The 116,295-nt window shown below is 52.6% G+C and overlaps 30 protein-coding genes across 30 annotated transcripts; 16 read left to right on the forward strand and 14 right to left on the reverse strand.

The window, feature by feature from the left end:
- Positions 1-2,972: 2,972 nt before the first annotated feature.
- Positions 2,973-4,999, forward strand: PG998_014228 (zinc protease; the record flags this gene model as incomplete). Its single annotated transcript, XM_066881044.1, has 2 exons — positions 2,973-4,626; positions 4,692-4,999. 2 exons carry the CDS (start codon positions 2,973-2,975, stop codon positions 4,997-4,999), a joined length of 1,962 nt encoding a protein of 653 aa, XP_066723896.1.
- A 414-nt stretch (positions 5,000-5,413) lies between these two features.
- Positions 5,414-6,694, forward strand: PG998_014229 (uncharacterized protein; the record flags this gene model as incomplete). The annotated part of the gene is made up of 3 exons (XM_066881045.1): positions 5,414-5,546; positions 5,602-6,557; positions 6,686-6,694. The coding sequence occupies 3 exons, from the start codon at positions 5,414-5,416 to the stop codon at positions 6,692-6,694; spliced, it is 1,098 nt and encodes a 365-aa protein (XP_066723897.1).
- Positions 6,695-12,032: 5,338 nt separating this feature from the next.
- Positions 12,033-12,551, reverse strand: PG998_014230 (uncharacterized protein; the record flags this gene model as incomplete). Its single annotated transcript, XM_066881046.1, has 1 exon — positions 12,033-12,551. One exon carries the CDS (start codon positions 12,549-12,551, stop codon positions 12,033-12,035), a length of 519 nt encoding a protein of 172 aa, XP_066723898.1.
- An 8,171-nt stretch (positions 12,552-20,722) lies between these two features.
- PG998_014231 (uncharacterized protein) lies at positions 20,723-21,790 on the reverse strand (the record flags this gene model as incomplete). Its single annotated transcript, XM_066881047.1, has 2 exons — positions 20,723-20,728; positions 21,131-21,790. 2 exons carry the CDS (start codon positions 21,788-21,790, stop codon positions 20,723-20,725), a joined length of 666 nt encoding a protein of 221 aa, XP_066723899.1.
- An 894-nt stretch (positions 21,791-22,684) lies between these two features.
- PG998_014232 (uncharacterized protein) lies at positions 22,685-23,047 on the forward strand (the record flags this gene model as incomplete). The annotated part of the gene is made up of 1 exon (XM_066881048.1): positions 22,685-23,047. One exon carries the CDS (start codon positions 22,685-22,687, stop codon positions 23,045-23,047), a length of 363 nt encoding a protein of 120 aa, XP_066723900.1.
- Positions 23,048-23,491: 444 nt separating this feature from the next.
- PG998_014233 (uncharacterized protein) lies at positions 23,492-24,351 on the reverse strand (the record flags this gene model as incomplete). The annotated part of the gene is made up of 3 exons (XM_066881049.1): positions 23,492-23,583; positions 24,038-24,151; positions 24,213-24,351. The coding sequence occupies 3 exons, from the start codon at positions 24,349-24,351 to the stop codon at positions 23,492-23,494; spliced, it is 345 nt and encodes a 114-aa protein (XP_066723901.1).
- A 12,497-nt stretch (positions 24,352-36,848) lies between these two features.
- On the reverse strand, positions 36,849-37,745 carry PG998_014234 (uncharacterized protein; the record flags this gene model as incomplete). Its single annotated transcript, XM_066881050.1, has 2 exons — positions 36,849-37,241; positions 37,635-37,745. 2 exons carry the CDS (start codon positions 37,743-37,745, stop codon positions 36,849-36,851), a joined length of 504 nt encoding a protein of 167 aa, XP_066723902.1.
- Positions 37,746-41,758: 4,013 nt separating this feature from the next.
- PG998_014235 (uncharacterized protein) lies at positions 41,759-42,019 on the forward strand (the record flags this gene model as incomplete). The annotated part of the gene is made up of 1 exon (XM_066881051.1): positions 41,759-42,019. The coding sequence occupies one exon, from the start codon at positions 41,759-41,761 to the stop codon at positions 42,017-42,019; it is 261 nt and encodes an 86-aa protein (XP_066723903.1).
- A 2,759-nt stretch (positions 42,020-44,778) lies between these two features.
- PG998_014236 (uncharacterized protein) lies at positions 44,779-46,221 on the forward strand (the record flags this gene model as incomplete). Its single annotated transcript, XM_066881052.1, has 1 exon — positions 44,779-46,221. One exon carries the CDS (start codon positions 44,779-44,781, stop codon positions 46,219-46,221), a length of 1,443 nt encoding a protein of 480 aa, XP_066723904.1.
- A 4,250-nt stretch (positions 46,222-50,471) lies between these two features.
- On the reverse strand, positions 50,472-51,054 carry PG998_014237 (hpt domain-containing protein; the record flags this gene model as incomplete). The annotated part of the gene is made up of 2 exons (XM_066881053.1): positions 50,472-50,740; positions 50,876-51,054. The coding sequence occupies 2 exons, from the start codon at positions 51,052-51,054 to the stop codon at positions 50,482-50,484; spliced, it is 438 nt and encodes a 145-aa protein (XP_066723905.1). The 3' UTR covers positions 50,472-50,481.
- A 455-nt stretch (positions 51,055-51,509) lies between these two features.
- PG998_014238 (uncharacterized protein) lies at positions 51,510-53,292 on the reverse strand (the record flags this gene model as incomplete). Its single annotated transcript, XM_066881054.1, has 2 exons — positions 51,510-53,193; positions 53,270-53,292. 2 exons carry the CDS (start codon positions 53,290-53,292, stop codon positions 51,510-51,512), a joined length of 1,707 nt encoding a protein of 568 aa, XP_066723906.1.
- Positions 53,293-56,945: 3,653 nt separating this feature from the next.
- On the forward strand, positions 56,946-57,964 carry PG998_014239 (uncharacterized protein; the record flags this gene model as incomplete). The annotated part of the gene is made up of 2 exons (XM_066881055.1): positions 56,946-57,271; positions 57,367-57,964. 2 exons carry the CDS (start codon positions 56,946-56,948, stop codon positions 57,962-57,964), a joined length of 924 nt encoding a protein of 307 aa, XP_066723907.1.
- A 711-nt stretch (positions 57,965-58,675) lies between these two features.
- Positions 58,676-59,597, reverse strand: PG998_014240 (uncharacterized protein; the record flags this gene model as incomplete). The annotated part of the gene is made up of 2 exons (XM_066881056.1): positions 58,676-59,098; positions 59,379-59,597. 2 exons carry the CDS (start codon positions 59,595-59,597, stop codon positions 58,676-58,678), a joined length of 642 nt encoding a protein of 213 aa, XP_066723908.1.
- Positions 59,598-60,364: 767 nt separating this feature from the next.
- On the forward strand, positions 60,365-60,922 carry PG998_014241 (restless-like transposase; the record flags this gene model as incomplete). The annotated part of the gene is made up of 1 exon (XM_066881057.1): positions 60,365-60,922. The coding sequence occupies one exon, from the start codon at positions 60,365-60,367 to the stop codon at positions 60,920-60,922; it is 558 nt and encodes a 185-aa protein (XP_066723909.1).
- A 1,530-nt stretch (positions 60,923-62,452) lies between these two features.
- Positions 62,453-64,110, forward strand: PG998_014242 (uncharacterized protein; the record flags this gene model as incomplete). The annotated part of the gene is made up of 4 exons (XM_066881058.1): positions 62,453-62,563; positions 62,610-63,141; positions 63,420-63,703; positions 63,766-64,110. 4 exons carry the CDS (start codon positions 62,453-62,455, stop codon positions 64,108-64,110), a joined length of 1,272 nt encoding a protein of 423 aa, XP_066723910.1.
- Positions 64,111-65,291: 1,181 nt separating this feature from the next.
- PG998_014243 (FAD-linked oxidoreductase) lies at positions 65,292-66,407 on the forward strand (the record flags this gene model as incomplete). Its single annotated transcript, XM_066881059.1, has 3 exons — positions 65,292-65,344; positions 65,649-66,029; positions 66,083-66,407. 3 exons carry the CDS (start codon positions 65,292-65,294, stop codon positions 66,405-66,407), a joined length of 759 nt encoding a protein of 252 aa, XP_066723911.1.
- Positions 66,408-68,402: 1,995 nt separating this feature from the next.
- On the forward strand, positions 68,403-69,472 carry PG998_014244 (glycosyltransferase family 20; the record flags this gene model as incomplete). The annotated part of the gene is made up of 2 exons (XM_066881060.1): positions 68,403-68,531; positions 68,588-69,472. The coding sequence occupies 2 exons, from the start codon at positions 68,403-68,405 to the stop codon at positions 69,470-69,472; spliced, it is 1,014 nt and encodes a 337-aa protein (XP_066723912.1).
- A 350-nt stretch (positions 69,473-69,822) lies between these two features.
- PG998_014245 (uncharacterized protein) lies at positions 69,823-70,552 on the forward strand (the record flags this gene model as incomplete). The annotated part of the gene is made up of 3 exons (XM_066881061.1): positions 69,823-69,838; positions 69,883-70,070; positions 70,118-70,552. The coding sequence occupies 3 exons, from the start codon at positions 69,823-69,825 to the stop codon at positions 70,550-70,552; spliced, it is 639 nt and encodes a 212-aa protein (XP_066723913.1).
- A 3,341-nt stretch (positions 70,553-73,893) lies between these two features.
- PG998_014246 (uncharacterized protein) lies at positions 73,894-74,615 on the reverse strand (the record flags this gene model as incomplete). The annotated part of the gene is made up of 3 exons (XM_066881062.1): positions 73,894-73,966; positions 74,020-74,410; positions 74,474-74,615. The coding sequence occupies 3 exons, from the start codon at positions 74,613-74,615 to the stop codon at positions 73,894-73,896; spliced, it is 606 nt and encodes a 201-aa protein (XP_066723914.1).
- Positions 74,616-75,111: 496 nt separating this feature from the next.
- PG998_014247 (uncharacterized protein) lies at positions 75,112-75,720 on the forward strand (the record flags this gene model as incomplete). Its single annotated transcript, XM_066881063.1, has 1 exon — positions 75,112-75,720. One exon carries the CDS (start codon positions 75,112-75,114, stop codon positions 75,718-75,720), a length of 609 nt encoding a protein of 202 aa, XP_066723915.1.
- Positions 75,721-77,698: 1,978 nt separating this feature from the next.
- On the forward strand, positions 77,699-78,805 carry PG998_014248 (uncharacterized protein; the record flags this gene model as incomplete). Its single annotated transcript, XM_066881064.1, has 1 exon — positions 77,699-78,805. The coding sequence occupies one exon, from the start codon at positions 77,699-77,701 to the stop codon at positions 78,803-78,805; it is 1,107 nt and encodes a 368-aa protein (XP_066723916.1).
- A 35-nt stretch (positions 78,806-78,840) lies between these two features.
- On the reverse strand, positions 78,841-82,666 carry PG998_014249 (uncharacterized protein; the record flags this gene model as incomplete). The annotated part of the gene is made up of 7 exons (XM_066881065.1): positions 78,841-79,772; positions 79,885-80,491; positions 80,550-80,761; positions 80,834-80,927; positions 80,988-81,921; positions 81,973-82,079; positions 82,286-82,666. 7 exons carry the CDS (start codon positions 82,664-82,666, stop codon positions 78,841-78,843), a joined length of 3,267 nt encoding a protein of 1,088 aa, XP_066723917.1.
- Positions 82,667-91,588: 8,922 nt separating this feature from the next.
- Positions 91,589-91,987, forward strand: PG998_014250 (uncharacterized protein; the record flags this gene model as incomplete). The annotated part of the gene is made up of 1 exon (XM_066881066.1): positions 91,589-91,987. One exon carries the CDS (start codon positions 91,589-91,591, stop codon positions 91,985-91,987), a length of 399 nt encoding a protein of 132 aa, XP_066723918.1.
- Positions 91,988-92,022: 35 nt separating this feature from the next.
- Positions 92,023-92,526, reverse strand: PG998_014251 (uncharacterized protein; the record flags this gene model as incomplete). The annotated part of the gene is made up of 1 exon (XM_066881067.1): positions 92,023-92,526. One exon carries the CDS (start codon positions 92,524-92,526, stop codon positions 92,023-92,025), a length of 504 nt encoding a protein of 167 aa, XP_066723919.1.
- A 3,042-nt stretch (positions 92,527-95,568) lies between these two features.
- On the forward strand, positions 95,569-96,909 carry PG998_014252 (uncharacterized protein; the record flags this gene model as incomplete). Its single annotated transcript, XM_066881068.1, has 2 exons — positions 95,569-95,978; positions 96,036-96,909. The coding sequence occupies 2 exons, from the start codon at positions 95,569-95,571 to the stop codon at positions 96,907-96,909; spliced, it is 1,284 nt and encodes a 427-aa protein (XP_066723920.1).
- Positions 96,910-97,549: 640 nt separating this feature from the next.
- Positions 97,550-98,760, reverse strand: PG998_014253 (C2H2 finger domain-containing protein; the record flags this gene model as incomplete). The annotated part of the gene is made up of 4 exons (XM_066881069.1): positions 97,550-97,606; positions 97,687-98,379; positions 98,437-98,526; positions 98,575-98,760. 4 exons carry the CDS (start codon positions 98,758-98,760, stop codon positions 97,550-97,552), a joined length of 1,026 nt encoding a protein of 341 aa, XP_066723921.1.
- Positions 98,761-99,510: 750 nt separating this feature from the next.
- Positions 99,511-103,392, reverse strand: PG998_014254 (uncharacterized protein; the record flags this gene model as incomplete). The annotated part of the gene is made up of 5 exons (XM_066881070.1): positions 102,675-103,392; positions 102,600-102,624; positions 101,203-102,537; positions 100,756-101,136; positions 99,511-100,688 (listed from the first exon to the last, which is right to left on the reverse strand). Coding segments are annotated over exons 1-5 (3,186 nt in total), but the record flags the coding sequence as incomplete, so codon positions are not given.
- Positions 103,393-111,937: 8,545 nt separating this feature from the next.
- On the forward strand, positions 111,938-113,103 carry PG998_014255 (uncharacterized protein; the record flags this gene model as incomplete). The annotated part of the gene is made up of 3 exons (XM_066881071.1): positions 111,938-112,421; positions 112,757-112,925; positions 112,989-113,103. The coding sequence occupies 3 exons, from the start codon at positions 111,938-111,940 to the stop codon at positions 113,101-113,103; spliced, it is 768 nt and encodes a 255-aa protein (XP_066723923.1).
- Positions 113,104-113,402: 299 nt separating this feature from the next.
- On the reverse strand, positions 113,403-114,017 carry PG998_014256 (uncharacterized protein; the record flags this gene model as incomplete). Its single annotated transcript, XM_066881072.1, has 1 exon — positions 113,403-114,017. One exon carries the CDS (start codon positions 114,015-114,017, stop codon positions 113,403-113,405), a length of 615 nt encoding a protein of 204 aa, XP_066723924.1.
- Positions 114,018-115,153: 1,136 nt separating this feature from the next.
- PG998_014257 (uncharacterized protein) lies at positions 115,154-116,072 on the reverse strand (the record flags this gene model as incomplete). The annotated part of the gene is made up of 3 exons (XM_066881073.1): positions 115,154-115,714; positions 115,769-115,817; positions 115,867-116,072. 3 exons carry the CDS (start codon positions 116,070-116,072, stop codon positions 115,154-115,156), a joined length of 816 nt encoding a protein of 271 aa, XP_066723925.1.
- Between the last annotated feature and the right edge of the window lie 223 nt (positions 116,073-116,295).

A 116,295-nucleotide genomic window follows, 5' to 3' on the forward strand; every position in this document is an offset into this window, starting at 1 on the left:
CATAACCGGAATAGGGGAGCGGAATCCACATAAAAGCGCCTTCCAGACACGCTTCTACACAAGCTTCCCACTAGTACATACCGTACAGAACTATAGTCGCACATCGCAGCTTATCGTCAGGATAGATTATATATCACGAAAGGAAGCATAACTTGGATTGGATTGGATTGGTTGTTGCCACCCTTGACCAGTACCACCACCTTCGCAAATAGCCGTTAACGTTGGCGAGCTTCGCGCCCCCTTCGAACAAAGACGTAATAAAGAACGAAGAAACACAGCTGTATGATGAGTAGAATTGCGAACGCCTCACAGTTCCTCGCAAGGTAATCCTCCCTGCTACCAGCAAGCCAATGCCACCAATCCCAGCAGTACTTTGCCGTGAAGCCGGCCAAAATGGCGATGGAGACGGTATAGATAGCCTCTATAATCAAGCATACAACAGTAATATCGGCAAGAGTTTTGCTATTTCTCTCCGTGTGGAAATAGAGCACGCCGTAGGATGCCAAAACCTGCAAGCCAGAAAGAATTGCGCCCACACAGCAGAGTGCCACCACGAGCCGGGTATGTTCGGCATCAGTGGGCATGTTGTGACTCTCAAAGAAAGACCGAAGGGGTATATTCGTGAACCATGCAAAATACGAATATGTGGCGATGTTGATACCCCCTATGATGAACATCAGGGAAAATGCCGTTGAAATCCGACAGTTAGGTCAGGCGTGTACAATATTGATAGCGGATGCAGGATGCCAGTAATTATACGAGTGATATGATCAAAGGAGGTATGTCATGACGAACACTGCGAGTGGCTGACGACCTTTGAGGCCGAGAGAGTCTCTCCCTTTTTATACACGACGAAGGCTCGCGCAGTACCAGTCTATGGTTTATGCCTTGCTTCGCCCCTTTATACAACTCTAAATTTCAACCCTTCTTGGCCCAGGGGCAATGGTGTCACACTCAAACTCATCCGTAAGGTGGCTGTTTCCTCAGGTCTATTCACCGGTGTAGTAGATTTGTCGCTTCAAGTTCTGGCATTCTGGACTGTGTATAGGGCGCATCCCGACCCAGAAGCCAGGAACTGTCTGCCACTCCTCGGAACACTATCTCTGCACACGAGCAGCTTCTTACCCGCCTTGAAACATGAAGGCTTTACCAACTCAAGCCTAGATGTGCACATAGCGTGCCAAATTTGGCCCGATCATGAGTACTTATTAATGGAGCCGTTCTGTAACGGAATTGGGTTGGTGTCAGAAACGATTCGAGCGCAAGCCGGAACAAGATATGCGCCTTGAATTGTGTTGCGCCAGAAGGATATCAGGGCCTGCTCCCACTACCGCGACGGAACAGTCGTACTGAGCTAGTTCTGGTGTTTTCAATGAGCTGAGCAAGAGCCAGGCCCGATGCATAGACTGTCCATATGCCTATCTACACCATATCAGATATCGTTTTGTTGACGTTACATAGATATCATATCTTATTGCCCACCATGCAGTGCACCATGAATCTCTAGTCCATTGAGCATGGAACACCCAGACTACATAAGCAATAACCAGTAGATATGTATATCTCAGGTATCCCCTCCACATCTATTCTCTGAAATATATACTAAATCACCGTAGCGCACAAGTCCGCATGGATATAACGCAATCCTTTATGGCACGCCGTTCACAGAACACAACAATACCCACGAGGAGACATAGCCCGTTATTCTCCCAAGATACTAGCTCAACTATGTCGGAGACGCAGGAAACCGACCTCCGGCTTCCCGAGGAATGGGAGGCGCAGGAAATCCTGGACGAGAAAGTCATTGGCGAGAAGTCGTACTACTTGATCAGCTGGAAACCCACTCTCGTGCCTGAAACGGAAGTAAGCACAACGCTGCTTCAAAAGTGGCGGGACGAGATGGACAATTTGGTTCTTCCCAACCGTGATTCTGTCTTGGAAAGCCATGTGGTGTTGCAACGGTGTGATCAGTGGCTGGGCACCATCATCGGAGAAGAAGTGGTGGACGGTGCGACTCACTATAGGGTCCAATGGGAGCCGACCTTCGAACCTGATAGCAATCTGGTGGAGATGGCGGAGCTGCTCCAGGAGTGGAGGCTGAAGTTTCGAACGCGGAGTGGACGATTGTACACGGAAAGGAGCAGAGTGGGGACCCGCAGGAAGTCCTGTCGTGGTCGAAGCCCAAAGCGACGGAACGAGAACAGCACCCTGGAGTAGACGTCTTCCGCGACAGAGCGGACTCTGGGGACAGTGATGCTGCGGACTCTATGAAGCAGTCGCTTGACATGTCGTCTTTGCCGTCCGACAGCAGCGTCAAGAGGCTAGCCCAGGCTTTTATGGCTGTGCCGCGTGTCAACACCATTTAATAACTTGCACAAGGATGCTAGACATACCAGCCCAGATCTGAACAACAAAGTACCAAATGCTATTTCCCTGCTCCCACACTAAATAAGCATGGCTCGTTCCAAGCCACAGTCTGCCATAGCCTCGACTAAGCTGGCTTCATAAGGAACCAGTCGAGATCGGCACCAGATTAATGGGTATGGCGGACTCTGAAGTGGCAGTCCTCGGCACAAAGGGCCGTACGAACGTCGAGCCCGCAGTCAGACAAGTAGTTTATCAGGCCGTACGTAGCACATGTTATTGGTGTGATCTGCAAGATTAGCCCAGTCCTTTAAATATCAGCTACATACGTACCAGAAGCTCGTCAGCCATACCCTGGCCCGAATAGCCTGGCATGTTGGCGCCAAAGGCGAGAACTCGAAGCACGTTGTGGGCAGCTATATACGACCGGCGCTGCGACATATCCTGGGCTACCCGAAGCCACTCCCAGACTAGCCAAAGTCGAAATAAAGTCGTCGCTATTCGACGCAGAGTCCCACTCCAGGATACTAAGAACACTTCAGAGACAACACCAACTGAGAAGCACAAGCAGGCTCCCAGGGAAATGCAAGCGAGAGGCAGAGGTGCGAATGGCCGTTGTCCAGGGCTCCATGTCCCTCCTGCGAGGAGAGACTTTTGTTTTCTTCCAATACGTTGCTCTGCTTCGAGAAACACCGCCGCAGGAGTGGATTTTCGAGGAGCAGAAGGGTATGGCCGATGTGGACTTCAAGTTCAAGCAGAAGACACCAGCCAGCCGGTTTACCAGCAAGATCGCTGCCGTTATGCAAAAACCATTGCCGAGAGAGTGGCTACTTAGTGGGCAGAGCCGACTCCGGAAGTTCGATGCGGGCCTCATTGCCAAAGGGCTGGATTGTCTCCGGCCGGATAATTTCAGAATGACTCTGGTCTCCAGAGACTACCCTGGTGACTGGGATCAAAAGGAGAAATGGTATGGGACCGAGTACAAAGCCGAGAAGATCCCAGAAGAGTTTCTCGTGGAGATATCAAAGGCCGCCAGTGCTGATGCCAAAGCGCGTCTGCCTCAATTGCATCTGCCGCACAAGAACCAGTTTATCCCGACTAAGCTGGAAGTCGAGAAGAAGGAAGTCAAGGAGCCGACCTTGATACCGCGCTTGCTACGGAACGACAAAGTGGCCAGGACCTGGTTCAAAAAAGACGACACCTTCTGGGTGCCGAAGGCGAACCTCGTGGTCAGCTTCAAGAACCCTATCATCTTCGCCACTGCAGAGAACTCGGTTAAGGCGAAGCTGTACACAGACCTTGTACGAGATGCTCTAGAGGAGTATTCCTACGACGCAGACCTGGCAGGCTTGCAGTACAACGTCACTTTGGACTCGCGAGGCCTTTTTGTCGAGGTGTCAGGTTACAATGACAAACTCCCAGTCTTGCTAGAGCAAGTTCTGATAACCATGCGCAACCTGGAGATCCGTGATGAACGCTTTGATATTGCCAAAGAACGGCTGTCTCGCGGTTACAAGAACTGGGAGCTTCAGCAACCGTTTACACAAATCGGGGATTATATCTCGTGGCTCACCTCAGAGCATGATTTTGTCGTTGACCAACTCGAGGCGGAGCTCCCTGGCATTACCGTTGAGGCTACCAGAGCCTTTCACAAACAGCTCATCTCTCAGATGCATATCGAAGCCTACGTACACGGCAACCTGTATATGGAGGATTCCCTGAAGCTGACCACGATGATTGAGAACACGCTGAAGCCCCGCGTGCTCCCCAAGGACCAGCTGCCAATTCTGAGGTCTTTGATGTTCCCCGCCGGTGCTAACTATCTCTATAAGAAGACGCTCAAGGATCCTGCAAATGTCAATCACTGCATTGAATACTATCTCCACATCGGTAGTAAGGGTGACCGCATGGTGAGAGCAAAGACACAGCTGCTTGACCAAATCATTCACGAACCTGCCTTTGACCAACTGCGCACCAAGGAGCAGCTTGGCTATGTTGTCTTCAGTGGTCTGCGAGGTTGCTCAACAACCTATGGTTTCCGGTTCATTATTCAGAGTGAGAGAGCTTCTGAATACTTGGAGTCGCGGATCGATTCATTCCTGAGCGCTCAAGCTACTGCGTTGAGCAACATGAGCGATACCGAATTCGAGAGCCACAAGAGGGCCGTGGTGGTCAAGCGCCTGGAAAAAGTGAAGAATCTCGACCAGGAGACTGGAAGACACTGGGCACAAATCGCCAACGAATACTATGATTTTGAAGCAGGTATGGCTCTCATTCCCCGGGCGCCGGAAACATAGATTTGATACTGATATTTTTACTCAACCTAGCGCAAGAAGATGCAACTCATGTAAAGCAGCTTACGAAGCCCGACATGATCGACTTCTACTCGAGCCACATTCTGCCGACCTCGCCCAACAGAGCCAAGTTGGTGGTGTACTTAGAGGCCCAAGGAACAAGCACCAAGACTCAGGAGGCAGCCTCGGCCGAGAAGGAAACAGAAGCTGTACCCAACAATGGAACCGTTCCCTACTTGATTACGGACGTCAGAGAGTACAAGTCTCAACTTGTAGTCAGCTCCGGGGCACGTCCGATACGGGAGCTTGGCTTCTTTGAGGATTTTGACTCCAAACTGTGAGCATTGTGCCAGGAATCAGATAATGCTGCCGTCTATAGCCGCTTGAAATTGGCGATATTGGACGGGATCGATGAGGTATCAACTACTTGTGGAAATGTATTTGTTTTGATTCTATGGGCAATTTTCTCGTATATACACTTTTTCTACAGGCTGTAGAACGCCTGCTACTAGTGCTTTAAGGTTTTTTTCTCATGCTTGAGTATTTCTAGTAAGGAACTATGTGACGTGTACCACTGAAAAGCCAGTGGGTTGGAGCAGATGCCGATACAGGAACCATGGGCTGCCCAGTTGACGTGTGTAATTGTACCTCGTATTTGAGAGCCCTAGATTGGTGGAGACTGCGGGGGTTTGCAGTCGCACGCCTGACTGGAACATGGGACAAATCAACTGTGGTGCTACGATAGATTTCGCTCGATGGATATATACAAAGAGGTCGTGAATCGGGCCACAATCCCAACCGCAGCGGACCCCGAGGCTCTGTTCCAATACCATTCGGAACGGCTCGTCGCGGCTGCCATAACGCAGACGTTCCACTACATGATTGAAGGTGGACTGGTCCGACCCTACGACCCTACTGTACCATCTCGCCGAACCGCGGGCAGAGGTGGTCGCGCACCCGCGTGATGCGCGTTATTGTACGGCGGTCAGCCAGATGCTTGCTTTCAGTCTGCTAGCGCTGGACTACTCCCAAGGTAGACGGTATCATCGCCAGGACGAGCGTGAAGCGGTCATGTCCAGTCTAAAGACCTGGTCAGAAGATGTCGAGACCATACTCAAGTCGATACCAGTCGATCAGCGGAAGGCACCATCAAGCTCGCCCGCCTATGAGCCTGACCCATATAGCGATGTTGACCGATCGCCATGTATGTCGCGGAAGAGGAAACCAAGGAAACCGTCCGGGAATATGACGAGGATTGGTGTGCCAGCGCATTCGCCGGAGTCATCCGACGATGAGAACACGAGGCGAATGCAGGAGACACCCACGCCACTTGAGCCGAGGCGCAGCGGACGGATTCAAGCGGCGCAGCGGGCCTTGCCCAATCACACGCGGAAAGACGGTCACAATGCCTACCGCAGTCGCCAGCAAAACGATGGATACTGTACGGAGGAATGTCTGCGCGGTTTGACGCTACAGACGAAGACGCGGCTTGATGAAAATTGCCCCAATGTTGCTGCTCATCGACACGATGGGGATGGTCTCCACCACCGCATTAGCCATGCCAGATTTGTGACACTGCTCCGCGACCAACTCAAGCGCACTCTTGACGACGGGATCGAGAGCCTCGACAAGGGAGGTGCTCGTGGGGTCCTCTTCAAGGTGACTCTTCTGGCATATGGGTACACCTTTATTGGCAAGGGCACGGTGCCAGCATTTATCGAGGATCTCGAACACGAAGCAAAGGTCTACCAAGCCCTGCAGCCATTGCAGGGTAGAGTCACGCCGATCTTTCTCGGGGCAATCGACCTACGTACAATATCACGCACTTACTACTACGACTTCCGCGTCCGAGTTCAATACATGATGTTTCTGTCTTGGGGTGGTGATAGCTTGGACTCGGTGCGCACTACAGGCGACGATGGCGATCTAAGCCGTCAATTAACCCACGCAATCCATGCCCTGCACACTTGTGGGGTTGCACACAAGGATCTCCGGTCGCCTAATGTGCTGATCAATCAAGAGACTAGACAAATTAGGATATGCGATTTCGGGAGGGCTGTTTTGATGGAGCGTCCTCGGCCCCCTCTTGGGTCGGTGGTGCCAAATAAGAGAAGGCTCCCGACGAGAAACAGCGGGGTTGGAAAGATGGGCCGTGACTTGCCTTATAAACGGTAGATGCGCGAGGATTTGAACGTAGTCAACATGATATGCTTGCGATAGGTATAAGTGCGAAGATATCACAAGCGGCAGCTTTGTCTGGTTGTCTTGCAGCATATTTTCAGGTTCAATTCATTGGCAAACGCTCTAAACGCTAACTGCTACCCCTTCTGCTCCCGTGACTCCCTGGTCCTAGTCTCCACGAGGATTCCGGTGTGAAGAATTAGTGTGCGACGTACAGCCATTTCCTATTCAAACCGAGATGACTTGGAGAACATCGCTAGGATGGATGGTAAGAAATACATTCCCACGGATTCCTCCAGGTAGCTGTCCTCGGTATCTATAGACTCGAAGTTAATTAGTTCGCTTTCTGTACTTCAATACAAGCATAGACAGAGCTGCCGCTAGTGATATCTTCCGTATCAACATGTGCCACGTCTTCACCCAAACGGCATACCGCTGAGACTCGTCCGAAGGTCCTCCAGCATTCCAACCATCTTCTTTGCCAGAGTACTCCGCTGCAACTTGCGCTGGTAGTCCTTGTGGTAGTCTGACATGCGTCTCGTCGTATTTTGCATAGATTCCCCTTGACGGCCCGGGGACGGCTTTGCAGCATTCCCCCCCATTCTGGGAGGGCACTGCCGTGGTTGAGTCGACATGATCGGCGCCAAGGGTCTTCTAGCCGCCACCCGGCTGTCCGAACGCACAGCTCTCTGCAGCAACGCATCCATCGCGCCGTGGTCGGGGTATCTTGTGGGTGCTGGCCAAGCACCTGCATTCGTCGCCGCGGCTGGTGCAGTGTTCGTCGTGGAGCTGGGCTCGGTACGAGCGGGCTGCCGTTCCACTGTCGGTTGGGAACCTGGAGTGCCTGCTGTATGATGAGCGTCAACGGCCAGTCGACTATGTAGTCAATAGACGAGAATCATGTTTACCTTGCGGCTTTCGCGGCAAAGGCAGCTGCCTCGGACCCTTCTGTCTCATCAGACTGTTGGGAATGACAGTCCCGCCATCCTCATCGGGGATGACGTCGTAGACAGACAGAGGCTCCGCCGCGGCAGCGGGAACTGCTGCAATATACTCGGGGTCGGTTTCGTACTCGGCATCCGCGTCGCTGTCTATGCAAGCAACGGCATTCGCGTCGTCGCTAGCGTCCGCCTGGGCCTCGAAACGGATGCCTTCGACTTGGCCGCTCGATCGCGTCGCTCGGCCGTGGCTCGGTCTCGCATGGCACGCGGCTGATCGTCGAAACTGTGGCTGTTAGTAACAGAGCTGGGTACACTCGACGGAACGGTAACTGGTACATAGGGACGGACAATTCTGTTGAGGTCCGGCACGCGCTGCCCGCGTGGGATGTGCATCGCCGTCTCCATCCGCTCGTGCGTCGGATTCCAGTATGCAAGAGCGCTGAAGACATCGCAGTACCGCCCGAGGTCTTTTGTCTTGTTCTGCAGCGACAAGCCGCTCTTGCGGACCTTGTCTTTCTGCGCCTTGGTGTGGGCCATGGCGGAGGCCTAGCTACTAATACGGTTCGAGCAACTTGCTGGACCTTCTTGGGGTATATTCGTGGAGTGTCCATAGAGCTACAATAGCGTCCCGCTGAACGGTAGATATAGCAAGTGCTGGTTTGCGGGTGTGAAATGGGGATGACATAATGAGCTCGAGTTGGGCGAACGTCGCCAGGGGAGTTGCCGATCCGGTTCCGAACCCATGTTGGCGAGAGGACCCCGGGCTAACTTCTCTTCGGCGTGTCTTGAGGAGAAGTTCCTGCGCAGCAGGAAGATTGGGCAGTTGGCCCTGAAGGCGCGGGGTCGCGAAACGGCGCCACGCTAATGATGGTGTGTTCAAGGGACCTGACCCGCTAGTCGCACTAGTGCGCCATTGCTACTTCCGACTCTGCACTCCAATAGTACGCCAACAGTGCAGTCAACGATGGAAGCCAGGACCGGAAACAGCCCAGGAGAGTCTTCGAATCTCGACAGAATGCAGCAGAAAGGAAGCAGCCGCTGGATTATACTGGCTCCAGGTCACCTGCCTCCCTGCGCCGTAACAGTACAAGCGGAGCGGTGGGAACATCAGGCTCTGGTTCCATTTGAAATCGGCGCACTTCGGGAAGGTTCAATAAGCGACTACGGTCCCGCGGACCAGAATGGTAGTTTTGGCCTCCAGTATCCTTTCTGCAACTACTCGGTGGGAATTGGAGGACCCGAGGTGCCTCGTGTGAGCCGGCAAGTGCGCCACGACCAACAACGGGACGCGGCAGTATCCAGCCCGGTTCTGTCCCCATTCGCTCTACCTCTGCTGCAGCGTTGGCTTTGCTCCTTTGGACCGGCGGCACCATCAGCAGCTCTGCATCCTGAGGTCTACATCTGCCCTACCGCAGCTTAGCCAGTATAGGCTGTACATTTGAGATGCCTAGAACCGGCTACGAAGTAGCACTTCCTACTCACGAAATATCCTACTTCGCAAGTTGAGCTGCGTGTACCGTACTGCATAGGTCTCTGATTGACAACTGCGTCTCGAGGTACGAGGCCACCAGGACAGGAAGTCGCTTTAGGTAGATCAGAAACAGATGCAAAGAACTGAGTTATGATACTGGTAGGTACGAACCAGAAGAGCTGCATTGAGGCTTTCGGGTACAGGGAGCGCATGCTACTATTTGAGTATCTGGGACAACAGGATGCGTTTCGGCTGTCTGTCGTGAACGGGACGGAACTAGCCCAAAGAGCCACAGATTGTATGGGCCGTATGGCCCGTATGTGCAGTATGGCGGTAGCTATGGCGTGGCAAGCGGACACCGAGGACATCTCACTTGTCCACAACGTAGATACTGGCTCTCGAGAAGGCCGTAGTATGTAAAGAATTTGACGAGTGTGAACGACTACGCGCAATCATGAAAGCGCACTTCTACCGCCACCAACACTGGAAGCATTCGGTACTCCTGACTACGAACCAGGTCCGTTTCAGACATCCGATGGCAAATAACTTGATAATGGGTGTCGGTCGGCGGTACAAGCGCTGCGAGAGCCGCTTCTTCAGTACATACGGTTATACGGCAGGTTGGATGGTGCGTATGTACCATACCATGACCACGCCGGCGTGGAATTAGACGCAACATGGCTGGACCGACTGCCACGAAGCACTTCCTGTTGGGAGATACCTCTCCTCACTTCTCTGCAAGTCTATCAGATTGCAATGTATCTAGATTCTTCTATGGACACCCTGTCCACTTCTGACTAGGTCTATAAAGATCTAGCCTGCAACCAGGCTTCAGAAGTGGAAGGGCAAGGCATTTATACAATACACTCCTTCACCCCTCCTACACTTCCTATTCGAGGAATCAGTAGCTTCGCAAAATGAGCAAACCCTAAATGGCAGGTTTGGGTACTGTACTGTACTGCGCTGGTCACTTCTGACCTGGCATACCGGAATAGCTTTCGGTAGCATCATCGGGAAACGAGGCAGAACGAGTGTGCATTACCCAGAGATACGAGAAAGTACGAACCAGAACAGCAGCACGGGGGGTTGGGCGTACAGTGACCCCGTGCTACTTCAGGACTACATACGAGTACGGCCAGATGCATTCGGCTGCCATCGAACGCCCGTAGTATGTCGTAAGGACTGAACTAGCCCAAGCAAGAGAAAGGGATCTTTGCCAAATCCATGCGACAGTAAGGGCCAACAGAAACTAGGACTGGAAATAACCCGTGAGCCTCTTCGCGCTGATGCAGCCAAAAAGAGAGTACGCTTTGCCACTGGATAATCCTGATTCCATTGCGAATAGGTCGAAAATCGTATACTTGGAGACTACAGTTACAAGGCCCCTTTTATCATGGCTCTAAATCATCACAACACCTAGTTCTCTCGCAAGTGTCCAGGTGCATCATTGGCAAAATCCGATGTCTATCGGGTGACATGACAATCAAAAGGCGGCCTCGCGCGCTGGCATGACGCCCAAAGCAGCCAAACATATAAAATTGCTTTGTTTGGCGGGCACGGGACGAACACTCACCGATACATACAACGCACCCAGAGGCAGGTCTACCCCCTTGCCCCCAGCATACCGGGCTATGCTAGCAAGGCACACAAGCCTACAGTTTCGGTGCTATCTTAGGCATAAATGCTCAACAAAAGCCTCGCTAGGCAGAATTTGTGCTTCCCGTGCCAGCCGTTTGCTATAAAAGGGCTATAACCGTGCTTTGTCTCCATAATTACCCATCCTTACATCTATTGATTTAATTACTACCCCACGTCATCTATTCCCAATTTCGTACAGCATGGCGTCCTTTTGCCAATACATGCTTCCATGCCTTGCTAGGGAAGTCGACTAGTCGGGTTCAGGTCTCTAATAATCATCCCGACTTCAGTCCCAACCCCGCACAACTCAGGAAACCAGAGGAGCTCAACTTGCAGCCACCAAGCAACAACTTCCAAATCAATCTACCAGACGAGACCAAGCCAGAAGTTTTGTCCAACACCCTCTTGCCACCTTATACGGTTCTTCCACAGCCACCGTCAGCTTATAAGATTGCAGCCTCTATCAGGGCTGGCCTTGATCTGAGAATCGATCACGGCCCCGTTAATGCTTTTAACAGCCTTCGCCAGCGATGTTTTAGAGTGTGGATCGACGATAACCACAGATTGCAACAGGTCACCAAGTCTGGGATCCGTCAGATTATCTTCATTCTCCTTCTCCTTGCACAAACTACGGACTGTGAAATGGAGTTCCTGTTCATGAGCCAGAGCAACACGCAGAGCCAAAACCTCTCGGAAGCCTCCCGTTCCAAGGCCGAGGCTCTGGATGAATTATGGAACACGACAAGCTGGGACGACGCGAAGGCACTCGTGGAGCGTTCCCCGGCCCTGAAGACATTGGGTATCGATCAATGGATCAAGACAAATTCTGCCGTACAAAGGCAGCATCAGGGTAACCATCAGACGAGCAGCACCGGTCCGAATGGCGCACAGATGAGCGACATACGAGAAATCAAAGAGGAAACCAACAACGAGAAGCACGTCAGGCTTCTCTGCCACGTTCGGGATCTCAAGGCACCGGACTGGCAGGGTTATCACCAGCGAGATCTCGATATGAAAAAAATCAGAAATCTGCACATAGCTGCTACAAAACGAGCCAAGCAACAACCCAAATGCCTCAACAACATCGGCTTCACGTATTATAAGGAGATCGGCGAATACAAGCGAAAGATGGACCGAAAGGAGTCAGCAACTCCTACCACGGTGCTCATCTTGACCGCATCTCCCCTCCAAGCCGCCGAGAGTGACGCTATCATGAAGTTCCAGAAGGGCAATGACGTCAGTATGTTCAAGAGCCGCGGCAATGAAACCGTCGAAGGCCAGGGCACCCAATTCTGCATCTCGACCTTGGCCTTTGGGCAGTTCATAGACAAGGCAAATATGAAATACTACGTCAATATCGACGACCACTTTCCCGGCGAAGACGACATCAATGATCTGATTCCGGTCAACGATACAATGCTTGCAAAATTTGGTCTGAGTGCGAAGTCGTGGATGAAATTCCTGAACGCCCACAACCCGACTATCGACAATATGAAGTTCAAGAAAGAGGACGAAAAGTACGGCACGGAACCTTTGGTAACGAATGACCAAGACCCCCTGACGATGCCATCTCTCGTAGATATCAAGCGTGCCTTTGGGCTGGTTGATGAGAGTGAGGAGGAAGCGGACTAGCCGAGAACCCGGCAGCCATGGTCGCAACATTCTAGGTCAGCGGGTGATCTCGGCTTATTAGATGGGCTTGAGATATGAGACTGACAGGAGAGGCGGGCTTGCCATGGAATGCGGTGGCGCGAATGCGAAAGAATACTTGGCATGCCATGTCTTCCTTTTCCTTTTCCTTGGTTTGCCTGTTGTTTGTTTTTCAGATTAGATATACCAGTGGCACATGTGGGACGTAATGTATGACAATCAGCAACTAATTCATCATCAGAGCATCACATCCTCGCTGAATATGATCTTTTTTATCTGTGTTTTAGTCTCGGGATTTCCAAAATCACCTACCAAGGTTGTCACCGATCATCGTCGTGTAAAATACGGTACCAAGTCGACTTCCAAAATACCTAGAGGATGATTGGCAGGAAAGCGCGGCTGTCCGTCATGCCGGCCAGGCCTGGCTGGATTTACCAGAGTCGCCACGGCCGACTGCAGCAAGGCAAATACGATTTCCCACCTATCCATATGCTTCCAAGCACCAGGGCCAATCCATAAAGCATGCGTAAGCCTAACTAGCCGTCAAGATCTTCTTAAGTCTGGTCTAATATAAGTACGGCAGCCCGAAGCTCATCCGTATCTAGGTAAGTGTCCGTCTAGCGCTGTCTTTGTCGGGATGCCTCCTGCCTCAACTCAATCATCACCTTTGCAACAGTAGCCAGCTCCTCATGCACTTCCCCTTCGACAATGTCCCTTCCAAAGTGTTGCATAACCTTATCAGTGTGCCACTTCTTAGTCTCTGCATTGATCAGCATGAACTTCTTCTCAGCCGTATATTCGCTTCTCATCGCTTTCTTAACAAATTCAGAAACGCTGTCTCTATTCACGTCTTGCAACAGGCCGGATTTGACCGGCCAAGGAATATTTATCCCCGTCATTTCCTATAAGTTTTGTTAGAGAGCACGTAAGACGGCGATTGGATAAACGAACCTGGCCTGGATGTATGGATTTGATATCAGCCCAACGCATGCGGTATCTACTCAAGGCTTCTGTCCATTCGGCAGCTGATTTCTGCTCCCTTTCCACTTGGGCGAGACGAAGTCTCTCACGAGCGCTCTCCCGCGCTTTCTGTATTTCCTCCGCCACTTTTCGTCTTTCCTCCTCCGCCGCCCTTCGTTGCTCTTCCTCTTTTTGCACCTTCTCTCGAATATGTTGATTGTCAGGTGTGTAATTTCCTGGACACTTCCGTTCCGCCTTGTCTTCAGGCATCCATTTTCCGTTATTTAGCGTAGAATAACAGCTCCAATATTGTTTGGAGGTTTTATTTGTTTGGCCTTGGGACTGGCCTGCGCCTGTCTCCCCCAAGGCTAACTTCCATCGTCGTACCGTATCATCTATTTGTCCCTGGTGTAGGTGACACAGCGTGTGAATAGCTGCCGACTTTAAGCTGCGCGACGATGCAGCGGCTGCTGGCTTGATGTTGGCGAGGGTGCAGAGGATGTCGAAACCGTGCTTGAAGGACCCCACGGAATTCATGCATCTAGGGTTTCCAGAAGATTTATTATAGCCTGTGCAACTGTGTACACTTTTCTTCGGATGCTTTAACTCCAGTATTGTATCGGGATCCCATATTCTGGATCGAGACTGGGGTCGGGGCTGATGCTGTAGTCGGGACTGATACCTCATAGTGGCGGTGGAAGAAATGAGAAAGCTGGAGAACTAACAGAGAACAGCATGAAAGAGAGTATTTATAGTGCGCTGAGCTTTTTACTAATCTAAGGGACTACATTGCAGCATTTCTCGCTGCCTCGACAGACCCTCTGTCTGTCTACGACGTCATCCCCGACGAGGATGGCAGGACTGTCATTCCCAACAGTCCCATGAGGCAGGTGGGTCCGAGGCAGCTGCCTTCGCCGCCAAATTCGCAAGGTAAGCAAGTTTCTGTCTATTGACTACATAGTCTACTGGCCGTTGACGCTCCTCATACAGCAGACACTCCAGGTTCCCAACCGACAGTGGAACGGCAGCCCGCCTGCACAGAGCCTAGCTTTATGACGAACACCGCGCCGACCGCCGCGACGAATGCAGGAGCCCGGCCAGCACCCACAAGGTACCCCGACCACGGTGTGATGGGTGCGTCATTGCAGAGAGCTGCACGTTGGGACAGCCAGGTGACGGCTAGAAGGCCCTTGGCGCCGATTATGACGGCACAACCACGGCAATGCTCTCCCAGAATGGGGGAAACGGTGCAAAGCTGTCGCAGGCAGGCCGTCCAAGAGGATCTGTGCAGAATGGAGCGAGGCACGCGCCAGACTACTACAAGGACTATAGACGCAAGTTGCAGCGGGAGACCTTGGCAAAGAAGATGGTGGGAATGCTGGAGGACCTTCGGACGAGTCTCAGCGGCATGCAGTTCGGGTGAAGACGTGGCACATGTTAATGCGCCAAATATCACACGGCAACTCTGTGTATGCTTATGTTGAAGCATGTTTTCAGCTCTAGTTCGGTACAGTAACCAACAATCTAACGCTACTGTCGTCCCTTCTGCGCTCCCGTGATCCCTTGGTCCTAGCCTCCACGGTGATCCTGGTGGGAAGAGATTGCACACGACGTACGGCCGGCGCACTTCCCATTCAACTCGGGGGAGTTGGGAACAGTAAGGGCTTGGTTCTGATTCAGCTAATAATTGAATCTAACAATGCAAGCAAAAGTCAGATTGTGGTTTAAATCTTAAACAATCTTAAAGCATTACTAATCTTCCTATCCTATCATTGTTTCTACGTAAAAGGTCGCAGTATCCTCATTTTAGTCAGGGTCCTTCGTATGTGTTGTGCGCTAGTCTAAATAACGGGAGGAAAGTGGGCGGTGTAAGCTTTACCATTCGCCGGTTTACGGTGAAACCATTTTCCAGTCTAGACAAATGGATGTGAACTAATTATCTGCCAATCCCATTTACCCCACCCTACCATCCTCACCATCCTCACCATCCTCACCATCCTCACTATCCTCACCATCCTCACCATCCTCACCATCATGAACTCACCCTGGCTGGAATATAGCCCTTTCGATGCACTCGGTCTTGACCCGGCCAATTACGACCCACCAGCTATTCAAAAAGCGTTCCGAATCGCCGTACTGCATTGCCACCCCGATCGCCGTGGTGAACAAGTACCACACAATAGATGGCCTACCATTGACCATGTACGAGCTTCTAGGGGTTTCCTTCTGTCCACCAGAGGATGCGAAAGCTTTTACCAGGATTAACCAAGATCATTTTTCCCTGCCGATTGCAATGCAGGCGATCCCATAGCCTACAGCATTGTTGACAAGACCGGATTCGTCACATGTCCCTACTGCTACATGGTCACTAAAACCACATCAGAGGCCGATCATCTGAACAATTCGCACCACTTGCGAAATTGCACTCTTTGCGAATCTTATATACCTATTAGTGGTATTGGTGAACATCACCAAGCTGAGCATATCTGCCAAATATGTTGGGGGAGGTTGTGAGTATGGCTGAACATACGATCGATGTGCATACCTGTGGACATTGCAACTCCGTGCTTGATGATCCCCAGAAACACTTACAGATGCAAGCTTGTTTTCTCTGCCAAGCGAAAAAGATTGAGGTTTTGATGCCCGCTTGTTTACTGCAGAATCATCTCACTTCCCATCATGAATTGCAACTATGCCGAAGGTGCAAGCCCGAAAGAGAAGGGTTTGCCAACCATGTTGCCAAGTATCATGAGTGGATCGAGTGCCCAAAATGCGAAACAATCATCGCGAGTGGGTCCCTCTTTTCACACATGAAGCAAAAGGATCGGTGGCAAAGGTGCCCGGATTGCCCCGATCTCGAGTCAGAGTTCGAGAGGAGTCATATCGAACTTTATCACCTAGAGAAGCACTGTGACGAATGCGATCTAACTCTAGCGTCTACGATCTTCGAATACCACCTTACGACGGTTCACTTCTGGGTAAAATGCGATGATTGCGGCAAAGTGCTGAGGCAGGAGGAACTTGATACACATCGCCGGGTGGTACATAACGTCCAAACATGCCCCGTACCAGCCTGTTTCGAGGTCCTTGCCGAAACTCGACTTGCGCAACACATTATTGATTCTCATTCGAAGAAGACCTGTCCATTGTGTCATCACTCTGCGGTGGACCTAGTTCCACACATAACGGATCATTTAGTCGGCGGTTCTTTTGATTTAGTAACGCATCCCATTGTCGAGTCATCATCCATTGCCCAAGAGAAAGAGGAAGAGAAAGTCCGTTGCCGTACTTGCGATTTTCAAGGATCTCGTCCCGAGGTGGGCTCACATACGAAGACCGCTCATGAGTAAGTACTCAGACCATGTGCAAATATGTTAGCTTACAAAGTGTTAGAAAGCGCGAAAAGTCCGATAAGATCCGATGCAAGTATTGTGATAAAGTATGGCCACCAAAAATATACGGCGTCATGAAGGACCATGCAAGAAGCGCAAATTAGGACAGCAGGAGTGAAGTTGTGTGACAAGGGCAGTAAGGGCTTGGGTCTGATTCAGCTAATAATTGACTATGGCACTTCTAGGAGCTCTGGTTTCCTTCTCTCTTTTCGAGAGGGTGATTCGTCGGGTTTATATACACCACATCGAGCATCCTTTGTCCCCTAGCCGCTGTATCCCTCCAGGAACCTAGTTTATCCGGCTGGGCCGTTCTGCATACCTTAGCTGGCATGCGTGTGACAAATGGCTTAATAGTGCCTTCTATCTTCTCACCTCTAGTCACTCCAGCTTCCGCAATCCTGAAGACTCCTCCACCAACGGTACGCTTTTCCTGTGGCTGACGAAAGCAGCCACCCCTTAACCCGCTTCTTCCAACTCCTTCCAACATTCATACTCACAGGCAAGACACCAGTGCAGATTATCATACTAGGAAGACTTGTGGAAGAGGATGAGATGGAAGGGTAATTGAAGCAACTTCATTCATCTCTCCCAAGCCGCACGACCTAACTATGTACCCTAATGGCAGAAGGTATCTACCTCGGTGGGCTCATCCGCCTGGAATTGACTTTCTTCTTATGCCACCTAAAAGGTCAACAATACGCCCAGGGTAACCAGCGCCAGGCCCCCGACCCCAGCTCCGACTCCAATGCCGACCTTAGCTGCTGTGGATATTGCTCCTGTCGTGGCTGTAATACTAGTTTCAGGGATGATATAGGTCGTTGCTGGCGGCACGGCGGTCATGGACGGGGCTACGGTGGGAGTCGGCCCAGTGTCAAGGGCCAAGACACTAGGGATGGGACCTAAGTTGATTCTCACACGTCTTGGTAGAGACATCGACGCGGCCGAGTTACTAGGAATCGGCTTTGAGCTGTGGGAGGATTCGTCCAATACGGGGTGATCAGACTGGACGAACCGCGAAATGGGAGTCAACCATTCGCTGTCCAAATTCATGGTTAGGGGCAGCGAGACCACTGTGGATTTCTGGGACAACAAACGACATCTTATGGGTACTTACGGTGCAGGTATGCTCTAGATGCTTTGTTGAAAAGTTGAAGGACCGTAGATGGAGTATGCTGCACTTCTCGTTGAATAGGGCTGTGCTAGACGTTGGGACCTCCGATCAAGTTATCGAGAATGAACAAGCCGCCAGCTTACTGGGTTCTTCTGGACACAATGCAGCAAATATTGTTTTATGTAGGGGGTGAGACGGAGACCCTAAGTATATGTTGATATAGTTGTGTCCATTATTGGGCGTGGCGCACTTAACCCCGATAGAAGCAGATAGCGGTTGAAACACCAGCAGAAATGGCTACCAACCAAAACCTGCTACAAATAAGACACAGCTGTGTAACTGTGTGATGTGACGCGACCTAATTGCCCTAACCAGCTACGCGGGATACTGGACGTTTCCGTATCCCGCGAAGGGAGGAAGGACATACAGTAGTGACTTCGGATTAGTAACGATTGTTCCTACCAAACGTGGCTCTGATCCAGTACAGAGGACCATCGCAATCTCTGTCAGTGAATCAAGCCCTGAGAGGTCCGGAAGTCGAGCGGCGACTTGGATTCGATGGGCCTCTGACTCTTGAGGGCCGTGTCGGATTTAGGCTCTGTTGACGGTAGTCAGGCGGATGCTACGCTGTGTTTTGTCGGCGTGTTAATGAACAATCGTCCTTTCCCGACTGCTTAGTTACATCGGACAGAGCTTAGCCAAAGCATGTGTCGCAGTTTGGAGCTCTGCCTGCAATTGAACTAGAAGCCCGGCCCCATGTAGCACAGTTACTTTCTCCTGTGGCTGACGTAGGAGCCACCCCCTTAACGCGCTTCCTCCACCGTTCAATATTCATGCTCTTTTGGCACATGAGCCGAACAACAATAGCTTTCATACAATGGTCACAGTCACAACAATCAACCTTCAATACAGGTAGTAGACCTTCATTTCTATATTCTAACAGCTATTTTACCGCCAAGGCCGTAAGGCTTCTTTCCTGTACTCTGTAGGATGTCTCAGTGCCAGCTTGCCGAAATCTCCAATTGCTTTTCTATCTACTGCAGTTTTGCATGCAGTTTTACGACACGGAAGCATTGCCATGCGCACCTCCGCCCCTTGTCATCTCCATAAAAGGCTAGGCCAGCCTCTCGACACTGCTGTCGGGCAGCAAAGATGGCGCGTCAACCGACTGTTTCATAGAGGCCACAGCATTACTATCCACAGAGTTCGCTCTATCGCTGACGATCTCCTCAGGCCATCGTACATTACACTCCAGGCCATCTCCGAAAAGTGCTGAATTCATCGTACGGGGCCATGACGGACAGAAGTCGGATAGGTCGCCCATATTGTACGTATTTGGAAAATCTGCAGACGCAAGTAAAGCAGGATCAATCGATCCCGAACCAGCGAAATGCGGATTAGGGGTCTTGATAATGAGCAGCGTCAGATCGCTGATTTCAGGACCAGAACAGAAGCTGGGCGATAAATTCATCTCACCAACGTGGGTTCTGGACCCGGATCAGCAGCTGCCCCCAAGAGGTTCGCCAAACTCGAGCTCTTCATGCTACATATTGTGACAAGGGCGGTAAGGGCTTGGGTCTGATTCAGCTAATAATTGACTATGGCACTTCTAGGGGCTCTGATCTGATCTGTCTTCTCTCCTTCTAGGAGGGTGATTCGCCTGACTTATATACACCTTGTCTGGTATCCTTTAGGCCCCTGTTTGTTTCTTAGCCGCCGTATCCCTTCAGGAATGTGGTTATCCGTTGGTCCGGCGTGTATGTCTCTGCCTGATATACATATGACACATATCAACATCTCATACTGGAAGCATCAGTCACTTTCCGTTTCTTTCTCTTTTAGTATTCTAGCCGCTTACATCAAATACGTGAAGTGATGATGCGCTCCGGAACTGTAATTCTGCCTCAGACAAGGCGGACCTTAATTTGCTCCTAGGCCAGGACCAGGGGCTTGTCAAATACGAGTGCCTATAAGTCCCCTGTGGCATATTGTAGTTCCGAAAAAGGATCCAATGGTTTAACACTGATCTATGAGTTGTCCGTGCGGAAGAAGGGGGACAGGTATGATTAGGGACTTGTCCATGTTTGCGGTTCGCTTTCTTCATATTCCTGGCTTAATTGGCGGTTGGTCTTTTGTCCTAGTTGGCAATGGGATAACAACAGCGCTACGGTATGTGTTTTCACTCAAGGACAATGGATATCCAGCCTCTTGCGGCGCGACAGATGGGAAGTAGGATGTGTTTGCGGACGGCAACGAAGGCTCAATAACAACATGGGTGCTAATTCCTCGATGGGTGCTGGTCAGTGGCACAGCCACATTTGTCCATGTGGCTAGTATGCTTAGCCACCCCCTTAGACTCGGTGTAAATGCCTGAATGAATTAGCTGCCTGTTCATTCTTCACTCAGAGAATGAATGTTGCTTTTTTCGAGCTTAGGCCTCGGAACACGTTCTGCTTGTGAAGCTTTCTCGGCTTTTACATGATTAACTGCTGTCCAATCTATCAGCTCTAGGTTGCGGACAGTAGGACTGGGTGAGATGTACAGTCAATGAAGGCTTGATGGTTCAGCTAAAGACCCCTCGTTACGATCGACTCAGGAGCTTATGGGTCGCTTTGATTGATCCTGTCGAAGACTTATCCGATCAGTATGGGTTTGGTTACCGATTGCCTTATCCTATTTTATTCCCCAAGCTAATATTTCTGCCTGGTGCAACCCCGAAGTTAGTCCTATCCCACTGATCAGGTTGTATACCGAATCCCTCCTTTCAGCCGTACCACCTAAAAGCGGTGGAAGCTACCAGCCTTGCCGTCCTAGATCTTGACCCCTATGCCCGGATTCTCTAGCATCTCGACGATCTGATCTATTGCGATCTCGAGTGCCTTTCCACTCATGTAGTCAAACCCGCTGAACATTCGTGTGTGCTCGTCCCAAAAGATCTGAACAGGGAATCCCTCTCCGGCTGGTCGCACCGCAAGGGAGAGGCATGGCAGACCAGCCAGTACATAGCACCCAAAGTCCTCTCCATCCCACGAATCACCAGGCGCACCAGTCCATAAAGCCTTGCGGCGACACCACCTGATGCGCTGTTTATCATGCCCGAGATCAAGGACGGCCGAATCGAGGCGCACATATACGCCATGCCAGGAGTTCCTAGTGCGCCAGCGCTTCACGCGTTTCTCATGGATCACATCGTCGGGCTGTCCTGCCTTCCGCTTCTGGCAAAGGGGTAAAGTCACTGACCCAAGCACCGGTGGCAAGGCTTTATCCTCAGTCACTGGCGTGGCAGGGTATGCAGTGGACTCTGCTTGCGATTTGGGTGATGTTGATGCATTCGGTATCGGTGCAGCTCCTCCTGTGTCTGATGTAGAATACGAAGAGTCCGCTATGCTGTTCAATTCGCCAGAAGGTATGGTTGCATGGCCATACCAAAGCTCTTTGTCGAGCAGATCTGGGTTGGTGTCGATGAATGCGATAACCTCATCCAAAAGCGGCATCTCCATGGAACAATATTCAAGAGTCGGTAGCGATGATAGATCGACAGCTGTCGATTTGTCGAGAGGTAACCATGCTCGTTCATTGCCGCCGTAACCTAGACTTGCTACCGATAGCTCCTCAGGCTCGAAAGAATCGAATTCAGGGAACAAGAATGTCTCGAGAAGGCCATGCGGCCAGAAACTGCTTCGTAGGTTCGCGGCCAGTATGGCCTGGTTGGTTGAGAGAGAGTTTATCGCCGCAAGCCAATTTTCGGTGTCATCGAAGCTGACTACGGGATATGTTTCTGTGGACATCGTGTGGACGTTTTTGGGAGGGGACTGGGAAGAAAAGTTGGAAGTTCGAAGACGGAGACTTGGAAATCGCCAGGCATTTATACTCGCTCACCACGGCCTTGTCGTCTCAGACTGCTGTGGCAGTGCATTGCCCAGAAGCCTGACTCTCCCTCTTCTCTGCATTCCTATCTACGACTCTATCAGCTGACAGCTACGTCAGACAGACTCCATTAGGTACCGTATCGTCAGCCTCGGGTCTAAATGGGTACCGCTGCGGGTGACCAGACCAGTGTCGTTTACTCGACTGAGTCCTCGCTAGACGGCCTTGGCTGTGGGTGACTAGGTCAGTGCGATCCGCCTCTTGCGAGGTCGAGACATGAGGTGAGATGAGGTGTGTCTTAGGTCTCTACATGCCAGGTAGGGGGTAGCTCTGGCCTGCCTCTGGCTAGTGAGGGAAGGAAACCGTGAATAAGCATCGGTTCGCTGCGCAACATACGAACTAGCAACCTTTAGTGAACTCGTGACGTCCAAATTGGTGGTGACAGGTCTCCGTGCCTACACGCCTGCTATCAGGGAACGAGGCCCTTTGACTAACAATGCCGTAAAAGGCCTTTAGCGGCTGTGTATAGATGATATCCGCGAATGACGTAACCAGGAGTACGTTTCATAGCCTCCTCGTCAGCCGAATCTTGGGAGGATCATTGCCCTTGGTCAATTGTTCCTACCATAAGACGATTACAAGCGGCGGCCTCCCTTACAGGGGCTCGTCTCTTCGCCCTTTCATATTACCTGGCAACTAAGCCTCGCTGGTATAAATCTCAGCTTTCTGTCTAGTTTTCTCCCTTCCTGGGCCCCCCGTGTCCGTCCATTATAAACAAAGTCTTTACCTGAACTCTATTACCATTCACTCTAGCCATGTCTACAAAAAATCATCCCTTCAACATCTCAGAGCACCCTGAACTTATAAGCCAGGCCACCAAATGCGATAATCTAGCCAACAACTTGGAGGGATGCGTCAAAAAGCTCCAAGAAATACTGAGAAGCCTGCCTAACTGTGACTGCGACTACGACTGCGATTGTAAATACTTGGAGGAGGAATACCTTTACGAAATCCAGGATGTCGGCGAGTTCGCCGGCGAGCTTGAATTCAAAGTCGGCAATAAGGGGCCCACGCTGGTAGAACCCAAGGGGAACGACCCAATGGATTGGCTTCTTTTGGTATTTGCCTTCGGTTTCTTTCTGGGTCTTATAGTGGCATACGCTGGGAACCACCAGTAGCTCAAGCTACATCGAGACGTAAATGGCGCGCTAGCACTGACCTCGGTGGCCCTGGCGAAGTAGCCGACGATGGTGCAGCCAAGGCTGGAATGCCGTGCTGTAGGGTGTTCAAGAGACAGAGTCAAGTAACGCTTGAGTGGATGTCTGTGGCTGGGGTAAAGCGATCCTGTTCTATGGAGGCATCCATGACCGGGCTTTGGCTCTCGTAGTTCAAGGTTTGACGGACATAGCTGTTTACAAATGAGTCTTTGGTGGCAGGGGCACGCATAGCAAAGGGACTCACGCCCAGTCTTCTGTCACTTCACCATCATGTATCAGGTTAGGGAATATGTCTTCCATCCATATCAGTCATCCATCGCCTGGCAGCCGTGCTCTCGATTACTTACAGTGGGTGTGTACCAGGCCAAACTCTGGAGTACAGCCATCGTCTGAAGAGCCGCCTTTTTACAAGCTAAGGATGGGTCCATTTAAGGGCCCTTGTCGATCTATGTCGTTCACATTTGTTGTAAGGTTGTTGAATGCCGTGGAGATGTAAACTAGGAAGCTGGATTTCCCTAAGAAATTTACGTCCGTACTATATGAAACATGCATCGTCCCACCAAACCTCCCATTCCACTCTATTCTTGTTGGGAGATACCTCTCCTCCATTCTCTGCAAGTCTACCAGACTCCTCTCCGGGGTAGCTCCCCCCATTGATAGCATCGATGAAGTGCGTAATGGACGGAAGTGTGAACGGCACCGTTGTGGTCATGTAGGCCTCGGCGGTGGTGGGGTGGGCGTAGGATACGCCTGTGCCGTGAGACGACAACATCATCTCGTCCGGGAGAGGATGAAGGTTAGGGTAGGCCGTACACGGCGGTGTGTGTGATCTCTTAAGATTCTCACGTGAAGGTGGAAACAGCCGCTCATGATCAACATACATAGATGGTATACACTGCGATGCAGGCTGGGATGCCTTGTAAGAGGCTACATTGGAATCTGATTTCATACTCTGTCTCTTGGTCTCCTTTCTGGGCGCCTGTGCCTGATTCTCGGCACCCACAGGGGTGCTATTAGTATCGGATCCCTTCTCAAGGTCTTCTAAGCGTCTCTTGAGCTTCTTTCCTGTAGAAGTTAGTAGGCTCGTCCGATGGGGGCACTCATACACATGGTCGACGCTACGCACTGTAATTGCGCTGAGCAATACGGTTTTGTACCCGTCTGCGCTCGGCAAGGTCTGAAATCTTGGTCCAATCCTCTTCTGGTCTGGCCGAGGGCGAGAAAGTAATCCTGCTGCGTCGAGCTGAATACTGGCTGGGTGCCATGACAGTCCCATATTCTGGGTATTTTGATTGAGATGAGGTCTGAGATGAGGTATGCCGGTTATGATATCAAAAGCAGAGGCGTGTATCAGTGGGGATGCGGTTCGTGGAATGCCTGGCCTGTCTGACACAATGGCCGCTCTGTGCACTTCTGAGAGGAGAGGATGACGACAGCCTACCAGGACGAACGTAGGCGAAGAAGTTTAGGAAAGAAGATGCGAGGAATGGAAGTGAAGTATTTTAGGGTAATATTAGAGACTACAAACGCTCATAGCTTCTATGGTGTGGTGCGTCGCCTGAAGCAACCTAAAGCGGAACGAGTGAATTGCCACGTAAAATTCCGGCGCCTATTCCTTCCAAGTTTGCTGCTGTTCGCTGGATTCATCATCCTGTTGAGCAGCGGCGCCATCAGCACCTCTCTCTATCCTGAGGTCTATATCTGCGCAGCTATGAATTTTACATTCCTCTACGACAGGAAGCGTACATGCAGTACCGGCCCATGGTCCGAATGCAGAGCTGGGAGCAAGATACGTTTGACTGGGCTACGAAGAAGCACTTCCTAACGGGGATGTCCGTTAGCTTCGCAAAAGCTAACTCGTAATTGACAGGCTGCAGTACAGTATCGTGTTATGCTATTTCGTTTCAAAGCACCACTGCGGTGGTTCTAGACCTCGCAGAACGGCTCATGCCGCATGCGGCTCTTACCTCAGGCGATAGCTGCGGCACCAGCTGTATGCAAGTGGCATAATCCACCACCCATCTATGCAATGTATATAATCTCCGTAGTGTGAAGTTCCAAGTAATGGTGCGTGACGGCAATCATGTCTCTCAAGCGCATGCCAGACTTCTGCCGTGACCGCAACCTTGTGACGGTCCGGGCAAGGCCCCCGCTCTATGTCGACCATACAGCGCATACCCACTATCGCCACCTAGGCACCAACGGCAGCGGCTGGCTTGGAATGCACCGGTCGGGTGTCGGGCACGTCGTACAAGTACGGCAGGCCCCCGGTTCACGGTCTCGGAGTTGGGGGTCCTCTCCGAAATCAGCCATCCCAGTATTGCACAACTCCTAGGGATATACTGCAACGGTCGTACCACATCAGTGGTCCATGAACACTTGGACTTGGACCTCTTTGCCATCGCGCCACTGCAATCCGAAATAGAGGTTGCAAGTATCATGATGCAGGTATGTGTTCCGGGGTTGAGCAACATTTCTAGCTACTGACCGGCGGCAACAGATCGTATCCGCCATCATGTATCTTCTGTCCCTGCCCACGGACGCCCGCGTAGCGGATGTACGTGTTGCGTCAAATGGGACGGTGAAACTAAGTAACAGACCAGTATAAACAAATCGATGAGTTGATCTAATGGTGGAACAATAGCCCTCGACCTGAGTGGAAGACTATCGACAGACGTCTGTCACCGACGAGAAATGAATCGGTTTATGGTCTCGTACGTAGAACAGATCATGACGGGTTTAGTTCGCAAGGGGTTTTACTGGTCCTACGACGCTGCGGATTTCCTGGACATACTATACGCAGGACAGTTGCCGCCCATGATTGTAAGAGATCACAGCATGCCATACGAACAAGAACGGCTGACGCTTCACAGCATCCCTTCCTCCACAAGTCGAGGTCTTCTGCTTGCTTGCAGGGTGCTGTTCGTTTGGCTGCGCGCGAAGCACTGGTGAGGTTGGAGTGTATTCGGTACGAAGGAGACAGGCATGGCCTTCGCAGAGGTGTAGCAGTCAAGAGAGGTGCCGGAGGTGGAAGAGAGAATGAACCATCACTGCTAGACTCATTGGACAATGGTGGGACTAAATTTCTGCACGCAAACATCACCAGGCTGCCTGACCTGCGTGGGTAAATGCGGTCCTGGCAGCCATGTATCGCGAGAGCCTGTTTAGCTGCGGAAGGCTATATGGTGATTGCTTACGGCATAATCATAGGTGACGTCGTTGGGCTGGAGTTGAATGCCTAGTGTAGCTCAGATAGGGGTAATTATACACAGTGGCAAGAGAGTAGGCCTCAATGATGAGAGCACTACTGGCTACCGTAAGCTAGACACGAGCTCGGGTATATAAATGACTGGCTTCTCCGCTAGATGCTCCTCCACTCTACCTCGTTTACAATATAAACAAACTCCTAGCACTCCGTACGCTCCCGTCATACATCATCTCTTCAATGACGGTAACTGTGGCAGTTCAGCGTGGTCACGCTGAAAGGCGTCTACCACACCAACCACGTCTATCCCTCGTAGTAATTCTCTCCATTTACTACCCCGTTTTGAAGAGCCTGATGGGTGCGCTCGACACCAAGTCACTCGTTTCTTTATGCCAAACTTGCAGGGGTCTGCGATCCCAAGTGCAATCCTGTGTATGGAACATCAACACTAAACTGATGCCCTTCGTTCACGACCCTCAGGCCTTCCGCAGTATCCTCGGTGCAAGCGAGGCCTTGATCTATGGCGACTTTGCTACCGAGTTCTTCTCTCGGACGACGTCGAAAACATTGGCAATTATGTCAAAGGCTACGAAGGCGGATCCGGTCCAGGCGTACCTTCAAACGCAAGGATACCTACTGGTTGGGGAAGAACGGGTCCGGTTAGGGTCGGTTACACGGTTACGACGTGGCGAGTTGTTCATCATATTGAGGAAAACACGACTCATACCCATCCAAGCTATTCTCAGTCGCACGCCGACCACGCAGGCGATGAACTTCATCGCCTGGAACAAAGCTTACTCGGTGTTCCCCAAGACGACCTTTCTCGACCATGAGGTGCTTCCTTTGAAAGGGGCGGGCAAGGATGTCCGAGCCGAAATCGCAAGGTGTGGTGAATTTGGCTGGTGTTTAGGGGTGAATGCAAGCCCGCACCAGGAACTAAGCCGGAGTCATCGACGAACTGGAGACTCCAGGACCTGGAAAATGGGCCTGGACACACTACGCGTCACCCAGCCAGGAACACCAACTGCGGTTCTGGAATATTCCAGTTTCGGCATCCAACAACCAACGGTTTCGCTCGAGACGACGTGGTACCAGCTGGAAGAGGGTTTGGAGTATTCTATCAGTGTGAAGCCTCTTACCTCACAAGTGCTGAAATACCGCTACACATGCTCGCGACAGGAGCCCCCGAGCGTCTTCGCCAAATACTCAAGCGTCATACGTTAGCTCAAATGCTATACTTGATGCCGAAAACCAAGTTCGAATCAATAACGAGGGGCACTTCCCCCACAGACTTCGATTTGGATGGCGTGGAATTCGACCATCCTCCTGGTTGGAGCTATAAGGATCATATACTGCCAGACTTGTGGTCAAGTTTAGGATTGGACGGCGACAGTAGCCATGGCAGGCTATAAATATCCATTGAATTCTATACGAAGCCGTCGTACCTTGTCTACCCAGGGAACCCAATCGCTCCCATCTGCATTTGCGGTTCCGTAAGATGCTTGGTTGGGGCTGCCCCATTCGGACATACCTTGAACTCCTGCCTTCTTCGACTAAAACACGCGATCAATAGTTTCTGGTGCTGCGTCCTTGCCTTGGTCCGGCCCATCCAACTCACTCCCAACAACTACCGTAGGTGGCGGATACTGCTTTTCCTAGGTTATTTATTTAGTGTGTAGTGGAATTTAACATATTCGGTGGCCACGTGAGTCGCGGAGGGGGGAGGGGGAGGGGTGCTTACAACGTCGCTTAGTGTTAACGGTGACATGCCCCTTTGAGATACGAAGAGATACTGTTTGCGCCTACGGGGCACTTTGATATAGATGTAAACCTCTGCTCCGTATCGACGCTGAAGCCTTCGACTGCTTTTCACCCATGTCTTCCAGTTTTTCGCTATGTTTTCGTTGCTTCTATCCCTTCTTTTACGCGTGGGCAGCACAGGGCCTGGGTTCTTTCTTGAGACGTTTTCCATTCGTTCCTGAGCAATCATTTACCGTTGGTAGGAGCCGTGCCTATGGGGAAGGGAATGCCAAAAACAAAATCATATTGATAGTAAAAATTCGGGTTGATACTAAACTATAAGCCTTTGTTCTCATTTCTTTTATGGATTTGGTGATTGCTGTCCCCGACTCACGGTCAACGAGACGGAACCGAAGTCGGCCACAGCGAAAGCTGTCAAATCATCTTACAAACCATTGGTTCTGGTCTATATGCTGTGACCTAGCGCAATTTTGTGCGCAGAATGGATTTCACGGTAGACGATAGCGGACCGATATTGCCTCGGGCTCTAGCGATGGAACAGCACACGGGAAACAATTGGAGTTTTGTGGGCATTACGCGAGAACCTGAGGGCTGCGTCCCTTCTGAAGCTACAGGCGCATGAGGTGAAGTGAAATAAAAGTCCTTCTCTGTTGGCAGGCAGAAGGGCGCCATCCGTTGATGAGGGCGCCCCTAGTAAAGCCAATGTGAATGTGAGTCAGGGTCTGTATGGAGGCGAAGCGGCTCTGAAGAGCTGTAACGGAACACAGTGCCACTGGTAGTAGCTTTGACCCGAAAACAATGAGGCTTCATCCACCAGCTGTTTTGATCCCGCGTAGTATAGAACCCGAAAGTCCATGGATGGTCCAACTCCATTAGCGTTACTTACTGTACTACTGTAACTACTGCTTTTCCATCTGCACTCTCTTGAGTACCATGTACGGCGTGCCACTGTGAAAGCAGAAATGATGTTGACTGGATGGTACTGAAGGACTGAGCTACTTTCTGCCGGCGCATACACCCTTTTCCTCCATTTGTCCATACAGCTTTCCCGATCTGCATAAGATCTGAAGCTCTTGGGCAGGTGAGGTAACGAAGGTCCAGGAATGGGCGTATATGGAATGGCAGAAACTACCTACCCTTTTGGCCCCGATTGCCGGGAGCAACTTTTGCGTCCTTTGGGGTTAAAAGAGCTAAGACCTGCCAACAACCAGAGTGAGTGTAATATGTGCTCCAAAAAGAGAGTAGTATATGTGTCGAATATATATATATATATATAACTATATATATATATATATATAACTATATATATATATATATCTAGGTTGTTCAACATCCTTCATTTGCCCTTGAGACATTTGAAGGTTATATAAACTGCTACGCAGATGAGCCAATCAACTACACCATGGGAAATCAAACCACTCCAATAGACCTTTCTTACTACCCTTTGACGGTCCAACCCAGCGGAACCAATGATAATATCATATTGGGCTGTTGGTAGGTCTCCTCGTTGGAGTTGCTACCTTAGTTCTGTTAACTGGCGCAATTCTGGCCTCTGTTCTTCTGAAGAAGGCCAAGCGTACAGATGAAACGAATGCATGTGATGGGCAAAATTCCCTTCTTAAAAACAACATTGACGATATGGAGCGTTTAGACGATCCACATCACCCAAGCCCGTCAAATGTAGTTCATTGGCCGCCGCCACCCGGAATGCACCCAGCGCATCAGGATCATAATTCAGCCAATATCCAGGGCGGACCCAGTGGAGTGACTCGGGAAGCACCAGATGCTGTCAGTCGGCCTACGCCACCATCTACAAGGGTAGGGCATTATAGACCGAATAATGGTGATTAAGGGTTGCCGGCTCGTTCGTTATTGGATCAGAATACTATACACCTGCCAATCTAAACCCTTGTAAAGTATCTAGCTGTGACTCCCGGTTTATAGCGCTCAAGGAGGAGGTCATCATCCCTATCGAAAGTGGCTCCATGCATACAAGCATGTCATTGTCGATGCAAAACTAGGTAGGCCACATCGGATTGTACTGATCTCATCAACTGAGCCTCTCTTCACTTTTGATATGTCCATGCTGACTTTCGTGACATGCCTGACTGCCGTCGTTCAGCATCCCAAGTAGCACCTTTATTTCATTGGACTGCCAGCTCAAGAAATAGATTCGAAGGAACCAGCTACCCTCCCCCCATGTCCCTGGAAGTGGCAACTAGGTAAGGCAACGTTATTCGTACGAAGCTAGGCATGGAAGGGTTTGCGTTGTATGCAATAATAATTCACCCATCCATCTAACCCGATCGCTCTTCACCAATGAGCAGGCAGTGCAGAGTAAATTGCCTTTTACCCGCTCGCTCGATGCATGGGGGCAGAGTTAGATAACAGGGTGCTTTTAGCCACGACTTCGACGTCTTCATCAACCCACTAGTAAAAGCATCAAGTTGTAACCGCTGAGGTGTGACAAATGCTATGAGGGAAGTAATGGCAAGCGAGAGGCGAGTCGTACCCTGCATGGAGAGGACAGACAGCAGAGATGCGCATGACCATTGCAGCACTTGAAGATCTCGACAAACTAGCACGGGACGTGCCATGTAGTATGGGAAACCGTACGACCAGCAGTAAAATTGTTGATAGATTATTGAAAATCAAGACTTACTACCTGTACTGAAGGTTGATTATGTTGACCGTGACCCTTGCATGGAAGTTATTGTCGCTCGGCCCACGTGCCAGAAGCGCATGAAGCTTGGAGGGAGGTGGGAGCAGGTTAAGGGGTGGGCCACAGGAAAGCGCGGCTGTGTCATGTGGGGCGGGCTACCAACTCGCGCAGGTATCAGCCCTGAGCTGTCGAGGCCTACCTGACACCTTCCTGCATGGTAAGGGCTTTTTTGGACATGGCAGCTGGTGCTTCTCACCTGCTCGGCCCATGTAGCCTACGGTGGCAAATAATAGGGGCTGGGCGTGTTGGGAAATAAATGTACGCCACTTTCGCTTGGTAGAGACTACCTGGCTTTGCTTTATTCCAATCCTTTTCTGGCTGAACTTTGATTGCTTGTTATCCTTGCGAATTTTGCCTAGGTCAACTTCCAGAAAACCTTTTCCGCAACCTTCACCATTATACTCTGAGTCTGGTTAAGTATTTTTATTTATTCTTTTGATTATCTGTTGCCCACAAAGCTCAGCGAAACAAGTGACCAAGTTAGTGGTAACAGGATGGGAGGAAACAAACCACGACAACGCCCGCAATCTAGTCTAGATGCTCGTGAGACCTGGGGTCTGGAGCCGGGAGCAGAGCTATCGTGTCTGGAAGCAAAGAAGCTGAGCCAGTCTTGCCAGAACAACCACCACCCTGAAATGGCTTCAGGGAACCCATTGACAGACTTGTACAGATCGCACAATGCAAGTCCGCCGGTAACAAAAGCGAAATTGAGCGAGTTGGACATCGACAAGATCCCCAACAATCATAGACTACGCCATGACCTTAATTTCGACCGGGACCTGCAATTCCGACCCAACTGGGATGGCGAGAAGGGCAGGAAGAAGCAGGCCAAGGCGGATGAATTTTGGGCCAATCTTCGTGGCCAATTGCAGGAGTATATTACAGCTCCGGCATCATCCCAGCAATGCCTCGGAATGGACCGTGACTGGTGTCTTCCAGTCTTGTTGAAAGAAGTGAAGGAGATTCTGCACACTCTTGTCTCCTCTCAGGATCAAGTATACCTTGATGAGGGGTTCAACGTGGAGCTGATCATGCAGCAGTTCTACAAAGGGACCACCGACCTGGAGAAATTAGCGTCCTGGCTTTCCAGCATGCTCAAAACCTACTGTGCTCCTGGGAGGGATAAGCTGGTGGACGAAATGTACAACAAGCTGGCAAACGGTAACCGAAGGAACGACATGGGAGATTTGATTCAGGGACTGCGTAGTCTCTTGAACCTACTGGAAGCGATGAAGCTCGACCTTGCAAACCATTTTATTCGCTGTTGGAAACCCACTCTGATCGAGGACACTGTAAATTTCGAAAAGCGCTTCTTCTGTAAGAAGATCCAGAGCGGCAGGCTCGACCCTCATCCAGGAAGCCAATGGTATGTCACAGCCATTAGGGATATTGGCCTCAGTCCCGGATCCGCGTCTGCTTTTGGCGTCATGGCAGTGTTTTTCGAGGCTTTATCCAGGTTGATCCTTCCATCCAGCTCCCAGCAACTCCCAAATACGTTCGCATTTGACGAGAAGCAAATAACAAAGCTGCGTAGCGACGTACTCAATGGCATCCACCTGGAAATATGCATGCGCCTGTTCAGCAAGCTCGAGAGTATGTACCGAGATTCGAGAGCAAGTACCCTCATCCCTACCTCTGTCCCTACCCCAACCTTAATCACATCGAGTCCAGCCACTCCTGGCTCCACCTACGCCAGGAGCCACGGGCAAGATACTGGTTTCGGCTCCATTACGAGTTCATCGGGTTCACTCTCCGTGGCGGCAACCGAGACGATAAGGTCGCCTTGCCGCTCATCAAACGATATGTTACGCCAAGATATCTTAGATGCGCAAGACACGGAAAGGAGCAAATATAACCTCTACATCGCCCTCACGGGCCTCCTGTCGACAGCCCCAGCTAGTACCGGGACTGCTAGCGAAAGGAAGCTGATGAGAGACTCTTTCGCAGTTGAGATCTTCCGCTTCACGAATGCGCCTACAGAGGCGCTTCGTCAAGTCGAGGAAGAGCTTGGCCAACATCTCTACCAGCCCCATTCGCAGCTCTTCCAAGAGGTTGAATCGCACTTCTGGATCCGTCTCATCGCGGAGCTTCAAGAATGTGTCAAGACGCTCAAACCCCTTGGCAGTCTCGGCCTCTTCTCGGCAGCTGTAGGTCGCCGTAACTATGGGCCATGGGGCGGGCCAAGCGCTCATCCTATGTCCAGTAATGCAATAGGTATCTCAACCCAAGAAGCCTGCGCGAAAAGAGGAATAGAAGACATAGCCGCCAGGCTGGCGCATCTTGGCCTTCTTCATTGGAGAGTGTGGTCGCCGCTGATCTATCTTGGCGGTGACAATGGCGGTGACAATGGCATGGAGTTAAGCCACGCGGTGGGTATCTGAGGCGTGCACAGCTTCGTCTACGACGGCATTCGACGATTTAATCAGCCACCGAAGCGAATTCAAAACACCTCGCTAGTGACCTAGCTGAATAGATACCTGTGATTATCCAGAAGTTAGCCGCTTTCTGGCGATTCTCTTCAGACACCGTTCCTGTAACTTTTCCTTTTGTTCTAAGCACAAGATGACTGAGATGCAGTAAGGTGGCCGTAAGATAGGGGAGCTGCCTCCATACGTTGGTGGTACGTAGGCTTTGAGCCGCAAGGCAAAAAAGTCGGAGCATACCTCGCTACAATGCATTAAACTGTGATCACGATTATCAAGATTATTCCTTCAATTCACCGATACGGCAAACGCAGAGTAAGCTAGGGATCGAGCAGCACGTCACCGATCCCAGTTTACAGCTCAGTTCCTCATATTGTTTATATTATACAATTAGTATGAGACTATCACTGCCTCCCAAGCACTGCTTTCCGATTGGTGACTAGGTTTCCATTCACTGGAGACTGGGATGAAGACGTGATTACATTCCGTTTGCCCTCCGTTTCTATGACATCCACCACGAGTTGCTCTATCTCGACCTGCCCGCCCTGATCATGGCCAGACCTGTCCTCTGTCTTCAGTTCGTCCTCTATCTCTGCTTTCCCACACTGCTGTGCCCTGAGCATTCTCCTCTGGAAGAGTATCGAGCAAAGGCCATTATTTCCGGCGAACCTCGCGCCTTTTTCGGAAGGATATGTAATAAAGAGCCAAGAAACACAGCTGTATGATGAGCAGAATTGCGAAAGCCTTGCATGACGACCGATTGCTACCAAGATACAAATTCAAGGCTACTGTCACTTGCGCATAGCAGTCAATTCCCGTTGTTCCCCGGATCAGTCCGCTGATGATGTTAGCGGAGTCGGCCGTGATGGAAAGCCACAAAGAAAGTAATGGCAAGCGGGAGGCGAGCCAAGCCTTGTTGGGAGAGGACAAAAGGCAGAGATGCACATGACATTCTGCAGCACTTGGAGATCTCAACAAGCTAGCAGTGCTAGCCTAGCACGGAGACCTGCCGTAGAATTGTTGGTAGAATATCGAAAATGAAGGTTCACTACCTGTACTGAAGGATTGTTGTGATTACGACCATTGCATGAAACTATTCGGCTCACGTGCCAAAAGAGCATGAATATTGGACGGTGGAAGAAGCGGGTTAAGGGGGTGGCTGGTGGCAGCCACAGGAAAACGCGGCTGTGCTACGTGGGCCAGGCTTCCAGTTCAATTGCAGTAGCTCGAAACAGCAACAAATGCCATAATCGATTTATCCGACATAACAACGTAATTTAGGACGCACGAAAAAGACGATTCTTCTATCGCCCTGGCAGCGCGCCGCATAACGCCGATGACCGATCACAGACGACCGACAACAGGAGTCGAAATCCGACACAGCATGGCGGCGAGCACAACAGGAGCGGGGACAAGCTGGCGACTTGAGCACGGCAGCATGAGGACAATTAAGAGACGATAGCACAGCAACCACGGTTGTTATTCATTGTTTCGAATCATCATCGAACTCTGAAGCACGCCGGCAACTCCTTGAGGCCAACGGGGCTACCTAGTCCTCCAAGACCAGCATGACAGGCATGCCACGACTGACCTACACGCATCATCGCACGATAGACGCATCCTACTCGACGATTGTCCGACCGGCAGCTCAGCAGCGCTGCATGATCCGTGCGAAAAGAGTTGACGAGCTACAAAAGGCCAGCGCATTGGCAGAGGAATAGAGCACCAGCGGTCGACACATACAATGCCAGAAGACAACACGGGTCCGCGCCAAGGGATCATCATGTTTGCGAATGGCCCAATTCGCCCCAACACTCCCTGTCTCAAGGCTTATACCTGATCGAAAAAGGTGTCGCCCAAGGGATCAGCATCGGCCACGGGGACGAAGCGCTCAAACAGGGCTTTCACCTGCGACAACCACCCCGTGACTCTCTGGGTTTGCTGCAGGAACCTGTACTCGATGTCAGTTGACGATCTGCGTCAGACTGAATATACGGCGACTTACAGCTGTTCGACCTTCTGTGTGCTGTTCGGGGTTCGGGCGCCTGTGGTTAGCTGTATACCTCGTTGGGACGGCGGTGGAGACCTACAAAGTCGTGAACCTGGCGAGACGTGGGCGTGCGTGAGTAGGAGAGCTCTACCGTACGAGGGCGGGGATAGACTTACTTTTCGTTGTGGTGGGCCAGCTCGGACCGGACGGCGTTGAACTTGTCCAGCAGCTCATCCACCTTGTCCAGCAGTTCTTGGGTGTCGCCCGACGTTCTTCGTTTTCAGTACAACGCGCGGACTGGATGTGGAGGGACCTACGGTAGCGGCGAGCTGAAGGGGCCCGAGCCGAGCCCTTCCTCGTTGTCGAAGAAGTTGGGAACGTCTGGAAATGACAGTGGTTGTTGGTTCGGAGGCTGGAGCTGCGTGGCAGAAGGAGCGACAGTCTTGGGCGCAGACGCAGGTGCGGGTGCAGATGCGTGCGCGGTGGTGGCGTGGCCTGCTGATGGTCGGGCCTGCCGTGGGTGGCGCGGACGCTGCATACCGTGTCGCTGCGAAGGGAACATACCGGTAGATGGAAGTGACGGTGAATAGAGGAAGCTACAGGGGGAAGGGAGCACGACGGACGAAGGGCAATGGGGTATGGAACCAACTGAGAGAGCCTCGACTACACAACTGATATTTATGTGGCCAAGTGCGGTGCCGTAATGAAGCAGAAACATGGATGCCAGCCCAGCACGATTGGTAGGTTGGGCTGTCGGGCGGAAATGGGCTTGCCAGTTGGGAAGTGCTGATCCATAGCCTGCACTTATGGGCAGAGGCTAAGTTCTGGACGAAGTACGACTTGTGAGGCATAGCCATGCAAGAGCCGATTAGCAGCATCCGACTCGGAGCAGACGTGGCGGAGGGTCGAAGTGAGCCTGCACCGAAAGCGGCCGACAGCATGTGATTTCGGATCTTTGGCCTATTCGTGAGCAAGCAGCTCATCTGCAGCTGCCGTCAGTCCGGACTCTACGTGTGGGATGTACCACCGTGTCCTGGTGTGGATTCTGGCTCAGAGGCATTCTGCGTCCTACGGTCCTCCATTCGAGAGCCAGGTCAGCAGAACGAGGTCGACCGGGGCTAGGATCAAGTTCTGGATTGGCTGCTCCCCACCCCTGAACTGCTCCAGCAGCGCATCCGCCCCGCGCGTGAACGGCCCTTCCGGTGCTGGTTCTGGCTCGCCGATTTAGACGCTGGATGATTTCGGCGCGCCGCTGACTGTCCCGTTCCTAGGCCAGTCTAGATGCCTGCAGGATTGCATGGGCGACATTGTGACCAAGGACCGGAAAGGGCGCGTGAGGATGTCCATACCCTTGGAGAGGCGAAGCAGCAAGGTCTCGCATCGTCGTGACATTGGCATTGGCCTACTATGGCTCAATACGTTGGCAGATGCTAGGCAGCCTGTGGATTTAATTCCAGTTATGGAAAACTACCTACATCGGCGAACCACATCCATACACTAGTACAATTACTAAAGTGGGCACATGAAGAGGATATGTGTTAAAAAGATAAACGATTGTGCAGCTATGTGTTCTTCTCATCATACTCCCCTTTTTGAAGTGCAGAGACACTGACATTAAGCATTGATCCTTTTCTCCCCTTTTTCGTCTGGGATACCGAACGTCAAAACACAGTTATAATGAGTGGAAGCGTATGGCACGCATGGCACGCATGGCGGTACTTGCCACTGGTAGTGAGGGTTGAAGCCAGTCGATCAGTCCCAGCCACTTCTATACCCGCCGTGGTGACGGCAATACCGACCATATCCATCATATCCGCCACCACCATAGTGTTTTTCTTCTCTCTAGTCGTGGCGTCCACCGTCGTGGCGTCCACCGTCGTGGCGTCCACCGTCGTGGCGCCCACCGTCGTGGCGCCCACCGTCGTGGCGCCCACCGTCGTGGCGCCCACCGTCGTGGCGCCCACCGTCGTGGCGCCCACCGTCGTGGCGCCCACCGTCGTGGCGTCCACCGTCGTGGCGCCCACCTCCGCCATCAAATTCCTCTTCTCTCTTAACTAACACATTGTATGTCAATAATAAGTATACAGCTATAAATCATCAACAGGTGGGAAGACGAACTGTTGTATCGGTAGCCATCGTGATCGTACCAACCACTTCAAGTAGGTGCAGCCACAGCGATTAGCTATAGCATGATAGCGGTGTGTATAGCAGTGGATAAGCGGGAATGGGCGTGATGAGGTGGATTTAACTCAAAATTGGCAATGAAACGTACTGGCAATAGCGGTGGCATCTGTGCCAGTCCTTACTGTCAGCATCGTCTTTGTTATCGGTCTTCTCATCAGCCCTCTTGGCAACAAAGCCCAGGGGCTGGTCCTGAGAAGCGCATTTGTCAGTGCTCGAGGCTTGCTTTATTTTACTAGCTCCCCTGGGAAAACACGATGACTTACATCAGGAGCGGCCCGCTTGTCCACGGGCTCAACGTCTTTGCCGGGCATAGGGTTGGCAATGACATTGGCACCCAGGAGGAGGACAGCAGCTAGTATCTGCTTCATGACCATGAAGAAGGAAGTTTTGGAGTGTCTATATTATATTTGATGAAGGATGTGGAGTTTAAAGCTGTATTGCAGAGATTCCGTCTGGTTAAAAGTTTTGTTTTGAACCATGCTATGAGGAGTAAGGAGAGACACCAAAAGACATGCGTTCTTCCCTGTCTTATATATGTGTTGGCTGCAGCCCGAGGGGCCGGATCTGCCATGGCTATTGCCCTTCTTGTCAACGTTTCCCTCTGGTACATGTGTGATATAGTAGTCCTTGTCTCCATCATTTATCCACGTAAGAGGCGATCATATCTGGCCATGTTGAGTGCCATGGTTGACTGGCTGCCGCAACCGTGGCATATCGACGCGCATCCAAAGTATCTAGACCATACAGTATCGTGCGTTTGGGGAAACCAGAGCCGTGGCCGAACAGCATAGCTTCAACCTTCGTGGTAGGCATGGTATTGAACAGGGTCTAGAACCGGGTGGTGGCCATGTGTATTGATCAACCATAGATGGTACTGTCCAGAAAAGAGAAGACAAAGGTCGTAGCAGGCGCAAACTCAACGATTAGAGGCTGTGACTATTCCGCCCTTGCGTAGATTCCGGTCCCCAGAAACCGAGAAACGGCCCCATCGATAGAGTTCGACGGGCGGGGCTGTTGTGGACGACTGCGGGGGCGAATGACGTCGATATGGCCGAGACCCTGGGCCCGGCGACTTATTCGTTACTGCTGGTTGACTTCTGCCAAAACAAGGGTTTTCGCCAAACTTTCGTCTTCGCAGTGTCTGGGACCCCTGGCTCTTGCATTTGGGGTCATTCTGTTGTAAATTACATGGTGGGTTAGGGATTATGACGAAACTTGACCTATCTACTAACAACCCACCACCCCCTGCGATGGTTTCGGCCTAGCCCTCTCCGCCGGCCTTAATTGCACGTAGGGTAAGTGGGGAATGGACCAGAAGTCTAAAGAAAGAGGGTCCTCGATCCGATTAGAGTTACCGAGAACGTTGCAAGGTCGTCCCCCTTTTTCCATGAAAGACCCAGGGATTTGGTTTTGGGTTGCAATGTCCACATCTACTGTGACAAGGGCAGTAAGGGCTTGGTTCTGATTCAACTAATAATTGACTATGGCACTTCTAGGGGCTCTGGTCTTCTGTCCTTCCGCCCCATCTGGGAGGGTGATTCGTCGGGCTTATATACACCTAGTCTTGCGTCCTTTTATCCCATAGCCGCCATATCCTTTAGAAATGTAGTTGCCCGTTGGGCTGATATGCATGCCTTCGTTGGTATGCGTGTGACATCTACTGCGTATCATTCACTAGACAGGGCTGAAAAATCCACAGAAAAGATCTGGCCAGGATCAATGAAACTTACTACGTGTATGCTTTGAAGCTAAGAATCAATTGCGGCTGGCAAGAATGGTATCCAAGCTGTTTTAGATCAAGACGCCTTTTGCAGACATGACGGGATTTCTCAAACTAAATACTCCAATGATATTCCCATTGGTGTGTCCATACCTCCAGGCTCTAACAGACGGTCTCTTACTCACATAGCCCCCTTTGAGGTTGTTTTTGCGTGACCCGGAGCGAAGATATCCTCCCCATTATTTTAACTCGGAATTAGTCTAGGTCTATTAGTATCACCCAGACTGACATGTGAATATCACCTAAGAACTGTCGTAACGAAGTGTCATAGTGTTGTAGAACCGTTTTGATACGGAAACTATAAGGCGATCGAGGCATCAGCCCACCTACAGACTGAACAGTTAGGGCGAGATCCAGGTAAGCCTTGGCCTACCATGCCCGTCCAGGACGAGTAAACTGGCCTCCTTAGGGTCAGTTGGTTGAGTAGAACCGCCCGAGGTCTTTTGACTTGTTCTGTAGCGACAAGCCGCTCTTGCGGACCTTGTCTTTCTGCGCCTTGGTGTGGGCCATGGCGGAGGCCTAGCTACCTACTATGGTTCGGCCACTTGCTGGACCCTCTTGGGGTATATTCCTGGAGCGTCCATTGGGCTACAATAACCTCCCGCGTAACGGTAGATATAGCAAGTGCTGGCCTGCGGATGTCAAATGGGATGGCATAATGAGCTCGAGTTGGGCGAGCGTCGCCAGGGGAGCTGCCGATCCGGTTCCGAACCCATGTTGGCGAGAGGACCCCGGGCCAACTTCTCTTCGGCGTGTCTTGAGAAGTTCTTGCGCAGCAGGAATATTGGGCAGTTGGCCCTGAAGGCGCGGGATCGCGAAACGGCGCCACGCTAACGATGGTGTGTTCAAGGGACCTGACCCGCTAGTCGCACTAGTGCGCCATTGCTACTCTTCCGGCTTTGCACCCAATAACACGCCAACGGGTGCGGGCAACTATGGAAGCCAGGACCGGAAACAGCCCAGGAGAGTATTCGAATCTCGACGGAATGCAGCAGAAAGAAAGCAACCGCTGGATTATACCGGCTCCAAGGTAACCTACCTCCCTGCGCCGGAACAGTACAAGCGGAGCGGTGGGAACATCAGGCTCTGGGTCCATTTAAAATCGGCGCACTTCGGGAAGGTTCAATAAGCGACTACGGTCCCGCGGACCAGAATCGTAGTTTTGGCCTCCAGTATCCTTTCTGCAACTACACGATGGGAATTGGAGGACCCGAGGTGCCTCGTGTGAGCCAGCAAGTGCGACACGGCCAACAATGGAACACAACAATATCGGCGCTGCTGTCCGCTGGGTCTGCTCATTTCGACCGGCGGCGCCATCAGCAGCTCTGCATCCTGAGGTCGACATCTGCCCTACCGCAGCTCAACCAGCCTTTGAGCCGGCTGCGAAAAAGCGCTTCCTAATCGAGAGCCTCTAGCATCGCAAAATGGCAAAGCCACACCGTCGAGTACTGCACCGGTCTCTTTTGGACGAATGTACCTTGGGGTACGAACCCAATTGGACCGGACGTAGCTTCAGGTATCATGGTCAGGAAGTGATGCAAATGACTGAGTTGTCGTCTTATGATACTAGTAGGTACGGACCAGAAGAGCAGTATCGAAGAGTTGGGGTACTGTACAATGAGCACATGCTGTATGAGTACCCGAGAGAACAATTAGATGCGTTTCGGCTGCCTGCCGTGAACGGGACGAACTAGTCCAAAGCAAAGAGCCCTAGAAACGTTTCGGCAGCTACTAGGACGATATACACATTGGGAGCTGGAATGCGTGTCGCCGGCGAAGTCTAGGCATAGAATCAGGACTCGTGCCAGCTAGAACGGACGGCGGAAGAAGACAGCAAGTGTCACCAGTTGTATGGGTCGTATGAGCAGTATGGCAGTAGCTATGGCGTCGCAAGCGGGCAGCGAGAACGTCTCACACGTCCACAATGTACATAACGTACTCTCAAGGAAGCCGTAGTAGGACTCGATCTACTGTAGTCGGAGACCCAGTTCAAGGAAGGATATAGCGTTTCGCTGATCAGATGGTCCTAGTACAGCTCGATACCACAAGACGCCTTACAAATCAAAGACCGTGACCTCCGATCAGACGCCTCCGTGCCTCCCGTCAAAGCAGTCGCGAAACACCGACCTACATGTCGCCTGATACTGGTCTACGGATGTCTGTTGATGCAGTTCAGAATTTTTCGATAAAAGAAATGGTCTTTGGTACTCTGAGTGACACACGCTCAACCACGCCGGGTCAGATGCAATGTGACGAGTGGTATGAGCCAACTGTGGAATCTAGCCGCCAGCAGCATGCTGCTAGTGATGTAGCGACTCGGCGAGACGACAGACCTCAAGTCATCGCCGATGGCGGTGCTACAAGCTGCCGCACCTGGCATGTTGTCGGACAACGTGGAGTAAGCTATGCGCAAGTAAGAGTCCGCCCTCTGAGCAGCTTTTACCACGAGGTTAGCAGCGCCGAGCCGGCTCAGTACCAAAGCGAGCTTGACGATATCAACGACTTGATCGAGATTTTGGGCCGGGATTTCGAAATCGAGGAAAGCGAGCACGGGCTTCAACATAATAGAAGACACCGGCGGTCTGGCGGACATTGCGGGCCAAGCTAATGCAGAAATACGTTGCGCCGCTTCTGCCCGTGTCTGCTCTAGCAAGCTTGAACAGCAAGATCACTGTTGGCGGTGTGCGTCTTAGCGGTGTCTTTGAGAAGCCCAAGGCCAAAACGGAATGGTTGTATGACGACGAGAAGCCGCCACATTCCCACTTGCCGCTGGTGGGCGTCTCTGCTCTTACCCTGGGGCTTTGCATAACTGCTCTCTTCGGTACAAAGCTGTACAAACTGGCTACCATGGGCATGCTAGTCCAGTAATCTAATCTCTTTTTTCCTGTCTTTGACTTGCGAGGCTGAAGAAGTAGCGAGAGCATTCAACCTTGCTTTAGTCAGACTTATGTTTTTCAGTCATTTCCTTTTCGCGTCTCAAGCTCCTAATTTAGAGATAGGAGAAAACCGAAGTCGCGTGTCAATAAAAGCCAGTCCACTGGACCGTCGCCTATTGGAGATACCCCTTCACTCCTGTTCAAGTCTACCAGACTACCCACATGTATCGTAAACATTTCGTCCTCGCTGACTCGGTCTGAAAAAGCTCGTCAATTCCAGGTTCATAATTCCTAGCCTAATATTTCATATTTCAAGTTGCCTCTTACTTATTACCGCGGCCCGGTCAGTAGACTAGTTAGTTGTAGTCAGTCTATTCAGGGGTTCGCTCTTTAGGAATACTCTCATTTCCAATGAGCTTGACGAAGGTGGTGGGCAGCAGATGTCGTAGCAGCAACGTTGAACAGCTGGGCAGTTCTTCGATCGTCGCAGCGTCGGCAGATCCAAAACGCATCACCTATAAAGTTAAGTTTAGCTTACGTATATGTATTACGCAAGTAGCCTTCATACCTTGGCTTTGGTCGGTAAATATCTCGCGAATGAATATCCCTTGTGTTCGGATCCAGCTGCTCCTGCCTCGCGAACCCTTCTTTGTGTTAGATGGAAGATATCGGTACCTTGGAGGCCGATGATCCGACCAGGACCCACTAAGAGAAATATGTACTGGGACAACCGCGCTGTACCACAGACAGAGAGTTCAACGAGACACAACCAATCACGCGTCTGACACTTTGAGATCGCATCATCAAGGGCGAACCGACGGCCTCGCCAGCTGGCCGTCGTTAATCTAGAAGCCTCATCCGAAGTTGAACTGCTTGATTGCACTAACTGTGCGCGAATACTAAGCGGACGAGTGCTCCCAAATATTGTTAAACTCATGGGAAAGAAATCGATTCGAGGGTAATTGATTGAAACTAGAGTTCGTGATTAGCTATTTTTACGTAAGTCTAGTAAGCTAACGAACTGGTGTTGAATGAGATAGGTAAATATGGCTAGTGTAGTGGCTGGTGAGCCATAGCCACACCGTGCATCTGACTGCTTTTGATTGGTTATAATCGTTTTTACTATGGGGTCATGCTTACTAATATATATCTCTCTAGATTTGACCAAATAACTTAACTATACCAAATATTAAGTCCAGCATATTTGCTTGTTTGAACTAGTGAATATAGTATATTTGTTTATTTGTTTGGTCGATTTGTTTGTTTGACTTGATCGAACGGCAGCGCTGCCTCAGACACCAACCAACCCTCAACAAACAGTCCGTCACTCTACTTTTATTAAAAGGAGTCTCTGCTCATCAATGAAGCTCCCCAACCATGATTTTTCAAGCCGTGGACCAGATGGCGAAGGGTATGCAAGCCGTGGCGCATGGAATGACTATCATGCGCAACGAGCTTCATACTCTTAGAGAGGCTAATCTGGCCCTTTCCAAGCGCCGGAGAGCAAAAAGGTCACGAGTACAGCTTGGAGGGGCCCTTACTATTGACGAATCCCAAAGATACAGGACGAGAAGGCAAAGGGTAAGCGTCTAGCGACTGATGAAGGTGAAAATGGAGGTCCGTCGAAACGGAAGGCGGCAGGCGACAGGCGCTGTGGCATTTGTGGTCAGACAGGTCATAATGCGCGGATTTGTGGAATCCGTATAGAATTAGGTAGCGAGTTAGATAGCGACTGATTTAAATTGACTGAAAGTGTTATGGTTGAGATATCTTAGTAGAAACTGTCGGGAAGTGGGAACGGTGTCCGGCCAAGTGATATGTCCGGCTGAGTGGTAAATCACGTTATAGGTAGTTCTCTTTGTAGGGGATGATAAATACATGGCCAACCTAACTTACCTACGAAAGTCGTTCTAAATAATTAGTGGGTGAGGGCGCGCATCACAGGTTTTGGGTGGTGCTCTTTGGTATAGGTTCCCCCTCCATCTTCCAGGTTCTGACCATAGAAGGGAGGATGGCGGGAACTAGTTGGACGTCGTGGAGGTGGGCATGGCTGGGTCTCGTTGATTTAAGTGACAGGGTTTGTGGCCGGAGTCCTTGTGTGGGGGGATGTGATATCGGCATTTCGGTATGTTGCCAAGGCCCGATGCCCAACAGCGTTAATGAAGCGTCCGGCCCCTATACCAGGAATTACAAATCAGTACTCCTCCGAACTTCGAAGCCACAGCGGAAACGCAAGCTCATTCTTCATCATGTAATCGGAGCCTTGCATGGGAATCACCATTTAGTTTTAGAGTTTAATAAGAGGCCAATTTGTGGCCTATCGTGTCCAGAGGACCAAAGACCCAACCCTTGGCTGATGCATTACAGAAGTGTTGCCTGCACAGCTTGTTCCAATCTATGGCCCCAGGAACATGATCGAGGGACAAGGGCTTGGCTTGGCCGTTTGGTTAATCCTGCTACGGAGCGGGCCACCAGTGACAACAAAACCAGAAAATCCTTAATTACTGAGTCCCTGAGTCCACCATGGCTGACTAGAGGGTCTAGAGTTAGGACCTATCCTACTTCCCTTTCCAGGCTATATTAGTTTGGCTCTATCTTCCATAGGAATGCTCTCGACGTTGTTCAATCCACTATCCTTTGGTTTGAACCTCAAAGATACTCATCTGCCCATCACCTGCTCATTATCATCTTCATTGCCATCACGAAATGCCTCACTCTGACCAGTACCGTTCGGCCTAAATCATTAACGTCATGCCTGCAAAGGAGAGATATCGGCACCAGGCCGTCATTGTCGGTGGTGGTCTCACGGGCTTGGCACTGGCACTCATGTTGCAGATGCACAATATCGATTATGTGCTTCTTGAATCCTATGGAACGGTAACGCCAGACGTCGGAGCCAGTATTGGTCTCTTTCCCAATGGCCTGCGAATCTTGGATCAACTGGGGTTGTACGAAGAGCTCCTCCTCCAATCCATGCCAGTCGAAAAAACCGTTATCCGAGATGGCGTTTCCGGACGGCGCATCACCACCCGTCCTCTAAAGGAGGTCTTGGCTCAGCGCCATGGCTATCCAGCCATGTTCACCCAGCGCCACCAGCTACTTTGCCTCTTACACCGGCACGTCCAGGAAAAGGATCGGGTTCACGTCAACAGGAAGGTGACCCGGGTCGACACTCTCGATAACAGCGCCGTCGTCTACTGCCATGACGGCTCCGTCTTCGAGGGTCAGATCGTCATAGGTGCAGATGGTGTACGCAGCACTATTCGGAAGGAGATGTGGAGGAACGCCGATGCGAACAACGACGGCGCTACGATTCCTGCACGCGATAGAGCGCCGGTCCCCTGTGAATTCGCTTGCGTTTTCGGCACTGCCAAGGCTACCCCGGGCCTTGCGCCCGGAGAGACGGTCAATGCGTCCGCTAATGGTGTCATGGCTGGCTTGATGAGCGGGCACGGTGGGGACGTTTTCCTGTTCTCGTTCTGGACGATGCCCGAACCCCAGCGGCGGTACGCGCTCGACAACATCCCACGCTTCGGCGATGAGGACATGAGGCGCGAGCTTGGGCGCAGCTCCGACTTTATTGTCGCGGACAACGGGATGCGCCTTCGTGATGTTATCAAAAGCCTCGACTCCAGTGGCGTGACCGCTCTTCCGCACTATGTTATGCGGAGATGGCACTACGGACGCATCATCATCATTGGCGACTCTGCGCACAAATACAACCCATTCGCCGGCCAGGGAGGTAACAGTTGTTTGGAGTCGTGTGCCGCGCTCGTCAACGCTCTGCAGGACCAAGGTTTTGAAGGTGGAAACCAAGCTTGGGAACTGTCCAAACTGAGCAAAGCCTTTGCTTCAGTAGAGACTGAACGCGTCAACCGTCTCGTCACCATGGTTGAGCAGGCCCAAGATGCCATCCGCATCTCTTCCTGCGGTACTTGGAAGTCACGATTATTTACCAAGTATATTTTGCCTCTTTTGCCGCTATCCATTGCGATGAAAACGACTAGCGAACAGATCTCTGGTGGTGTGTGCTTGAATGCCTTTCCACGTCCGTCCGTCACCCACGATTGGCCTTATGCCGACGACCCGCCCACGCAGCAACAAAGAAAGCCTATGCGAGCCACTATAATGGTCACCACGCTGCCTATCGTAGCTTTTATGGCGTTCTTGTTGTCAAAGACATTCGGCGAGTAGAATACAGCCTCTTCATTTGTCTTACGAACCTTGAGCTGGTACGAGGATATGAAATGAACACAAGGTTCTTCTTAAATATAGAAGAGGGCACTCAGTAATTTTCGTTGCTTTATTTGTTGTCATCGTTCTGAACAGCTAAGTGACACAGTATCATATTGTCTTCTTCAGGTAAGACTGAGAATATGTAAATTGTTTTGCTGGTAGGGTCTATCGTGATGGCCGCCGAGCGTCTTACATGTCATCTCCAGTCGGTTCAGGCCATACTACTTATCGATCATGCTACCATAGAGTCGCATGGTGGGACATTCCACAGGCCGAACTCGAAGAGAACGTCGGTAATAGACCTGGCCTTCTCCATCGGCTTCCGGAGCCTCCATTGGCAGGACTGGTCGTACCTCCCAGGGACAGGATCCGACCACGAGGCCGTCAGCCTCCGAGCGTTCCTCCCAGCATACCAGACAGCAATACCGCTTCCGCCCCAGTTCTGCACCAAAAAGGCCGACTGGGAAAGGTTTCGAAGACAACTCAGGGAGGTTGCTGTCTCTCTCGAGTCCACCATAGATGCTGCAGCCGATCGAGGCGACTTCGAGAGCGTCGCTTTATCGCTTCAACAGGCCATCGAAGAAGCCACAAATGAGTCGACCCCAGTGAAGCGACCATGCGACAGGTCCAAAGCCTGGTGGTGCCCAGACCTGACCGTCCAGCGGATGCGTTATCATCGAGCCTTCCGACGATACAAAAGAACCACAAGCCGGGAGACGGAAAAAGCCTGCAAGGAGGCGAGGAACAGCTACTTCCAGGCCATCGACCGGGCCAAAACAGACCACTGGTTCACGTTCCTAGCGGAGGCCAGTGGCAAGGAGATATTCACTGCGTATGGTTACACCAAACCACGAACAGACCCATTCATACCCGCCCTACGTTACGAGGTGAGCGGGAAAGTAGAGATCGTCAACTCGTTCTCGGGAAAATGCGAGGCCCTAGTCTCTACCCTGTTCAAGGGAATACAGCAGTCGGATCACCCTCCATCGCCACCAATACTACCTCCACTGCCGCATCCATCACCTGCCGGCCCCAGAAGCCGGGCTCGATCTAACAGCAAAGGCGATTGGCAATGGCCTACCCTAGCAGCGATCGAGATCGAAAAGGCTATTCCGCAGAAGGACACAGCCCCAGGGGAGGATCGCATCAACTGGCGGATCATCCGCGAGGCGTACGCGGCCATCCCGCACGTGTTCTATAAAGCCTACAAAGCCTTGTTCCACAGCGGCTACCACCCTGCAGCGTGGAAGACCGCGATCGGGGTCGTCTTGCCGAAGCGTAACAAGCCCGACTATTCCAGAGCAAAGGCCTACCGGCCCATCTCGCTCCTCCCTTGTCTAAGCAAACTCCTCGAAAAGCTTTTTGTCAATCGGCTAGCGTACTTGGCAAACGTCGAGCCGGACCTTCTAGAGAGCTCGCAGATCGGCGGCAGGAAACAACGCTCGGCCATGGACGCTGCCCTACTCTTACAACACTACATCGAGCGGCGCCTCCAGGAAAAGAAGATCACCACCGTGATCTTCCTCGACATACTGGGCGCATTCGACTTGGTCCAACCGGAAAAGCTGGTCCAGGCCCTCCGGAAGCTCCATCTGCCCGACGAGCTGAGCCGCTGGGCCACTCACTTTCTCTGCGGGCGCAAAATCAGACTGCTGTTCAACGGCCAGCTTTCCAAATCCTACGCAGTTTCGGGGCTGCCACAGGGTTCCCCTGTTTCCCCGATCCTCTTCTTGCTGTATGTCCGCTTTGTCAGCGCACAGAATGGCACGCTGCAGCTGTCGTACATGGACGACTTTGCCCTCGCAGCAAGCTCGACGTCGGCAAAGAAGAACTGCCGGATGCTTCATGACGCCCTGAGAGAACTGTTCGACAAGGCCGACAAGGCGGGCGCGACCTTCGAAGTGGAAAAAACAGAGCTGATTCACTTCCACCGTGGCAGAAAACCCCTGCTGGACACCATAACGATCCAGGACGCCGAGGTGATACCCAAGCCCGTGGTTCGCTGGCTCGGCATCTGGTTCGATTCTGGGCTGACGTTTCGGACCCACGTAGAAAAGCGACTGACCCTAGCCAACGGAGCTCTCCAAGGCATCCAGCGCATCGCCCGCCAGCGAAGAGGGCTCGGGCTGAATGCCCTGCGCCAGTTATACGTGGCCTGTGTAAGCTCGGTGGCCGACTATGGATCCCTGCTCTGGTTCGGACGAAGAGGCTGCCAATCCCTGTGGGAACAGTACCAGAAGCTCCAGAACCAAGCACTGGCCACGATCACGGGAGCTTTCCCCAGGTCACCGACCAAGGCACTGGAGGTCAAAGCTGCTCTCCCTCCGCCGGAATGCAGGCACATGAAGCTCGCATACCAATATGCACTTCGCTTCATCAAGCTACCCCACAACCACCCCATCAAGCAAGCCCTTACCAACAGACCACGAAACCAACCCGCTCTGGGGAACAACTGCAACTACGGTCTTTCCCAACCCCCAACGTCCTACCCCACACAACTCCAATCACTCGTTCTCTTACTAAAGAAACTTTCCAAATCACCGAACATAGAAAGGGTAGACCAATCTTGGTTTCCGCCATGGTACAGCCCACCCCTGCGCCCGGTTATTCTCAGCGTAGGGAAAGAGGAGGCAGCGAAGAGACATCGGGAACTACTCCGAACGATCCCGCAGCACGCAGCCATCATCTACACGGATGGCTCTTTCGATACCCGAGGGAATCCAACGAGGTCTGCAGCGGGCCTCTGTTCCTTTGCTCCACACACGAGAGCAGCCAAATGCTACTCTTGGAATCTGGGCCCAGGCCTCCGGATTGCGGACGCAGAGCTCATATGCATACACAAAGCCCTGCGAATTGCCCGATCGCGGAACGCTCCCTGCTACATCTTTACCGACAGCCAGGCCGCGCTCCGCCAAACGCAAGGAACTAGCTATCTGGCCAGGCAAGTGAACAGCATTGCAGAATCTCTCCAACATCCTGTCCAGCTCCATTGGTGTCCGGCGCACTGTGGGATCTGGGGCAACGAGGTAGCCGACAAGCTAGCGAAGAAGGGGCTTCAGAAGCCCCTCCCACGACACGATCGGCAAGACCAGCTCGTATCCCTCAGCTGGCTGAAGAGCCAGATCCACCAAAAGGTGAAAGAAAGATGGAAGCAGCTGTGGGACCTCGAAGAACAGAATGAAGACCACGGCCGACGCGTTCACGGCCTGGGGAAGCAGTACCGATTGTTGACTAGAAAGACGCCAAAGGTTGCAATGAAGCCCTTCGACTACTCTGGATTTCCTCGGAGTGTCACGTCCGCGTATATCCAGCTACGCACAGGCATAGGACACATAGCAACGTACCTACGTCTCATAGGGAAAAGCGACTCAGACGTCTGTAGGTATTGCGGCAGAACGAGGCAGACGACAACGCATCTCCTCCTCTACTGTCGGCACTTCAGCAGGCAGCGACAGCATTTACAGAGGCAGCTCATGGGGCTCCCTCTCACGACTAGCGTTCTTTTCACTACCATGCGTGGAAAGAGGGCTCTGCTCTCGTTTCTACGGGAAACAAAGCTTCCCTTTTGCTAAGTTCATCGAGCAGGCTGTGCATGGACAGCAAGTTGAGCGATGGAATTTCTAGTTTGGACTCTCCTGGCTTGAAAGGAGTAAGCCCTCATCAGGGCTAGGTTTGTCATAATGTCTGTCATAGCTAGATAGCTGCATACGGACAATAAACTTGATTCAAAAAAGGGGGTGTCCAATGCAGAACAGCACAATATGGCGCCCAGGACGCAGAAGTTGAACTTGATGATTTGCCGGCACAAAAAGCACTTCCTGGCCAAAAAAAGCGCTTGCGAATCTTCGAGCTCTGGATACATACTGCAGAAATAGAGTCATGCTGGATGATTCTGGCTCCGTTGCGAATCGGCCCTCTACGTCGAAAATGGTACAAAGGGAGCGGTTGGGGATTTTAGACTCGGCGGACGGATGGGTATCAACTAGCAAGTGGGCGACGACCAACAATGGCGGACATCAGGACCGATGCGCGTATGGTGTCCTATCTGCCCTGAACATACTGCTCGTCGCTGGCTTTGAGACTGTGTTAGCATCATCAGCAGCTCTACATCGTGAGATCCATATCTACCCTACTGTACATCGAAGTAAACTAACTTTGGATGGACCTCGCACAGCGCAGACAACCTCATGCCAGGTCTCAGCTTCGCCTATTTGCCGATTACAGCGCAGGGGTGTTAAAGAACTTCCTGAGTACAGTTTCGGCTTCACTATACTCGGTCTTGAGACTTTTGAGTGCGTCGGTGACGCGCGATAGACAAAGTTCCTCATCCGTTTCTGGAGTACCATCTTCGTTTTCCTGTTTGCCGTACCGCTGGATTTTCTCACAGCCGTCATTAACCTTGGTCAATCCCAAAGTGGCCGATGAACCTTTCAAGAAATGACCAAGTTCGGACAACTCATCCAGATTCTTGGCTTCCCTGTCAAAAAAGCCACCAGCAGTCAGTCACGGCTTGTTCTGATCGAGGGCACTCAAAGATGACGGCTTATGGTGGTGATCGCAAGAACTAGAGCGTCCTTCTCCTTGGCACGCTTTGGGTATGGGCCGAACACACAGGGCCTCATCCATCTTCTCGAACGTTTCCTCGGCCTGCTCAAAGAAGCCGAAAACAATGGACTGGCTAAACTCGCGGTCGTCTTCACTGGCGTCCATCTCCAACATCTGACTGAAAGTCTCACTGTCGATAGAGTCTCCTAAGTCGGTAAGGTTAGCGTCGCCTCCACCATGCTGCATCGGCAAAGCTTGGGTCAGCACCAATGCATCTGTGTGTTATTATTGGTAGGTCTCCTCATCCAGTATTTTCACATACGTGATTGGAAGAAATTTTTGCCTCGTTTGATTATGAGAACGAAATGTGAGTGATTTGCGCAGTCCTTTCTGTCGCGGGCCAGAATCAAGTGGAAATATTGGCGCTTGATAACAAAGACCAAGACCGGCAGAAGTGGTAAGGGGAGCCTAACCCTACAACGGTGAGGAGTTGCTCAGGCAGGGTAGTAGCGAGATGGGCCGGTATTTTACTCGTAATTTGCACATTGGTAAGCGATGTTATAACTCTGCCGGCAGCGATACAACAGTGTCTTGTCTCAGCAAAAGCAAGCTAGTGCAAGCTAAGAAGAGTCGTACCATAGTGCTTAAATAATACTGTGTAGATAAGTCATGAACTTCCTCCCAGATGACAACAATCGTATTCATACAAGATGGATATCTTCGCAGTTGGGGACCGAAGTGGTCGCACTGTTATTACTACTGTGCCAGAAGTCGGCCATGGAGACCAGGGCGGCACGCGGGGTGTAGGCCTGCTGCGACATGCGGGCAAGGGAGCGCATGAAGGCCGGGACTGAGCGGCCGAGCTCTTCGCCGTCGCCCCAGTGCTTGGCGACGCCGAGCAAGATGGAGTACTCGAGCATCTCGGCAATCTCGCGGCTATCCCAGATACCCTCGCGGCGGTTGAGTGACCGCAGCAGCCCCAGCGCACGCTCCCGTTGGCCAGGGTCGTCGCACACACTAATAATAAAGGACAGATCCGAGATGAGATCGCCGTCGAGCGAGAAGGTGGGCTTGTTGCGCGCGAGTAAGGGTGCCGCCAGGCACTCGGCGCGCTGCAGGCATGCCTCGCACGCCTCGGGCGACACGTGTGCCACGCTTCCGCCGTTCTTGAGCAATTCCACCACTATCTCCCAGAAACTTTGCTGCAGCCGGAGCCGGGCTAGCATGCTGCGGTCGCGCTCCGGCAGCTCCTCGGGGCGGGGCAGGCCTCGTGCAGTGAGCTCGAAGCGCCGCTTCCACGCATAGAACCGCTCGTTCCAGTGCTCTTCCCAGAGGGGCCCAAACGTGTTTATTGTGGTGATGGTGTTGTTGGTGACGATCGAAAAGGACACGGCAGACCTCAACGTGCCCCGCGGAAGCCCTTGCGCATACGAATCTGCTCTAGGGATTATGTCCTCCGAGACTGGTGGCAGTGATGTATGTATTAGATGCTGTTGTTCGGTCTCATGGAGCGCTATCAAGTGGCCAATGTCCAAGGTCCGGAGCGCGTACATCGCGTCGTTCAGGTTACGGAAGGGCTGCTGGTCTTCAGAGACCATGGTGGTGGCGGTGTTGTTGGGCAATCCCGGCGTCAGCGGCGCGTCCATAAACCACGAAAACTCAAGCCCGAGCCGGGCAAACATGTCATACACCTGTTGCCAGAGGCCGGCATCGCCGATCTCGCCGGCGGCGTCCAAGGACGCGAGAAGCTGGAAGCCCGACTGGATGTGCTTGATGGCCTCTGCGTACCGCCCCAACAGGCTCTCGAAGGTCACAAACATCAGACAGCAGAGCAGCGCGCCATGAGACGAAGCGACCGAGTTCTGCGACGACATGGCCCTCACTAGGCAGAAGATAGCTCGGTTGTACTGCCGTATCGCGGCGTTCTCCTGCTCGGTATCCCATGTCGTAAGGTCCGATACCGTATAGGATCGTATGATGAAGAACTGATGGGCAGAGCCGACCGCCGCAATCGACTGGCGCAGATAGTCTTCCTGATATGCTATGGGCAGTACATAGGTGTCCCAGAAGTCCACCAGGCCGGCGGAATCGGCAAGCCCGAAACGGGTGCAGACACGGAAGTGGTGGAAGTAGCGTGCCTCGGTGGCGGACTCGAAGACGATGGGATTGATGCTGAAGAGCGGGAGGTGCCGCCGCGACGGGCTGCTCCTACTGTTGCTAGCTGGGCTGCTAGAACCGGTAGATCTTGCCGCCCTCAGCAGCAGCGTCGAATCGCCTTCCTCCTTAGACTTCTGTGGGTTCGACGGATAGCCGTCGCACACCACATTGGCAGCGACGCAGCGACGACATGTGGGCTTTTCTTCATCACATTTCTTGTGGCGGATTCTGCGCCAACGTCGACATTTTTAGCGAAACGACAATGAATGTACATCGAGTGGTGATATGGGAGGAATCTTGTTACCTGCTGTACGGTAAGTACCACATCTTGTCAGCTAAGTCTCCATTCACCACCGCTGCAAAGTGTCACACTCACCAAGTCATGCAGCCTGTGCGGACCCAATGGTTGAAGGCCCGGGTGTACTTCTTCTTCTCGGCCTGCGTAGGCGGAGCCTTGGGATCTCCGGACAAATTGCTGTTTTTACTGACCATGTCGCCCGACTTCTTCACCTCGCAAATAGGCTCTGAAGATAAGGCGGATTAGCAAGCATCGGTATCGGGCAATGAATGTATTGAGCGCGAGATCTGCTTGATTCGTGTGCATGTGCCTTCACGTGACGCATGCACCCAGAAAAAAACACTTGCTCGGGGCCTGAGGACTCTGAGCTCCGAGAAGGCTAGCCAATCGACATCCGCCACGCTTTCCACCACGAAACAGTCCTAGACTAACTAAGAGTTAGATTGGGACTAGAGTCTCACTAAATTGCCATGACGTATGCACCACTTCGGGATCATTTTCCTCCACGCAATCGCGGCGGAAGTCAATCTCCGCCGGCTGTCCCTGCGTTAAAGTGTTACCACACATATCACTCACTATTGACCTTGCATTCGTCCCAAAGAATGCCCACTTTCCCCTCATCTCTCTGTCGATAACCGGATCTTGAATTTCTTTCGCATTAAGTTGACCATGATGACTTCCTCTGGAGGGTATACCGGCCTGTGCCAGTTAGGATAGCAGCGAACGAAGCAGCCAGGACGTCCAGCGGTCTCGCACCTCCTGCGTGATTCCGTGATCCTGTGATAGTAACAGATTAGCTAGCTGCCGCCAATGTGTTGTTTTCATTCTTCCAGCTGCCGCCGAGCGGGCAACTAGGGAACATCTTGCCTTTCCATGCCCGGAACCGGTATCCCAAGACCAGGTTTAAGAACTCCCTCATCCTGCTGTTCTGCACGGTTTTCACAGCTGCGGTCTTATTGCCTTTTGGCGTGGGTCATGACGCGGTCTAGCTACCCACAACGGTTCGGCAATTTTCTGCGCCCTCTTGGATCATCTTTCTGAAATTGTCCATTGAGCTATAATAGCGTCCTGCGTAACGATAGGTATAGCAAGCTGCTGGCCTACTGGTATGAAATGTTGATGACTGATGAGTTCAAGTTAAGCAAACTTCGCCAGGGCAGATGCTGATCTGGTTCCGGGACCCATGTTTGGCGAGAAGGACTTCAGAAAGATTTCAGTCCCAGCTTCTCTTCGGTGACTTGAAGAGAAGTTTTCACGCAGCAGGAAGATTGGGTGATGGTCCTAATTGCGCGCGAACCGGCTCCACGCTAATGATGGTGTGTTCTAGGAGACCTGGCCCGCTAATCGCGCTAGTGCGCCATTGCTACTCTTCCGACTCTGCACTCCAACGGTAGGGCCAACAGGTCTGCGAGCAACTATGGAAGCCAGGACCGGAAACAGCCCATGAGTCTTCGAGCTGATGCAGCAGAAAAACAATGCAGTCCAGTATGCCAGTGGATGGGTTGAGTCCCATTGTAAATGCATCGAAATCGGACCAGAATGGTTGTTTCGACCACCCAGTGTCACTTTTCTGCACACTACTCCATTGGAACTTGAGGAGGCCCGTGTGAGCCAGCAAGTGCGCCATGACCAACAATGGCTGGCTTTCCTCATTTGAACCGGCGGTCCCATCAGCAGTCTACAACCTTAGGTCTACATCTGCCCTACCGCAGCTTAACCAGTTTACTACAAACGTTGCGAGAGCCGTTTCTTCAGTACATACTGTAACTTATGTACGGGATCATAACTACGCCCGGTATGGAACTTGACGCAACATGGTTAGATCGGCTGCCAATAAGCAGTTCCCAATCGAGAATTCGGTAGCAACTCATAGTGGACCGGTTTGGGTACTGTACTGTATTGCGCTTGGTCGCTTCTGGACGGCTGTGCCCCGAGATACAAAGGCTGGGATATTAGAGTAGCTTTCGGTAGCATGGTCAGGAAAGAACCAGAACAGTAGCACGCAAGATTCGGCGTACAGTGACCCCGTGCTACTCCGTGACTACGTACGAGTACGACCAGATGCATTTCGGCTGCCCGTCAAACGCTGGGAGTATGCTGTGAGGACTGGACTAGGCCAAACAGGAAAACTTTGGCTAAACCTATGCGACTGTCGGCTCCCGTGAAGCTTTTCTGGCCGAGTGGATGCGGATCTCAATCCTCGTGCTCTGCGCGACTTGGCCGGGTCGCTTTAGCTGCCACTGACGCTGACAGCCAGCAAACCTTGCTATTCCTGACCCGGCAGGTAGAGATGATATCGCTGCTGAGAGCGTACGAAGTAGTGAGTAGTATAGGCTAGGTACGTTGTAGTAATCTAGAAGCGGCTTGCGTCTTTGCTCGTGGTGCGGCTATGGCTAGGCTGTTCCTGGCTCTACAGTTATGAGTCGAGCACCCGACTGCAGAGATAGCCGTCGTCCCAAATATCTTGTCAAGGTAATCAGGTTCCGCTGGACGGCTCCCACTGAGTTCGAATGTGACGGCCCTCCGCAGGTGGCAGTCAATCCTTGCAACTCCGTGCCATGCTAGGGCACAACAGACAGGAGGGATGTCGACACGCCATCTAGGTGCATCACTGGCAAAATCCATTGTTTACAAGGTTACGCGGCGCCGAGACAATCAAAAGGTGGTCTCGCGCACTGGCCCGAAGCCCAAAACAGCTACGGCCACTTGGAGGGCACAGGCCAAACACTCATTGGCTCATCGAGTGGGGCTGGGGCCAGCCGGATGGACCGCTCGGGCGACTTCGACTCCTAGCGAACCTTCACCATATATTGGGACATGGGCTACGAGGAACTGCAACACCACATTAAAATGCATATGTGCCTGCTGCGTGATCCCCACGTTTATCATGTGGCTGGTTAATTAATTCCCTTAGAGCCCGTCGAACTTTATTGTTTTCAGTGCCTATATGCCTACCGTTCCGTACTCTCGATGGTTTTCGCGATGGTTATTTGGGTCGAAATTTTACTCCCGGCGACCCATGACACTCTCGGAGTGGATTTCGATCCCGCCGTCTTGCTCTCTGTTCTCAGCACCCATAGCCACATAAACAGGCTTTACATTTTTTTCATTTCGTAAGGCCAATCGACCCGACAATCACCGACTCTCGAGCAGTAATGGGAATACATCACCGAGACGAGATGCAGCGGCCTGATCAATCCGCTCCATCCGACGGAGCTGAGGATTGTGACGCGGTTCATTGAGCTGATGGATATATCGAATAGACTTTTTTACCGACAGTTCAGTGTAACGATTGGTGGCCCATGATAGGCTATTTATCACCACTCTTCGAAGCCGGATTTGCACAAGCCTGCGCTTCTGACTCGTAAGAGAAACTCGCGATTCGAGGCGGGAACACTTGGATCACCGAAATTTGTCTCAGTCAGTCGGCCATTGAGCATTTACCGCCCGTTCGTAATTCGTAACGCTTTAACCATCCTGTATTAATTTAGAGTTTCCGCGGTTTCCGCTATAGTGAGCTCATAGCTTTGATTATAAAGCAGGCAGGCTATTTAATAGTATATATATTTTACCATGTCAAGGCATTTTTATGCTTTGCAACTCGACTGAGTCGCGTTATATACCATAATCTTCCTGCCGTTGCCGCCCTCAACCTCCATTCGACTACGCACTTTATCCCGTAATGACTAAAGTAACAGCACTGGCCGGTGCCTCTACGGGTATGGGCGCTGCTATCGTTGATGCATTGGTGGAGAAAGGCGTAACGGACTTCTTCGTCCTGTCGCGGCGCCCATCCGCTGACCCCAACTCCCTTACCGTCAATTACGATAACATAGACCAACTGCAAGATGCTCTGGAGCGACATAATATCCACACCGTCATCTCCACACTGCCCATTTCCGACGACACGTCGGGCCGTGCTCAGATGAACCTGATCCAGGCCGCTGACCGTGCCAGTTTTACCCGACGTTTTATTCCCAGCGAATTCGGCATGCACTACAAAGAAACGTGAGCCTCACGTCGCCGCTTACCTAGTAGAGGGGAGCTATGACTCGAATGCTCTATAAGATGAGCCGACCATATGACTAACAGTCGTTGTATAGGAATATCGGACATCTGCCCCAGTACGCCTGGAAGCTCAAGGCGGCCAAGGCCCTTGAGGCAAGTAGTCTTGAGTACACCCTAGTTTCCATCGGACTTTTTCTGGATTATTGGTCGACCCCGCGTATTCCGACTCGCCTGACGAACGCTCCACCCATGTTTTTGGACTTGGAGAATCGCTTTGCCGCACTGCCAGGAGATGGTACCACGCCGCTGGTCCTAACGCACTCGCGCGACGCGGGACGCTTCACAGCGGCCCTGCTTGATGTCCCGCGTTGGAAAACACGATATGCCATCATTGGAATCCGTACCACCTTGATCGAGGCTGTGCGCGCCATTGAAGCGGTGTTGGGCACCCCTCTGGACGTTCATTATGACTCCCTTTCCGTCCTCCGAGAGGGGAAGGCGACTTTGACTCCAAGACTAGAAGCTATTGTGAAGGGGACTTCGATGGAGCCTTTTATGATGTCACTTGTAGCGCAGACGGGATTACTGGTGAACGCTGGCGAGATGGACCTACAAACCAGGGACAACCTAACGAAGATGTTTCCTGACATTAAGCCTCTCGGAATCCGCGATGTTGCCGAAGCTTGGCGGTAGATTGAGATATACTAAAAATATTATTGTTTACCATTAAGCAATGAGGTAGCTTGATTCTGAAAAGACAGGTAAGGGTATGAGGGGTACTCATAGTGTGAACCCCGCTCCAGAACGGGCCGAAATCAAGAAGCCATCACTTCCACGGTCGGTCGCTATACCGTGGGCCTCTTATCACTATCCAGGCTAACCCCGATCTCGATTCGGAGGAAATGAACAGGGTGAAGATGCTCAATTGACGGATCTTGCAGTGTGGTTCTGCGCAAAAGATTCTCACCTGTGGAAATTTTGCGGTGACTCGCAAGATAAATGACGAGGCTGTGTTTCCCTCGCGGAATCCCTTTGCCAACAAGAACGTTGTCAAAAATACGACAGGAAGCGTGACGGCCATCGCAATGGCCTGCGTAGTTTCTTTTTCGCTGTGCGGACAGTTCATCGGCGTAAGGCCAATCGCGGATGACGGGTGGATGTGGAAAGGATTTCAAGCACACACCACCAGATATATATACGCTAGTCGTTTTGGTCCACATCAATAATGGCAAAAGGGCCATAAGGTACTTGTACATCAACAGAGACTTCCAAGTACCACAGGAAGAGACACAGATAGCGTCTTGAGCCTGATCAACCATATTGACGAGACGGTCGACGCGTTCAGTTTCTACGGAAGCAGAAGCTTTACTCAGCTTAGACAGTTCCCACGCCTGGTTTACCGCTTCATACCCTTGTTCCTGCCTTGCCGTCGCGCAACTGTGTAACGCTACCTGGGACCATATATGGTTTGAAATGGTCAATGCCGCCGAGCTGGTCAAGGATCCGGAGGCCGTGTGCGAATAGTCCGATGCTTGCGCCGACGTTCGGGGTCACGGACCCATATGTTTCGAGCAGCACATAATCAACGTTGAGACCTTCAAACGCAAGGGCAAGCGTAAGACCGGTGATTCCACCGGCAGCAATCATGACTTGATGTTTGACTGTTGACTCAGCCATCGACGAGAAATGTAGGTATTGCGTGGAAAAAGTAAGTGTATCTTGGAAATGCTGAAGAATCTGAGTGGGGCAGTTTGAGATCGCTACCGGCGTGTTTCGGATGTGATCTGTAGGTTTCGTGCTCGACAAGCGTACAGCGTAGTGCATGTACTATTTATAACATGTAGTTCTAGGTTCGAGCACTTAATAGACGGGAAGGCGGCCTCTACATCAGCTCCGATGCGAGCCCCGATACTGAGCACAGAGGAAATTCAAGGAGCTGGTACCAAAAACGGACACTCTCAACGGATTGTGATGTTATGCCAGTAGCTCGGCTGTTCAGATCTCCGTACAAGGATGACAACCTTATTAGGCCCAGATCAGATTCGGGCCTGGGACACCTTATGACACTCTAGTACAGGGGGTTATTTCATAATAAAGTGGGCCATACCACGACATCCAGCACCGAGGTCCCAGTTTTCCTATCAGGCGCATATGAGAACTGCCAGATGGAGCCTTGGCCGTCGGCACGACATAGACCAAGGAGTTCGTCTTTCCCAGGATTGACGATATGATCCGGCGTGCCTCGGAGCTCCGCGATTGTCTGGGTATCCTCGTTATCAAATATAAGGCGTAATCCATAGAGGAGAATATCTTGAAGCGCACCCATCAACTCAGGAAATCGGCTACGCTACCTCGAATCTGCAAGGATGGGAACCTTTTGAGCGGCCAAGTCTGGAAGACGCTCCAGCACGTTCATAGCTTTCTTGGGTTTTACGAGGACGCAGTCAAAGTCCTCGAAGGTGACGGCATCACAAGAAAAAGGAAGCGCGGCTTCAGTAGCTCGTATGGCAACGTATGGGATGTGATCCAGGGATTCGAGTTCTTGTTTTTTTTAATCAAGTTTATTGTCCGTATGCAGCTATCTAGCTATGACAGACATGAAGTCGAACGTAGCCCTGATGAGGGCTTACTCCTCAACACAGAGGAGAGTATAGAAACCTTAGTGTATATGCCACAGCTCCGACGATAATGATCCTAAGTCGTTATCAGGTACATAGATTTTATGAGTACATTTGTAGCCTTAGTACGGCTTAGTCTCTTCGTTATGTGACGACAATCCTCGTCAAGTCGTTGCGTGTTTTGTGGATTTTTATGGCATCCACAGGCCACGTTATGGCTGTTATCGACTGCCATGAGCCGGGTCGGACCGCAGCAGGATTCGAACCTACTTGCATTTGTCGCCCACCAAGCTGTTCGAAAGCCGGTGTTTGACTGATGCACTGCCAGACGCTTGACCACTGCGCCATGCGGGCTCGAGTTCTTGTTGCGCCAAGCTGGAGGATGGGAAAATCGCAGCCGAGAACTTCCCGGGCTCAGAACACTTCCAAGTTTGGCATCAATAACGCGTGGATGAAGCTGGATAGTTATTACAATATGCTGGATCAGACTCCGATATATTACGCGGCGCTAACTCTGCATCCAGCTTTCCGCTGGAGGTGGTTTGAGAAGCAGTGGAAATCCCGGCCCGACTGGGTCAACAACGCCAAAAGGAAGGTCCAAGACGTATGGGATCATGAGTATCGTGACCGTGAAGATGGGTTGACGCGGGTGGTACCGGCTAAGGGTGCTCGCGAAGAGCCACCACGGAAGAGGCAACGGCTTTATCTCAACAGCTTCCAGCAATTCAGTGAGGGTGGTAGGGAGCGACCAACGTCGCAAGACTCTAGTGAGAACGATGATCCGTACGATTCCTTCGATTTTGACGAGGAGTACGACGAGTGGCAACAGACCAAGGACAAAACTGACCGTGTGTGCACCGATCCAATCGCATACTGGCACGAGAAGAGAATCCGATACCCGCGGCTCTCTCGAATGGCATTGGATTTTCTCACGGTACAGTCGATGTCGGCGGAGTGTGAACGCCTCTTTTCTGGGGCAGGACGTATGGTGACGCCCTGCAGAAACAGGTTAGATGCGCGTACGATTCGATGAGCCAAGTGTTGCGAAGTTGGCTGGCGGCAGGGCTGATTGAGGAGCTTGGCCCATTGTTCGTACCGGCAACCGGAAAGATGGAGACTCGCGAGGTCAAGGACAGCTCGGGCGAGGATACTGGTAATGCCAGTGATCAGACCAGCGAGTGGTTGTGATGTCCAGAATATAAATAGTCCTGGGCAACTCCACTCAGCATCACATTCTCGGGATAGCGTTATTATGTCCACGGTGTACAGACACTCCACGTCTTCAAATCCGTGGATCTACACTTCCACTCCATAATCCCCGTTCGTGTAATTGATTGAGTTGATCGGAACCCTGCTTGTCTCCACACCTGTTGTGCTCACTGTCATGCCGTGTCAGATTTCGGTTCATGTTGTCGGCCGTCATGCGGATGCTACGCTTTGTGTTGTCGCCGCTGCCGAGTGCGATGGATGCGTCGCTGCAGAGGACTGTACGTTGGAACAGCCGGGTACCTAGAAGGCCCTTGGCGTCAACTATATCGGCACAGCCATGACAATACCCTCCCAGCTGGCTTGTGTCGCCATGTTGTTGCTTTAGTCGATGAGACTGCGCGATTACTTCACTATTCAAGGCTATTTCATCTGGAAAGATCGTTGGTCTAAGCACAATCGACTAGCTGTAAAGGGCCCTGAGATACGGTCTATATGATACGCACGCGCCTTCGGAAAAGAAGGAAAGGTATGAAGATGGGGCCTGGCAGAACACCAGGCATCGAGCTCGGGGGAGTGAATCTCGGTACCCGTCCCTCCACCAAGACCGCGTACCGACTTGGGGTTACTTATGCACTTTCCGAACTATCAATCGGCCAATAAAGGGTATACTGGGGCATAGAAGAAACCTAATAGGTTGGTATTTTTGCCAGCTTAAGATCACGCCGTGACAGCAGTCGGTGGCTCGGGTTTCTGGCCGGACCCGACATTATTTCCGTTCCTTTGTCTCCGCAGGCAGCCACTTATGAGATGCCCCACTCGAAAAGTCACCCAACCAACGGCCAAGTGAGGGGTGGCTCTAAGCCGGGCTGTAAATATCCGTGGAACTGAGTTCATAAAACGTTGCTATAGCAAAGAAGATCAGCTATTACAAGCACCTCCCCAACAGCAGTATTCTTAACAGCCCGCCAATTAAATTTTATCCGACATGCACGGGTCGTGGCAATATGAACCCTCCTCGATCAACGTTAATTAATAAAATTTTCATAGATTCCTCAAGTCGGTACGACTACATAGTACAGTTAGTGTACTTAACATCATATCTCGTAGATACGAGGATTTACTGTCATGAAAACATGTGGATACATTAATCCGACTGTACTCGGTAACCATGGTTCCGTGAATATTTTATGTCATATACAATGCCCCATCTAGGCAAAGGATAACAAAGTAGTCACTGCACAAATATAAAGAGCGAGGCGCAACCTTGAAAACATATCTGAATTCCACGCTCGACATCATTTTCTCTACCTTTGGATATTTGAAGCACAGCAAACCATCGTTTAGTGGTTTCAAAATGCCAAAAACGTGTCACAAGCTGATTGAAGTGATGAGCACCGTGCTCCGAGGAAGGGACTTCGCTGTGTCCACTCTACAAGCAGTCGGGATAGGCTTGATAGGGGCAAGTGTACCGGCCGTCCAAAGACAGGTTACAGCACTAACTGTTCGCATAGGTTCTCGCCTACAACGCTGTTGTCATTATCTACAGGCTGTACTTCGATCCTCTCTCCAAGTTTCCGGGCCCTAAGCTTTATGCTATCTCAAACCTACCGTATCTTTTCCAAGACAAGATTTTGGGCACCTGGGTGAAGAGCACGACAAAGATCCATGCCAAATATGGGCCCATAGTCAGGATTGCACCAAATCGCTTGGCTATGGATGGATCTATAGGCTGGAAGGAGATTTTTATGCGTCGACCGAATCTACCCGAGTTTGGAAAGTCGACCGAATTCTACGGTGTCGGAAAGCTTGGCATCTTCCCAGCCGACCGAGAGGACCACCGGCGACAGCGCCGCGCGATGTCTCACGCCTTCTCTGCCGCCGCCTTGCAAGATCAAGAAGAGTATGTCAAGGGCTATGTTGATATACTAATGCAGCGCATGCAAAACTACGCTGCTGAAGGCAAGCCTGTTGATGTTACCCGGTGGTATAATTACCTGACTTTCGACATCATCGGCGAGCTGGCTTTCGGCGAGCCATTCGGGTGTTTGAAGGGGAGTGACTACCACCCACTTGTCGCAATGATCTTCGGCGGCATTAGGGCGCAGGCAAGGTACTTGTTCGTCAACAGCTTTGCCGTGTTACGCCCTTTGATCATGTTGATGATCAGCAAGGAAGATATACGGAAGCGGAATGAGACTTTCGCGTTTTCGAGGGAGAAGACGGAAAGACGGCTTGCGCTGGGAACTGATACTCGCAAGGACTTCATAACATATATATTACGGAACGATAAGGGGGAGGGATGACGCATGAAGAGACAATAGTCAATGCGAGGGCTTTCATCGTCGCCGGCAGCGAGACAACCGCCACGGCACTTTCAGGCTTTACCTTCCACATCACGCGCACGCCCGAGGCCTACCAGCGGCTCGTAGCCGAAATACGCTCGTCGTTCGCGTCGGAGGGGGAGATAAACATGAGATCGACAGGGGCGTTACCGTATCTGTATGCTTGCCTCGAGGAAACCTTGCGAATATTCCCACCAGCTTCGGAGACTCCGCCACGGATTTCCCCTGGGTGCGAGATTGCTGGAAAATTCATCCCCCAAGGCGTAAGTCCACAATGAGTCATCCCTGGAGGGTGCAGAAGCTTTACTAACTTGAAAATTCGTAGACATACATTACAGTCTATCAATGGGCCACCTATCATAACCCGACAAACTTTGCGGACCCCGAAACCTTCATTCCGGAACGCTGGCTGCCGGAAACGCACCCGCTCTACGACGCCCGCTTCGAGTCAGACAATAAAGCGGCATTCAAGCCTTTCTCGGCCGGCCCCCGGGACTGTGTCGGAAAGAACCTGGCTTACGCAGAAATGCGCCTTGTAGTGGCGCGACTCCTCTGGAACTTCGACATCTCGGCACTTCCCGGGCAAGATAGTTGGGAGTCCCGGCAGCGCATCTTCACTGTGTCCGACAAAGGTCCTCTCATGATCAAGCTCACGCCGAGCAGTATCTGATAAACGAGGTTGAGAGAAGCTGGCCTTGGAACTATCTTCTTCTTTTGTATGGCCTAGGAGTAGGTGCGAGTAAGTCAAGTTACGATACCTCTAGAGACCAATAACTCCAGGGCCAAAACCGAGAGGGTAGCTGTCATTTGCGTACATGATTCTATTCGAGGATATGTCACCACCTATCGTTGTCTTACTTCATTGCTCATTGTAAGGGTCTAGGCTGTGTGCCACCATTTAACTACTATCTCTACTATTATAAGGGTCTAGACTGAGTGCTAGAGTCTAACGTCTATTATTCCTATGAACAAGAAGATTCCTCTAGGGGAAGATGGATCCTCTTCAACTATCGTGCGAATGGCTACTGATCTGTATACATGCCTTTGCTCTTCTGTATCTTGCTCGTAGTTTCTTGTAGGTTCGATGAGGACCGTGCTGTCCATCAGTGGTTTGGACCCTGAGTCCTATTGACAGGGATTCATTCCATTACAGCTATGAACAAGAAGACTTCTCTGAATGTGAAGGATCTCCCTTAACGAAGCTAATGCACCCTCCAAGGAGGAGAAAACTCACCTACTATAGCTTTTCAATTGAAGTCAATGCATCTAGGTGGGGTGGAGGAGTGTATTGTTAAAATGCCTTGGCCTTCCTCTACCTGATGAGGGCTTACTCCTCCGAAATTGGGAGAGTACAAGTCCGAAATTACAACGCCCAGTCAGTTACCAAAACACTGAAACACAGCTTGTTCAATAGTTAGCAAAAGGGAAGCTTTGTTTCCCGTAGAACGATAACAGTCCTTCCCTTCCACGCCTGGTCGTGAAGAGGATGGCCGTCGTAAGAGGGTCCCCCATGAGTTGCCTCCGTAACTGCTGCCGCCGTCTGCTGAAGCGCCGACAGCAGAGGAGGTGAGTTGCCGTCTGTCGCATCACAGCATAGCAGCAGAAAGGGGTCGTAATGAAGTAGTAATAAAGTGCTACCTTCTAGAAGGGGATTAACAAAGGAAACAACACGTACGTATGTTGTGGCAGCGGCAGCCACCAAGCCGAGGTGGTGGGACGGAATTGGCAGGTTTACAAATTCAGTGTCTGACGGCTACTGTAGAGCGTGTAAAACAATCAGGCGACAGCCAGGCACCACATGACGAGTACGAAAGTTTCCAGGGTTCTATCCTTGGGAGACCGGGCGCCAACATGATGAACTCGAGCAGTCACTTCTCTGTCTACGCTACGGGACGAGATATGGGGTAAGTTATCCCCCCTTCTTACTTTTCTGTGGGGCTCGCTGCCAGCGCCAGCGCCAGCTACGCGTTCGACACGGTCAAAGACACGACCAGCATCCAGGTCAACAAGTGCTTCTCCGTCGACTACACCAACGCGCTTCAGCCCTTGTGCATCTCTTTCCCGAACGAGGCCAGATGTCCATCCTGTGCGGCAACACCGAGACCTTCGTAAGCCCGGCGGGCAAAACCCCAAACACTACTTCGCTAGCGTCGGCGGGGGGCCGGCACGGCAACCGCCCCTGCGGAAACCCGTTTAAGATCGTAGTAGCGTACGCGTTCAAGGTCTACCCGCAGGCGAGGTCTGGGGCGGTAGCTACACCTTCAACGCGACTGAGAAAAACGACAAGAAGCTGATGGCTGCCGTCCGCGACTTCGCCGAGGACTACCCGGATGAGAAGGCGGACACCATCCTGACGGCTGAGATCGCCATCGGGATCCTCGTTGTCTACTACAGCGGGCCCGAGTCCGCCACCGGCATCTTTAGTAACTTTACCGACAGTGTGCCCCTCGTCAAGAATCTGACAAAGCGTAGCTACGCGAAACTCCTTACGGGCAACAACTGGGCCGTGCTGCGCGGCGACTACATCGGCACTGCGACTACACTGCTGCCAAGCAAGAAGCACAGCGTCGAAATAACGGGCTCTGCGGGGTGCTCCATGTGACGGCCTAGCCGACAGCGTGTGGTTCGAGCCCCTGCCCAAGTGTCTCGCGGCCAAGGGCGGCAACATGGTCGACCTGGACGACGCCGTCGACCGCCGTCGACCACATCATCCTCGAGTACGACTACAGCTTCTGGGTCTCCTCGAATTTCGACAAGGTCGACCGCGCCGTGCAGGACACGCATAACGGCCTCGCAGGGCGGTCGCCAACCTCTAGACCGTGGGAAGCGCTGTGCTCGAACGTGTATTTGCACTTCTTCGTGAACGACGGCTACTCCACCAGGGCTACTTCCGCCGCCTCAAGTTCGAGAACACCGCCAGGGCCCGGCACGGGCGCAACAACTCAGATTCCCAGGGCTTGGGGCTAAGCAGGACTGGTGGCTTCGGATGCGAAGAAGGAAGGCATGGAGAAAGTAAGCTCGAGATTGTTTTACCCAGTAGCCAGGCATATCGAAGAAACTAATGAAAGCCCAATCGTAATCACTTTCGGATGTATTGCTTGCATGCATCACATTAGGTCTATCTCTAGCCTACCACATGCGTGTCTCACGGGACAGGACGGCAATCTATCCAATTACCTAACGTCCGTTTTAGTAGTTAGTCCAACCTCCGACATTACAGATGCACGCCTGTATATAAGTCGAATGCTTAGGAGTCCAACAAACGATAACCAGTTATATCCTTTTCGGCAACGAAAAATCATTAAAGGTTATTATAATGACGTTAAGCATCCTTCGCGACGCAGGTTCTCTCTTCACACCAGTCGCGGTGTTCATGAACCTGGTTCTGGACGACACGATGTTACAGATATAACCACTTCAACCTTGAAACTTCCCTCAGGGCAAAAGCAAGATACTTTGGTAGAGAAAAGTACGAAAGAAAGTTCGAACGATAAGCACCAATCGGCAGTACTTCCGGGTGGTGACTGCATGAGTGTCTAGAGCGGCTCTTTATAGCATGACCCGAAAACGACTGCAGTTGGCTCTGCGCAAGCAGAAAAGTCGTATTGACGCACCCCAGAATGGACGCACCCCAGAACTGGTCCAGGGCGATGCGAGACCTTGCTGCTTCGCCTCTCCAAGGGTACGAACACCCTCACGCACTCTTTCCGGTCCTTGGTCACAATGTCGCCCATGCAATTCTGCAGGCATTTAGACTGGCTCAGGAACGGGACAAGCAGTGGCGCGCCGAAACCATCCAGCGTCTAAATCGGCGAGCCAGAAGCAGCACCGAAAGGGTTGTTCACGCGCAGGGGCGGATGCGCTGCTGGAGCAGTTCGGGGTGGGGAGCAACCAATCCGGAACTTGATCCTAGCCTCGGTCGACCTCGTTCTGCCGATCTGCTTCTCGATTGGAGGACCGTAGGATGCAGAATTGCCCTGAGTCAGAATCCACGCCAAAACACGGTGGTACGTCCCACACGTAGAGTCCGGACTGACGGCAGCTGCAGATGAGCCGCTTGCTCACGAATAGGCCAGAGATCCGAAATCATATACTGTTGGCCGATTTCGGTGCAGACTCACTTTGGCCCCCGCCACGTCTGCGCTGAGTCGGATGCTGCCAACTCGACCCTCGTATGGCCATGCTTCATAGGTCGTTCTTCGTCCAGAACTTCGCCTCTGTCCATACGTGTAAGTGATGAATCAGTACTTCCCAACTGGAAATCCCAATTCCGTGCCTGACAGCCCAGCCTTCCAAATCCAGCACCGCACGAATTTGACCACATAAATACCAGTCGATTATCTTTTGTCGCCGAGATAGAGGCTGGTAGAACTCAACTGATCGTGGTTACTTACAGACAGCCAAAGTGTTAACAGTCACTTTCAAATGTTCACTGTGTGCTAAGAGCACCACACAACTGTGCGGTGCGTGGCATGCACATAGGATAGGCTATTTTAGACATAGACCACTGCCTCTCTCTAGTCATTTAAGATACGTTGTTTCTTGTTCTATCTTATTCTAGAAGACGCTGGTCGTTCCTATTAGCGAGGCGGTTCATTGATTGCAGAACTACTAGATTCAGGTTTCTTTCATTTTGTACGATTCAAGAACTAGGTTAGTTAAAGGCATTCGAAGAATCGCCCACCCTAACCACAACTGCATCCTTGCTCAATGGTCTTCCTCGAATGCCGTACATTTGGAATAGTGACAACTTCCTTCCACCTTCGGACACTCAACGCTTGCGAGACGTCAGCCACCTGGTACGGGCAACCAAGTTTCACCATCTATCTCGCGCAACCCTATTACTACTACCAAAAGCTAAACCCAGGTTACCTATCCACCTTCCTGTTTGTGCGTCCTCCTGCTATTACTCGCTCTGGGCATCATTCCAGTCTCGAAGTAACTGAAAGCCGAAGCCAAACTATGGCGGATCAAAGTACCGTACCCACCTCAAACGACAGGTCGCAGGATTCCATTAGGGAAGCAAAGCACCATACCTTCCTCGACCCTCGTGGCTGGATCGATCCGAAACCGGGCTTCCTCCCCACGAGCGTCCGTCCGTTACGAAAGTTCCTGTTACTCCCGGTATCCACCTAACTACCTATCAGCCACCAGATGAAGAGAATGGTAAAAAGGGCAGGCCTACTAAACCGGGGTACTTCACGTCTGATCCGGCCCAGCATGACGGACGGGATAGCCAGACTCTCGGTGGCTCGTCATTAGAATCACCTAGTGAGCTACCCGGTGCAGGGGTCCACTCCTCTCCCACCCAAGCTGCCAGAAGTGTAACGTCGGATCAGGAAGTGCTACAGCGTCTAAGCTTGTCATCCAAGAAACAATGTGAATCTATCAGCCAGATACAAGCTGCAGTGCCAGAACTGGCTCTTACCGGAAACATCATATCGGCCACTTCCACTTTGCCTTATGCGGTCAAATATAACCAGTCTGGGGACTGGAACTTAGGTCTAAGACGAGGCCAATTTACCCTCTTCGACGCATTACCCTATCTTCCTTCTGAAGACTCGCCATGGGAACACACTGTGGTGGGGTGGACGGGCGAGATCGAGACAAGTTACGTTTCCCTTTCGCCTCCCGATGCGCATCCGGGGATCACGGCCAATATGCCTAGCCTTAACCCGCTCTCGGCATCTGTTCCCATCGATAATAACGCGCCGCCCGCACAGTCTCTGCAGGACGGCATATCCATGTCTAGCGACCACCAAGTATCACTTGGGCAGCAGCTTTCTCATGACAAGCGGATGAAGAGCATTCCGATCTGGCTTGCGGGCGAAGAGGGAATAATGGACAATGGCATCGCCCTGAAAGACCAGAGTCGATGGAGACGGTACGCCGAGCACGAGCTCTACGCCCTTTTCCACTACAAGCAGCATGAGCCGACAGATGGAAGACTCGAGCGCATGCAATGGAGCGACTACTACATGATGAATCTCAAGTTTGCTGACAAGATCATGAACGTTTATGCATCCAGATAAGTCCCCAAAGAACGCCTATCGGCTATCTTCAAAGGGCGCTAAATAAATTCAGCAAAAGCAACTCACTGGCTGTGTCTAGTTCGAGCTATTACGCGTCTAGAATGCGCGTATCAATTATGGCTCGGGAGTGAATTGTATGAGCTCGGAAAAGATAATATAGTCGAAACAAGATACTCACACGTGGATCATGGAGGTGCTTTTTGCGAGTTCTAGTAGATTCTCTGTTCAATAACGGCTGTTTCTAAAATGTAGTCTACATCTACTACAGGCCTCCAATCCCTCCGTTCCCAAAATCGCATCCCCTAATGTAAAGCAGTTGATAAAAGTTATGACTCTGAAAATCCCGAGCCATGAGCCATGCGGCTGGTAAAGTTGTCGAAGACAAGCTGTCTTGGTGATGGAGCATTTAGACCTTGCCGTCGCCGTGAGCGGCCTTCCCGCCCTTGCCCTGGGTCCAGCTGCCGTTCTTGTGGACGTGGATCTCGCCCTTGCCGGCGCCGCTGCCGCCGGTGGGGTGGATGGTGAAGTGCTCCTCGGGGTCCTGGCTGCCGTCGTTGTGGAAGCGGTAGGTGACGTCGCCGCCGGTGCAGTCGGCCTGGTACAGGGCCTTCTGGGCCAGGTCCAGACATGTACAATTTCGACGAGACCGGCTTCATGATGGGCATAATCGGGTCAACACTCGTCGTAACACGCGCCGATCGGCGTGGGAAGGCGAAGTCGGACCAGCCTGGCAATCGGGAACGGTCAACGGCAATCGAATGCATCAATTCGCAAGGCTGCTGCATGCCGCCGTTCTTAATTGTTCAGGGCAAATATCACCTCTCGAGCTGGGCGCACGAATGCGACTTACCGCGCGATTGGGTGATCAAACCGACTCCCAACGGCTGGACCGATAATGAGACGGTGTTGGACTGGATCAAGCACTTCGATAAACATACTCAAATGCGTTCGAAGGGTCCATACCGCCTCTTGATTCTCGATGGCCACGAAAGCCATATCTCGGCTGAGTTCGAAGTCTACTGCAAGGACAACAAGATTGTTACCCTCAGTATGCCTCCCCATCCATCTCACCTACTCTAGCCTCTGGACGTAGTACTTTATTCTCCCTTGAAACGTGCCTATTCCAAGGAAATCGAGCTATGTATCAAGGCCTCGATCAGCCACATAACCAAGCTCGAGTTCTTTATAGCGTTCAAGGCCGCGCACTTGACTGTGCTCAGTCATATGGGGCGGAATGAGGTCCCCAGCCGGGCCAGGTCGTACTCTCGACTGACGATGGACGTAGCAGAACAAGAGCATGACGCTGGGTGGGGATCTTCTGATTCTGCTGTGAATCAGAGCCTCTACGCCGAAATGGCAAATAAAGCAGTGGAGGATCTCAGGCTCTTCGGCAGGCGGCGTTGGCTGCACCTCATGTCAGATTCGTGGGTAGTAGGAGCATTCGCCACCGCTCCCGGGTACCGATATTATCGCGTCCCATTGTTGGTCGTGGCGCACCTGCTGGCTCACGAGGCACTTTCAGGCCCCTCCAATTCCTACGGAGTAGTGTGCAAAAAAGTAACACTGGAAGGCCGAAACAACCATTCTGTAAAACGCTTGGAGGCGCTGGGTTGAAACGGGCAGCGGACTTGAAGACGACACAGGTTACACACGACCAAGCCGGCGACAGCAAAGCTGTTTGCTTGGCTGCGGACATGAAATGCTGATGACATGATGAGATCGAGTTGGGTGAACCTTGTCAGGGCAGCTGCTGATCCGGTTCCAGAACCCATGTTGGGCAAGATGGATTTCGATCCAGCTTCTCTTTGGCGTGTCTTGAAGAGAAGTTCTTGCGAAGCAGGAAGATTGGCGATTGGCCCTAATGGCGCGGGGTCGCGGACTAGCCCCATTAATAACGGTACGTTCTAGACCTGACCGCTAGTCCCGCTAGTGCGCCATTACTGCTCTTCCGACTCAGCGTCCCTACCGTAGGGAACAACAGAAGTCAGGACCGGAAACAGCCCGGGAGAGTCTTCGAGCTGATACAGCGGAAAGACAGTACATACTGTAAAATTCAGGTTCAGCGTCTGCATTCCAATCTAGGATGCTTGTCAAAAAGGCAGTGTGCGGTATCTGTACGGCGGACAAAGACCAAATTCTGCCCCAACACTGGCTGTACTCCAAAAACACTCGTTACGCGATGTGCAAAATACCCCACACTACCTCGTTGCCAAATAATCTCAGATTGAAATACGGACGCAGAACCTGGTTTTCACAGTACAGTATGTTACTAGATAATTCTGGTTCCATTTTGATCGTGGATAGTCGAAAATGGCATAATTGGAGACTACAGCCGGGCGGATCAGAATGGTTGTTCCGGCTCCCAGTGTCGCTTTCCTGCACACTACTTGGTGGGAATTGGAGGGACCCGAAAGTGCCTCCGGGGGAGCCGGCAAGAGCGCCTCGACCAACAATGGGCTTTCATCATTTGGAGCGGCGGCGCCATCAGCAGTTACATCATGAGGTCTACATCTGCCCTACCACAGCCTCATTCATCCTACAGTCCTATGGACAGTACAGTGCAATATTCCAGACACAGAACTTGAGCAAGATGCTTTGAACCAGATACGAAGAGTGCGCATGACCCTGCAGCACTTGGAGATCTCAACACGCTAGCACAGACGTTGTACATAGTATGGGAAGAAACCGTATGATCTGCCGTAGAATTGCCGTATAACGAAACGAAGGATTACGACCTACATTGGCGGCTGACTATTGTGACTGTGACCACTGCATGAAGCTATTGTCCAACTCATGTGCCAAAAGCGAGTGGGAGGGTAAAAGAAGCGGGTTAAGGGGGTGGCTGCTTTCGTCAGCCACAGAGCAAAGCGGCTGTGCCATGTGAGGGGTTCCCGTTCCATTGCAGGCCGAGCGCAAAGCGGCAACAGCTCTGGCGAACTTCTACCGGAGCAGCTAGGAAAGGGACGATTTTTCGTAAACGCGCCGATAACTCGCAGTATAGCGTACGCCGACGACCGACAACATAACCCCAAGTCCGAGATGGCATGGCAGCGAGCACAACAGTGCGGGGACAAGCTCCCAACTTGGTCACGGCAGCATGAAGACCAATTGCTACCAACACTACAAGGCGACCGCGCTTCCGCATAGCAAGAGAGACGACAGCATAGCGACCACGATTGCTATTTGGACGTTGCGAATGACCAGCGAACACGAAGCACGCCGGCACGCAGGGGCTCCTTATGGCCAACGAGGCTATCCAGCCCTCACGAGACCAGCGTGATAGACATTGCCACGGCCGACCTGCACGCGTCATCGCACGATAGATGCACCCCCACCGATGGTTCTCCACCCGACAGCCGAGCACCACTGCGTGATCCATAGCGTAAAGAATCGACGAGGCTACAAAAGGCCGGCGAATTGGCAGAGGCAGAGAAATGGAGCACCGACGGTCGGCATGTACGGGGCCGGTGAGGCAACACGGTTCCGCGCCAAGGGTCGTGATGTCTGCGAATGCCCCTATTCACTCCGACACTCCATTCTCAAGTTTTATACCTGATCGAAAAAGGTGTCGCCCAAGGGATCGGCGTCGGCCATGGGGACGAATCGCTCAAACAGGGCTTTCACCAGCGATAACCAGCCCATGAGCCTTTACGTTTGCGGCAGGAACCTGTACTCGATGTCAGTTACTATCTGCGCCAGAGTGAACACACGGTGACTTACAGCTGTTCGACTTTCTGTGTGCTGTTCAGTCCTGTGGTTAGACATGCACATCGTTGCGATGGCCCGGAAGGCCTACAAAGTCGTGAAACTGGTGGTATGTGGGTGTATGTAAGTCGGAGTCCTCTGCCGGTAGTAGGGCGGTGGTATACTTACTTTTCGTTGTGGCGGGCCAGCTCGGACTGGACAGACTCGAACTTGCCCAGCAACTCATTCACCTTGTCCAGCAGTTCTTGGGTGTCGCCCGAGGTTCTTCGTTCTCAGTACAACGCGCGGACTGGATGTGGAGAGACCTACGGTAACGGGGAGCTGAAAGGGCCTGGGTCGAGGTCTTGTTGGTCATCGAAGAAGTTGGGGACGTCTGGAAAGGACAGTGGTTGTTGGTTCGGAGGCTGGAGCTGCGTTGCGGAAGGAGCGACGGTCTTGGGCGCAGGCGCGGGCGCGGGGACTGGTTTCTGGTCCCGTCCGGCAGTTGCCCGGCTCCAGGATCTATTCCTGCATCTATGTCTCTTTCGCGCCTCTTTCTCTCCCTCTCTCACCCCCTTCACCTCACTTTATTCCTTGCTCCCCTCTCGTTCACTCCGTCGTTCCCTCTCTCGTTCCCTCTCTCGTTCCCTCTCTCGTTCCCTCTCTCGTTCCCTCCCTTTGTTCTTACCCTCCCTCTCCTAGCCTTCTTAGCGCGACCTCGTCTAGCCAAGTGAATTTCACGGCCACCCTTCGCAGCCCAGTACTCGTCCAAAAGCTTCGGGCAAATCTTCTTCAGCTTGGTTTCGGGCTCTATCGACGTGTTCCCTGGTGTGGCAGGGTAGCCCACCCATTGCATCTGAAACTTGAAGACCGTCTTCTTCTTTTCATGGTTCAGGATCTTGAAAACGTGGTAAATTTCGATGGGCGGATTCTTTCCCCCGTAACACAACACTTCTGTCCGGCCGCCTTGCGACTTCCAGTAATCGTAGAGGGTCTCCGCCGCGTCTCGTTGGATCTCCTCCTCGGGCTCGTACGTGGCATCCTCCTCGGGCTCGTCTACCCATTTGACCAGAATTTCGACGCTGCCATCGGCGAGGCGGCGATGCTTCAGCAGCTTATCAATCTCGGTCTCGCCTTCCCCCGCAGTGTTATCGAACTCTCGCTTCTCGAGCACATTCTGGGCCATATGGTCGGCATCGTTGTCGACGGGCATTTCTGATGCAGCGGGCGCAACGCCGTTGTTTTGTAGGAGCTCTGCGTATCACATTGTGCGTTAGTATGCGACGAGAAGAATTCGGGATACGGAATGCGACAAACTTTCACCGCCCATATCGGCGACGGGCACCTTGGACGCCTTTGCTTTATCCCCGTTGGCGTGGGGTTGCGCCGGGTTAGCTGATTTGCTTGCCAAAGCTTTGGTCGGACTAGAGTCAAGTTCTACTCCAGCTGGCTTGCCCATCGATCGACTGCGACGCTCTAGATGACAGAGAAAAGAACAAGAGTCAAGTTCATGCCAGCAGCCGGGATTGTCAGGGGCTGGGTAGTAACTTACTAATCTTACCAACCGACTGACGCGCTTTAGAGCTGGACGAAGCGGGCGCATCGGTGGAAACCTGTGATCGAACGCGTTGGACCGTGGAGGACGAAGGCTGCAGTGCTTCATCTGTTCGAGTCCCGTTGGTTAGTGGTGGGTTGTTGCGTTGATGGTTGCGCGACAGAAGTCAGCCAGCCGCATTTGGGACCAGCAAGCCTAAGGCGACTTTGCAGTGCAGAGAGTGTTAAAGACCAACCTTCCTCGTTAGCCACGACGTCATAGGGATCTGCCTCTCGTTTTTGTCCGCGACTCATCTTGTCTTCGTTGTTTACGTGGTTATTGCCGCTGGCCGATGAAAAATTGGATGGCGAGATAAAGCCTTTCAGATTGCTAAGGATTGTGGACATCATCGATATCTAGAATGGTACTGGAATCTCGTCTACGACCAGTATCACTTTGCTCTTCCACCGTAGCTTCTCCTCTTCCGAGATTCTCCGTGGCCTCTCGCTGCTTCCCTCGAAGCCGATGTTCGCCGCCGAGTGTAGGGTCACGCCCCCGATCAGCGCCGCCGCGTTGCCGCTGGCGCCCGTCAGGAGCAGCGTCTGTTGCGCGTCCTTCAGCCGGAAAACATGTCCTTGATCGCATGGATGACGCGCGACTTGCCGGTGCCCCCTTCGCCGCCCACGTACTGGAAGTGCTGCGCGCCCTCTTCCTCCTGGAGACGCGCCCCGCGCTCGTCCAGGAACGCCGCAGGCAGCAGCAGCGCAAGCGTCTGCTGCTTGTTCAGCGTCCACGATTTCGCCAGGGCCAAGGCCACGTCCATATACGACGTGTAAGGGCCCACCACCAAGCGGATCTGGGCACCTGCGGCCCCTATCGTATCCGCCGGCCGCTGCCCGACCGCGCTGACGTGGCCCAGATCCGCCCTTGGCGATGCATCCCCTCTGCCTGCACCCTGGATGCCGGCGGTAATGTTTGCGTCCTCATTCTTCTGCGCCTTCGTGATGCCCACAACCTCTTCCCGCCCTAGCAGGCCGACTCCCCGGAGCGGCGCGTCCTGTATGTCTTGTAGCTCGGTGTAGAAGCGCCCGCCTCGGGACTTCTCTGTTACCATACCGTCCTCGCCGGTTCCTGCGCCCGACTGTTCTACAGCCTCGGCGTCTTCGCTTAGCGACCGCAACGCCGAGCTGATGGACATATCTTTAATGCTACTTCTCCTGGCAGCGCCCGACAAGACGTCGAGGAAGGCGTTCCAGTACCTGTGCCGCTCTCTGCTTTCGTCCTCCATAGTCGTACCGTCTTCCTCGGGGCCCGCCCCTCCAAGGGCCTGCGGATCCACGATCTCCTCAAAGTCCTGGTCGAAACCCCGGTGTTTCCGGTCGGCGGCGGCATCGTCTGCTGAAGCTCTCAACAAGGCGATGTTGTGTACGTGGAACCGCAGCCGGTCGCTGAGGCCTTCCTCGAATAACCGCCAGAGTACCGGTATATCGTCCACGGTCTCGGATACGAACTTCTCCCAGGGGACGAATAGGGCAAGGTGTAACACTGCATTCCTATATAGATATTAATGCCAATTCCCGCCTTTCCCCTTATTACCATTAGCAAATCTTGTAAGATACGTACCACTTGACTACCTTGTCGTCGGCCTCGTCGAATCGATCCGTAAGCCGCCCGTCGAGCAAGGGGCACGCCGCCTTCCCCGGGGCCCGGAGGTACTGCACCCAGCCAGCGCATGTCGTCGCCGTCGACGGGAAAGGGATCGCTCCAGTACGTCTCCGGCCTGTCCCTTCCTTCTTCAGAATCACAAAGGACAGGTATTCGTAAAGGCAGAGCCCCTCCAGGACCGGTCCGCGGTGCTTATATGCCTGTAGATACGGTAGTCTGATACCGTTTTGAAAGAAGTAAAGATTCTCTGCGTACGTTTCGCCGCCGAGGGCCGATACCGCTTCCCTTAAGCCAGCCCACTCCCGCGCGCAGGCCCAGTAGAGCGTGTTCAGGTGCAGCCATGTCCAATTCCGTACCTTACTAAAGTCCGTCCCGAATCCGAGCAGGTACGTGAGGACCTCGGGCTGCGAAAGCTCCCGGCTCGTAAAGATCCGGTTAGAGACCCGGAGGAGGAACGACCACGTCTCCTCCTCGACGGTACGCAGTCCTTCAGCTTCCCCGTCCGGTCGCCCTTGCTGTTTCCGGACCAGTTCAAGGAGTTCCGACGCCAGCGCGAGCCGCTTCCACATAGGCGCGTTAAGCTTCGTCGCGTAGTTGCAGATGTACCACACCAGCGCCATCCCCATCGTACGGGTAAGGATCATCGTAATGTCATGGTTGTGTCGGAGCCCGACCGCCATGCTCTGGTTGTACCGGTTCACCATCGGGTGGTTCCTCTCTACCTCGAGCAGGCCGTCCTCGGTGAAGCCCATCGTCGGCACCAACTTCCACGGCGCCCCAAACCGGCAGAGCGGCCGCCCGCGCTTTGCTCCGTCCTCCTTCAGGGCGTCCTTGAAAGAATACTTGACGCAAGTAGCGCTGTGGTGGTGCACCTGGCAGCGCGACGCTACGAAATGGGACTCCTCCTTGAACGTCGTCGAGAGCCGCGCGGCGCTCTGCGTCGCCTCGGGTGATACCACGGTCGTCTTGCTCCCTCGGTCAGCCGCCGCATTCGCAAGCCCCTCATCCAACGTCTCGGTGAAGACATCGTCAACAAAACACCGTACCTTTGCACGGTACTCCGCCTCCTGGGGATCTGCCATGTCGCGGATCAGGCCTGGCAGCGCCATGTTGGCATCGAACCATAGGAGCCCGTGCAAGTGAAGGGCGCCGCGGTCTACAGATTCCACGGCAGCTCGACCTATTTCCCCTACTACCAGCGCGCCTGGACCTACCAAGAGCGGCTGCTCTCGCCGCACAAGGTCTACTTCCACGAAACGGAGCTGCACTGGGAGTGCTCCTGCCATATCCTGCACGAGGAGCAGGTCCAGCCCGCCGAGGTCGAGAAGTACATGTACCCGAACATGTCCGCCGTGCTGGCTGGGTTCCCCGATCTCGGAGCCCTGGACGCCGTCATCGAGCGCTATAACGAGCGGGTCCTCCGGTACGACGAAGACGCTCTGCCCGCCATCTCGGGGCTGCTGACGGTGCTGAGCCGCGCGTTCCCCGGCGGGTTTCTTTACGGTATACCCGAAATGCTCTTCGAACGGGGCCTGGGATGGAAACAAGCGCTGTCGCTTACAGAACTCCGGCGGCGTTGCCCTTCGAGTCGACCAGACGGAGAAGGCCAGTCAGCATCATCGTCAACGTCTGGCCTCCCTTCATGGTTATGGATCGGTTGGCAGGGCCGAACGACCATGGGCCGCGGCGGCGAAGCGGCGCGGATCAACCACCGAAGTCACGAGATCGAGGAAACGGTGCCCGTCGCCACGTGGTATACCGGCCGCTCACCCGACAGCGACCCGTCGGAGAGGAGGGAGATCAAGTCGACGTGGTATGCGGATCGGGAGAAGCATAAAGACATCAGCCGTCCGCTTCCCCCCGGCTGGACACGCCACGAGGCCCCCAAGACCGACCACTTCGGCCAGCCGCGCCTCTATCCGGACGGGTGCGGCGAATACGTCTTCCGACACGAGGCCATGCCCGAGCCGGATCCCGAGGTCGCTTCTAGTGACAGCTGGTATTACCCGTTCCCCGTGCCCGAGGTGGACGCGCCGGGGATCATGCCGGAACAAACGCCGTATCTCTTCTGCGAGACGGTGCGGGCGTGGCTGTGGGGCCGCCAACCGGGCAATGGAAACCAAGTAAAGCTCTACGGCGGCTCGGGGGACGAGGTGGGCGAGCTTTACCTGCCCAACCGCTCGTATCTCGGCGCTTTCCCGAGGAGCTGTGGTGATGGCGAGAAGGGGTTAAAGGTGGAGCTCGTAGCGATATGTAGATCCCGAGTACACGAGTTTTCTGTAGACAAGGAGACGCGGGTCATTGGTCCCCCGGTCAGGAGGTCGGAGCGGTATACTGTTCTGTGGGTAGAGTGGGAGGGAGGGGTCGCGTACCGCCTGGCGAGCGGGTGCATGCAGGCGGAGGCCTGGGACAAGTTGGAAACTGAACAGGTGTCTCTAGTTCTCAATTAAGCTATCTGACAGGCGATGATGGATGGACCAAGCTACTACAAAACCCGATCCCCATCCCACTGCACGCCGCGGAAGAGGCCCTTAAGCGAATCGACGTCGAGGCCCCTCGCCGAGGCCGAGCTCGTCTGCTCCGCGTGCGTGAAGTCGATCAGGAAGACCTTGCCGTCCGCGGCCCGAACCAAGGCGTTGCCCTCGATGTGTAGATCCTTGTGGACCCAGCCGAGCGCGTGCATCCTCCGCAGCGCCGCCATGGCGCCTCGCGCGTCCTCCCGGCTGCCCGGGTCCAAGTCGCGCGTCGCAACGGACTCGAGGATCAGCCCGACCCGTCTCAGAGACTCCGGGTCCACCGCCGAGGCCCCGAACCGCGGCGCGATGTCGTGCCCCTCGAACGCCGCGTAGACCTCGTACTCGACGTCGCAGTCGTTGATGTTGTGGTAGCCCGTCTTGATGACCCAGGCGCCGCACTTCCATGCGGCGAGGCCGTAGGCCTTTTCGGGTTCGTCGCTGAACTCGACCTCGTAGACGGTGCCGTCGAAACCGCCGCCGACGCGCTTGCCGACGGTGAATTTCTGCAGCTCGGGCTCGTCGGTCAGGTACAGCTCCGATTCGAGGCCGGGCCCGTCGCCATCGTAGTCGCGCTTGGCGAAGGGCGAAGTGCCGTTGCGAAACAGGTCGTTGCCTTCGACGGCCATCCAGTCACGCCGTTGGACGGGGGCCGGGCCGTTCGCGGGCCCGTTGGTGCCGGGCGCGTAGGGCTGGGTATAGTCGTACGCGGGCTTCTTGCCGTTGCGCGCGTACCAGGGGTCGGACCGCAAGAGGGCGAAGCCGGGGTCATTGGGCGTGATCTCCTTGGGCAAGCACGGGTTGTCCCACAGGCCGTCGTCCTTCTTCGCCTTGTGCTCCCAGGACGAGATGGTGAACTGGGGAATGTGGGCCACGGTCACTCCGACGGTGTACTCCGTCTTGGCTATTTGCGGCGAAACATGATCAGTCAAGTCAAAATGCTGTCTCTCCTCTGGCTAATGGATGACACTTGAGGTTGGGGGGAGGTGGGTTAGGCTGGATTTGGGAGTACTTACTGGGGGCTCTGACCTTGGTCTTCGCGCCAAAGTTCTTATTCTTAGCAGCCTCATACATATCGGCATCGCTCATCGCGCCAAGAGGCGTGTCGAAGCAAATATTGCTCCACATGTGCGCCGCCCCCCCCGGTTCTGCTCCCTGGGCAGCCAGCGGACCAGCTGGTTGGGGCCTACACCGCACTGCTTCGAGTCGGTCTGACCGACCCCGCTCAGCAAGTACGTCGGCGGGTACTCGGCCCGGTCGCACAAGTTCTCCGCCCGGTACCCTGCGCTCTGCCACCCAGCGCCGACGTGCTGCCGGGCCCACGCGTCGGTGGCGACCGCCTTGAGGTCTGGCTGCGTCGCTGTCGCCATCCTCGGCCCGCACGACAGCGTCTTCCACTCCGGGTGCACCGAGATGGCAGAGCTGTAGTGCTGGCAGGCCTGGCTCCACTTGTCCGAGCAGGTGGCGGCGACGACGGTCGGCTTCGCGGTCGCGGCGTAGGAGAGGGACGTGATGGTGTAGGCGTGCGTCGTCGTCGTTCCCTTGGTGCATTCCCGGCTCGTCACGACGCCGCTTCCCTGGCGGCTGACGTTGGCGGGCGTCAACTTGCAAGCCGCCGTCTCGCTGGGGCGCTTCGAGGTCGTCGGCTTCGATTTGCTGGCGCCGGGGTTGCTTTCGTCACCCTTTTGCCGCTGCCCTTGCCGATCTTGGAGGGGACCTTGAATCCGGTGACCGAGTCCGCCACCATGTTCGGCGTGTCGAAGACGTTCTTGATATCGTCGGGGACGAGGTCCGTGTTCCCACAGGCGTTCAACCAGTTTCCGAACGCCTCGTCAGGCACTTGCGAAGCGTCGTAGACATAGTTGGCGAGCTTGGCGGCATCAACCAACATCGCTGAAACGAGATTTGTCCGATTAGTTTGGATTTTCCTATGTCAAGAAATTTGGGGATCAAGGGGGAGCGTACCCATCGGCGCGGTCACAGATTTGCTTTCTGGAATGGCATCCATTGCTATGTCGAGAACCAGTTTCAATGATGATATGATGAGGAAGCATCCAACCTGAGGGAATTGTTTATTAGTATCGCATTTGCATCTTCCAAATTTCTTCTGGAGACGTACTTCTGCAATCACGGGCAATGCCTCGATGAATGTGTCTCCGATCAGATTCAGAGCCGAATTGTCACATGTGCAATGACCCGCGGCCACCCAATAGGCTCCAGGTCCTGACTGCTTCCATGGAATAGGGTCCTTGCCCGGCCAGTATCCAACGCATGCAGAGGACGTGGTTCGATGTTCTTCCTTGGCCTTTTCGATGTCGTCCTTGCATTCTCTCGAGCAGTCCTCTGTTTTATCCGGATAGTCTTTGTAAATCAAACATAGCTTGTTATGCGTATTCAACCACTTCACGGTTCTCCCATCCGTTTCCTCTGGAGGTGGCATCCCAGCAGTCGTAGTTGGAGCCTGCGTAGGAGGAAGTGTGGTGGGTGGGGCTTCCGGGCCCGGGTCAGGCTCGTCCACCTCTCTGGGCCATGGCGTGCAGGTCGCGCCGAGGTCACCCACCTCGACCCCGACGACGTGGTAGTTCCGGACATGGATGCCGCGCGGGCACGACTTGGCCACACACATGCCGCCGGATGCGTAGGCCACGCGCTGGCCAGCGGGGTCCAGAATCTCCAGGTACTGCGCGCCTCGGTTGAGCGCCTCGGCGCTGCCGTAGTTGAGGCCGGCTTTGAGCCTGTAGACGGCGGGCGTCTCCGTGTTCCCACTCCATACCTTGAGGGTGTGGCCTGGTGCCAGGCCTTGCTTCATGACCACTGCGAAGTACACGCCCTCGACGCCCGCATCATAGTTAATTGGCTTCTCCGAGTACATGCCGTCGGGACCGATGCATTCGGTGTCCCGCGGGAAGCTCTGGTACCAGATGGCCCCCTCGGCGATCTTTCCGTCCGCGGTATTCATAGAAGCGGCTGTGGAGCCCTCTTTCCGGAAGGCATTGTTGAAAGATCGGACCAGGGGTTGCCAGCCACTACGCAGGTCTGAAGTTAGAACAACTCTACAGTTCTGGGTACCAGGTTGTAGGGGGGACGAAATGGAAAGGATCTACCTGTGATCGTAACGGTCGGGGTTCATGTACTTCCATGGCTGGTAGTCGTGGTTCTGCTCCGGCCAGATATCATCGATGTAGTGACTTTCCGGGCCATCGTTCCAGGTCTGAAATTGTACATAGTTTGAGCACACCGGTTGCTAATTGTGGCATGAGTCCCACTGAGCTAGTAAAAGGGGCCGTTCAAGCTTTTGCTCTTCCCACCCCAGCTTTCGACACATAATACGGGCACTATCACTTTTTAGAGTCTTGGCATACTCCACGGCCTCGGCAACTGGCCGAGTAGCCTCATGGCTTGGTCGACGCACCGGACGCGCCTCTTCCAATCGGCACCCATCTTGAGAAGAAGCCGAATGGTCTCAGGTGAGATGGTCAACGAGACTATGCCGCGAACCAAAGGAGTATGGCACTGGCTGCCGCCGTCGATATGCATGCCGTTTTTTGCGAGCCACTTAATGACCTCAGTTCTGTTGAATTCTGTGGCGAGATGCAGCGCATTATACACTGAGTCTGGAGTAATAGGCTGTGCGCCATTTGCTAATAGCTGCAGCGCTGTCTCCTGGTGCCCGAGTGTAATCGAAGTAAGCAAAAGTGACCAGCTTTTCCCAGTGCCGGCGTGTACATCCCCAAAGAATTTGTCTCGTTGGTTCTCAAGGATGGAAGATAACACTTTGTCTCGAGGGCTAGAGTACATAGCTGCGAAATCGATAGTGGTAAAAGGAAACTGCCGGACTTCCTTGTAGGTCTGGCCATTATATAGGGAGTTTTGAATATGGCATATCTCAATTCTGAAATTCTGAGTATTGTGGTAACAGGGTAGAGAATCCCAGAATAAACTCTGAGCTTTCTTTGACACGCAGCAAAGGCTTACGATGCTCGGGTGGGGTAAATAATTTGCGATTGCCAAAGCAAGCTCAAGAGGGAGCTTTTCCATATTGCCAAAGAAAGAGAGAGGGTCGGGTAGAATAGAAAAGAAAAAGGGCGGGGGGGGGGACTGAGAAAAAAAAACAAAGACAAGCGTAGAAAAAGAGCGCAGGGGAGACAATATATACATACATACAATTTATTAACGCCCGGGCGGCGAAGCCGAAAGGGCAACTATCGCTAATCTATAGTACATTCTTAAGTTGTTTCCTTGTCACCCAAAGCCCCTACACACTCCATTTTCGGCTCATGTCACTCCTTTTCCGTCAGTACTTTCCTAGATGATCCCGTGTGTTAGTAGCGTTCCCTAGCAAGCCAGCTTGAAGGCCCTTCTTCAAGTGTTCAGCATCCTATCCTCGGCAGCTGAAGCGGCGCCTGCTGTGTGAGGCGCGGGGTGGTTAGTATTATTTTAGTATTATTTTAGTGAGAAGACTGGTATGTGTCCAGTCGGCCTGTCGCTATGGCAAATCGTATAGTTGCTCGAACGGCCTCCATGTCGGGAGACCAAAACCTGTCGTCCGATGGTGATTTGCCGCCTAAGTAGAAGGATGAATTACTTCTGTGCGTATCTGTGCACTGGAGCATCTCTGTCCGGTATGCTGTCCATCTGCTGCATCGGAAGAGGAAGTGTTCTACTGTCTCTCTTGCTTGTCCGCAGTCGCACTGGTCTGTCGATGCCGCCTCGATTCGATAGAGATATGCGTTCAGTCGAGCCATCCCTGTCCGGAGCTGGGCCAGGACGCTGGCTTCTTTCCACGAGAGACGATCGTATAACTGTCGTGTGTGTTTTCCTGGTAGAGCTGTGTCGATCTTTTTTGGAGTATCTCCCGACGTGTTCCGGCAGGCTTGCATTCGCTTCCCGCTTAGTCCGCGCCACGTTCAGTATCGTCGACTTGGCTCCGGGGGTCTCTACCCCTGGATGCGCGCCTAGCTGCGTCGTGCTTTTGGCCTCCCTCTTCGCTCGATCCATAAGTTGATTTTCCTCGCCCGTCGGTAACCAGGCGATAGTTATGCTGTTTCCTTCCCTTCTGAGCTCTTGAATGGCTTTATAGGCTTGGCAGACATGTCGCTGTCCAGACTGTTGGCGTGGTTTCCTCAGTGTGAACACCGCGGCTCTATTCCTCGTGAATAACAGGATATTCCGGTAGCGAAGCTTCGGTAGTGAGTGCAGCATGTCTGCAATAGCCGCTAGTTCTCCCGTGAACGGGTTTTGCTCTTCTCTTGCGCCGAGAGTGACAGCACGGGTCTCGCACATAGGGCTCGTTCTCGTGGACGTCCTTATTTCGACGGCTCCCCCGTATCCTACGAGACCGTTCCTTGCTGAGCTGCTCACGGCGATGCGTGCCGTCCAGTCCGGGGCTGTGCTCGGCACCCCCTCTGGCTCGTCTGTCACCGTCGGTACCCGGCTCACCCATGGTGCCAGCGCGTACGGCTGAATGGTTTCGAGTTTCTCCATAGGCATGTCCTTTAATACGTCCGCCACATGGTAGAATGGCGACCGGTGGTATCTCCTGAATTTCCGTATCCGCGCTGTACTGCTGCGAAGGGGGTTTGTCGGGGGAGGGTGTGAATGTCCGCCCACATCTTGATCGCCCTTCTCCAGAACCGATCCTGTGTCGTGGGAATGTGTGCCTCTGCTTCTGCCACGCTTGTCGCCACTGTCATGAACGTCCCGACGATTGCCTGGGCCCCTATTTTCTGGATTCGATTCACAGGCACCGCCGCTTTGTACCTGCATTCGTGCATCCACACGTTCGACGCGTAGTCTACCACTGGCGCCACCGTGGCCGTGAAGAGCTGTCGTGCCGTGGCTGGGGACAGTCCTTTCAACCGTCTCAGTTCTATCACGGCCTCTACCCCTTGGTTGCGGCCCGGGCAATGTGTTCTTTGTATTTCAGCTTGGCGTCCATAATGACCCCGAGGATCTTGACATGGCTTTTGGGTTGAACACTTTGTCCTTTGATGGTGAAGGGTGTCGAATCGGTCTTGTACGACTTGCGGGCAAAGTGGATGATGGCTGTCTTATCCGCTTCGAACGTCGCACCACTTCTCCTCTCCCATGCGAGGGCGTCGTTGATGATGGCTTCTATCCCTTCGCGGTTGCTTTCCGCCGTCGGGCCTGTGACCCAAGCTGTAAAGTCGTCTACAAAGGCGATAGCACCCCCGTAGCAGTCGATCCGCCGCTGTACCAGATCCGCATTAAAGAAGAGGAACAGAATCGGAGACAGGGGAGACCCTTGGGGCAAGCCGGCCTGTGGTAGGCTTCGTCTTTCGGACGTGAGAATCGTCGCCGTACGACCTGAGCAGAAAGCGCGGATCCAACGGAGCAATGGGTCCGGTATTCCTCGAGCTTTCATCCTTTGGAGAAGCCTGACGTTGAATACCCCGTTGTACGCCCCTTTGACGTCGAAGCTCACGAGGCTGAGAACCTTACGGCCTCGCCAGGCAGCGTAGACTTGTTCTTGTAGGAGCATGAGCGCCTGTTCTGCCGATCGTCGTTTCCGGGCGCCGAAGTGGTTCGTTGGGAGGAGCCCAAACGTCTCGACTAGGTACGAGATCCTCTCCGCAATGACTGACTCCATCACCTTCCCGAGTGTTGATAGCAGCGAGATCGGGCGCCAGGCTTTCGCTATAGTATAGTCTTCTTTGCCCGGCTTTTTGAGCGGTATGATCTTCGCATGGCGCCATTGGGTTGGTAGCTTTCCTTCCTCCAACGACGTACGAAACAGCGTTAACACCCGTTGCTTGACCACCGGCCACACTTCCTTCCAGACAGCTACCGGCAGGCCGTCCTCCCCGGGTGCTTTCCAGGACTTGGCTGCGAACAGCTGTCGTTCTATCTCTTCCATCGTGATAGCGCGCATCTCGATGGGCGCCCTCTGCGGGCGGTCCCCTTCGTCGGCAATCTCGCCCGGAAGCGGAGGAAAGAACTTGGCAAGTAGTTCTTCCGCCTGCTCCGTATGGTTGGAGGTGCTCGTCCCATCTGCCCGCACGAGTTGGGGGACTTTTCCAAATGCCGTGTCGTCGCCCGCTTTGAGGTATTTTGCTGCCTTCCAGATGTTGTCGTTGTCGGCGAGGAACTCGTTCCAGTGCTTCTTCTTTTGCTGCCGGATGGCATCGCGGTACTGTTTTGCGGCACCTTTCGCCGTTAGATCTAGGTCGCTCCTGGTGCATCCTGCCCTCCTCTCGGCCCGGGCTCGGTTTCTCCAGTACGTGTGAATGCGCCGGAGTTGTGTTAGGTCCGTTGTCCACCATCGTTTCGCGTACGGCGATGGCTTGGCTTTGGGGGTCAGTGCGTGCACTGCTTCCAGGACGACTCCCATCAGCCGGTCAGTCTGTTGTTGGACCGTGCCGCCCGTGGGCGTCGTAGCCAATGCCGCTGCGATCCGGGTGTTGATGTCCTTCCATGGGGCGTTCTTAAAGAGAAGTCGTTCTTGGCCCGCAGGCACTGGTGTGGTCGTCTCGAAGACCGTCTCGATGGTCCTGTGGTCCGACCCATGTTCCGTCTCGAGCACCTTGCACTTGACTAGAGAATCTTTCATCTCCTCCGATGCTAGGACGAGGTCGATGGTCGTGCTGTAGGCTCCGCCACTCCACGTTTTCGTGCCCCGCGGGAGCAGACTGCTAAGGCCGAATTCGGCCATGAAATGGCCCGGAAAACCCACTCCTTTCGGGAAGCCACCCGGTCAGCCATGGCGATGCCATGACCCCGTAAGCCTTATGCTCCATTCGGAGACCTTCCCACAGGAGTGCAGCAGCCCCGGCCAAAAGGCTGCAACGGTGCCGCCCCGTATCTGGTACGAGCCATGCGGTCATGCTTTCCGAGTTTGCACCTTAAGCCGGCCGCAACGGGCAGTAAGCCCCCCCGTCTCGTAAGCCGACCGACATGCGCATCCGTCCTCTCCGGCTACTGCGATATCTCCGCAGGTCTCAGTGTTGTCTTGGAGCAGCGGCGACACCACGGCGCCCGCAAGCGCCGGCCCTAGTGCGAGTAGGGACCACTCCTCAAACTGCCCTCTAGTCATATCACAGCACCACGGCCCACCGGCAACCCTGGGCACGACCCCAGGTCCGGCTTCCCGTTACCATGTACCGTCTCCGGTACACGGCCGACCATGTCTTGCAGAATAGAGACGCAGAGTGACCACCACGCCGGCATGATCACCCGCACTCTATCTACTAACCAAACCAGCTTCTGCCATATGATGTTTAGATGCGGTGCGCTGTGTCCTCCGGGACGTATCGCCGGTAGCGGGCTTTGCTCCTCGCGCGCGCGTCCAACGTATACGCGGGTGGTTCGGTCTCTCTGTGGCAACTCGCTTAACAGATCCGGCAACCACCTGCTCCCTTCGGTCTTAACAACTTCCATTACATCGGAACAGAGCACGTAGGCTTCTCCTGAGCCCTCGAGGCGCCAGCGCTTCAACCCCTTTGGGCCACCTCACGCCGCGCCTTCCCAGAGCCAGACTGGTTCGAGGGTGTCCTGTCTCAGTCGCCAAAACGGCTCCGAGTCGGATGGTTTTCTTACGCCAGTATCCCTCTTGCAGCTTGTTGGCTTCGCTCACGATGTGTCTGAGCGCGTTGGTGGGGTACCCCGCAGTTGCTGAAAACTCTGCGCAACAGCCAAACCACCACCGCGCGACGTGCACCCATCGCAGCTACTGACGCCGGACACCACGAGAAGGTCTGCTGCTTCGTCCTATTGCCCTTTCGAGCAGCATCCAGTGTGCTCACCGGAGGCGAGACAATATATAGCTTGTTGATAAAACAGTAGTGGGCAGCGGCTGAAAGGAAGTTGCGCGAAAGCTGCCGTGTGAACCATGGAACCAACGATAGGCTAAGCCATGCAGACCATGAGCTGACAGCGTACGTGCTCTTTGATTCAATCAGGGGATTAACCAACGCGCACCTTCCACATTTAGCACGATGGCCACCCAGCCGCGTGCATTTATGGCCAACTAATCCTCACGTATGGGCAACCCGCACAAAGTGAAAATAAGTGGCTCGGCCAGTCGACACGATGTTTAGTTAGCGAACAACCAGCGCGTGCGTCTGTTAAAGTGGCTCGCGAGTTTGACAGCGGAAGCAGATGCTGACCGAGAAACCACAGCTGTCAATTGAGAGACGTCAGGCGGCGGAACTTGTAATGAGGCGTATAGATATACAATCCACGTCCACGTCATGTGCATTTTGGTTCGGTTACCAACATTTGTTGAAGAGTCGGTTTGCAGTGATGCACCAATGCAAGCGGACGCCATTATCGGCTACCTTAAGCAAGAAGAATTAGAGATGGCTCCATCTGCTGACTCAAGATATTATGTGATCCATAAGTGTATATAGAAGCCTATTTCCACCCTGTATAAGGAAAGGTATGCCTGTTGGACAACTAGCGGCGGGTAGGGGGTGGCTATGCTATGCTCATCAACCAGTGCGCTATCATGATAGTGTTCTCGCGACTTCTGTCCTCTACCTGCTAGTGGCATTATCCCCATTTCAGCCTATGCCCAGAGCCCACCGGCGTCTCATTTTACCATCCCCAAAGACCAACAGCCTGCTCCAGTCGCTCCCACCATCGATCTCGCGCTAGACCAACCTTGGGGTACTATCAGCGAACCCTGTCAGCAGACCTTTTTGCTGCATGACTTTGGTAACGCTGACGGAGAAGATGATCCCTTGGGGTACCAACCAGAGCAAGCTGTCCCGATTGGGAGTGACCTAACACCCAAGCCGACATTTGTGGGTTTCATTGGTTCGGTGATGGACGCTTTGGTCCTTTTGAGGGTTGCTTGAATGGCACGAAAGCCGCCGTCTCTCGAAACGCACGCAAGGATGAGCTGCCTGACCTGATACGCAGCGGCAACGTCTTTGTCTACCAAGATAATTCCAGTAAAATATACCAATGGAGAGACGGGTTGTCTTGGCACAAGGTTCTTCAACCCTACAATCGCAACAAGTTCGGAATTTACCGCGAATCAGTGGAGCAAGCTGGCTGTGGTGATACCAAGAAGGGTGGCTTGATCAAGAGGGTATTGAAAGTGAATCATAGAGGCATTCAACACTCCTTGGTCTCATACTGCATGGAAGATATGGAGAACAAGCTACCCAGGCCTTTCGAGCACTTGGGGATCACGCCGCGGGACGGACTCATCTCAGACGGAGGTGGGCAGAGCGCCGTTATGGAACGAATATCTACACCGAGCTATAAGAAACCCCAAAAGCGGGGATGGACAACCCCGAGTGAGAAAAGGAGTGTATGCCAATACATTGAAGATAATCCAATGTGTAGGCAAACGGACATCGCTGCTAAGTTTGGTATATTGAGGAGGTAAGCGCCGCACTCCAGTTCATGCAATTATATGAATCTAACTCCTACACAGCGCGCTCACGAGAATTTTGCAACAGAAAAATTGTTGGTTGTCGTATCAAGAGGAAGGGACATAAGAAGTGCCTTTTGATAATTGCTGCCCATAGTGTATAGTAATGACGGAGAAGTTCGCATCGATCGACATAACAACCTGCCTGAAGAATAATGCGTGCGTTAGACGACATCTTCAAGGACCAGGAAAGACAGGCCGTGGTGGTCACACACAACCACTCAGCTCCGCAGCTCACACTGCCAGTCAACCCTGGGGGACTCGACTGCTGCTGCGATCTCCAATTGTTCTATATCTTTAGTCTGCTTTTTATGTGCGTACTTTCCGGATCCTAGGAGAAGTCAGAGATACGTGGATCTGATGGATCCCACAAGCTCACTTCTCCCGTCACTCCATAATCTATAATACGATTTCCATACGGGCCTCATACAGCTTCGCTGCGCTTTTTCCGTCTGTGCATGCACATGCAAGCAACTGTGTGCCTAGTACCCCGTCAGATAATGAGCCATGCATGTGCACCTTGAAGTAAACAGGTGTACCAAGGCAGCCTGCTGGCGCCATCGCAGCAAACAATCGGAAGCAAACATAGCTTTACCTAACCTTAACTGGATCATGGCGCATGGAGGCTGCATGAGGCACCTCCATGAGGGCAAAGCCTTTTGCTCGATGCTTTTGCTGAGAAACCATCGCCCATTCACATGCCATCCATACGCGGAATGCGGCGGCGGCCACCAGAAGAATGGTGCTCCCGCGGTGGGCATGGGCACCTGCGATGATGACGCCCCCAATGAAGGACCCCAAAGTCATCGGCAAACCCACAGCGAGCCGGAGCAGATAGAAGGGTCCACATGACGACGGCCAGACACTGCTCATCCAGAGCCACTAGAAGCGTTAGTATTGGTGGTTCTCTCTAGCATTCGGCTCATGTACCAGACTCGTCATGCTGACTGCTACGATGGAACCAAGCAGATACACGGTCCAGATCTGGTATCGACGGCAACTGTAAGCGTAGCAAAAAGGATGACGACCGTGAGGGACAGGACGATCTGACCGACCGAAAGCAACAACAGCTCGAGGCGGAACTTCACACAGAGCAGCTGGCAGGCCTTCAGCGGTTGTTTGGCTCGCCTCTGTGTAGACAAGACGCCGAACGTGCGGAGAAGCGTGGCCAGTACACTCAGGCCGGAAGGAACAAAGCGCAAGTCGTAGAGAGGGCTCATCGCGGCTGCGAGCTATTTGCAGCTGGGTAGTGTTGGATAGGTGGGAGGCAGGAAGGGCGTAGCAGAGCCGATGAGAGCTTCGGGCTTCCGTACTTGTATTGGGCCAGACTTACGAAGATCCGGACCGCTCTAGGTCGAGGCACGCGCTAGGGGTTGGTGATGGTGCCTGGAAGCACACTGATAGGTGGGAAATCGTATCTACCTTGCTGCAGTCGGTCGTGGCGACTCTGCCCAGTTCGAGACGACGAGGTATGACGAACGACTGCTATTTTTCTGCCGGAAGTCAACTTGGCGTCAAGCGTACACTACGCCATACCTGCACAGTAGGTGTAGAAGGGGAAAGCTACCTACGCACCGCCAGCACGTCATGGCTTCGTGCGACAGCGTTGGGAGTCGACCGTGTACGAGCACAGCATCACCAACGCTGCCACATTCTACGAGCTAACGTGTGTTCAAGAAATTTGTCTCCTCTTTCGGATGGCTGAGGCATGCATGGTAGATAGCAGCCCTCAGACCCGCTTTATCTCACCTTATATTTCGGCCTCATAAGAAATGAACGGCACTGATCTTGACACCCACAGCGATAACAGTTTAGGTCATAGGCCAACAATAATACGGTCCTGGTCAAGTCACGTCGTCCAGTGTACGATACAAGATATCGAGGGAGGCCTCCATGGGAGAAAGACGATGGATGGTTACGACCAGAAGCAGGCCTCTAAGTCGACCAACAGGAAACCGCCTCACAATCGGATGTGAATTCCCGCAGTCCTCGGTAGCACTCAATGATGGACCTGCCCGGCACATCCAGAAACCATATAAATCCGTCTACCCTTCATCAGATAGAATCCTTCTTTCCTTTCTTTCTTCACTTTCTCAACCACAAGACCCCACGATAATGTGCACCGCCGAAAACATCACCACCAACCTTCTTCCTTGGAGCGGACCTCTTTGCGGGGTAATTAGACTTCAGGAGTCTTTTGGTAAAGTGATCACCGCTAGGGGCGCATCTCTGCTAGCGATCCCCGACGGCATCCGCCCCTCAGCCAAGGTTGGACAAAGTACCGTATCAGCTGGAGACCGTTCGGATCGTGAGATGGTATGGCTCCGGACTCGGCCGCCTCGTCGCTTTCGTCCGGGGTGTGCGGCACCGCCGCAGGCAGCCGGGGGTGCGGCCGCTGTCGCGGCGTCGCCTACTGTGGCAAGGCCCACCAGAGGCAGGACTGGCCGGCCCATAAGGCTGTCTGTAGACCGCCTGCGGGCCGTGCCGGGCCGGGCCCTGCTACCGCCGGTGGTGCCTACGATGCCGCCGCCAGCCGCGGGGGAGAAGCGGACGGAGAGGCTAGGACCGCTGGCAGCGACCAAAACGGCAAAGCTGGCACGGGGACTACGACCACTCTGACCTATAGCACGGTAGTTAATACGGCGGCGCCGGGGGTCGCCCCGCGGTATGAGGAGTTTAGCCGCGACGAGGTTCTTCGCTATTTATTACGGAGCTAAGCGCCCCTGGCTGCAGGCCGTGGCGTGGTTCGCCGCTACCAGAGCGTTGTGTCCTCGCCCGCCTCTCCTGCCGCCGAAGCTTCCTCTGTTGCGTCCCACGCCGCGAACCAGCTCCTCTGCCCGTGCTCTCGTCGGAAGCGCGCGCTCGTCTCGCGCCCCTGCCTCTCCAGCCGTGCTACCGCCTCCCGCATGTCACTGTCCAGCACGTTCTTCGGCTCTATAAAGTCCAACTGCGCCGGCTCCTGGAACAGGTAGATGCCCTCCCACCGCGTCGCCTGCGAGAGCTGTACGTACAGGCTCATGAAGCTTGACCGTGTCCCCTCGCCCTGTCCGGTTTCGGGCTTGCTCCCCTTCAGGTTGAGGAGCACGTTTGCGAACTGCTTCCCCTGGCTCTTCTGGTCCGTCATGGCGAAGGCGGGCGTGCACAGCGGCCTCGTGCGGTGCGTCACCCACCGGAAGCCCGGCTTGCCGCGCGATCGCGGGCCGCCCTTGCCCCGCATGGAGTCGGGGATCGCCACCGTCTTGCTCGGGAGCAGCATCGTCACCGAGGGTAGACCCGGTATAGCCAGGTCGGCGATAGCGTCCGACTGCAGGACGACCAACGATGGGATTTTTCTATTCCTTTCCCTCTAGCTCGTCCGTCGGTAGGTCGCTAGATCAATTTGATCTTTTGCACACCATGTGCCCTAAGCCACCGATTTATTTCGGTTCTTGAAAAGGCTGGACCTGGAACTGACTTGTAGTAGCCGACTCGGCGGAAAGTCATTTCCAAAACCTTTTCGAGAATGAGCCCTTGTGAATGCCCTGGAATCAGCTCCACCACTTCCAAACAGTACAGTGGCTGGCCACCCAGCAACTTTATCTCGAAATCCCACTTCACGTCCATATCTACGATCTGGTCCAAATCCCCCTAGTTCTTTCCACATAAACGAAGCGCCTGCCCAAAGCACATGCCCTATAGACCCTTTAACTACCAGGTATCCTTCCGTCACCATACCAAATGGTGCACCCTCTGACTTAAGAGATACATGGCATTCCTCTATACATAAACTTCCTGAATCCGTTAGCGGCTCGTTAAAGAAATCCCCGTGACTTATCCCTTTGGGTGCTAACTGCCACGACCAAGTGGGGTACGTATGGTCTGCTGTTGGCTGTGAGGCACATGTATGCTCTTTTCCGTCTGGCGAGATATACCAGAGTAGCATTCGGGGCAACATTGGCTTCCATAATCCGGCAGCATAATCACCCAATTGGTAACCAAGTTTCAGCCACAATTCATCCGCTACAGCTGAAATGGCAGGGAGCCGGTCTTCCCACTTCGAGATGGAACGCGAGGTGTATTCCTCGATCAAGTCTCTCCACTCCTTTGATAATTGCTGGTCATGTACCGTGCTGAAATCATGCGATGCCGGGGTAGAAGCACCCCCATCTACTTGAATGCAATTATGTTGTCCACATCTCCAAGCCAATTGTCCTGAGCCAAACCTCAGGAGGCGTCGAGCAAGTCTGTGTTCTTGCATTGTCCATGCAATGGCTAGCAGTGCGGAGCTAACACTGAGCGGATCAGCCATTGGCTCAGCTTCAAGCTTACTCTAGAAACAATAGTAGACCTTCCGTTCACTACTCACAACACGAGACCGTCCATAATGCTGCCTACATAGAATCACTTATGGCACTTATGGTCAGTATCGTAGAATTAACACGTTAATGGATAGAACCCTGTACCAAAAGACATTCAAGCAGGAGTCGCAGGAGGGGAACCGGAGCGTCGATGGCACCGATCCCCGCTTTTTAATGCAATACGTCGGCTTGCACTACAATTGCCCCTCATTCCTTGTCGTCTTTTTACTCAGCGCCAGTCGATCAACAAGTGTTCCGCAGGAGAATCCTTTCGATATAGTGCCCTGAGCCAAACGCTTCATGTTTGAATTGGTTTGAATTCCGAACGTTGAGGGAACAAATTCCAGTGAGTTATCTACGGTAACAAACGAGGTCGAGGACTTCCAAGCAAGTTGAGAAGTTAGTGGATGTATGTATCATCTACCGAACACGGTACGAACCAGATGCTGGTAGTAATGCTAGTTTTAGCAATGCTGACTGAGCCGCCTACGGCGCCCTGAATACTGATTCTCTTAGCGAAGAACCTTAGGTGTATGTACACCAATGGAACGGAGAGGCCTCTGGCTTCATGTGCCCAATTTTCTCCAGCTAGCATTGGATTGGACTGGGCATTGTAAGGCAGCAGAGGAGGTTGGTCGAAGTGTCAGCCCCGCCTTATGTGGCAGGGATGACATATGAATAGTCTGTGCTCTTGCAGTATGTTGAGCTCCTGATATGAATAGAAATCGAAACAAAGCCTTTCTTCTCTGGGATACAGAATCTACGTACGCGGCAGCCTTACCGTCGCAGGCATTCCCGGGCTGTTGCCGCGCTTGACCGGTCCCGCTCATGGTATGCACACGTTTCCTATGCGTGTGTGAATGGGTGTTGGGACTCGTGGGATTGGGAATGGCCGCACGAAAATTACGACACAATCAAAATGAGTTAGTGATCTCCCTCCGGTAAACTTCGTGCGGCGAATTGAAGCAGAGCCCAAAAAAACCTATGGACGGAGTGGATGACGTGTTCCGGAGTCGAATAGCTGTGATGAACTCCCAATGCGGGTTTCTATGGAGGTGAGATGACTTGCCCTTCAAAGCAATTCGTTTGGTCGGAGTACAAGACTTAAAAACTCCGCCTCGGAGTGGGGGTATAGGCTTGCCCGCCGCCAACGAAAATAGAGTGTAGTAATCCACTAATTCTGCAGCTTATTGGGTCATGTCCTATGGAAGTCGTTGGTGTTTCCATAAACTGCTCTGTAGCGCATCCATCAAGTGTCATATTCTGCGGCAAAGGCGTGTAGCGCGTCGCGTGGTGTAGTATCTCTGCATGATCCTCACAGGATCTCCACGATGACATCTACCTGCGAGTATCATTGGGATACTGGCCTAATGGGGACTGCTTATATCTACATGCTCATTTGATCCTGCTACCTAATGTACCGTATATTATCTTGATTTGGTGCAGTATTCGTTCGCTGCTATTAACGCTGACACGCTTGACTCTGTAAAAAGATTTTGTACTCGGCATGACACTAGACTGGCCCTTAAAGTAGCGCTACCATTGTCCGCAACAGTAAAAAGACTGATCAGCCCTGCAATCACTGTACTGTCATCGCTGAGACTTGAGCATTCATTTTTCGAACGGCTTCTTGTCAGCGCACATGTACTCTCTCAAGCTATTGGCGCTCTCGCTATCATAAACTAGAAATTTATTGTACACTGTATGGACGTATGGACGTCCTTGGCCAGAGCTATTCGTGGACAGGTTTATTGTATCGCCCATTGTACGAGGGGGAAAAGGAGACACTAAACGACCCCGCATCTGGGACGCCCAATTTGTATCCGGTGCAAGCGTCCATTCGGCTGCTCATGATCTGCGACCAGGCGACAAATCGCTGAATTACCAAAACTCGAAGGTTTCAAACCTCGACGCTGATGACGCTAAGCTCTATCCAATAATGTCGACCTCTGTCTGATTAAATGGCAGAAGCGATAGGAATAGCCTCCGGTTTGCTGGGTCTGGCGACCTTTGCACTGAAGTCCAGCGTCGCACTCTCAACTACAATTAGAGATTACCAACATCACCCGAAGCGCGTCCGCGAGCTCATCGAGGAGCTTGATGCCCTAAGCGATGTTCTACGCCTATTGACGGAGACAACTGCCACAGACATAGATCTTTCTTTCCTCGCCATACCACTGCGGCAGTGCGACAGCGCATGCAGACAGTTTGAAGCTGAGCTGAAGAGTTGCTCATCGCGATCCGGCAATGATCGGACAAGCTTCAGAGATTGGATGAAGTTACGGTACATGGGAGATGATATCGACGAGTTTAGACAGATGCTGGGCGGCTACAAATCCACCATCAGCATTGCTCTCAACATCGCGAACCTGTAAGCTCGTCATGTCCAAGTCCGCCTATAAATTCTAACCCCTCCCGCTGTTGACAGTCGCAAAACTAGTGTCACGATTGAGAAACTTGAACACTATCGGAACATCATTAAGACCACGACTGACGATCTCCAAGATCATCTATGTACTATCGACGATAAACTCGAGTCGATCGTTTCGCAGACGGTGACGGAGTCGGATTTGGATACAGCAGAAGTGCAGTTAATGAAGAAGGAGCGTCTAAGCACGCAGCAGTGCCTTGCGCTCTGTTCACAGTTATCTGATCACATCGATCGAATTCAGCTCGGGCACCCAGCGAATCAAGTATCTTCATCAGGGAAGATTACTAGCGACGGCTTGCAGCAATGCAAAGACACCCTCCGAGTGACAGTTAAAATGCTGGAAAAGAACATGCTGAGCGCAGTGGATGAATGCATGGCCAAGTCCAGCATAGCAGGAGATCCAAGTCAAGCAGCCACGGACTTTACTCGTCTACGTGAAGAGTGGACCACTGTCCGCCACTGCATAGATTCCTGCTCTATGATGGATGATGCCCTTAGGGAAAACATCAGTAACATAGAGAACTATGCTACGGGGGATGATGCGATCCAATACATGGTTTCCACCGACGGTAATGTGTTGCATGGCAAGAACCGCGGATTCGGCTTGCGACCCAAACAGGTGGGAGGACATCTCAGTGATGTCTCGCTTCAACATATATCGACGGACATAACTCAGCTATACAGCCTCGCCGCTGGGAATACCACTCCCTCTCGGACGAGCACACCAGTCGTTCACGAGGAAGTGGTGGAGAAACACCGAAGTTCAGAGTATCGGGAACGCTATGGACCAGGTGTGAAGCTCACGTCAAATCCCACACCTAGTACTGACACGTCCTCGTCCTCGTTCATTGGGGGCAGACGAACCAAGTGATTGACCAAAACATCAAGTAGGCTAGGGAGTACAAGACGAGAGCTCGCTAAATGGATGGAATATTGGCCTTGGACGGAAGGTATATGAATGTCATTTTGCTCGCTCGAGACGATCTTCAATTGACCGCTACAGCACCGTCATGGCGATGGTTCCTGCCCGCCCACTTGGTTTCTCTGACTTTACAGTATAGGCCGAACTACTGTTTTTCCTATGCCTTAGGGTCCCCTTGATCTCCTGTGACTGTTATGACTTTTCTACCTAGTAACGGAGCAAGTTTCGCCTTTGATTTACGTGGGCAGCTTGCCTCCTGCCTTGCGAGTGGTATTGCCATAAAGATAGCATAGGCGAAAGTGCACATTCTATCTATCAATCTTGTTTCTCGTAAACGATTTGCGAGGCTTGTGAATTGATGTAACTGCCCTGTTGTTGTTAGGTTCCCTTGCTATTTACTGAGCCCACCACGCCCGCGACTGCACCCGCGCCTGCGCCTGCGACTGCGCCCAAGACCGTCGCCCCTTCTGCAACGCAGCTCCAGCCTCAGAGCCAACAACCACTGTCCTTTCCAGGCGTTCCCAACTTATTCGACGACGAGGAAAGCCTCGGTTCAGGCCCCTTCAGCTCCCCGCCACCGTAGGTCCCTCTACGCCCAGTCTGGGTGTTGTACTGAGAACAAAGAACGCCGGGCGACGCCCAAGAACTGTTGCACAAAGTGAATGAGCTGCTGGAAAATATCAAGTAATCCAGTCTCGTATTTGCCCGACTTTGTATCCCCCATACACCCATGGAGACCTCGTGCGGCCCCTGGCCCTTGCCTGGTTCAACGGTCAGCCCTTGGGCGGAGTTTCGAGCAAGAGACGCTGCCCGAGCAGGATCACCGACGAAAGGACTCCCACATCGAGGCTGAGGGCCTCGAGGTCCTTCTGCAGCGGCGCCGCCTGCATCCGTTTCCTGTGCTAGGATCATCGGGGACATATTTGGCATCTCTGCCGAGGAATCCCCAGCGTGCCCGTCTTGGTCGTGCAGCCTCTCCAATTCCTGGTGCGAGCCGATGGTATCGCCATTGCTCAAGCCAGACGCATCGGATGCAGGATTTGGGAAGGACTCCGCACTCCTGTCGCTTATACCCTCCTCCCCGCCGCCTGGCTGGCACCGATCGGGTTCCAGTGCCGTGGGCTGCGAGGCACCGGCCGTTGCTACCATGCCAGTTCCTATCGCTGCGCCTGCAACTTCGAAGCCATTGGCGTCACCAGCCACCGCATCGCACATTGGAGAGTCGAGACGCTCATTGCATCCCATCGACAATTCTGCCGCCGATCCTTCGGCAACTCCATCGCGGGGCGGATGAGTGGTCTGCGCTCCCTGTTGCACGGCAGAGGATCCATCAATATTGTCCTGCGTCGACGGCGTGCAACCCGTCAAAGCTGTCATGGGTTGCGGGCTTGGATGGCCTGCTCCTTCACTGTGTTGCCTCTGGGATCGCAGCAGTCGGCCTGCCGAGCCTTGCCTCGTATTTCTGGCCTGGCTTACGTTGAAAGATGGCTTCTGCACTGGCCTCGACGTGCGGAAGACTCGAGCCCGTTGTGTCACGCGAGCCTGGCGGCCGCGCAGGCTCTGAACCTATATGCTCAGTCAGCGCGGGACGCCCCAAGGAGCGAATACACTTACCACCTGGTCGAGATCGGGGATTTTCTGGCCGCCGGGAACGTACATGGCCATTTCCATCCGGGCATGGACAATATTCCAGTACATTGTCAAGCTGAACACATTGCACATCTCTCCAAGCGCCAGCACCTTTCGCTGTAGGGATTCCCCAGACTTCCGTGTTTTGTCTTTCTCCCGCTTGTCGTGCATGTAGCGTCTGCTCGGCGCGATTTGAGACGCCAACTTGGCGTTTGGCAGCAACCCCACCTGCAGCGGCTCCGTCTCTGGTGCACCACGATGCTGTTGACCCTAGAATGATCATTCCACAAATAACCACCGTGGTGCTTGCCGCTGGACAAGAAACAACGCCCTCGTGGCTTGTGTGCTGCCATTATTTCCCAATCAACTTCGGCTCTGCAACGCGCGTAGACACCCCAAAAGTTCGTGACATTTTGATCGAAGCATTCGATTGCCATCTCACATTCTGGCTCAGACCAAGAATACCAGTAGCCCGGCCAGCACTTGCACGTCAACGTCGGATGTATTGTGGTTCGGTCACCAACATTTGTTGAAGAATGGGCTTGTGGTTATGGACCAATCACAGCGAACGCCATTGAAATGTATCTTAAGTAAAAGACATAAAAAACAGCTCAATTCTCTTGTCGTTGAAAAAGCAATGTTCAGCCCACCATCTGGTCTGTTCCACCTTCCTGGGGCTTTTGTTGAGTGACCCCATGATTCCTCACGTGAGCTCCTGGGTGAGACAAATGACTTGCCCCAGTGGGGTTTCCTTTCTTGATGGAACACTTAAGAAAATGTCTCTTGAGGATATCACTCCGGGAAAACGTATTGCGACACAATATACACATGTAAGGGCGCTCGCCGGTGTCTGTCCCTGTGGTCAGCAGCTTCGTCCCGTTGGCATAAAGGGTTGAGAGAGGGGGGGGGCTTATACTTACGGCGCAACAGATGGCGCTTAAGATGCTTCGCGTGAATGTAAATGTTGGTACAGTGTGGGCATGGGAACTTGCCGTATGCATCATTTTGCGGGACGACAGTGGCCTTGGGTGTCGTCGCACTCAAAAGAACTGCAGACTGAGACACAGTGGGTAAGATACCGTAACGACGTGATTTGATCATATTTATGGGTTGTTCATCTTCCTGACGGGCAGACTGGTTCTGAGGTATTAGCGGGCTCTGAGTATCAGGAGAAAATATGCCACCTTGGGACATATTGCTTCTATCTGACGGAGGGCTCAAGATATCAGAACGTAAAGCAGGGGTTGGATCCATGGGTTGTGGGTGGAACCTGAACATAGATGGCTGAGGTGACTCGTTCAAAGTAGATTCATGCGCTTGATGAGGTAGACTAAAACCATTCGCCATCTGAGGATAAGCTTGAGGCGGACTACCTGGGCGAAGTGGGTGAGGGACCCTACTCACGGGAGGGGTCATCGGATAAGTGATACTAGGTGTTCTAGGCGTGTGAGGGTAACTGTTGCCTATCAAGGGGATATGAAGGGTGGTATTCGGTTCCAGAAGCGACAATGCAGTAGCCATATTCCCCGTTGTTTCAGAGTCACCCGGCTGCATTTCTGCTGTCCCTCCTCCATTTGCTGAGACAGTGGCACGATTGAGTACATAGCTGAGGCCCGTCTTGGGGTTGAGAAGGGTAGATGGTGCCGGTTGAGCTGACACCCTCTGCAGCACTGCCGCAGCAGTGTGCGCCAAGAGAGACCTTGGTGCGCACCACTGGTATTCGCTGTTAGTCATAGTGTCCACATCCGGGCGGTCACGATGATTAGAGGCGACAGTGCTTCCATTTGAGGATACAATAGGATCGATTGGGGGACCGCCAGTCGAACGCAATTCCTTCATACTTTTTACGAAGCCTGACGCCAGGCCCGGTGAATGATGGATTCCTATCGAGGGAGCCGCGGCGATTGATGGCACGCCATGAGGCAGCGTTTCCTGAGATGTGCTGACTGAAGCTTCTGCACTTTCATGAGGGCCCTCTGGGTTCCCCAAGTTGGCGTCCAATGGTTTCATCCCTTTTGTGTCGTTGAAGAGCTCGGGTCCATGGTAGCTATGGTTGGAATACATCATAGCATGCTGGGCTACGACTGTTTGCTCTTTTGCTGGTGGCAGCTACAGGGTTAGTGTCAATGTGGCCTTTGGTTGATTATGCGTGTGGAGTGGCCGTACCAATGGAGCTGTCACTGTTTCTACCACACGGCATCAAGTAGCCAGAAAGGGTCGCTCTCGTTGGTTCGTCGGCTGTGCAACCATCAGTGCCGTCGTGCGGTGTGCCCTCTTCTCCGGCGCCATATCTGGAATGGAAGTCGGAGATGTCAATAGGGCGTATGGTTATGCTAGGTCGACGGGTACGATACGAGTCCAATTCAAGGCTCTCCACTTCTTTGCTTTGACTGCCGTCTCTGGAAGCCTCAATGTCAATATCGGATACATCAACAAGACCGCGATTTGTGTTAGTGCCGTCATCAACCGACTCGAGGTGTTGGTTTTCATGCTCTTCGTCGGCAGCATTTCCGGCAACGCTGATGTAACCCTGTGCCGGGGACAATCCTACCCATCGAATTTGGCGTCAGCGACAGTACGACACATTGCTTGGGTCAGGGGTAGTACACAAACCCGTGGAAGCCATCAGGCTGTCATTGGATTCAACGTTACATCGAGGCCCGGCCACCTTGAGTCTTTTGCGTTGGTTGGCATATTCAAGTGCGCCGTAATGACCGCGAGCTAGCTTGCTCCCTTCAGTTTCGCAAATAGGGCTGAATGGCCGAAGATCTGAAGCTGCCAGCCAGTTGTACCACGCTGGGGTTGGCATCATCATATCCTTGCGCAGGGGGAAGGTTTGGTCGTCAAGAAACCACATAACCGGAAACCTGCGCTTCGCAACGAGACGTTCTCCATCACGGTATCCCTCGGCCCATTGGAGATCAGTAGCGCTTTGGCGATCGTAGCATGCGGGTATGGACTTTGCCAATTCTGTCTCGAGAAGACTGCCATGCAGCCCAATCGCATCGAAACGCCCAAGCGGTAGTACGACGAGTGCGTGCCAACCTTGTCCGCGCGAGCCAGAACGCCAGTATCCAAGATACGGCTTCCCCTCGAGAGGATGTGTAATAAGTTCACCGCCATTATCCTCAGACCACTCCGGTTCAGTACTCAACCTGGATGCATTGCCTAGCACCTCTTGTTCTCGTGGCGCTGGCTGTGGCTGAGAAATGATCTGGGATGGGGCGGGCGTTTTGCTCGACTCGGGTTTGATGGGTTTATAACCAGCGTCCAACGCTTGGGTAAACGCTGTGTTGTTCTGCTGGGCCTTCGTCGCGTCGCAATTTGATACGCGGAGTCCCATTGTCTGGATGGCCAAAGACCACGAATCGGCATCCTTCAAAGTGTTGATGTCTAGGTGTCTCTTGGGGCCCCGGTGCTCTGCCGCCCGCATATGTCTCGCAGCCCCATGGAGAGGGTTTTGATTGAAATGCAGCCCGTGATCGTCACACCGTAACAAGTACCATCGATCGCTTTCTGGCGGGTATTGTATGATCATATGCTTGTGCAGTGCGAGTCCATCCTGGAACACTTCATCAAAATCGACGGTGTATGGTTCTTCACTCGCCGCCGCCGTCTTTGTCTTCTTCCGTGCGTGCCCAGAGGCGGCCCCAGGACTTTCCTCGTAACATTGTCGATCCCGTTTCGCGCGGTTGTTAGGTGGAGTATCGTTTGTAACGGTTCGGTGCCCAGGCTGGGATGATAACCCTCTCGCAGCCGCCCTTGTATTCTTCGTAGACGAATCGGGCGAAGGGCGAGTCGGGCTGGTTGTCGCGGGAATGGAAGAGTAACGACGCGGGGTCTGCTTACGCGACCAGTACGTGTTGCACCAGGCTGATTGTTTGTAGGTCTTGGCGCATCCACCTCTACCACGCTGGACTGCAACAAGTTGAGTTGGCATGATGCCACCTGCACATTTTCAATCAATGTGTCATTCGACGTTGGTAAAGGATTCGGTAAGGATGGCGAACCTGGAGTGACGGCAATATCGCCAAGCTTGTGGTTGTCAACGTCAGATTCACCTTCATACTGGAACGTTTACTTACCATACGTCGCAAAGAGTGGCTCAAACCAGTCTTGTCAGCTTCATACCCCGCGCTGAGTTGCGCGAGTTTTGCCTGTAGAGCGTTGTACTTGGTATCGACCTTGCGTAGCTCTTGGGCGATCCTATCCTTCTCTTCCTGAAGCGCTTCGGCTTCTTTTGCGAATCTATCCTTCTTCTCCTCGTACGTCGCTTTGAGAACACGCCTTTGGCTATAGTTCTCGAACAGGGCTGCAGTCTCAGGCGAGTCTTCGCGGTCGCAGTCGGGCATCTTTGCTGAAGGGTCGAGTTTGCGAAGATTATAGGCTGCTGCTGGCTAAACAACGAGCGCGGGGTGCTTGAAAGGCTTCATCCAGTCAGGGACGAACTTCAATGCGGTGCACATCAAGGTAAGCTTATATATGGGGTCGTCGGTGAAACGTACACCCAACAATTAACCTAGCAAAGGTACGTGCTGAATTAAAGCATGTGTTACTCGAGCTTTTGAACACTACCATGTCTAAACCCAAATCGGGTAGGACTTCATAGAGGCCAAGAATGTATATGCTAGTTTCAGCGCTTAACAATCTGGATGAGAGCCGATGGTCGCATGTGTTTGGCAAATGTCTTTTTTCCTTGTTTGAGCTAGTTACATACTGTAGTTCATTCAGTCTTCACAATATATTGCCAGCGTTCGACGGGTAGCCGAAATGCATCTGGTCCTACTGGTACTTAGTCCCGGAGTAGCACGGGGTCACTGTACGCTGAGTCTCCCGTGCTAATATTCTATTTCGTACTTTCTATCTCTAGGCATTCGACGTAGCGTACCTAGACTGTCGAGTGTAATACGATTGATTCGTGATGTCTTGCTGCTACATCTTGCTAAAATCCTTGCCAGCTTCTGCTCTTCAGAAATTAGTTGGAAAGCGTCCCATACATAGTACACACTGTCTTACGTAGCTCGCACCATATGCCATGCTGCAATGCACGATTAGTTCATTCCGCTTGTAGTTGTCCTGGTAACAGTTGGTCCTTTGCTAATACAATCAAAAACGGGGTTTTGGGTTGTTTCCACTAAATTGTTTTCTTTGCATGTGGTCTTCGGGTCATACTCCGTTGCCCTACCCCGAATCAATAGCCCAAGATGGGCTGCGGGTGCCAGGACGGCAAACTGGGCAACCTTGGGATGCAGTCAGATCGCATTAGCTTCGCATTAGGGATGCATCATGTGGCTTTCTTATGCGCGCGTCAATTCGTATGCGTCGATGGTTTCTGACTAAACTACACGATTGGGTACCGGCTCAGAGCGGCATCGTCTGATAGCTCGCTGATTGAAGGTCAGACCACTGTTGGTAGGGCCCCGTACAGCGGTTGGCAGGAAGGATTTCGGGCTCAGCTTCTCTTCAGCCGTTTTGACGAAAAGTCCTTGCGCGGTCTGGGGAGGTGCAGTTGGCCCTAATGGCGCAGGGTCGCGAGTTGACTGCGCTTATGTTGCCCACTATTGCGCTAGTGCGCCATTGCTACTCTTCCGACGCTGCACTCCAACAGTAGGACCAACAGGTCTGCAGGCAACTACGAAGTCAGGAACGGAAATAGCGGGCGAGGATCTTCGAGCTCTCAACGGATGCAGCGAAAGGAGAATACGCTGCTGGATGATTCAGGTCCGAGGCGACCGATCTCTATCGGAATGGTACAAGCGGAGCGGGGAAACATCAGGCTTTGTCCTGCGCACCAGAAGATGGGCTGCATCACAAGCTGTCTGTCTGGCGTTCATCACAATTAGGCCAACAAAACTTAGTACCGAAAACAGCCCGTGAGACTCTTCAAGCTTACGCCGCAAAAAGACAGTACTATATGTTACTAGTTGATTATGGTTCCATTCGGAATCGGCGCATTTCGAAAAGGGTACAATGGGAGACTTGGGCGGACCGGAATGGTTGTTCGACCTCCCAGTATACTTTCTGTATAATACTCGGTGGGAATTGTTGGCTCACGCGAGGCACTTTCAGGTCTCTCTAAGTGCGCCGCGGCCAACGCAACACAACAACATCGGCGCTGCTGTTCGCTGGCTTTGCTCATTTGGACCGGCGGCGCCATCAGCAGCTCTGCATCCTGAGGTCTACATCTGCCCTACCGCCGCTTAACGACGCAGAGCAGGAGAGATAACCGACTACGGAAAAGCATTTCCTGATCGCGAGTCGAGCCTCGCAAGATGAACTGCATCCAAGTCACACCGTCAGTACTGCACCGGTATCTTTTTGGCAACTGTAGTTTGAGGTACGAAGCTAATAGGACCGGAAGTAGTTTTGGGTAGCATGATCGGAAACAGGTACAAATAACTGAGTTATGATACTGGTAAGTACGAACCAGAAGGGCTGCATTGAGACTTCAGGGTACAAGGAGCGCATGCTACTATTTGATTACCTGGGAGAACAACCAGATGCATTTCTGCTACTTCTCGTGAACGGGCCGAACTAGCCCAAACCGCAGAGCCATAGAATCATTTCGGCAGCTACTAGGGTTCTACTTACAGCGGTGAAATGCATGTCGTCGGCGAAGTCCAGCATGGAGCCATGACTTGTGCCAGCCAGAACCGACGGCGGGGGAAGACAGCAAGTGTCACGAGTGGTATGGGTTATATGAGCAGTATGGCGGTAGCTACGGCGTGGCAAGCGGACACCGAGGGCATATCATACGTCCACATCGTAGATACTGTCTCGAGGAGAACGAAGCAAAGGAATTAACGAGTGTGGACGACCAGACATGACCGTGAAAGCGCACTTCTACCTCCATCCAGCGCTGGAAGTACTTGGTACTCCTGGCTATGACCCAGGTCTGTTTTCAGACGTCCGCTGGCAACCAACATGTCAATGTGTGTCGGTAGGTGGTACAAGCGCTGCGAGAGCCGCTCCTTCAGTAGACACTGTAATACCGTACGTATATTCGGGACCATAACCACGCCGTCATGGAATTTGACGCGACATGGTTAGATCGGCTGCTAAGAAGCAATTCCTAACCGGGGGAATTATAGCGACGCAAGATGATCAACCCCTAAATGGTAGGTTAGGTGCTGTACTGTACTGCACTGGTCTCTTCTGGAGACTGGGCCTCGAGGTACGAAGCCTGGAATATCAGAGTAGCTTTCGGTAGTATCATCAAGAAACGATGCAAAATGGGTGTGCTTTACCCAGAGGTACGGGAAAGTACGAACTAGAATAGCAGCACGGAGGATTCGGCGTACAGTGACCCCGTGCTACTCCTGGACTACGTACGAGTACGGCCAGATGCATTTCGGCTGCCCTCGAACGCTGGGTATGTCGTAAGGACTGAACTAGCTTACACCAGAAAAATCCTTTGTCAAACTCTTGCGACTGTCGGCTCCCGTTCAGCTTTTCTGGCCGAGTGGGCGGATTCAACCCTCAGGCTCTTCGCGACATAGGTCGCTTCTAGCTGCCACGGTAGACACCGACTTCCAGGAAGGCCCGCTATTCCTGGAATGGCAGGTAGAGACGACCCCGACGCTGAGATGGTGCGAAGCAGTGAGTAGCACAGGTCGAGCACGGTGCAATCATCTTGAAGCGGCTTGCGTCTTTGCTCATGGTGGCTCGGTCACGGCTATGAGCCACCAAGCGACTACAGAGACTACAGGCTACAGAGACAGCTGTCGTCTCCCAATGACCTCCGCCAAGGCCATTAGATCCAGATGGACTTCTTCCGGACGACTTCGAGTGTGACGGCCCTGACAGTGCCAGTCAATCAACTTGATTATGGTAAACACGAAAGCAGGAAAAAAGCCGACATGTCATCCAGGCGCATCATTAGCAAAATCCAATGTCTATTGGGTGACAGACAATCAAAAGGCGGTCTCGCGCACTGGGACGATGCCCAAAGCAGCTACGACCTAAACGACCTAAACAGCTCGACTGCTTGGCGGGTACAGGCCGAACACCCATTGGCCCGTCGGGTGGGGTTAGCACCAGCTGACCTCGAATTAGCGCCATGCTCCGCCCATTTGGTTGGACCTGTCCTGCTGTTATAAAGACCACTTGCCCCCCTTGCGTCCCTTTCTCTGGTGACCCAATCTGTCGGGACACATCCCTCCCTTCGGAATGCCGAGCAACCGACAATCACCGACAATCGAGCAGTAACAACATGCATCACCGAGACGAGATGCAGCGGCTTGGCCAATCCACTCCATCCGACGGCTGCGGATTGTGACACGGTTCATGGAGCTGATGGTCATATCGAAAGGACTACATTATCGAAACAGTTCAGTGTGACGAAGTGGTGGCCCATGGTGGACATGTCTGTCGCAACTCTTCCAACCTGGTACGGAACCTCGCGCCGATTGCCAACGCTAGCAAGGCGGATGGACAAGGGTTGCTGTTGCGAATTGCTGGCCACGGGTGAGCGGCGATCCAGCTCCTGCTCGGTCCGAACGAAGGCGTGTTCGGGGGGTTGGGTTACCCCTCTTCCTGCCGAATGTGGTGCGATTTCCAATGGTGTGTCAGCGCTTATGTCGCGCTAACAGAGATTACGCCTATATTGGGAAGGGTTTGGGAAGTTGGCTCGCGAAAACCAAGGGTAGGACATGCAACAATCAGTTGGCCGCTGGTGATGTCGGGCCTTCATAGCGGGCTCATCCGGTCTTGCCCAGGGTGCTTTACCAGGGTCCGGCAGATTTGCTCTAGGTGTGATGACGAGACGCGGTGCGTTGGGACTTTTCGAGACGTAGGCGCGTGGCAGAAATTCAATTGGATATTTTGCCCACTTACCTGTGTCTTTGCCCGTGATTCGGCGCCTCTGGGAGATCGAGAGGTGCAGTCTTCTTGGCATGCATTCACTTTGCACTGGTGTTCCAAGGGCTAGAGCTTGTTGCTTGCTTGCCCCTTGGACGCTGGGTTCGCCTTGCATGCGTCACCAGGGCGTGCCAGTCACATACCTGGACTATGAGCGGGGAGGTTCTCCGCATCCTCGGCGCTTATTGGAACCCTTAGGAATGCGCATGAACGATCCCACATTGAATGCTCCCACATTGGGTACGAGGATCCGATCAGGTGAACATAATTCCATGCGGCAGGGAAGGCCAACAGCTGTCAAGGTGGTCGAGGAAGACGCCGTGCAACAGGTGTAGGCCAATCCAACGCCTACCCGGTTGCTTGGACCGCAAGAAGTAGTTGGCGAAAGCAACGATACAGAACGAGCTATGATGAGGCAAAGCATGGCCACGGCATTATGTCCTTGTGGTGCTCATTTCGCCTCGCGCAGGCTTAGATGCTACATCAAGCGCGCTGGTTAGACGGACTTCACTCTTGCGCCGAAAGTCGCCTACGTTGTAGATATCCTGCAGACGGCAAGCCTGCTTGAAGATTAAGCGTTTCTCTGGAGAGAATCTGACCGATCGATGGAGAGGGGCGGGGCACTGCTATTGGTATCGGTAGGCTGGTCAGGTCGCTTGGCGCCTCGTATAACTGATTCCTTGACCCAAACGCTCGGGCCGTCACCTTCCAATTGGCCATTAGTCAACAGTCATCGCGCAGGCCGAAGAGTCGTATTGACGCATACTGTACCAGAATTGACATCTACCAGAATGGATATTCACCAGAATGGACTCCACATCCAGTCCGCGCGTTGTACTGAAAACGAAGAACGTCGGGCGACACCCAAGAACTGCTGGACAAGGTGGGTGAGCTGCTGGACAAGGTCAACGGCGTCCAGTCTCAGCTGGCCCACCACAACGAAAAGTAAGTCTATCCCCGCCCTCGTACAGCAGAGTTCTCCTACTCACGCACGCCCACGTCTTGCCAGCTTCACGACTTTGTAGGTCTCCACCGCCGTCGCAACGAGGTAGACATCTGACAACAGGTGCCCGACAGCACACAGAAGGTCGAACATCTGTAAGTCGCCATGTTTCATTCCGGCGCAGGTCGTCCACTGACATCGGGTACAGGTTCTTGCAGCAAACGCAAAGGCTCACGGGCTGGTTGTCGCAGGTGAAAGCCCTGTTTGAGCGATTCGTCCCCGTGGCCGACGCCGACCCCTTGGGCGACACCTTTTTCGATCAGGTGTAAGGCTTCGCAAGAGGATATTGGATATCGGTGGATTGAGCCATTTGTAGACAAGATGGACCTTGGCGTAGGATTGCGATTGTATAAACGAACCTGGCCTGGATGTCTGGATTTGATATCAGCCCAACGCATGTGGTATCTACTCAAGGCTTCTGTCCATTCGGCAGCTGATTTCTGCTCCCTTTCCACTTGGGCGAGACGAAGTCTCTCACGAACGCTCTCCTGCGCTTTCCGTATTTCCTCCGCCACTTTTCGTCTTTCCTCCTCCGCCGCCTTTCGTTGCTCTTCATCTTTTCGCGCCTTCTCTCGAAAATGTTGATTGCCAGCTGTGTAATTTCCGGAACCCTTCCGTCCCTCCTTCTCCCCAGACCTCCATTCCGCGTTGTCTGGTGTAGAATAACATCTCCAATATTGTTTGGAGGTTTTATTTGTTCTGCATTGGGACTGGTCTACGCCTATTTTTTCCAAGGCTAACTTCCATCGGTGTACCGTGCCATCTATTTGTTCCTGGTGTAGGTGACATAGCGTGTGAATAGCTGCCGTCTTTAAGCTGCGCGACGATGCAGCGGCTGCTGGCTTGGTGTTGGCGAGGGTGCAGAGGATGTCGAAACCGTGCTTGAAGGACGCCACTGAATTCATGCATCCAGGGTTTCCACGAGATTTATTATAGCCTGTGCAACTGTGCACACGTTTCTTCGGATGCTTTAACTTGAGTATTGTGTCAGTATCCCATATTCTGGATCGAGACTGGGGTCGGGGCTGATACCACATAGTGGCGGTGGAAGAAATGAGAAAGCTGGAGAACTAACAGAGGAATGAAAAGCATGATGGAGAGTATTTATAGTGCTCTGAGCTTCTCACTAAGCTAAGGGAGGCCCTTACGAGTCACCCCTCGCGAGCCACTTTTCTTACCTAGCAATGGCTCTGATGTAGCGCAGGTGTTTGTATGATGCTTAGCCAGGTATCCGTAGTGCACATGCGGTACGAAACTGGCTTCCAAAATTGGAAAAGGCGAGGTTATCCAGAGGCGGTAAATGGGAGACACCCAAGAGTCATATACACTGAACGACAAGTGTTGGCGCTGACAAGAACGAGAGTGCGTATACTATTGAGGGATACGGCCTTAGTCGCGGATGACTAGATCAGTGCCATCCGCCTCTTATGAGGTCGAAACATCAGGTGAGATGATGTGTGTCTTAGGTCTCTACATGCCAGGGAGGGGGTAGCTCTGGCCTGCCTCTGGCTAGTGAGGGAAGAAAACCCTGAATAGCATCGGCTCGCTGCGCAACATACGAACTGGCGACCTTTAGTGAACTCGTGACGTCCAAATTGGTGGCGACAGGTCTCAGTACCTACATGCTTGCTATGATGGAACGAGGCCCTTTGACCAACAATGCCGTAAAAAGACTTTAGCGGCTGTGTATAGATGATATCCGCCAATGACGTAACCAGGAGTACATTTCATGGCCTCCTCGTCAGCCGAATCTCGGGAGGATCATTTCAAGTGAGCGTCTACACTAGCGTGTTGCCAAGAACTGTAAGTGATTCATAGGTCATAGGATGGTCGATGGTGTAATAAACTGGCTCCAAAGTGGTTATCTCTCAATAGGGCAACTCTAACGCTCATTGTGTTGATTAAGCTCTCCCATAATGTCGTATATCGAATGGCTCAGTATACTGCTGAATGGATGTCTGAAATCCTACCGTATGAAACACCTGACCTTCGGTACCAGCATACTTTCGATCAGTGGGTAAACACAGCGAAGGATTTTTGTCGCTTTGGGGTCAAGGACATTGGAATCCACTGCACATTGAACCTTTTCAACACCGTCACATGAAAAGCTTCCTGCGCCGTCTTTCACGCCGTAGTACTTGCACCCAGAGTGGCCCCATATCTTCGATTCACCGGCTTCCAAGTCAGGCGGCCACCGAACGTCACTGGAACCAATCTCTTCCGGTGCAGCAACAGCCGCTGCTGCGGGCCAAGCGCATATGTCGTCATAGTGATCGGCGAGTTTCTGCTCGAACATAGCCCAGGCCGGATTCTTCTTCACTCTTACTAAGCTCGTCGCTTTCGAGGAAATGAACGTTATAAAAACACCGTTCGTTGGGGCTGGCGGAGGCTCGGCTGTTGTAGTTATAACAACGACGGACGTCAAAGTAGTGTCTTTTTTGGCTCCTTCTGCGTATACTGTAACTGTACTGGCGATCGAGGACGAGGTCGTATCCACCAGAGTGTCTGACCATGAAGAAGGCCAATCCATAGACTGGGTTGCGGAAGGCAGTGATGTAGAGAATCCAAGTGTAGTAGATCGGCTGATTATTGAGCCTGGCTCCGAACACATCGCCATGGCCAACTATATCATCCAAACCAGCTTAGGATTATATGGAATATGTGTCAAGCAGAACACAGTTGACTCAGATTAGGTTTAAGTAGTACTGTACAGTATCACGGCTTGCAACGATTTGATGATATGCATATATTGTTAATGCAGAGAAACGCTGGGTTTGACGCAACATACGTACGGAAAACGAGGAAAAGCGCTCACGGGACGTCATTTCTGTATCTTTGAGCTTCTCACATTAGATAGGGGCGTGAGGGGGCGGTACTAGGAATTGTACAGGAACAACTGCTGATCTAGGTCCGGAATCTATTTCAGCGGATCGAATTTCTGGCTCAGGTGTTTCCTTCAGAATCAACTTGACGAGGATGAATTCTTACGCAATGCTGGCGAGTTGGTTCTGGTAGCAAAGCCCTTCTAAGTGATCTGTATCTGGCTCTGCATCCTTACAGTAGGGGCCCAACACCTACCGGCAATTGTTCATCCGACTCTTTTTGGAAGCTAAGATGAAAAACAGCCCATGAGGACTTTCGAGGTCTCAGCGGATGCAGCAGAAAGAGTACACTACTGGGCTCTATAGTTCCGTTGTGGATCGGGCCTCTACGTAAAGAGCTCAGAATCTGCATAGAGCTGAGCCTGAAGTCTTACAGCAGCGCTTACTGAGTGGAAGGGCAATTTTGCCTCTAAGCGAAAGTGATGCTAGACCAGCTGATTACTAGGGAAATCTAGAATTAAGTCTTCCACCATAATACTTAAACGTGCAGACCGGTCGGGCGAGATGTGGAGTTACATTTCTCTATATAAAAAAATACAGCGAGCCAATCGATATATCAGCAGCAAGCTTCACAAATCGAAACGGCTTACCTATATAAAGCAAAATGCGCCTGGCTCCTAGCGCCGTGTACTTACTCGGGCTTGTAGCTGCCAAGAATCTAAAAAGGCAAGCAAACAACAGAAACGTCAGTGTTGAATATGGCAGCTTCCGAAACGCGGCGGATATATGCGACGATACTAGCTGGAACGACGAGACAATTCCCGAGAAGTCTCCCACCATCTCCGACTGCGAGCAGTTACGACTTGATATGGAGAATGATCGCCGGACACGTAACATGATGTTCCGGGTGAAGAAGGGAGGATTCAACCAGTCGGACCTTCGCGTCGTAGCCGTCACGAGCTATGGGAGTTGCACTTTCGCTTTTTCTCCCAATCCAGGGTCGCATATCAATTGGGACTTTTCCAAGTTCAGCGTGGGGGCTGGGGATGTGGCCGGTATCCTCAATACCACGATCCATGAGCACAACCACAATGGTCATACTGGCACTTTTGGTGTTATGAGATGCCATGACAAGTCCAAAGGTCATGGTGATTCTGATATTTTTTGGAAGGTCTACAACCCTGAGGCTGAGAGGCACGGTGATTAGAGGCGTCCGAGAACCGTTGGAGATGCATCGCCACGCCTATTCAAGTCTATCAGACTCCAGATGTGTCTAAAATGTTTTATCCACACCTGAACCTGCTACATTCTTTATCTATGCCAGGGCTCAGGAGCCGAAAGAAACGACTCACTGAATACACTCCTTTACTTATGTCTACAAATAAGAGCCGTGCCTATATTATCTGACTGCGGTATCATATCGATGAGCTCTCAATGACTGTGCGGGGATGCAATGGAGAAGATTGAAAAGACTCATGCATAGTGGGGACTGTTCCCTTTCCGTATCTGCTCGGATTCTTCGTAGAGGCCGTCCTGGGCCTGACTCTGGATCCATTTTCCAACCTCGTCCGCATCCCGCTCATTCTTTCGGAGTCAAGCAATCTGGACATCTTGTTCGAAGCTCTGCAGAAGCTTGGTTGCGTAACGCTCGGGTTTGTTTATTTCGGTGGGCCATGTTGGTCGGTCCTTCTACCGCGTTGAGCTGGCGACAGAAGTCGGGGTGCCAGACTCGACAAGTTCCTGGCAACCCTCCATATGCTCGGATGGGTTGGACAGCTTGTCGGAGGCGGCCTGCTGAGAACTATGGACTTTAAGACAAGAAACCTATGAACGATACCAAAAGGCTCACTTCATACCGTTCCATGACGTCTGAGCGCCCCAAGTGCCGGAAGAGTCGTTGACCACCGACCCTTGAACCCTTACTAGCGACTCAAACTTCCCCTACAATTCGATATTCGAAAAGAAAACGCACCGCTGTGTCCAAAATCGAGACTGATTTGATTGATAATGTCCTTTCCGACGTCGAGAAGGAGGGGCAGCAAGAGGAAGCCGTGGACACCGGTATTCTTGTGCGGCCCTATTTTTCGCTCTCTTAACCCCACAACATCCAGTCCTTTATTCAGCACAACTTAAACCCGGGATGATTCCCTCCCGCGGTTGTCGGCCTCTGCTGCCTCTCTTGCTGCTTCTTCAACCCTTTCTTGCTTCGCCTCGTAATGAGCAGATACAAAGCAGAAGACAGCCACAGTGATAGCAAAGAGGATCAGAACCGACCCGTAACCCGCCTGAGCGACGCCTCCGTAGTACATCATGGAGTAATACGGGACAACGTCGTTAGCACTGACCCTTTTGAAGGACGGCTGGAGTCCCTGGACTTGGTCGGCAAGGTAGCCCCCGGTCACGATCATGACGAAGGCCAGGACTACCTGAGAGGTCGCGTACGTAGGTAAGATGCTTTCGTGCTCGTGCAGCCACCTCGGGCGAGCCACTATCACGGCGCCGTAAATAGCAAACGCAGCCATGGCGAGTGCCGTAATGATTGTATCAATGAGAATGTTGCTTTGCAAGGACAGAAATTTATTGTCTAGAATAGTAGCCGTAGTGTTGGCATAGTCGGACCGAGCTCGGTCTCGTAAAATAACTGCGAAACGTGCTTGGGCCGAGTTGAGAATTGCAATGGCTAGCGAGAGGAGAGTGAGGAAGAAGATGGAAATCCGAATCCGAATCATATATTTGGAAGACATTTAAGGTCTCTGGATTTTATTGGCAGATTGCGTGGCTAGGTGAAATTCGGTTGTTCCAGCAGACTTGTTAACTTATAGTTTAGAAATAGTTTAGAAATAGTTGAGGCAGGTAGTGAAGTGTGAGGAGTGAAGTGTGAGGAGTGAAGTGTGAGGAGTGAAGTGTGAGGAGTGAAGTGTGAGGAGTGAAGTGTGAGGAGTGAAGTGTGAGGAGTGAAGTGTGAGGAGTGAAGTGTGAGGAGTGAAGTGTGAGGAGTGAAGTGTGAGGAGTGAAGTGTGAGGAATGAGGTATGAGGAGGCTGAGGACTCTATGTCGCTCTCTTTATATAGATATTCCTCATTATATTTGGCTGCCTACTTCCTCTGGAGGCTTCTCATAATGCCACGATTGGTTTGTCATGCTGTCCATGGTTGTGGCTATGTTAAGGAAACGTCGGTAGCTTGCATGGGTCTTCTTCTAATAATCACGATTGCCCATATATTGGTCAACTCTACCCCTATTAGCCTCCCACCTCACTTTGCCACTTTCGCCTCCACTGCCACGTTGACAGAGGCTGGCTGAGGCAGTATTCCTAGGGGCCCAGAAATGGCGAGAGCAGAAAAGGGCTGCTTTCATTCTTGCATCTCAGGAGACTAATAGGAAGACAGAATTTGCCGCACCTCTCAGACTCATAACAGGTGGATGATACTGATCTAGTCAACCGCAGCCACGACCATCTAAGGAAAAATGTCCAAGTTGAGACTACTAACTTGCTGCCGTCTAGTCTATTGCTGGCTCGATCGTTTGAGGACCTCGGGCATGTTGCCTCGGGCTTGATTAAAGAGTTCCCAACGCAGACAAAGCGGCGTAGGGCTCTACTAAGCGAAACACTCTTTTTGGAAGCTAAGTATTCCGGGTTGCAGGGGGATTCTTTGGCCAGTCAGGATGATTGGAGATTTTGCCCTGGCACGATCAGCCACTCAGGTCCTCCACCGTAATGAGACCACCTGAATGTTGCATGTGGGCCTCTACTTTCACTGTCGAAGTGGCCAAAAAGATGAAGAAGAGGCAAAATCGAGACGAAGCAGTAGGATTGTAGGATAGGTGAGTGCCTTCGGAGCGTCGTGCAGTGGTTTATATAAGCGCGTTTTCACAACTCCTATCCACCAGCCGTCAACTCTTCTGTTTGGACGGCTACCCGACACATAGCGCGGCGCCGCCCCCGTTTTGCACCTTTAGTCCTCGAAGTGCTAAATACGTAATCTGGAAAAGCGGTCTTGTGGTTCTTCTTCTCAATCTCTGCCCATTGTTTGAACCGCATACGGGTTTCTGCTGGCTCGAGCAGCCAAAGCTCACCACATACCTTGGAGAAATTCGGCTTGGGGTTCCTGTCGAAATACAGGGCCTTGATCGAGTTACGATAGGCCTTGCGCCACAGCATGAACGCGTTCTGGGGCCTCTTAACCCTGCCACCGTTCGAGGCCTGCGGTTGCTCTTGCCGTCGTACCACCGTGGAACGTTGCACCCAGGTTTCAATGTCGAAAGGGGAAGCGCCTTCAGCTACTCTATCCCAACGTTTCTTAAGTGAGACGGTGTCTCCCAGTGCTGGAAGATATGGTGGTTGCCCGCATATCACTTCATCCCATGCCTTCGTTTCGGTGTCTAGCTGGGTACAAGGAAGCATAGGTGAGACTTCTATGGTAGGAGTGGGTGGGGAACTCTAGATCGCAACAGTCAGATTGTGTGGCCGGTGTCTGCAACATTAGGTACATACTGGGCTACTGCGATCAAAACCGGTTTCCCAGCTAGAGAAGTCGAAAAAGCTGTTAATGCCATCAAGTGACTGCTGCCAAGATTAGTACTAAAGCTCACCACGAGGTTGTGTCTTCACGACCGGCAAGCCATACGTATCCTTCTTCGTCCTTTGTATAGGTGCTTGGAATTGGTGGATGATACAGGGGCGTCAGGCAGAGAGGAGAGTGCGGCATTGCAGGATCGCAGTGCAACAGCAGCCCATCAGTTTCTTGTTCTATTTCCTCGCACTTATCGTGGTGAGCCAGTGGCTGCGCCTGGTACATTGTGAGCGGTAGTGCCTAGCAACCTGGAGAAAAGAATGTGCTAATTATGTCAGCCTTGTTGTTTTGTCGTTTACTGAGCTTTGTCTTCTGCAGAGCGCTTGCTTTATTTGTATGTGGCGCAACAAATACATATAAATGATCACAGTGTGCTCATTCTACCCAGGTACTTGCAAGCAGGCTTAACTGACAAGACGATGTAGGTGGACAACTCTCCGAAGGGGCA

Source organism: Apiospora kogelbergensis (assembly GCF_038363985.1).
Source record: "Apiospora kogelbergensis strain CBS 113332 chromosome Unknown utg000010l_segment0_segment0, whole genome shotgun sequence".
Classification (NCBI taxonomy): Eukaryota; Fungi; Ascomycota; class Sordariomycetes; order Amphisphaeriales; family Apiosporaceae; genus Apiospora; species Apiospora kogelbergensis.